The sequence below is a fragment of the Microtus oregoni genome, unplaced genomic scaffold (assembly GCF_018167655.1).
Source record: "Microtus oregoni isolate MIOR12 unplaced genomic scaffold, Mior012 000012F_ref0000307, whole genome shotgun sequence".
Classification (NCBI taxonomy): domain Eukaryota; kingdom Metazoa; phylum Chordata; class Mammalia; order Rodentia; family Cricetidae; genus Microtus; species Microtus oregoni.
The window spans coordinates 1,884,317-2,028,495 of NW_024543071.1; the positions used below are offsets into that span (position 1 = coordinate 1,884,317).

At 43.3% G+C, this 144,179-nt stretch overlaps 3 protein-coding genes across 3 annotated transcripts in view; 1 reads left to right on the top strand and 2 right to left on the bottom strand.

Annotated features, from left to right (window-relative positions):
- The first annotated feature begins 9,131 nt into the window (after positions 1–9,131).
- Positions 9,132–74,516, top strand: Pdzd8 (PDZ domain containing 8). The gene is made up of 5 exons (XM_041661543.1): positions 9,132–10,193; positions 33,536–33,658; positions 45,656–45,758; positions 63,467–63,629; positions 66,883–74,516. Exons 1-5 carry the CDS (start codon positions 9,337–9,339, stop codon positions 69,081–69,083), a joined length of 3,447 nt encoding a protein of 1,148 aa, XP_041517477.1. The 5' UTR covers positions 9,132–9,336; the 3' UTR covers positions 69,084–74,516.
- A 139-nt stretch (positions 74,517–74,655) lies between these two features.
- Positions 74,656–106,595, bottom strand: Slc18a2 (solute carrier family 18 member A2). Its single transcript, XM_041661544.1, has 16 exons — positions 106,491–106,595; positions 106,051–106,183; positions 104,048–104,417; positions 96,078–96,136; positions 95,722–95,805; positions 95,381–95,473; positions 94,384–94,473; positions 94,252–94,295; positions 94,116–94,176; positions 92,182–92,277; positions 85,012–85,090; positions 84,785–84,836; positions 83,891–83,954; positions 82,201–82,320; positions 81,931–82,064; positions 74,656–74,794 (listed from the first exon to the last, which is right to left on the bottom strand). Exons 2-16 carry the CDS (start codon positions 106,169–106,171, stop codon positions 74,690–74,692), a joined length of 1,572 nt encoding a protein of 523 aa, XP_041517478.1. The 5' UTR covers positions 106,172–106,183; positions 106,491–106,595; the 3' UTR covers positions 74,656–74,689.
- Positions 106,596–141,086: 34,491 nt separating this feature from the next.
- The window catches only part of Kcnk18 (potassium two pore domain channel subfamily K member 18), an 11,160-nt gene continuing 8,067 nt past the window's right edge, over positions 141,087–144,179 (bottom strand). Inside the window, exon 3 of the mRNA XM_041661272.1 lies at positions 141,087–141,889. Coding sequence (XP_041517206.1) covers positions 141,087–141,889 — 803 coding nt within the window. The remainder of the gene's footprint in view (positions 141,890–144,179) is intronic.

The window sequence follows — 144,179 nt, forward strand, 5'->3', positions numbered from 1 at the left end:
ACCTGCTTAGAGAGCAGTTGAAGAAATTCACAAAAGCGAGTTAAGCCCTTGTCTGTTTAAAGAGGATTTGATTAGAGGTGTCTGAGAAAGGGGACAATCAAGTTGACTCTAAAAGTCTCAAAACTCAAGGATAATTTCTGTTTCTGAGCAGTAATGAGAGAGTCCACATCCTTAAATGAAAGATAAGAAGTTTGGAACTGGGCTAGTGCCGTAATTAAAGTGCAAAGCAGAAAGAATTTAGTGTTATTGTTAGACTTGAGAAGTATTATTAGAAGCAGTTTTTCATTCCCACTAAGAAAGAGGAAACAATCAATCCTGTTTCCCCGCTGTTCCCAGGGAGAGGGGACCCACATCATCTTTATCTCCATCCATAAAAGAATCTCCAATTGAAGGTGAAAAACTTGGCCAGTTTGCCCACAACTTTTCGATTTTACTGTTGAGGATCTTACTCCCAGACATTGTCTCAGCCCAGAGCACACTGGAAAGGTGTGCACCCCCACCCAGGGCGCTCCTCGGGGAAGACTGTTTCCTGTTCCTATCTCTAGCCACAGAAACGGTCAGCAACTGCCAAGGGGCAGCTTCTCTTGTTGATAACCAAAATCGAGGAATAAGCTTGAAGCCTGGCATTACTTGGCATTCTGCAGTCTTGTCAAGGGAAGGAAAGGATTCACGAAAAGGGGAACATGATCTATATTGTCAGAGGGTCCTCAGAACTCTGATGAAAGAGCTACAAAGGTGTCGCCAAGAACGGGTTCCTGGAGGTGGGGTGTCCTATTTTCATTTCTGTTGCTGCGAAAAATCACCCTGACAAAAAATATTTCGGGGAGGAAGGGTGGAGTTGGCTTAAAATCCCAAGTCACGGCCCATCATTTTGAGGAAATCAAGGCAGGGCAGGAAATGGTCCCATTGCGTCCGCAGGCAAGAGCTAAGAGAGGGAACTTGCTTACTTGCTTGCTGCTGCTCAGCTAGCCCAAGCTATACAGCCGTACAGCCCAGGGTCCCAACCAGGGCATGAACTTCACACAATGGGCTAGGACTTCTCACCTCTTCTCCATCCCACAGCATGCCCGCGGACCAGTCTCAGGTAGATAATCATTCATGGAGACTCTCCTCGGTCTGGTGATTGTGGGGTTTGTCAGTTTAAAACTGGCAGCATATGGGGGGGGGGCGGTATTGTTCAGACAGAAGTAGACCCTCTATGGATGAAGGGACGAAGGAAAGCTGCAATCAAGAGAGGCCAAGGAGGAAGTTGGGGAGCTGAAGGTAGGAGGCTAGTGGGGGTTTTGTTGCATTCTCTAAGCATGCAGGAAGTGGTGAGTATGTGGAAGGAGAGGAGCTGGGCCTGCAGGAGCAGGTTCCACTGCATGAGCACAGTTTTGTTTTGTTTGTTTTGTCTGCTGTATTCTGGGGTGGGGGTGGGTGGGTGGAGTATGTGGGCATGTTCTTGTATGTGCAGGTACAGGTATGTGTACACACATGCAAAGGCCAGAGGTCCTCCACTTTTGTGCTGGGGAGGGGGCATAGGTACCACACTGGGACTGTACAAGTCAGAGGACGTGAAGGGGTCAGTTCTCTCCTTCCACCATATGAGTTCAGGAGGCTGAACTCAGGGCCACCTGGTGAGCCATCTCCATCACTGGCCCTCTACCTTGTTCTCTGAGATAAGATCTTTTACAATCCTTAAGTGGACCAAGTAGTCTAGGCTACCTGCCCAGTGAGCCCCAGGGAAGCACGCTATCCACTGAACTTCTCTATATTTTTTGCAGTGATTATTGTGGCCACAGAAGAGAGGCTTCTGTCAGCGAGTAGTTGTCAGGGAAGGAAGGACCATGGGTCAGGGTAGCAGACAGGCCTCCTTTTTCTTCCCTGAAATGGAGGGTTTTGTCCTCCCTTGAGCATGGTGGGGAAGAAGAGAGGGTGAGAGGTGAGAGACTGGTCAAGATCTGAGGGCGGGCACTTTGTGGGAACTGGGAAGAGTTGCTGACTACGATAATGGAGGTGAGGAAGGGGGGTGATGAGGGCTGTGTGTGTGTGTGTGTGTGCGCCCGCGTGTGCGTGTGTGTGCCCGCGTGTGCGTGTGTGCGTGCGTGTGTGTGTGTGTGTGTGCGCGCCCGCGTGTGCGTGTGTGCGTGCGTGTGTGTGCGCGTGTGTGTGTGTGTGTGTGCGCCCGTGTGTGTGTGTGTGTGTGCGTGTGTGTGTGTAAGGACCATTAGTGCACAGAAGCAGAGGGCGGAAGCCGGAATGATATTTGACATTGTGTCAGTGGGGGATGGAAGGAAATGTGTTGTTATATTCTTGCTTAAACAACAACAGCAAACCTCTCAACACTACAAAGTTAGCAAAGTAGAACTGGACCCCTCCCTGCATTTCCACCTCTCCCTAACTCAGCTCACATCCTGTCCCTTCTTTCACACTGGTCAGCCCCAACACTTACTCATTCTACCTTCTCCCGGCATCCTGTCCCAATTTCCTTGAACTACATTGGATTTTCAACGTGGGAGGTTTTATTTTTTATTCTGGTAACTCCTCCACGCAACCGCCAAAGCGAATTCTATTTGCCCCAAAGCCTCCCATATTCCCCAGAGAGAATCCGTTTCTTGTCTTGGTTCCTATTAAACTAGAATGGCCCAACATTTTCTTCCTTTTACTTTCCTTTTTGATTTTTCAAGACAGGGTTTCTCTGTGTAACAGAGCCTAGCTATTCTGGAACTGGATCTGTAGAAGAGGCTTGCCTCTAACTCACAGAGATCCACCTGCTTCTGTCCCGTGAGTGCTAGTATTAAAGGTGTCTACCTCTACACTGGACAACCCATCATTTTCTTAATCCCTCTTGGGAGAAATTGCCTCACTCTGCATTGGCAAGCCCAGGGACACAAAAGATTGATTCAGTGTGATCAATTTACGGATTCCCTCCCAACATTTAAGATTGGGCTAGAGGTGCACGCTGGCGGCACCAGGTACAGGACTCTAGATTTGGGTCCAGAGCTGATGCTTGCTCAGCTCCTTGCCTGAGTCCGGAGCGGTGACAGGAACAAAGAGCATGCATCTCGACAAGAGAACAAGATGAGGGTGAAGGATATGAGAAACAATTCTGTCCAGTGCGAGTTCTGTGCAAGACCCAAAGGAATATCACACAGCTGAGTTCCTGGAGATCTTCCAGCACTGTTACCATGAACTATGCGGCAGTGGAGTTAGCCCTAGGCAGTTTCTGTTCTCTGCCCCTGGACTAGAAGGCTCTGTTCCCACAGTTTCTCCCGTGGCCTCTGCTGGAGCAGTGGCTGTCTTATCGTTAGTTATGTGGGTGTCTGAGTCTGCCTGGGCCTGAATCCCTGAGGGCAGGGACTCTGCTCTGCTCATTCCTTACAGGTATATGTTGAATCCTCAAAAAATTACTGTTGGATTTTTTATCTTTACAGTTCACAAAATGATTCATTGTATCATTTCTTAGCAGATATTCTAAACTTCTCGCTGCTTTGCCCTCAATTTTGCTATTGTATTGCTTTTCTGAGTTTGTGACAAATACCAGATATAAGAAATTTAAAAGGAGGATTAATTTTAGCTTATGGCTTCAGAGGTATTGATCCATCATTGTCAGGGAGAGCTCGGCACATCAGAGACAAGCTCATATCCCAACAAACAGGAATCAGAAGATTTGGGGGTGTTCAAAACAAGGTTTCTCTGTACAGTTCTGGCTGTCCTGGAACTCTGTAGACCAGGTTGGCATTGAACTCAGAGATCCACCTGCTTCTGCCTCCCGGTGCTGGGATTAAAGTTGCTCCACTACCAACTAGCCAGGAGAATAATTTAGAAAGAGGCCCCTACTGGCCCTATTCCTCCAACCAGGTCTTACCTCCTGCTTTTCACTACCTTCCAATAATGTCATCATCTTATGAATCCATAAAGAGATGAAGCCAGAGTCCTCAGAACCTAAATCATTTCTGGAAATGTCCTCACAGACACTCTTAGAGGCACATTTCAGGCACTCTCTAGGTGTTTCTCAATCAATCTAGTTGACAAGATTTACATTATTTTACATAATTTTCATTAATTTGACTCTTACATGGTTCCAACCCTCCCCCACCTACCCCTGCCGCTGCCAAAATTCATAGGCTCCCTATTTGGAGTTCAACATAAAGGATTCAGAGTACCATGATATTAGAAAGCCCTGCCTCTTTCTCGGTTGGTGAGGTTGTGTCTTCTAATGGTCTTTACTTCCCAGGAAAGCTGCTGGGACAGCTTCCTTCAATTTTTGTTTTATTGGAAATAGATTTTTTCATATGCTATATCTTGATTATAGTTTCTTCTCCCTCTACACCTCCCAGCTCCTCCCCACTTCCCCTCCCCTCTGGATCCACTCCCTTTCTGTCTCCCACTAGAAAAGAACAGGCTCCTATGAGATAACAACTAAACGTGACAAAATAAAATATAGAAGATAAAGCAAAACCATCATACTGAAGTTGGACACGGTCACCCAATGTGAGGGAAAAAGCCTCTAGAGCAGGCACAAGAGTCAGAGATGCGCTCATTCTCACAGTAAGGAGTCAGAGGACCTGGTGCTGACCTATGCAGACCCTGTGCTTGCTGCTTCAGTCTCTGTGAGCTCAAACGCACTTTGCCTTGTTGATTCAGAGGGCTTTGTTCTCCTGGTGTCCTCCATCACCTCTGGCTCGTATTCCCTGAGCTCTGAGGGTATTTGATGGAATCGTCGTCCTACTTAAACTCTCTCCCCATGCAATGTCTGGCTGTGAGTTTCTGAATCTGACCTCATCTGCTGCCAGAGGAGGCTTCTATGATGATGACTAAAAAAGGCACTGATCTATGAGTATAACAGAATATCATTAGAAATCAATTGATACTTTAAAAAAAAAAGACCAGTAGGGTTTGGTTTTGCCCTAGGTCTCTAGGCTATCTAGTCTCTGGCTCTTGGGTATGGGTTCCTTTCCATGGGGTGGACATTGGTTGTTTACTCCCACAAGTTCTGTGCCAACACTGGGCACCTCAGCTTCAGTGATGTCATCTGAGGCACATCAGTGGGTCATTCGTGCATCTCCTTCACATCCACTCAGAATCTCAGATTTCCAGAGTCAAGGACAGTGATCCCCAGACTTCTGATCAATTATAAACCAGCATTGTTATTAAGATGAGGGCTGGTGGATTTATATTCTCCAAAGAATAGCATTCAAAAGCACCAAGCTTCTATTAACACAGCAATATTTCATAAGATAAAGGGTATACCACACCCAAATTATGTGAGCACTACCAACTAAATAGCATATACATTTGACTATAAAATCATGTTTATTTATAAACTTAAAGATACGTATTTTAAAACAAGAAAGCATTGAACATTGTGGCTGACACATCAATGCATTGTTGTGTTAGTTATTTCTATGGCCACCTTGGCAACTCCTGACAAGGAAAGATTTTTGTCACTGTTTTAGAGGGTCACCATCCCTCACGGTGGAGAGGGCATGGCTGAGAATGCAAAGCGGCTCAGTTCCTGATACGAGCAGCGAGTAACAGTGATGTTATGGTGACTGGCAGGAAGCACAGACACTAGACAGAAATCAGGTCCAGTGACCTATTTCCATAAGTCAAGTCAATCTCCTAAAAACTCCTTCAGAATAATAGTCCACAAACCTGGTGATCCAGTATTCAAGACATGATCATATGGCAGTCATTTCAGATTCAAACCATCACATCTGTATTGTCATTGCTAGTGTTTAGTAAATGTTAGCCTTTTTCCCCTGATTTTTCCCTTCTCTTTCCTCAAGGTTTCCTGATCTCCTGTAGAGATCCTGTAGACTGTCGTGTGCCCTTCGAGGACAAGTCACTGGAGAATTGAATGACCAATAGACTGAGAAGACACAGGGTTCCTAGAGGTATCCTAGGGATTAAGGAAGATGTGGAGATGTAGTGAGATTGAAGACATTTCCATGGGGCTCACCAACCTTGCAAGTAAGGGGAGAGTACTGGGTGCAGGATCATTCCAGAACCTTGATAGATCAAGAGAGTTGTTTGGTTCCGGTTCTATGCAAGTGTGTGTGCTATTGATCTCGGTCTATTGATACAAATTTAAGGTAGATCTTGTTATATGTATATTTCTGCTCTTGATTAAGGTATTGTGATTGCACAGTTCATTTTAAAATTTAATGAATAATTAATAAATATTGGTTAATAGTCATCTACAATAGTCAAACTTTTAGACATGTTAGTTAGGTTTTCTAGATATACAGAGATATATTTCAGTTAGATAATTTTCAGATCTTTCAAAGACTACAGAATGTGGCATTTAAAATGTTTTAATAACTTAGGACTTTTCATGGCATGAGACACACCTGCTCCTGGCAGCACCAATCTACTTCAAGAGGATGATGGGCATCGAAGAGACTCCTTATGGAGTTTGTTAGCCATTTGGGCAAGAAACTGCTTTTGCCTGAACTGCTTGACTGGACAAGCAGGACCCACAGAAAAATGACTGTTGAAGTTGCCTAAAGAAGGTGAGACAGTCCTTCAGTGTTTGTTCTTCATGAAAGAGTCTGCAAGACATTCTGCAGGACACAAAAGAAAGTGACTGACAAACTGCCAATATAGGTGGAACTGTCTTTGAAATTTCTTGCTTCATGGAAAAGTCTGCTGGATACTATGGGCCTGTAGGCCGAAGATGAATGTCCCAACATTACAGAACAACTTTGGGTGACTCTCCAGGCAGCGAGATGTCTCTGTCATTTCTAGAGTTTTGGAAGTTTACTTAGGTAATATTATATTCTTCTGAGGTCTTTGATGGAGTTGAAGAATAGTTATAGTTTTACTTAGTTATGATAAAAGATAGATATAAATATTGTAACTGTAATTCTTGCTTGATACCTGTTTTGTTATATGTAATTTTTCTGTGTTAATGTTAAAACCTTTTTATTTAAACAGAAAAGGGGAAATGGTGTGGGAAAGAAACTGCTTTCGGCAAGTGGCTTAACAGAATATAGCCAGGCTGATATATATATATATATATATATATATATATATATATAGAGAGAGAGAGAGAGAGAGAGAGAGAGAGAGAGAAGGCAGAGTGAAAGAGATGCCATGTAGCCACCAGAGGGGAAAGATGTGAGCTGTTAGGTGGAACCTTGCCGGTAGGCTATGAGCCTCATGATAAAATATAAAATAATGAAAATGGGGTAATACTAGATGTAAGAGCTAGCTAGCAATACTCTTAAGTGATTGGCCAAGCACTGATTTAAATAATATAGTTTCTGAGTGATTATTTCTAGAGTCTGGGCAGCTGCGAAATGAACAAGCAGCCTCCCCCAACATGAGTGTGTTTGATGTGTGCATGCAGAGGCCATACATTGGCATCGGGTATCTTTCTCGATCACACTCCACTCTAGTTCTTGAATTAGTCTCTTGATGAACCTGGAGTTCAGGACTCAGGGAACTTCCTGTCTCCTTCCTGGAGTGCTGGGATTAAGGGACTATGCTGCTAGACCCAGCTTTTTAAGTGGATGCTGGGGATCCAAACTCAGGCTCACATGTTTGAACGGCAAGCACTCTGCTGACAGAGCCATCTGTCTAGCCTCCCTGTGGGAAGTTTTAATATCTCACTGATGTGGAGAACTCCCCACTCCACCCCCTAGTGTAATGTTTCGTACAGTGGTGTAAAATTTCTGGTGAAAACTGAGAGAGGGCTTATAGCTCTCACTGGGGTTGAACTAATATACCTAAGAAGCCAGCCCAGAAGCAGAGAGTGACATTGAACAAGGACGTTGTCTGAAACTTCTAGAAATGTCAGCTAGGTTGTTCAGCAAACATCTGTCTTATAGACGTCTTCCCATTTCAAACACCATTCTGGTCTCAGACCTGGCCCGAATAAGAAACATGAGATCAAATTGATTCCAAAGCTCTATACCTGGCCCAGTTGGGCCAGAAGTCTGGTTTAATTCCAGAATCACCCAGTCAAGGCAATCTTTGGCCTAAAATGTTCAAGGGCTAGAAACAATACCTGCACTGATGTCTCAGAGGCAACCTGAATCCTTGAGACTTCAAGTACTGGAAAAATCTGATCTCACTAGAAAAGGCTGTGTCCACGTGGAAAGACGACGTAAGCTATGATGTAATAATTGAGTAGTCAGAAAACATTGTTGCCAGGGAACACAAAGCTTTCCAGTTCTATTGGTTTGGCCCTGGTGCTACCCTGTGCAAAATCTCCCTCTTTCCTGTCTCTACATCTCCAGTTCTCCTCTCTGGGGTACCAGGGACCTGATCAGCTGCATTCTCAATGTTGTTGTACGGATTGGAAACCAAGGACTCAGTGCTCTGCCATGTGACCCCAACAACTTCTTTAGACTGTGCCAATGTAGTCAACCGCCTCAGTGATAATGCGAGGAAGGAGGGGGGCATGCACAACAGTTTGAGGGGAGTCCCTAAGACATCTTCCAATGTGCTGGCGAATTCATTTCGGCCCACCTACTCCTCTCAGACCTCTTAAGAAACTCCTTCTCACTTAAACTCGAATAAGCCCTGAAGTGTGAAAGTTAGTACCCTTCTTCCCGCGGTTCTCCTCGGTCCCTTCTCGGGGCCCACCCTCTGCGGAGGCAGAGCCGCTGGCCAGTGCGGGCTATAACCACGGCGGTCTCTGATGCAGTCAGTCCTCTGGCCGGCTTGGGCAGCGTCCCAACCGCCCGCGCTCGGGCTGTCCGCCGCGATGCCCTGCAGGGGAGGCAGCGACACACTGCGGGACGAAGGGGCGGACTGTCGCTGCAGCGGTACCCGGGCAGGGCCCACGGCCAGCGCGGGGGATGGGTGCGGAATAACGGACGGTTGCGCCAGGCCCCGTCCGCCCGGCTCCGGACTCCTCCGGGTCACCCCTCCGTCATCTCCCGCGCCCCCGGGAGGACGGACGCGCGGCGGACTGCGGGCGTGGGGGGCGCGGCGCTCGCTGGAAGCGCGCCGAGAGGCCGGAGACTGGCCCGCGTCCGCGAGTGCCCGGAGGCCCGCCGGCGGGAGCGCGCCCGCTCTGACGTCACGCGCCGCTCGCCCAATGAGCGCCGTTCCTGCGGGGAGGGCGCCGTTCCCGCCCTCGCCCGCCGCCGCCGGTCGCCGGCGCTCTGGCCGCCCCCGGGGGGGGGGGGGGGGGGGAGCGTCTGTGGAGGCGCGGGGCCGCGGCGGGCTAGGGCGCTGCACGGGAGCGGCGCCGGGCTGCGGACGACGCTCGGGACGGGCCCAAGGAGCCGCTCCTCCCCGACCGATGTCCGCAAGATGGAGGCGGCGGGGGCGACGGCGTGAGGAGGGCGGCGCGGAGAGCGCGGGAGCAGGCCGGCGGGCGGCGGGGGCGGCGGGATGGGGCTGCTGCTCATGATCCTGGCGTCGGCCGTGCTGGGCTCGTTCCTCACGCTGCTCGCACAGTTCCTGCTGCTCTACCGCAGACGGCCCGAGCCGCGGGCGGACGAGGCGGCCCGCGCGGGCGACGGCTTCCGCTATCTCAAGCCGGTGCCGGGCCTGCCCCTTAGGGAGTACCTCTATGGCGGCGGCTCGGAGGAGCCCGCGGCCGGGTCGTCCGAGGCCACCCCGACCCCCGACAGCCCGGCCCCACCGACGCGGGAGACCTGCTACTTCCTCAACGCCACCATCCTGTTCCTGTTCCGGGAGCTGCGGGACACGGCGCTCGCCCGCCGCTGGGTCACCAAGAAGATCAAGGTGGAGTTCGAGGAGCTGCTGCAGACCAAGACGGCCGGCCGCCTGCTGGAGGGGCTGAGTCTGCGCGACGTGTTCCTGGGCGACACGGTGCCCTTCATCAAGACCATCCGCCTGGTGCGGCCCGTGGTGGCCTCGGGCACCAGCGAGCCCGACGGCCCCGACGGGGACGCGCTGCCCGCCACCTGCCCCGAGGAGCTGGCCTTCGAGGCGGAGGTGGAGTACGACGGCGGGTTCCACCTGGCCATCGACGTGGACCTAGTGTTCGGCAAGTCCGCCTACTTGTTCGTCAAGCTGTCGCGGGTGGTGGGCCGGCTGCGTTTCGTCCTCACCCGCGTGCCCTTCACCCACTGGTTCTTCTCCTTCGTGGAGGACCCGCTGATTGACTTTGAGGTGCGCTCCCAGTTCGAGGGCCGGCCCATGCCCCAGCTCACCTCCATTATCGTCAACCAGCTCAAGAAGATCATCAAGCGCAAGCACACCCTGCCCAGTTACAAGATCAGGTGAGGGACGGGCGGGCGGTCAGGGCAGCTATAGCTGCCCGGGGGCGGTGGCCGGAGAAGGGCAAGGCCCAGCGCAGCCCTGGTCTGCAGTGCGCTTCCTTCCTGGACAGGGGCCCCTAGGGAAGGACCAGCGTGTAGTGGACGTTTCCCGTGCTGCCCAAGGCAGCGGTGGGAGCGGGTAGCTCTACCCTGGCGGCTCAGTGCCTCCTTTCCTCTTGGGCCCCCCGGGGATTGTTGGGACACACTTGTCTGTGGTTGCTGCATCCTGGGAGCGGCTGCTGTGTGGCTGTCTTTTGCAGCATCTCCTGGACCACGTGGAGTTGTTGTTCCTGCACACACTGCAGGCCTGAAGGGTGTGCTCACAGCGCAGGTCTGGTCTGTGTGCACAGGCTTTAGTGTCTTCACAGCTCTCGGGGCAAAGGCAGGGGTTGTTGCAGAAGGAGGTGACTTAAGAGTTGAGTTCTGTGCCTGGCGGTTTTCTCTATAGATTTGGAGTATCTGTCATCTGCCCTTGGGAAGTAGGTTCTGCACCACAGACAGACCCAGATTCCACTTCTCAGGTGTCTATTCCCTGCCGCTGGTCCTCACCCAAGTCATCTTGAGGGTCGTACTTTGACGATAGTCATTTTGAGTTGTTTAAAGTCCCTCTGTGTGTGGTGACCTGATTTTATGTGATACATTGTTTTGAGGTTTTTTTTTACTGACATGGAAGTGGAAGGGAAATGAAAATTTGGAGGATCAGAGGCTTCATATGTGGGTCTTGGAAGGCTTGTTTGAGTAGAAAGGCTCATGTTTCTTTTTAAGAAACCAACTTTTAAACTTTTCTATCCGTTAATGTGTTCACTGAGTTGAACGTTTAGATTTTGGTCTGCCCTGTGAAGTTACCTCGTGTGTTCTTACATGACTACTGTCCTTTAGTGGAGAGTAAATGCCCCTTGACGTGAGAGCTCTACCACAGACAGTCTCGAGCCACGTAATCCCGAAATAGTGCAGATTTAGAATGAATTTTTGATTTGTGAAGCTTCGACTTTACTGGTTATGGTTTGTTAAACTAATAGAATGAACGCTGTTGGGCGGCGAGAGAGCTGCTGTATGGGGCACATGTTCTAGGGCATTTGCAGGGGTGGTGCCCTGGTCATGGACAGTGCAGGATGGCCAGTTCTTTAAAGCAGAGACAGTTTACGAAACCTACTTTTACGCGGTTACATTATGAGTTGTAGTTTTTAAGCAGTGATGTGTTTATAGTAGTGTGTTGCTAAGAAAGTCATAAACAAAAGTTACAAGTTCTGATAATTCATTGGTCGACCAGAAGCTACTACGGAGTGCATTGCTCATAAGAAAGTTTTGGACATTTACTATGTCCTTCTTACCATTCTCAGTGCTTGCGATTTAGTACTGATCAGAAATAAAGACTGCCACCACCTTCATAAAGTTTAGAGTTTAGTGAGAATTGCATTGTCCGCTCAATAACATTTACACCAGGGTGGAGTTGGTGGAGGGTTGAAATGACTAGGGAGCTGCTTTTAGATTAGAATGGAAATGCGAGGGGGAAGTGAGCACACTTCCACGTCTCCAGACGCGTGCTACACTGCTGATGTGGTGGGGCTGACCATCTAAAAGGGTGAATTACAACCCGTCTAGACATGCCATTCTTACAAAGAGGACGTAACTAGTATTCATCCTGATTTATTGAAGAGAAGAAGCGCGCAGTAGTTGGACAACTTGCTCTACTCGGGTCAGCTGTCAGGTGAAGCTCAGCTTGGATAAAGTGAGGCTATCTTGTTAATTCTTTGTAATCTAAAGGAATTTATTTCAACTTCATTTACTCTTTACATTTCTTGGACTGGGAATGAGCCCCAATAAATGCTTATCAGTTTAAATTTTTGCTCTCTGCTTACAAAAACTTGTACATCATTCTGATTAAATGAAGAGAAATACGCAAAAAGTTTCCTTTGTTTTACGAATTAAAAATGACATTTTACACAGCCCAAACCTTTAACCCTAAATCCAGAACTAAGTCCCATAAGTGCATCAGAATCACTCCATTTAATTATCTTGATTATATGTAATGCCAAAAATATATAATGGCTCTCAAAGCAGAACAAATTAGCAAATGGCGAGGTTGTCTTCTTTGGGCACGCAGAGTGTTGATCTTGATGACTGTTAATGGTTCTAGGGGTGGCAGCTGGAACCTGGAGTCTGCTGGGAAAGGGTTCAGATAATGTGCCTCAGCTTCAGTAGTTCCACATACCCCCTTTCTTGTTCTTAAATGATTTTTCCCTCAAAGTATGGTATCAGAACAGTAGGTTAGATATTTTTCTCAATTAATCCTGAACTGAGAGTAAAATGTAGCTATGAAACTTCCAACCTGACTTAAACTGGAAGTTTTGAGAGGGTCTTTTAAAGTTACATTGTAAGGCTGAGTCTTCAGGTGTTGCTCTACACAGCATTTCTGTTTTAATCCCCCAGATTGTGTTTATCCGTTTGAACATCTAATCTTCTTAGTAAGAGCTAAAAGAGTAAAGTATTTTGAGTCTGGTTCTTTGATGCTTTAATTATTATATAACAAGTGTCTTGTTGATGAACATAGCTGTTCTTTCTAAACCTTTTTTTTTTTTTTATTTTCTTTTTCCATGTTGCTGAAATGAAGTAGCCCGTCAGTTACAACTGCCAGGTCCCAGTGTTTGACCTGGAAATAATCAAGCTTCCCTAAGAACTCAGATGCTTAAATTTTACCCAACGAATGCAGTCAGTTTATAAAACATTAGGATTTTTTAAAAAATGAATTGTAATATGCTGAAATTTGTTCTCTATTGCATTAAAGTTAGGAGTTGTTTCTTAATTCATCCCCCTGATTTTAATTTTTTTTCTTAAAACACGTACTTTAAAATAGTGCATAAAGTAGAAATCTTTAAAACTTTTAACTTCTAATTTCATCTTATCATTGGTGCTTTCTGGTACATGGAGAGTCTGTCTTCCCTCTGAAGTCAGGGTTACGGTCCAGGGTGGCAGGGCAGGGATATCTGCGGCTTGGAAGTCACATATTTTAGATTCTTACTAATGCTTTAATGCAGTTCTTCATGTAGTGGGGACCCCCGCCCATTAAAACTGTTTTTATTGCTGCTTCATAACTGTAATTTTGGCACTGTTGTGAATGGTGATGTGAGTATCTGTTTGCCAATGATTTTAGGCAACCCTAGTAAAAAGGTTGTTTGATTCCTCAAAGGGGTCTTGACCCACAGGTTGAGTGTTGGCAGAGGTTTTCTGTCCTTCCCGGTCCTGCAGCATTTATAAACAAATATCTTAGCAGCTGTTGCTTCTTCCTCAGCATTCAAACAATTCAAAGAGAGCATAATAGCACACAGTATCCAGACTCTCTGTGTATTTTTCATCTTTACGTGGCTTTACTTTAACCTCTATTTATTTTTATTTTTTGGCTTTTTGAAACAGGCTTTCTCTGTTTATCTTTGGCTGTCCCGGAATTCACTTGGTAGACCAGGTTGTCCTTGAACTCACAGAGGTCCAGTGTTGGGATTAAAGGTCTGTGCCACCACACCCAAACCAACTACTTTCTCTCTTATTTTAAGGACTTTATCCTTTTCCTTTGTCTTCCAAGCCTACATATATTTTTAAACACACTTTGAACCATTTATAGGTTTTCTTTGCCTTTGAATCTATCTTTACTGTATATCTTTTTCTGACTACACAAGTCTTTAATTTGCTAAGCAATAAGGCTAGGATTAAAGCCAGGTTTTTGATGGCTGAATCCAGTCCATTCCGTAGCTTTCTGAGATTCCAGCCTCACGGTGGAGGTACCACCCGGAGCTGTGTTTATTGCCACAACTTTACTGCGTTTAAAGGTCCCTGCCACCACCAAAAAGGATGCGGTCAGCTTTCCATCAACACCATTTAAGTGTTTCGTGGCAGGACTTCTTAAAAAAGCTGCAAGGTTTTGCATCTAAAGCTGAGTCAAGAAGCCTCTCTTGAGAGTGCTTGCCTCTAGCAGGCAGAGCAAACCAGAGAAATTGCTGCTACCAAGAAGCGATGCTTAACTCTGTTCCAAGCTCTCTCAGGTTTTCTGTGGATGTACTTGTCCACACCTTGGGCACCATCCTGTTGACCAAGATTTCTGTTGACAGTTGAGAACTACTGTTTTAGCGTGTTCTTTGCTTGTAACCAAAACTAGTTGCTTAAGGGAAGGATAAATTCAGTTTGTAGGCATTGTTTATCTGGCCTGTACTAGTTTCCTAATGTTAAAGGTAGGAGGTTTTTTTGTTTTGTTTTGTTTTTGAAGTCAGTTTCTGGCTTCTGATTTTCACGATTTCCATATCTGCACTTCTCATCACAACAGAAGGAAAGGAAATGTAGTAGCTCCAGGGTGAAATTTGTGTGTAAACTGTCCTGTACTTCCTAGTCCCTGCTCACCTGTCCCCTCTGAGCTGGCATCTGCCTGGTTTGGAGTCATGTGCCTGTGAGACCCTTCCTGGAATGCTTGCTGGTGAGACTTGAAGGTGGGCGATGTTTTCACTTTTTCTAAACTTTTTAAAAGAGCTGCCATTGAGCAATTTTATTTTTATTAAAGAGTCTCTATAATGTTGAATTTTAAAAAGTCATTCTGCTGCAAATTAAAAACCTTAAAATATTTCCATTTGATGTGTTGAGTAGTAATAGTAAATAGTAGTGTCTGCCTTTTGTTAGAAACTGTTTTACTTGAGTGGATTTGGTCAATAATTAAACAATTTTCAGCTACAAAAGAAGAAATAGATACTTAATTGGTATTATATTTTAATTTATTGTATATGGAACACATGGGGAAATCATTTGTAGGTATAAAATATCTTTTGGAATCTAAATGTTGTAACTGATTATTTCATCCTATTTTTTTTATTCCTGTAAACATTCTGAAATATATTTGTAGAAAATTTTCACATATCCTCAGTGACTGGAAAGCAAAGAAGACCACTATTTTATCTCCGCTAATGTTGAGGGATAGGGCAGTAAAATCTTTGTATTAATGTAGACACCATTGATTTCCAAGAACTAAATTAGGCTTGGTCTGTAAAACCTCCTACTTTAAAATGTAGTTTGCACATAATTTATTTTTTTGTTTTTTGAGATGAAGCTTTTATTCTTAATGTCAATTGCATTTATTTTTTTCCCCTGATTATCTGAGGTAGAGATGACTTTAAGTAATCCATGCTCTCTTAAAAACTTCCAGAGTAAATTCTCAGAAAACTGACAAAAACTGTTTGGGAGGAGTACTGTACTTACTCTTTCAATAATTTTCTCTATGTGTGTAGATAACTTTAAAAGATTATGTTTTCTTTAAGGTGGCTACTAATAAGTGGTTATAATTGCTAACTTTCTTTACTAATATTACTAGGAAACTTACCTTTGCTACTTCAAGATAACTAGCAACAATGTCATTAGTGCGTTATTGTAGCTATCCTGAAGTAATGATGTATTTTAATAGCTAATTTTCATCGGCTGTACTTTTTATTCTTGTATTATGGCTCAGAGGAAATATGTTCTCATATCTTTTGTAAATGGAATTTCAAAATCATTTTTCCAGAGATGAATCATGAAGTCATTTTAAAAAGTCATTTATTTTTCAGTAATAGCTAATCATATACTGCATATTCCTAGTTCTTTGTTGGGTGTTCAGGTGATAAAAATAGTTATAAGGTATTCTTGTTCTCATGCTTGTTTTTGTAGGGCAAACAAATAATCAAGTTTTATAATAGCAACATTTGGATCTATCAGAGACCTTTAGTTTGTAACAGGAAGAGATCAATATCTCTGCTTAAGCAATCAGATGATTACTTGTTATATATAGTATAGTATGTCTAGGGAAAAGCTTTATATAGAGAGTTCAATACTATTCAGTTTCATAGATCCACTGGAGTTTTAGAGTGTTGTCACCATGGATCAGAGAGTTCTATTGTGCAAGATATTAACCTACAAAAAGTAAAGTTCTCTGGTTTAATGATAGTTTTATTTCAGGAACATTGGATTTCCTGAAGATGCTATTGTTGTGGAAATGTATTGATGAATCTGCTTGAGAAATTTGAGGGTAAAAGTATGTATGAGGAGGAAGTTAGGCTATAATCAATAATTTGTGTATTGTATCCCAGCGCCACAGTTTATTCCTGAAGTAAAGCATATCATATTAGAAGAGTGGCCTAATCAAACATTGAATACTGGATGTATAAGTATTACTAACAGTTGATTAGATGAGCTGGGCAGTAAAACACATTTCTTATATGTGTCTGCCTGTTATCCTAGGCAGTCCACAAATGAGGCAGATAGGCATCTTCTTTTGACAGGTGCAGAAACTCAGGCTTAGAAGGCATCAGTAATTTTTGCAGAATCCTAAATAAATAAATAGTAAAATTCCAGGAATCCCAAAGTCCCATGCTCTATTTCTGTAGCAGTAAAACAGTCATTACTCTAAGTTCAGAGTGCTCTGCCGGCTAGATTCTTTTAGGCCTGCCTGTAAGTTCCACCTTTTTGAGTGTGTTTTTAAATTTTAAAAGAAGATGAGGAAACTATACCTGAAATGACGTGACCTTCAGGAGAGCTGCTCTCTTTACCCTCAAAAAATAAAGGCAAAACTAACATGCTTTTCTTCAGAACTGCTTCTTTATCTTTTTAAGGGTCTTTGGGGTTTTGTTTTATGAAAAGCTAATGGAGATTGTGGATAATTTCTGCAGAAGAATACAAAAACCAATTTTCACCTATTTCATGAAGTTAGCTCATTCCCTTGAAGCGTGTGTAGGGTTCTTAGACTTTGAGTGATAAGTTAACACTGACAGGAGACAGTTTTGTTGCTGTAAGTTAAACTAAAACTGATAAGATAGCATAGAAAACACTTCATAGTCTAGCTTACCTTCTTAGGATGTGCTTAAGATTGTGTGGCTTAGATACTTCTGAACAAAGTTCTAAATTACTCAGTGTTCTTCCTCTCCCTCTTCATCTCTCTTTCTGCTCTTTCTTTCTGTCTTTTCTTTTCCCATCAGTGAAATTTTCCTATAGCTTGCTGAGGCGTCAAATTCAAGTTTCTACCCATCAACACAAATAATGATACCATTAACTTCCTTCCACCCATCTCATTGGGTAAATGCTGAATTTTTTGACAGTATTTTGCTGGTCTTTTACAGATATTCAAATAGTGTTGAGTAATTAAAAAAATACTTGTAGTTAAATAACATTTTGGAGTATAGTTAAATGATCAAACACACAGACACCCAGTTATTTTGTACAGAGCAGATGTCTCTCAACTCTTCCTCTTTCTTCCTCTATACACCTGTTCTCTCCTCCTTCCATTCTTCTTCTTCATAATGAAGTGCAGTATTCATGTGACCCTGCAACTGCATCTGTAAGGAACATGGGTTTCCTTTCCAACAGTATGTATGGATCCAACTCATTTACTCTGCTCTCTCTCTCTCTTTTTAACTTAAACAGTCTGTAATGAAAGTTGTGCGTGAGATTCTTCTCCTGCATCTTCTTGATGGTTTCTTCCTTGTATTTGACCTCCTTTCCTACTCACCAAGTCTTGTCTTCCCTTTCCTTTTCGCAGTCTTTGTTCAGCTTAGCCTGGTGATAACCACCTTGCTGGGGTGGATGCCACGTGGATAATTGTGCCACTAAATGCCTTCTCTTACTGTACTTGTTCAATGTAGATGGTATATTTCTTCTTGTCCACCTACCTGGACCACTTTGCCAATCTGCTGGCCTTTGTAGTGTCTTCAGACAACCCAAACTTCATCATCCTAACAGATTAAACGTTATACTCTGTCTCAACCTTTTGGAAAGAGGGAAGACATGATCTTCCCCTGAGTGTGAGAAAGGTGCTGTTTATTTTGGCAGCTATGGATCCAGTGATGACCACAAAAAGGAAGAGAACTTAATCTTCTCTCTTGATCATTCTCTTTCTTTGGATTTCTTTCTTTTTTTTTTTTTTTTTTTTTGAGCCTGTCCTGGAACTAGCTCTTGTAGACCAGGCTGGTCTCGAACTCACAGAGATCCGCCTGCCTCTGCCTCCCGAGTGCTGGGATTAAAGGCGTGTGCCACCACCGCCCGGCTTTCTTTGGATTTCTTAAATAGAATATTTGGAGTGTGCTTAACACCCCCCTTTTTTAGGTGTGGATATACACATGGACTTGTATTTGTATATGCATGCATGTAGATTCATATGACTGAGCACATGCAGTCCAGAGTTTGGTGTTGGGTTTTTTCTAACTCAGTCATTCTCCACATTATTTTCTGAGACAGGCTCGCCTACTGAACTTGTAGCTTACAGATTTGCTAGACTGGCTGGCCAGCTAGCCATAGGGGTCGTGCTGTCTCTGTCTCCTAGCCTAGGATCTAGCCTAGTCCCTGGTCTTTAGTGTGTGGGCTCTAGGAAATTGAGCTCTTTTCCCCATGCTTGCAGGAACACTTTACTGACTGAGTAATATCTCCAGTCCTAACTTGGTTTTTTACCTTAATGGTTAAAGATTATTGTTGATTGATGGTTTATAAACAATAAACTGATATCAATCCAGTACAAGGACTTTGAAGTCTATCCTAGCCCCATATTGGATACAGGCCCCTCCTTAACACACAAAATGAAAAACCAAGTACAAAAGTGATTTTGCAGCCTTCTCTAACTTTCAAAAAGCCTTGGCTTTTAATTTTACTTTCCTAGAAAAGTCAATATTTGATGGAGGAAGGTCATTGGTTAATTAAATAAAGAAACTGCTTGCCCTGATAGGTTAGAACATAGGTGAGTGGAGTAAACAGAACAGAATGCTGGGAGGAAGAGGAAGTGAGCTCAGAAACACCATGCTCCCCTCTCCCGGGCAGACATGATCAAGCTCCAGCCCAGGATGGACGTAGGCTAGAATCTTCCCGGTAAGCGCACCTCGGTGCTACACACTTTAGTAGAAATGGGCGCCACTCTGTTGTTGGAGCTGCGGGTTGCATTCTGCCACCCAGCTCCTGCCACTGGCTAGCTTTACCCGAAATAACAACACACAAATTGTATTCTTTTAAACACTGCTTGGCCCATTATATCTAGCCTTCTCGGCTAACACTTGCACCTGGACTAGCCCATTTCTAATAAAGTGTGTAGCACTGAGGTGCGCTTACTGGGAAGATTCTAGCCTACATCCATCCTGGGCCAGAGCTTGATCGCGGAGCTTGATCGCGTCTGCCCGGGAGAGGGGAGCATGGCGTCTCTGAGCTCACTTCCTCTTCCTCCCAGCATTCTGTTCTGTTTACTCCACCCACCTATGTTCTAACCTATCAGGGCAAGTAGTTTCCTTATTTAATTAACCAATGACCTTCCTCCATCAAATATTGATTAATTGTAGATTATTTTCCCTGAACTGATAATAGAATAACAAAATGTATTTTGGCTAATCTAGTGAGTAATTGCCAAGTTTTGTGAAATCAGCAGAATGTTTTAGAACACATTTCTCTTTATTCTGTAGTCAGCACATTGGGCATCATGAATTCTTCGTGTATTGTAGGAAGAATGAAGCTGATTTTATGGTGAGTGGGATACTGAAATAGCTGGGCTCTGATTTCCTTAACTCAAGTAAAAGAACAAGAAACTTCTCTCCAGCATAATTAGTTCCTGTTGTTGACTACTTAAAAATACTGTGGTGACTGTAATAAAAATAAACGAGGAAGTTTTATTGTTTTGCATTAAGTACTATCTACTGTTACACTAAGACGCCATGTCCAGAGGCTCACAGTTTTAGAGGGTTAGAATCCATGACCATCATGGCAGGGAACACAGCAGAAATGACATTCAAGCAGTAGCTGAGAGCTCACATCTTGTGACCTCATCACAAGAACCAGGAACACACACTCCAACAAGGTCACATCTCCTGATCTGTCCCAAACAGTTCTACCAACTGAAAACCAGGAATTCTAAATATGAACCTATGGTGGCCATTCTCATTCAAAGCACCACAAGTACTTAATGTATTTACTTGGGTCATCGCTAAGATATGTACCAGGTAAACAGGCAATTGTGACTTAGGAATGATGTTGCTCCTAGGATCAACTCTATAGACACCTCTACAACCTATAATATGTAACCACAGCTTTTACTGGAAAGCCTTTTGTAGCATTAGTAACTCCATGACACATGTTTGTAATCCTAGCACTTGGGAAATGGAGGAAGAAATCATCCTTGGCTACATAGTGAGCCTAGGCTACATGAGACTCTGCCTCACAAAACAGGCAAATCAAGGTCTTAGGTAACAGTAATGAGTTAATCATTTCTGTTTGGGAGCTGAAAATGAGAGGGGGTTGGGAGGAGAGATTGCAGTATTAAGGACTGGGAGTCTATATCTTGTTAATGAACTTGTATTCTTATTAGACAACTGTTGCATGCACATTTAAGTATCTACAAAACATGGGTCTGGTGTTTGTGTTGTATGCAATGTTTTGTCTGATTCAAAACATGTGTTTTTTAAAGTCTATCTCTTTGTATGATCTGTGTCTCTCTCCCTCTCCTCCTCCCCTGCCCCTGTGCCTGTGTGCACATGGAGGTCAGAGGACAGCATCCAGACTATTTTCACCTTCCACTTTGTTTTGAGATAGTCTTGTTTGCCAAGCTAGCTGGCCTGCAAGCTTCCAGGGATTCTCTTGTCTGCACCTCCCATGTGGGAACACTGGGGTTATAGACAGATGCTACTGCATTCAGCTTTACATGAGTGCTGGGGTTCCAAACTTTGGACTTTAGCCTTGCCCGGCAAGTGTTTATTCACAGCCATTGTAACTGCCTGATGAAATGATTACCTAATTTGTTCTAGTATAATAAAACCTTGGGCCGGGCGATGGTGGCGCACGCCTTTAATCCCAGCACTCGGGAGGCAGAGGCAGGTGGATCTCTGTGAGTTCGAGACCAGCCTGGTCTACAAGAGCTAGTTCCAGGACAGGCTCCAAAACCACAGAGAAACCCTGTCTCGAAAAACCAAAAAAAAAAAAAAAAAAAAAAAAAAAAAAAAAAAAATAAAACCTTGGGAGTCAGAAATTGAGATAAAGACATGAAAAAATCCAAGGAAAGTAGAGTGATTGAATGACCCTCTCTTGATAACCCTCTCTTCATGTTCTCTGGAAACTGCATCCCGGAAATTCCCCTGAACTACTTCGGAGTCTTTCTGTCCTCTAGCCACCCTTGCAAAGTCCTCCAAGAACTTTATGGCTAATCCCAGTACAAAGCTATATATAATGAAAACAATTACTAAGTAAGAAATACATTTACAGTGTCCAGTTCATTAGTATTTGGCAAATTTAGAGAAAATATTCCATTATCTATGCTCTTTTGATGAGTTCAAAGTTTTGTACCTAATTTGCTTTCTTTCATGACTAAGGGAAACTGTAACTGTAACTATCTAGTCTTCAACTCCATCAGAGATCAGAGAAAGATATACTAATATATGAGTAAACAGGAAGTGCAGAACAAGCAACTTCCAAAACCATGAAACAACAGAGCATCTGGCTGCCTTGACAGTCACCCAAGGTTCCTCTGTAATGTTGGGGCATCTATCTTCAGCCTACAGGTCCAGAATATCTGACAAACTTTTCTGTGAAGCAGGAATTTTTGAAGAGCTATCCTACCCTGTCTTGGCAAAGCTCAGCAGAAGCTTTCTGTTATGTACTGCTTGTCTGCTTTGGACGGCCTACTGGCAGCAGTTGAGGCAAAGACAGTTTCTTGCCCGAACCTTTTGCCACAAAGAAAGCAATCTCCATATGGAGGTTCTTCGATGCTCATCGTCCTGTGATGAAGTAGATGCCAGGAACTGTCTCACTGTCATGAAAAGCCCTATTATTAAAACATTTAAATGCTATATTTTGTTATCTCTGAAGTGTTTGAAGACCATCTGTCTATCTAAAATATATGTTTGACCTTGAAAACATACTTTACATGACTACAAGTTTGATTGTTACAGATGACTAACTATTAACCTCTATTTCTTTATTATACTAAAGATCTTTCAAGGACTAAAACTTTACATTTTAAAATGAGCTACATAGGTACAATACCTTAAACAAGAAATACAAGCAGTACAGCTTAGCAAAAATAACCTTAAATTTGTATCAATGTACAAAATTCCATAGCAATATAAAATATTTGAGACAAGTGGTTGTTCAAAAGTAAACTCAACAATCTACCCTTTTATCCCATCATTTCTATATTATATCCCCCCTTCTACTTTTTAGAAAAAGATCCTTGAATCTAATTTTCTCTGTTCCTTTTTTTTTTGACCTTGACTACTAACAACTTGTAACCAACCACCTGCCTAAAAGATGACAAACATGCATAACCCACCAAATGACCAAAAACTATCCACCCACCTCTAGAGAATATGGATGTCATGTTCACTAGACTGCTTCCTGTTGTCTGGGGGCACTGGCATCTTTAGGGGACCCTGGAAAAATTGGGATAATGGTCAAGTCCTGGGAGAGCTAGTTGTGTCTAGTCTTGGTGTGATAGGAAAATGTAAGGCTTATCTGAAGTTTTGACTGGAATAGTCTGTGAGGCTGGGCCATCTCAGCCAACAGTCTTGAAATTGTTCTGAATACAGAACTTTGGGAAACTGCAGCAAAGGCATCTGAGAGGTTGGATCACCTGGACTACTTGTTTTCATTGGTGTCTGGTTCCCTTGATCTGAAAACACACAGACTTTTAAAGGTAACATACATGTTTGCACTAACACAAGTATGGAATATGTGGTGTACACAGTCAGTTAAAGATGGTTTTTTTGTTCTGTGTTTGAGCAGGTGAAACGCATCTGCCAACTTTTTAAGTCTGTTTGGACTGCATAACTAAGCTGTAATATAAATTTCTACCCATGCCATATGAAAGGATAAGTCACGAGGACTCTGAAGCCAACAAGGTTTATCATGTCTCATCTTGTCTCCAAGCTATTCCCATGCAGGGGGATCAGCTTACACGTCACCTTTCTTGTAGTCTTTCTTGATTTCTCCCCCATGTCTGTAACCAAGATACTCGGAAGGTCTGCCCTGGTCAAATCTGATCTGTTAACCTGGAAGAAATCCACAGCCCTTTGTTTCTTATGGAAACAAAGCTATAACCTCTCCTCCAAGGCAATACATTTTCCATTTTGAACTTCCATTCATAACCCACAACATGTCTATAGTATATAGGTTGGTTTAATTCAGCAGTCCCTTCCACAAGCCCATGTCTCTCAGCAGCTGTTGTCTGTTTATTAGCATTCAAAATCTTGAAAATTAACAAAGCACCATATTAGGTCCAAATTCCCTGTGTTCTATTTCCCATCCTTAATGTGGCTTATTCTTTTTTTTTATTACTTTACTTCTCTCCTTAAAGACTTTATTATTTTTTATAATATGACTATGCTCTTTTTCTTCTTCTTTTTCCCTTCAAGCCTACCTTTTCTGTTCACATGAGCAAAATCTGTACAGCTTACCTCATGGCATGCTGGTGGCTCAAGCCTGGAGGCAGTGGCCAGGGAATGATGTCTGTGTACCATGCTTCATGAGAGACTGCGGGGCTAGGAAGCTGCATTTGGTTCCATTTTTGTGTGTTTGGAGTCTTTTTTTTTTTTTTACACTTTCTCAGGTCTTATGCGGATATATGTGGCCCCACATTGGACGCCATTTATAGCTGCCTGATGAAATGATTACCTAATTTGTTCAAGTATAATAAAACCTTGGGAGTCAGAAATTGAGATAAAGACAAGAAAAATCCAAGGAAAGCAGAGCAATTGGCTGACCCTCTCCTGTTTACCCCTTCCCTTGTTCTCTGGAACTTACACCCCCAGAAATTCCCCTGAACTCATTTTGATGCCCTCTTCTGGCCTCTGTGGGCATCAGGCATGCACATGAAGCATAGACATACATGCATACAAAATACCCAGATACATACAACTAAAAAATTTTAAAAAGATAAGGTGGAATGTGATGGAAGAAGACACTAACATTGGCCTCTGGCTTCCACAATCATATATACCTGTACACAAACTCTAACACACTCAGAGTTACAGTCTTAACTCTTTTTTCCATCTAGTTGAGGTGCTTTTTTGGCTCTTCTAGACCTTTATGAGGGGGCCCTGCCAAGTCAAAACTGTACCAATAGTGATACAGAAATGTAATTTGCCATTCCCATTTAGTACATTACAGTGGTTTTTTCCAGAAGTCAGATGATAGGACATCATTACCCTGACAGCTAATGGAATGCAAGCTTAATTTCTCATGACAATCTTAATGGATATCATCCCCATAAGCAACAGCTCTTTAGGGTCCTTGATAACTGAAAAACACGTATGAGGACCCTGAGAACAAAGTGTTTGCAAACCACTATTTTAACCTGCTGTTTGTTTACACTATACATAAAGGGGACTGCTGTTCCTGTTTGTTCCTTTGTTACCGTTGACGACGATTCAATATAGACATTATTTTCAACTACTATTTAGTACTGATAGTTCCTGTAGAGGTGCAAGACATAGGAGTGAGTGGATCTGCTGCAGTGTTAGCTGTGCCATTTATTGTGTTATGGCAAACAGAGTACTTGAGTGTCTCATCTTAGTCTTCACATACAGAAAATACTGCTTATTAAGTTCCACATATTGTTATGAGTTGTCAGAATCAAGGATACATGTGAACATACAGTGTGATTTACAGAAGTACTAGGAATGTAACAAACGGTACTTTTTGCATTCTCTTATTCTAAGATATTGCTGGAGTGATGTGGTCCAGAGGAAGAGATTTACCAACTGTTTTGCTTTGTGAAAGCCGAAAATTTTAGACTGTAAATTTTATAGGGGACACATGTATACAGAGCTCCCTGTATGGAGGTCAGAGGATTACCTGCGGGAGTTCTACTGTGTGGGTCCCAGAGATTGAACTTGATTGTCAAGCTTAGCAGCTAGTGGCTTTTCTTGGCAAGTCATCTTACTAACGCTAGATTGATTGATTTATTGCTTTTTTGTGTTAGTGCCCAGGAATGGAACCCAGAGCCTTTCCCATGCTAGATAAGCATTTACCACTGCCCTACGTTCTCAAGACTAGATACATCTTGATTTATGTTTCTGTAGAATTAAGAGTTTGAAAAATAAAACTATTCCTAGGTAGAAAATATAGAGGCAGTTAGTGAGGGAAGGACTTAGGACAATATTTGTTGTTCTTGTTCTTAGTATCATAACTATTTAGGAGTGGTTTTTTTTTCCCCTCCATAGATGTATAGAAATTAAACAATTTCTTAAAGCATAGACTGGTCATCAATAGTACACACCAGGAAAGTCCATGAATAAAGCAATTCTCTGTGGGTTTCCTTAAGACAATTTTAAAATATAAATGTAGTTATAAAATTTAATGGCTAGGAATACTAAAATGGGGAGGCATACTGTTTATTGTTGATTTGTTCTTTTGCAATTGTTAATTGATACTTACATGCAAGGTACTAATTACGGGTGCTGAAATCAGGGTTATCTAAAGTTCAGGGAAGAGAACTAGCCATGATTGTAAAATCTTGAGTACATGGTGAAGTTCTGAAATGCTTCGTTGTGGAGGAGGATGAATTTGCTCCCTGACATGCCTATAAAAGACCAGCCTTAACATGGAAAGTTTGATATCAAGTATTTCTGGAGCTTATCAGTGTGGCACATGCTTTATGAGAAACTTCTAATCTAATTCCTAAAGTACTGGTACAAGATGAGCATCTTACTGTCTCTTACAAATAAAACTCAAAGCCGGGCAGTGGTGGCGCATGCCTTTAATCCCAGCACTTGGGAGGCAGAGGCAGGCGGATCTCTGTGAGTTCGAAACCAGCCTGGTCTACAAGAGCTAGTTCCAGGACAGGCTCCAAAAAACCACAGAGAAACCCTGTCTCGAAAAACCAAAAAACAAACAAACAAACAAAACTCAAAAATTGAACTTGCCTAAAACCTAGTAAATATTAGAGCCAAAGTGAAGAACAAGTAAATAGCACTACTTTAAATTGCCTTGTTAAAAACAAACAGAAAGGTTATGGGGAAATCAGAAAATATAAAAAGGAATTCAAAGAGAAGACAAAGAGGGATTATGATTATTAAAACGGACATGGAATACAGCAGTGGGGAGTGAGGGCTAGCAATGAGTAGAGAACTGTTCTTCATTCAGATGAAACTGATATGAAATCCCAGTGAAAGGTATCTGAGTTGTATCTAAATTTTCTCCTTCTTTTTTGTTCCTTCTTGATTCTTACCACCTACTTCCCAGATCCCTGTCCTAAGAATAGATGAACAATACAGTCCATATTATTTTATTAGCACACTAGTCTTAGCTTTTGCCAATGCCATTAAGAATAAGAATAACATATCGTCCACCTAAAGTGGGGAAGATCATCAGATTGGTAGGTTCAAATGCAGCTTTAATGGCCTTGAATGTGCCTCTGTTTTCAGACTTGGTTGTATCTCTATTCTCTTTAGTTCCTAATTTTTCTCTTTTACATTATAGGATATTTTTTAATTAATTAATTTATTTATTAAAGATTTCTGTCTCCTCCCTGCCACCGCCTCCCATTTCCCTCCCCCTCCCCCAATCAACTCCCCCTCTCTCATCACCCAAAGAGCAGTCAGCGTTCCCTGCCCTGTGGGGAGTCCAAGGACCTCCCACCTCCTTCCAGGTCTAGTAAGGTGAACATCCAAACAGCCTAGGCTCCCACAAAGCCAGTACGTGCAGTAGGATCAAAACCCAGTGCCATTGTTCTTGACTTCTCAGCAGTCCTCATTGTCCGCTATGTTCAGCGAGTCCGGTTTTATTCCATGCTTTTGAAAAAGCATTATAGGATATTTTAAAATTACTTTTATGATACTCTTCTGACTGAATGTTACATATAATACATGCTACGTTTTTAACCAGTTAAAAATTAAAAGGAGGAAATGCTGTTACATTTGTGTTTAAGGGTTAAATAGGTTAATATAGACAGAGCTCCTTGAACTGCCTCCCTTGTAAATGGTGGCTGTATAAGAAGGCTTAGCTGTTGTGATACTAGTTCTGATAAACTAGGTGTGTAGGCCCGTCACTTTACTTTTCAGTGCCTTTGGTTCCCTTGAGAAAATGAGGCAGTTGCCCCAGATGTTTAAACCTTAAACTTCTCTCCTGTTTATTGATTGACAGTGTTCATATTAGTTTTGGTTATCATGTAGTTGAAAAAAGTCACTCTTGAAGAAAATGTGCTTTCTTACATCATGCGCTGAAATCTGGTATATGGGTGTAGAAGGCACCATGTGTCTGTCCTTTATAAACACAGCACAGACTTTTAAAGAGGGTTGACAGGTACTTCAGAGGTGACATAGGTGCTTGAAGAATTCTGTGTTTAGCAGATAGCATTTGTGTGCTACCTTGCAGTTTAGGAAGTGTTAGAATAAAAAAAAAAACTTCATCTTCTCACAGAGAGAGAGTACAGTCTCTCCCCCTTACACACATACACTTTGGAGAGAGAGTACAGTCTCTCCCTCTCACACACATACACTTTGGAACAAGAAATAGGAGATGAAAAACCTCCTTGAAATCATATACTTTGTTACATAATGGAGTCAAGCTGCCATCTCTGTTTGTATTGTTTAAAACTTTGTGTTCTTTTCACAATGCTTTGCTTCCTTGACAAATCTTCAGCTTGCCTTTGCCTGGGTATTTCTAGAGGGAGAATTCTTGCTCTGCATCGAGGGTCTGTGTCCTTTTTAAAACTAACTATAAAAGGGTTTGACTTTTACTGGGCTGAAAACGCCAGTAAATTTGTTCTCCAGGAAAGAATACATAGGCTGACTAAGGTCGAGTAACTCTAGACCTCAGCATATTTTTATGCTGGGTTTGTGGTAAACCCGTCTCTAAAGATCACAGTGTTTGCAAACAGTTTTACTACTGCCATGTGATGGAGATGTCACCAGCTGGCATTCAGGGTGTTTTACAGAACAATCCTGAAAAGACATTTTAGAGTAAAAACATATTTTAGATGTTACAAAAGATTCTGTCATCCATATGAGAAGAAAGGTTAGCTCTTCTGTAGGTTTAAAATATAAATTAAATATTTTAATATATATTTAATATCCTAATGTAACACACATTTAAAAATCAAACTTGTTTCTTGTCCTTAAACATTAATTGAAGATTTAACTCACTGTCTGAAAAGTCTGTAATTGTGACACTTTTGCTCAGAATTTTGACACGATAAATAGCAATAAAATCTGTGTGAGGACCTGAGTTCAGTTCCATAAACCCAGATTAAAATGCTGGGCATGTGGTATGCTTGTAATCCAGTACTGGGAAGGTGGTCCAGGAGGATCCTTGGGGTTTGCTGACCAGCCAGTGAAGCATGACGGGTACGCTTCAGGACTGTGACAGACACTCTCTCGAAGGATGACACACGAGGTTGTCCCCTGGTGTTCACACATCACACATGCGTGCCTGCACAGAACAACATACACACACACACACACACACAGAGACAGAGAGAGAAACATCAAACAAAGGAAGAAGCTTGACCTAAAGTAACTACTCTTCTGACCTCTAGTTTTTTCTAATTTTTAACACTTTTTGTCCTGGTTTTTAACTTTAAAAATTTAATTATGTTTTGTTCACTCATTTTTCCACTTTTGGTTTAGCTTCTTTGATTAAATGTTTGTGCATATAGTTATAATTTGTTTCATTTTATTTCCTGTAGATTGTATATGCCTCAGTGAAATGCTTAGTGTTATTATGAATGGTTTTACACATGTCTTTTCATGAACCTTGTGTACATTTATTTTAGATACTATTTGGGCTAGGATTGCTGGGTCATAAGCTTGTATGTATTCTCAGATTTAATACAGAACAATAATTTTCTAATTGTATAATCTAGCAGTTTCACATCCCCTAGTATTTGGTCCCGTCTCTCCTTGTTTTAGTTAATGCGTATGAGTTAAAAATCAAATAGGATTTATTTGGTGTTAAAAATTTAGCCCGCCGGGCGGGGGTGGCGCACGCCTTTAATCCCAGCACTCGGGAGGCAGAGGCAGGCGGATCTCTGTGAGTTCGAGACCAGCCTGGTCTACAGAGCTAGTTCCAGGACAGGCTCCAAAGCCACAGAGAAACCCTGTCTCGAAAAAAAAACAAAAACAAAAAAAAAAAATTTAGCCCAGGACCTACTTTAACATTGAGCCACAGCCTAAACAGAAAGATTTTTATAAAATTTTCCAAGTTACTGCTCCAAGTCTCACTGTCTAGGAGTGAGCATTTGCTACTGTTTCTCTTCTTAGTAGCTGCTAAGTGTAGGTAGGTCTAGCTCCAGTAATGTCACAGCTGTTTTTGACCCAGCTGTAGTGTTCTCGACTATTTAACCTCTGAAGATAGATGATTTAGTTTATACCTTTTCTTACCATACTTCTGCCTTTTTCCCGATAGAATGACCAGTTTTAAATGGATGACATCTATAGTCTGTTAACTCTCATAAGCAGTTGTTTTAACTATTATTTTCATTTCCATGTTGGATGGATCACATTTTCCTGTTTGTCTGAAGTTTTGTAAATTTTTTTGGTAGAAACTAGAAGTTTCAGGTAATACGTTTTAGGAATTTGTGGGCACTACTCTCTCCTACCCCAGTGCTTGTAACTGCTTTGTTTGTTTTGGGACTGAATTTTTAGTGACGTTTTCACTCATGCTCAGCTTTGGTTTACCCTCTCCCAGCTCCCCAGCTCCCTGTGCTGCACCACTTCAGTAAACTCGCCCTTCTCCTTTGTTACCACACGTGATCTTCCAAACAGGACCTTAGCATGTAGCCCAGGCTGACCCTCAGCTTAAGATTTGTGCTGGGTTTATAGGGTGTACCGCAGGCCTAGGTGTTTGCTTGTTTTCTAGTTACTGTCTGGATTATTCTAGTACCATCTGTGTCTCAGTGTTCAGCTTCTGATCTTGAGTCTGTTGTTTCTGACAGTGCTGTGAAGTATAGAGTGCTCTTCTTCAGACTAATCCCAGTAAAGTGTGACTCCTTCGGCAGCAGTTTCTGTAGTAGGTGCTTGATATTTGTCTGATCCTAGGAGAAATGCTCCCAGCTCTTTTAAATTAACATGGTTCTCCTGTGGAAGCTCAGGAGCCTGTCTTAGGGTGTATGTTCCCCGAGCCCTTGAATCTTCAATGAGTTTCCATAGTCTGTTGTGCACCAAATTGGCTTTGTTAGAGAGATTTGGAGAGAGTTTTGACCTGCTCTGTGCCTCCTCCTCATCTCAGCACAGCATCTGTGCCAAGACTCTGAGAGGAGTGTGGAAAGGAGGAAACATTGGAAGGGTTTTCTCTGGGTGAAAAAGAAACCCCAACGTTAGGAACTGAGCACTGGGTTGCCACAGGCAGGTCGATGAGCTTCAGCTGTTCTCCCTGTGGAACTCTGGGCCAGGTAATAGGCAATTAGGGCCTCGGTGGTGTTTTCTCAGGGTGCTGTACCCAAAGTAGACGCCTCTTTCCACAAATCAAAGGACAGAGTCGTCACCTCTCTACTGCCCTGTTGAGAACTTAGCCTCACAGGTAGGTAGGTAGCTAGGGGATTGGCGAGAACACTGATCAATCCTTCTCCTTCCAGAGACAAAGCCCTTTACTCAGAGCTATATCAGTCTGAAGCAGAGTCTGCCTCCCTGATTTTATCAAGAAGATAGGGAGCCAGCCATCTTGGTTCATTTGTCAGACTTGGTTTTCTTACTAAGTTTTTATAGAATTATTTTGGATAGATGTTTCTTCATTTACTATTTGCCCTTAAGGCTGTTTCAGAGATGTTGTTTTGTTTTTAATTTTCTTCCAAAAAAATTCACAGATTTTACTGGGGAGCGGGTTAGATGATCTCACACTGTCTTCCTTAATTCTAGCCTTTCTAAAATTAGTATTTAAGTTTTCTACAGTAGGAGGAAGTGCGGATAACTTGCTAATTTTCTGCGAGCCTGAGTGGGAAAACTACCATTTTTAATTGATAGGTTGGCAGGAGACGGTAGAGTGGAAAGGTAAAGACAGAGGAGCAGCAGCCGCCTTTGTTGTTGGGCTTCCTTATGGGGAGGGAAAGGCTTTGTCTTAAGCAGTTTTGAAAGCCAAATGTCCTGTCCCATCCCTCCCACCCAACATCTACCCTATACATTTTTGTTGTTGTTGTTTATTTTACATCCTTGTTGCAGATTCCTTTCCCTCTTCTCTTCCCAGTCCCTCTCTCACTCCCCATCCCCTGTTTCTGTTTAGGAAGGGCAGGTCTCCCATGAGTATCAACAAGGCTTATTCTTTGACTGGCTTGCTGAATGACAGCTATACCCTTTTCAGTATATTCGTCTTAAGTGGAATGCATATTTCTGATTCTAATGTATTTTATGTATAAGCATTCTTAGCAAAACACTGTAGGTATTAATAAATTCAGATTAGACTATATATCATATACTGTTTAATGCTCCTCTGAGAATTGTGATGTGTTTTGACAAGGAGATAGAGTCTTAGAACAGCTGTAATTTAACTAAATAACTTAGAATATTAACATTGTTTCTAGAGAATGTAATGATATTTGTAATTTTTAAAGCATTAATAGATTTTTATATGTTCTTCAGAGGCTGTAAGGCATATGTGTTCAAAGCTATCAAATACAATATTGTATTAATATGAAAAATCTCACTTCTGACCCTTTTTTTTTAATCTCAAAGAATTTAGAGTATGTCTAAGTCAAATGGCTTCAAAAGCAAATTACTGTAAAATTTTGGAGAAACTGAGGGGCCTTCTGCTTTTTATTCTAGTTTAAAACCAGAATAAAGCAATTGGCATTGACCATGTTCCTACTTCTTCCTTCAATAGATTTTTCCTTTATTCCCATTTACTGGCAAGTAGGACTTCCCTCTTCTATCAGCGCCTTTCCAGGTAAACCGTAGTACACTGTTGATAGCCTCCAAGTGTTTAATTTTTAGTGTTTGTGTTTTATAAATCAGCTCAACCGTACTGAAATGCTGAGTGCATGAGGCACTCTGGTTTGTGAGAGGCACAGGCAGTTGTGAGATGAGGCCATACTGGAGATTGCAAGGCTTAAGTGACCAGCAGTGACTTCGTAGACAGAAAAGACTTGTTACATTAAGCGGATGCATGATTAGAAAGATGAATTGTGGCTGGGCATGGTGGTGGGCATATGCCTGGGAGGTAGAGTCAGGTGTCTCTCTGTGAGTTTGAGGCCAGCCTTGTCTACAAAGTGAGTTCCAGGACAGCCAGAACTGTTACAAAGAGAAATCCTGTCTCTAAAAAACAAAAACAAACAAAAAACAAAAGAAGAAAGATGAATTGTGATGGATTTTGTATGTGAGACTGAGAATCTCAGTGACAAAATCTCTTAGAATCAATCTTGCTGTGTAATCTACGCTGGTTTTAACCTCTGGGTTCAAATGATCAAGAGGCCCTAACCTCTTTAGTAGGTAGGATTACAGATGTATGTCACCACACCCAGATGTTTTTTTTGCTTGTTCTTTTAAACCTTAAAATTTTCTGAACAGGTAAATGTCATGGCTAGTGTGGGTTGAAAATCACAGAGCTTCAAGCCAAGTTTTTATCATCTTCTTGTTCTGTACTTTAGTGGAAGAGTATGAATTGTGGTTGAAGTTAATGTTCTGCTCTTTTTAAACTCCTCCAATTTCTAACTAAGCTCAGGCACTTCCATAAGCAAAAGATTATTAATGATAATAATAATTATCATTATAATGATAATAATTATCACAGTGCTCCAGTAAGTCATAGGTAGCTAAGATGTTTCATAGTTTGGGCTTTGATAAAGTCAGTTTAGCTTGAATTCTGGTTGGGTCCTGCTGTGTGTGTAAAGTTGAATTACACCTTTAGTAACCATTCTAAATTTCTCTATCTGGAGAGTGGAGTGTATAGTAACACCCAGCATAGAGTGTGAACATTAAGATAACTCATATAAAGCAATTCCCATTGCCAGCAAATAACAGTAATTACTGTTGCTGCTGTTTGCTACTATTATTTTATTGTTGTGTACCAATCACTATCATTTTGTGTCCACTGACAATACATTCTGGATTTTGACCATGTATTGTAGGAACTTCTCATCTGATCCAAAGAATCTGTCTCCATCAAAACTTGAGGGCCTCTTGGATTACCCTTTTCTGTATTCTAAGTGTCCTGGGCTTGTCAGTAAGGGTGTCCACAAAGCCACAACTCGTGGGTGATACAGAGAAGTCACTCTTGCTTCCAGGTGTTACATTTTGGTTTTGTAGAGCTAATGCATTATTAACTGTTTTGAGTCTTTTGTTAAACAGGCAGGTATTCGTTATGCTCCAAGCTATGATTATTATTCAGAAATTTAGACTTATCTTTACTTTTGTCAGGTTTAAGCCGTTTTTTCCATACCAAGCCTTGCAAGGATTTGAAGAAGATGAAGAACTTATTCATATTCAACAGTGGGCACTTACTGAAGGCCGGCTGAAAGTTACATTGTTAGAATGTAGCAGGTATGTTCTTTGTTTTCTCTTTACTACATGTGGGCAAGAAAATATGATAGATATGTACTTAGGACTGCTTATTCTGTTTTTATGTTAGTTTATATTGTATTATTTTTTTACATTAAATGGTTAAAGCATAAATTTAATGAAAATAGTCTTTTCCAGTTTGCAAAAATATTAATCATATTTTAGAATGTGTCTTTAGAAAGACACTTGGAATATTTGTTTTTACATGTACATTCCTGTAGTGACATTTTTATCCTTTCCTTTTGAAGAGCATTCCTAGCATAGTAGTTTTGAGAATTGTGATTATTAAAAATGCTCACTGAATTGACTAAACCAGACTTTGAACCAACCCTGCGCATTTGAAAGTAGTCTTTCTGAGCTTCAGTGTTTCACCAGCAGAGTCCAAGCTGTGTTCATTTCTTGCCTAAATCAATGACTACACTAGCTTTACCATTCATTCCTAACACTTGGTTCCCACTATGACAGCCAGAATGACCTTTAAACTGCAAATCTATTGTCACTCTCCTACTGAGAGCTCAGTAGCTTCCTTCTTGCTCCTAGATGGCATCCAGATCTTTCCCTGATACACAAGCGTCTCTTTATCCAGCTTCTTTTTCCTGCCTTCTCTGCAGCCCTCACTCATAGTGTGTCAGCTACAAGGGCCTTCTTAGGAGAGGGTCTGACAAATTTCCTCCAGAAAGTCAGGGCACTGTGATCTCCCCAACTCTGCTGTGCAGTGCAGAACCAGTCACAGGCAATGTATAAATGGATGGGCCTGGCATGTACTGAGCACTGTGACTGTTTTTTAACCACTTAAAAATGTAAAATCTTTTGATAGCCCACATAAAAGAGAATGAGTCTGGGTTTGGACCACAGCCTGCCACTTTCAGCCTAGACATCTTAAATGACAGCTCCTTACTGTCTGTCATCTGCCTTCTTGACCCATACTGCCTCATGCTTTTTGAAACTAGCCTGTCTTGGTCCACTCCAAAGCTACCTCCTTATTATCTGCTCAGCATTCTAAATACAATACACTGACCTTAACTGCATTCTTGTGATGCTTGTTTATGCCACCAACTACTTACCACTTTTACATTTTTCATTTCTAACTCTTAATACAAATAAGTACTCGAGTAGTAGGGTATTGTGGGAGCTGCGGGTCGCATTCCGCCACCCAACTCCTGCCACCGGCTAGCTTTACCCAAAATAACAACACACAAACTGTATTCTTTTAAACACTGCTTGGCCCATTATATCTAGCCTCTTCTCTGCTAACTCTCGCACCTGGACTAGCCCATTTCTAATAATGTGTGTATCACCCCTAGGTGCGCTTACCGGGAAGATTCTAGCCTACGTCCATCCTGGGTCGGAGCTTCATCGATCGCGTCTGTTCAGGAGAGGGGAGCATGGCCTCTGAGCGCACTTCCTCTTCCTCCCAGCATTCTGTTCTGTTTACTCCTCCCACCTATGTTTTAACCTATGAGGGCCAAGCAGTTTCTTTATTATAATTAACCAATGACCTTCCTCCATCATTTCCCCTTTTTCTGTTTAAACAAAATAGGGTAGATAGATGTTCTCATCAGTAGGAAGTGCAGGCAGGCAGGCAAAAGCAATGTTATTTTTTTACTTGAATCTCTTTACACATGGGCTGCTAGGGAAAGGTGTTTCCTGCTCTGAGGGAGGATCTTTTCTGGGAAATCACTTTACAAACCCACACAGAAGTGTGCGTCTTAGAGGATCCATGTTTATTTAAGTTGACAGCCAAGATTAACCATCACGTATATTCTATTATTCTTTAAGATTTATTTATTTATTTTCATTTTATGTGTGTGAGGATTTTGCCTGCAGGTATGTTAGTGAACTGTGTGTGCCTGGTGCGGGCAGAAGCCACAAGAAGGTTCTGATCCCCTGGAACTGTAGTTATGGACACTCAGCTGCCACATGGTGCTGGGAACTGAACCCAGGTCCTCCGCAAGAGCAGCAGTTTCTCTTAATCACTGAACTGTTTCTTTGCCCACCTCCCATTCTTATTAAAGCTTATATTGTTCCTTAGTATAGAATTCTTTTTTACTTAATATAAACATAGAACTTCCTATTCAGATAGGTTTTATGTGATTCAAATTGAGAAATTTTCATAGTATTATTTCAACTATCTTGTTTTGAATATAAAATTCTTAGTTTATTATCATCTCCAAAACAGAAAATTATAGCAGAAGGGGCAAAATGGAAAGAAAGATAAAAGTGCATTTATTTGTAATTTTGCATTTTGGAGATGACATAAAGGCCTAATACCTTTGAGATAATTTTCACCATAATTACTTACTGATATGAAAATTTTTTAATGAATAAAACATTTAAATGTAAGACAATTAAAAATGTTTCTTAAATCATTTGAACATAGATAGGTAAAGTTCTGAATTGGCTTGCTGTGATGAGCTGAAGTTTGATGGGGTTTTAGTAATTACACACATACACACATGCACGTGCGAGCACACTCGCACACACACCCCAACTAATAAATAAATGAATAAATACTAAAAAAAAAAACTTCCAGTAATTTTTCTCCTAATCTATGAAATGGAATATGATGCTCACTATCTGTTGTCAGCCATGGCTCTTATAAAAACTTTATTTTTTTAAACTGTTCACTTTGAAATAATGAAAAATTTGTGTGTGAATAGTGTTGATTGAGTTTTCTGTCCTGCCCAGTTCCTGCAGTCGTTAAGTCTCAAATAAATTATACAGAGGTCTACATTACTTATAAACTGATTGGCCCAGTATCTCAGGCTTCTTATTAACTCTTATAACTTATATTAGCCCATTATTCTAGTACATGTTACCCGCATGGCTCAGTACCTTTTCAGCGAGGCAGTCACACCTTGCTTCTTCTGTGGTGGGGCTTCCTCCTTCCCAGCATTCTCCTGTTCTCATTGCCCCACCTCTACTTCCTGTCTTGTTGTCTCGCCTATACTTCCTGCCTGGCTACTGTTCAAACAGCATTTATTTAAAATATATTTGACAGAATATAGATTACTGCCCCACATCAGAATAGTTTTTAAACATTTTATCTATTTATTTTGAAGTAATTGTAGACTTAAAAGCATGCATGAAGGTTTTTATCAAACTAATATGTTAAAAGATTTTGAGAATATATTTTCCCAATGAAATTTTAAGATATATTTATTTTTTATGTGTATGATTGGTTTGCTTGAAGTATGTATGTCTACCATATGTGTGTCTGGTACGTGCAGAAGTCAGAAGAGGGCATCTGATCCCCTTGTGACTGGAGTTAGAGATGGTTGTAAAACTCAAGTGTAGCCGGGAGTTGGGGGTGGGGTGGTGCACGTCTTTAATCCCAGCACTTGGGAGGCAGAGGCAGAGGCAGGTTAGAGCCTAGACCCCAGCTCCCCAGGCCTGAGAGCTGTATAGGTCTGGACTCCAGATCCCAGCATGTGGGATCAGGACCACTCCCACAGAGTATTTATGTGAGCTCCCAAATTTCACCTGGTGGTCCTGTTCCCAGTCTCCCGGCTCCCACTCCCACCAGAGAGCACAGGAATCCCATTAAACCTGAATATTTCTTGATTTGGCTTGTTTTGATTTGGCTTGATTGGAAATTTGCATTGGCAGAGAGCTCGCGTTAGGGAAGATTCCTAACAGGTGGATCTCTGTGAGTTTGAGCCCTGTCTGGTCTACAAGAGCTAGTTCCAGGACAGGCTCCAAAGCCACAGAGAAACCCTGTCTCAAAAGAAAAAAAAAGACCTCAAATGTATATGTTAAGAAGTTAAATTGCCTCAATAACAGCCATACAGAGATCAGTTCCCCCACTACAAATGAAACTTAAAGAATCTTAGTTTACTTTTTTTAACTTTAACTTTTTTAGCTGACAAAATGTGTCTATCTTTTGTGACATGCTTTAAAATATGCATACATTATAGAGCTACTAAGTCAAGGTAGTTATTTTTTTAAAGTTCACATATTTTCTATTAAATTGCACATGTTGAAGAGAAAATGATTCTGGCTCTCAGTTCTAAGAGGGATTTATCATATTGTTATGTGAAAGATATAGTGTGATGTAATAGATACATTGAGAGGCTAATTTTATCAACACTTTGAAAAACAAAATCATGATCAGTAAAGTTTGTTATGAGGGTGCTGCACTCCACCGCAGTCCATTCAGGGCAGTCTGTTCTCCTTTGAGCTGGACAATGCTAGTGCAGGTCAGATCTTCACTGAGTAACATTTGCTCTGTTCTAAGTCCTGTGTTCTCTCAGCAGCTTTTAGGGTGTTGTTTCCTTGGGTTCTAAAAATACACCTTTAAAAGTTTGTTGTTTTCAATGTTAAGTATGGTAGACATAGAAGCCCACAAGCGTTTGCCCTTCTCTCTTCCTGTACCTCCCTTACCTGTTTATTTCTTGGTGCTGTGATCTGAAGACCTGTAGTTTTCAGCAGTTATAATTCCTCACTGTCTGTAGTAGTTACAGTTCTTGTTGCTGTGATCGAAGCCTAGCAGAGAAGGAAGGGATCATTTTTGTTGACAGTCCATCATGGTGAGGAAGGCATGCATGTGGCAGGAGTGTGAAGCTACTAATCAGAGAGAGAGGAATGAGATTGTGCAACTCCCTTTCTCCTCTGGCCAGGACCCTTGGCCCATTGGCTGGTGCTGCCCATATTTAGGGTGAGTGTTCTCCTATCAGTTACCCTAACCTAGGAACCCCTCATAGTCATGGCCATAGTTTATTTCCAAGGTGATTCTAAGTTCCGTCAAATCTAACGATCAAGAGTAATTATCACAAGTCTACTTCTTGTCAATTTGACATTCAATCACAACACTTTTACGCTGTAATCTTCCTCCTCTGGTCTCCATTAGCTCCTGGTCATCTCACAATGCAAAATGTGTTCAGTCCAACTTCAAAAGTCGCCCCCCCCCCCCGCCACCTAGTCTTTAACTTTAATCCAACACTGTCTAGATGTCCACAGTTAAAGTCTTTTTTGAGTGATTGTTACGCAAGCAAAAAGACCTAAGTTTTAATTCATCCCAGCACCCACTTAGAAACTGGGCATAGTTGCATGAGCCAATAACCCCTCATTGGTGTGTGGGGGCAAACAGATCCTGGGAGCTTGCTGCCTACTCAGCTCAGCTGAAAAAGAACTTCAGGTTCAATGAGAGTTTCTGTTTCAAAAGCTAAGATGACAGGCAATAGAGGATGACACCCAAAATATCCCTCCGCCTTGATGCGCATGCTTCAGAGTGTAAGACTCTCTGCCTAGACAGATTCACCACGTCCCAGATGCTAAACATATGCTGGGTATATGTTTTGATCAATCCTTACTATGTCTGGGCTTCAGAGGGCTTGGGTAGCTCAGTCCCCGAGTTTTTCTACGTATCGCCCAGATGGTTTCTCTCTAGGCCAACTCTGCTTCAGCGTTTCTCAGCAGATGACCTGTGATTCTGGTGTGTGTAGCATTCTGGAGTGTCCACCTTCAGCTTCAGGCGGTGTCCTCTTTGCAGATACTCTGCCACATACTGCCATTCCTGAGAAACCAGTGCCATGTGGATCACACTGCCAGGTTTTACATTCAGCTGGGATGAAGCCTGGTCCCCTTAGACCACAGTTCCAATTACCTTTGTATCTGACCTGGTGAAATAGTTTCTTAGGCAGAGAACCCCTTTATCTGCATATCCCCATATTTTTATAAGACAGAGTCTTTAATGAGTGAGCCCCTTTCCTCCTGTCCCAGTGCAGAGCAGTGTTTCTCTTTAAACGTGCTAGTAATAACTAGGTACATATAGCTAGTTTTGAACCTTTCTTATTTATAACTTCGAATTCACTCCCAATTTTCCTCACTAAACTGCACATTTCTTATAACTTTCTGCCCCACTTTTTGCTCTTTTTCACTGTAGACTTGGATGAGAGCAGAAAGCAATAACCGTGACGTAGCCTGAATGCTCTCCTGTCTTGACATCTCCCGATGCCAAACAAAACAGACCATTGTTTTTTAATTCAGCGTCGCTCAAGTTCTCAGGATATTGGCAGAAGGCAGCCACATTCTTTACCAGGATGCAACACACAGGGTGTCTAGCCCATCCCTGACAGAGTTCTTGTTCCCCATCTGAAACGTCATAATCTGGGCCTCTTACCTGATACGTCCATTTCTAGTCTATCCTCATGAAATTGTTCCTTTCCTAGGCTCTTCTCCCATTTTATATTTTATAACTCTCAGCAGCATCAGCACTTTGATTTATTTGTTTAGTCTTATAATAGATCGCAGGCTTGCTTTGTCATATAAGTGCAAAAACACTACAAGGAGTCCAGCGTCATTCTCCTGGCACTATCCAAGCTTGAGGGTGTATAGTAAGTGCTGTGTTTATCAGTTGTCTCTGCTGGCTTTGCAGTGTCTCCTTTTACTTAATATTCTTAAAACTTCAGATTCCTTCTGCTCACTCCTACCACTGTTTTTCTGCAGCCACGATCCTGAAATAGGACCAGGCTGATTGGTATCAGTAGACTAGAAGTCACAAACTAACAATTTTTTTTAAGATTAATTATTTACGTCAAAGCAGGCTACTGTCTGCTGGGTGTTTTCTGCTGTCTGTGAGCATGGCTGCTACATTCTTTTCCCTGTTCCTGTCCCTGCAGTATTGTGAGCTTCACCGCTCTCACATAAAGTGCTATGGCTTTGTCGTAGCTGTAGATGTGTTTGCTTCTGTTTTCTGGTTACATTGAGGGCTTTTATGGGGGAGATTTAGAGAGTCAAGTCATGCTTCCATTCCGATATCCTCCTAGAACAAGTGTTTAATTATGTGAAGAAAGTCTTAAAATTGTATTATTGTTTTTTGTTTCACATATTAGGGGAAGCAGTTTCCATATGAAAGTTTAATAGAAAGGGTATGTGCTTTTTTCCACTTATTTGCAAACCTTATAATAAATTTTATGAAATAAATAAAAGAGCACATAAATATAAGCCCATTTTATCTTAAAATAAAAAAATGATTCTTTGAATAGCTTTATGTGCATATTTGTGGTAAAATATTTAGTTCCTCATGGAAACCTGTTCATACAGAATTTCAAAATTCGTTTATAAGAGGGGATAATTTAGGTGTTAAAATTCTACTTTGCATTTATTTGTGAATCCTCCAAGACTATTTTACAGGAAAAGTAGCCCCTTTTATGGTTAAATTTTTCATTTTTAAGAATGATGCTTGCCGGGCCGTGATGGCACACACCTTTAATCCCAGCACTCGGGAGGCAGAGGCAGGTGGATCTCTGTGAGTTTGAGGCCAGCCTGGTCTACAAGAGCTAGTTCCAAGACAGGAACTAAAAGCTACGGAGAAACCCTGTCTCAAAAAATCAAAAAAAAAAAAAAAAGAATAATGCTAAACACTTACGATAATATCTTTTAACATTTTAATGATTTTCATTTGGCATTTATTTTGTTCCATACTTTTAATACAGTCTTTTACATCTATGTCAGATAATCACTTTATATTTTATTGAAATTTATCTTGTCTCAATATTATAATGGAACATAATAGTAAATCAAGCATTTGCTATATTTTCAGTACTTGACAAATTTTATTATCCTGTCTCAGAAAAATAATTATTTATTGGTATAATTATCCATTATTTTTTCTTTAAAACATCTTTTTATTTTTTTTAAAAAAAGACTTTTGTTCTTCTTTCATATATTACATCCTAACCATAGTTTCTCTCCACTCCTTCTTTCCACCCTCTCTCCCCCAGATCCACTTTTCCCTTTCCGATAAAAAAAAGCACGCCTCCCAGGGGTATCCACTGAACATGGCCTAACAAGACTGGGCCCAAACCCTCATATCAGGGCTGGACAAAGCAACCCAGTAGGAGAAAAAGAGTTCTAAGTACAGGCAAAAAGTCAGAGACGCTTCCACTGTTGAGTCTCACAAGAACACCAAACTACACAACGCTAAGGCATATGCTGAGGACCTAGCTCAGACCCATACCAGGTTCGTGATATATAATCCAGGTAGCACGCATCATTTAAAGTGTACGGTCAGTCTCTTAATGTAGCTTCCATTCATCTTCAGAAGCTCACCTTGTGCACGCTCATAACCTCATGCCTTTGTGCAGTCGAGCTTCATTCTCTTCTAGTTTTACCCTGGTCAGAAAGCAAAAGTGTGCTAAATGTAGTTAGAGACCCCTAATTCATAACCCCAATCTGTAAAGTGCATGAGCATGCACACTGGACACTAGCTCAACAGTGGGTTTTGTAAAATTGGAACAGAAAAACAATAGTGAGAAAAGCTCATCAGTTAACATCAGGTTTGATGGAGGAAGGTCATTGGTTAAATAAAAAGAAACTGCTTGGCCCTCATTGGTTAGAAGATAGGTGGGAGGAGTAAACAGAACAGAACGCTGGGAGGAAGAGGAAGTGAGCTCAGACTCCACAGCTCTCCTCTCGGAAGCAGACGCCTCAGAGAGATGCCATGTTCCGCTCTCCCGGGCAGACGCATGCGATGAAGCAAGCCGCCAGGTTTAGACATGCTGAACCTTTCCCGGTAAGACCGGTGCTCACAGATTATTAGAGATGGATTGATCGGGATGTGAGAATTAGCCTGTAAGGGCTAGAGCTAAAGGGCCAAGCAGTGTTTAAATGAATACAGTTTGTGTGTTGTTATTTCGGAGCATAAGCTAGCCATGTGGGCAGCCGGGGTGATGGGGACGCAGCCCCGCCGCCCATATTACTACACAGGTTACTTTTTATTTTAAGTTTTTTTTCTTTTTCATGTGTGTGTGAGAGTGGGTGTGGGTGTTCCATGGAGGCACAAAGAGAGTGTCAGATGTTCTGGAGTTGGAGTTACCTGATGTGTGTGCTGGAAAATGAACTTGGGCCTCTTGAAGAAAAGTAAGTGCTTGGAACCCCTGAACCACTTCTCTAGTTCGTTCGTTCCTTCCTTCCTTCCTTCCTTCCTTCCTTCCCTCCCTCTTTCCCTCCCTCCCTCCCTCCCTCTTTCCATTTATTCAAGGTTAAAGCCAAAGAGCTCAGCTGAAATCTGTTTTCAGGACAAATTGGCCTGTTCAGGGATCCATTCACTTAAAGTTTCAATTTGATCATGTGGCATTGTGTAAAGTGTGTGGGATGGGGTAGGGTGGATGTCGGGTGTCTTTATCACTCAACATTTAGTTTTTGAGACTTCTGTTATTCAACCTGGAGCTCCTCCTATATTTCACGGAGAGCCAGTGAACCCCAGGTTCTGCCTGTCTCCCCTTCCTGCCCCTGCACTGGTGATAGAGGCACATGCCACCATCCCTGACTCTTCATGTGAGTGATGAGAGTCTAAACTCAAATTCAAGCAACTACTCCTGGAGCCATTTCTCTAGCTTAGATGATTGACATTGAACAGGAGTGACTTCATTTTGGTTTAGTAGTTTGTTCTTTGGGGGCTTAATAGAGGAGCTCAGTTCAGAACCATGGCTTCCTATAATGATTCTGGGTTTTGTCTATAAGTTTTCTTATTCTAAAAATTTAGTGTGAATGAAATTATGTGTTCATTTTTGAATGGCTACTTTGACTTAGCAACCTTTCATTGTATCCATATTGCAGAGTGCTCTAGTACTTATTTTGTTGTCATATAATATTTCTTTGGAGTAGAATTTCTAAGTCATATGTTAATTTTTTTAAGCAACTGACAAACTTTTCTTCAAAGTGACTGTACCATTTTACATTCAAATAGGTATGAAGATCCAGGTTTCTCCATAACCCCACCAACGCCTCTTAAAAAACAGTTCTTTTTAAAGATTATAGCTACTCTAGTCGGCTTGAAATGGTTTGAGTTGTATTATTCTCCTGGCTTATAACAAGTGTGCCATGTGAATGCAGCGTTCGTGGAGGCCAGGGAGGGTTTGATGCTTTGAAGTTGGAGTTACAAATAGTTGTAAGATGTAGGTGCTGGGACCAGACCCAGTGGTTCTTTCAAGAGGGCAGCAAGGGGTTAATTACTGAGCCCCTCTCTTGCCTGTGCTTAAATTGTGTTATTTTAGTTTTTATTGTTATGTTGTAACTTTTTTCCTCCTAAATACTTGATCTTTATCAAATTCATTTGAAAATATTTGCTCCTGTTCTGGGAATTGTCTCATTTATGTGATGGTACCCTTTGAATTCACAATAGGTTTTGTTGTTTTATTTCTGTGTTAGGACCTATTTCAGGACCTTGTACCTGTTTTAGGCAGTACTCTGCCACTGAGCTAGATATCAGCCTTTTGTGAATCTAATTTTATGTCTTTTTCTTTTATTTTGATACTTACACTTTGTATCATAATAAAGCATAGTGTAGTCTAGGGCAAGATTTTGTTTTTCTTTTGAGTTTTGTAATTTTTTATATCTCACATTTAATAACGTGACTACTTTGAGTTAAATTTTTTGCTATCTGTTATGTTATTTTAAAAACATTTTGAATTCACTATGAAAAATGTAAAATAGCGTATGATCTGAGGAGTAATTCCTAAGAGCTCCACTCTCTGGTTCGTGACTCCTGTCTAGAGCCTGGAGCTCTGCTTGCTGGAGAAGCTAGAGACAGTTCGCACTCTGGACAGATGGTGGCAGCAGAGCTTCAGTGAAGGAAAATTGTGGTTATTCTAAAAAGTCAGCCATTTTAAAGTTAGGAATTTCTTGATGTGTTTGACCTGTCTTCTTTTTGGTAATAGTTTATTAGGTACTAAGTTTAAAGTCTTTTTTAAAGATTCTTTAATATTTATATTTAGGAACTTTGTCCCCCACTGTCAAAAATTATTTGGGATTCTCAGTTTATGAACCCAGTTCGTGAGATATGACTGTGATCTGGTGAGCTTGCCCAGTGCCTCCAAACTTAGTGCCCATGGTGTATTTACCACTTTTCTTTTGTTATTTCATTCCTGCCTGTGCTCTTTACATAGTGATAAAGTAATAGAGTAATGGCGGAAACGCTGGTAAATGCTACAGCTCTTCATAAGCTCATTCCAGAGACAAGCTGGCAGGTTACAGTCTGATTATGAGGGTGCATATTATAGAAGTTAGACTTATGGATAATACCCTTGTTTTAATCCAGTAATAAAAGTTTTATGTCATCTCAGAATTAGAGCTGTGTCTTTATAACTGAATATTAAGCATGGCTAGGTGTTTTCTTTATTCTGTGGCTGTTGTTTTCAAGATAGGGAAAGTGTCTGAAGAGATGGCTCAGTGACTAAGATCACTGGCTCATCTTCCAGAGGGCCCGGGTTTGATTCTCAGCACCCACAACTGTCTTTCACTCTACTTCTGGAGGCTCTGACTCCCTCTTGGCAGCAGGCATGCACATGGAATACAGAAAGACATGCAGGCAAAACAACATTGATAACCATTTTTTTTAAGGGGAAGAAGTAACAAATATTGAGCATTTATTGTTTGTTTAGCCCTATGTTAAGTACTTTATGTGTTAAAAAACTAAGTATGCTTTATGTATATTGTCTTTTAATTTTAAAAATAGTTCTTCCAGAAAAGTAAGTAATCCTATTTTTATTCTTAAATTTTCAGAGAGGGAAAGAGATTGGGAAAGCAAATTATTTAACTAGGGTCACATTTGGTGGTAAAATCAATATGCGTGCAAATACTCAATTGTAGTGCCCTTCTGCATATTAAATTTTACAGAAATGATATGTACCTATATGCATCACTCTCCAAATTGTTTCACTTTTAAATCCAAAAGTCTTTCTTGAAAGTCTCTGTCTTGCTTACTATAACATAGAGATATCTGGCCAATTGTTTTACCTCATGATTACATGGTTCTGTTTGTTTAAAACATGGAACACCAGCTGCCTAGGAAACCTCTAACTTGAGTCTTACTCTCTTGGCTTTTCCACTAGAGGGTGTAACAAATGTTTCTTTTTTTGTTATTGTTATTAAAATAGTAATGGAATAATACATTGCTTCTCCTTGTGATTTTGAGAAAGGAGATATTTATTGCATATGACTGGTACAGTACCCTGCCTGTTCTGTCTTTTTCTGCAGGTTGTTCATTTTTGGATCCTATGACAGAGAAGCAAATGTTCATTGCACACTTGAGTTGAGCAGTGGTGTTTGGGAAGAAAAACAAAGGAGTTCTATTAAGACGGTAAAATGGGTAGCTTTACATTCGTGTAAGATTTATTCTGTGAGCATGCCTTTCTTAGTGCTTCCTCGTTCTTAGATTTACTGTTGCTCGTAAGCAGACAGTTGTTGTCTGGAACAGTGACCAGCAGCACCGTCACGAGTGATAAATAGATCACCTGGAGCTGGATTGGACAGACTGAACAAGAAGCAATCTGTTCAGCTTTCTTTTAAAAATGTTAGTGCTGTTTCAGGTAAAGAATCAGAGGTTGTAATTTGTGTATTGTGTAGGTGTACATGTGAATTCACATGTAAGAAGCCAGAGCTCCATGGAATTCCTTAGATGCATCTACCTTTGTTTTTTTCAGACAAGATCTCACACTGGCCTGAAGTTCACCAAGTAGGTTAGGTTGGCTGACCAGTGAGCTCAGAAATCCACCTATCTTTTCCTCTCTCGTGTTACCAGGCTTGATTTAAAAAAATTAAACAAAACAAAAGCCAAACAAACATGGGTTCTTGGACATCTACCTTAGAGTCCTCATGCTGCAGAGGCAAACACTTTACTGACTGAGCTATTGCCCCAGCCCCAGAATGAATTAGATTTACCGAATGCCTCAGAAGGCTTGTGAGTTCACATTTATTAACTCAGCAGCATTTTATGAACAGTGTTGCTCTGTGCTGGGCACTGTTTCTAATGCTGGAGAAGCAGTGGAAGACGAGAAGAGGGACTGGCGTCAGCTACAGTGTGAGACGGTAGAGGAGGAGCTGTCAGTCAACCAGAAAGTGAAGCTGGCTGTCGCCAGAGCTTGACAACTGCTCCAAGAAACGGGATTTTGAAAGTGATGCTCTTTAGATCTTACTGTTGGGAGCACCCTTAAATTTAAAAGTGGGTGGGATACAATGTCCTCGGAAAGAATGGAATAATTTTGACCTGAGTGGGAAATAGAAACGGAATTAAGCTAGCAAAGGAGGTTGGGGTGCTGGATTGTGAGAAAGTTGTAAGAGTTGTTGAAGATTGTGAATGTGGTAGAATAGAAGACTACAAGTTCCGTGTGTGTGTGTGTGTGTGTGTGTGTGTGTGTGTGTGTAGGTGTAGGCATGTAGGCCAGAGCTCGCTATAAATTATCTTTCTCTGTCACCCTCTACCTTACCCTGTTTTGAGACAGGGAATCTAACTGAACCTGGCGTTCATGTTTTAGCTATACTAACAAGCCAGGCAACTAAGGGATCTGATTCTCATTGCCCCATCTTGCTCCCAACTCCTACCCCCAAGACTGGGTTAAAAATTAACTTTGACATGCCCAACATTTATTTAAGTTACTTTTGTCTTTTTAGACAGTCTCACTATGTCCCCCTGGCTGGCTTGGAACTCACTATATAGACAAGGCTGACTTGAACTCGTAGAGATCTGCTTGCCTCTGCCTTCCAAGTACTGGGATTAAAGGGTGCACTCACCACTCCCAGCCGGCACAGCGCTTATGTGGTTGCTGGGAACCTAAATTCAAGTCCTCAGGCTTGCTCATCTCTCCAGCTCAAGGCAGGCAGATACAGATTCATATTCTCTCTCTCTCTCTCTCTCTCTCTCTCTCCCTCCCTCCCTCCCTCCCCTCTCTCTCCCTCTCTCTCCTATATGTATCTGTCTCCCTCCCTCTCTTTCTGGTCATTATTCCTGCCCCAACTTTTAGTTTTCATTTTTAATAAATTTAAAGTAGCTTCTCCAAGGAATGAAATAACCAGTTTTAGAATTTGTGCTGAAATACGTAACTGTATGAGAAAGCATTATTATTTTGTCTGGTTAAATTTTAACTTTGAGTTGCTCATAACTTGCCATTGCTGCTGGCATTTTCAATTTCCTTTATTTTATTTTCAAAGATATGAGATTAGACAGCTATAATATTTTACAGCAAAGGTTAGTAAGACTTTTAATTTTGAATCATTATTTTAGGCCTTAGCATATGTCATAGGTAGTTTTCAAGAAAAAATTTTTGGTTACTAATTATACCAGGTACTGAAAATGTCAGCAATAGTATCTGCAACCAATAAACTGAAGTTCTGTGTATTTAATAATTTTAAGAAGGCAAATTACTGTTTTCCAAGGCAATATAAAACATTAGGAATAGACTTTGATACTTTGTGACATATTGGAAATTTGAATATTAAATCTCACATCATTAAAAACATATGCTAAATCATTTAATAGTCTACCTATATATAAATACAATTTTCAAGTTTAAGTACGTTTTTAATGTTGAAATTTATTCAGTTAATTTGATCATTAGTTGCAGTGAATATGCAGTATCAAAGGAAGTCACCCACCTCCCTTGCCCTAGCACTGGGGATTCAACCCAGGGTGTCACAGATGCTGAGCTTACCTTCTACCCTCTATGTTTTTATTTTGTGATAACATCTGTTTAAGGCTGGGCTTAAACTTGTCCTCCTGCTTCAGCCTTCTGGAAACTGGGATTACAAGTCTACTCTACTTGTCTCTTCCAGAGTTTAATGTGCTTTTGAGGTTTTAGAGCTTTACAATACTGTAACCAAGGATTCTGGCTGTCATCCTTAGTATGAAGTCTTGTTTCCGTGATTGTATGATGTCTAATGTACTCCTAAGTATTCATTTTGCAAGAAAAATGATGAAGTCCAAGGCAGATCATTGATAGGCATCAGCCAATGTGACATTATAGTTTTTGTTTTGTTTTGGGGTGGGTCAGGGGAGGAGAGAAGAAAGAGAGTGCACACTCAAGTGAGCATAAGTGGTAGTCCAGGCATATGTGTGCCACAGAGTACAGGACAGTTTGGGATGTCATACTACCCATCCCCCTCTCTCACCACTGCTGCATGTGCTAGAGTAACCGCCTATGAGCTTCTGGGGCTTCTTCTGTCCCTGTCTCTCATCTCATGAGATTACAGGAGTTTGGTGCTACACCTGCTTTATGCAGGTTCTGGGGTAAACTCAAGTCCTCCTGCTTTTTCAACAAGTACTTTACCTGCATCTCTTCCTTAAATGCTTTTTTAGGCACTATGTCCAGGGATTTTCATCTAACAGCACATTGGCAGAACTGAGTCATATAGTATGGGAAACCTGAGAGAGAGAGAGAGAGAGAGAGAGAGAGAGAGAGAGAGAGAGAGAGAGGAAGAAGAAGAAGAAGAAGAAGAAGAAGAGGAGGAGGAGGAGGAGGAGGAGGAGGAGGAGGAGGAGGAGGAGGAGAGGAGAGGGGAGGGGAGGGAAGAGGAGAGGAGAGGAGAGGCGAGAGAGAAGGGGGGGGGTATGTGTGCATGCAAGTGTTGGTAGAGACCAGAGGCTGACCTCTTGTTCTTCTAGGGATGTCCACCTTCATTTTTTCAAGTGGGATCTTTCACTGGCCTGGAACTCACTGAGTAGGCTAAACTGGTTGCTCATTGAGTAGTGAGCTCCAGGGAATCTACCTGTCGCTGCCTCCCCAGCACTGGGATTACAAGTGTGTGCCAACACATCCACGTCTTCTTGTTTGTAGATGGAAATTTCTGTCCTGCCTGGTCCCACAGCCATTCAGTCCCAAATAAACACAGAGGCTTATAGTAATTATAAACTGTTTGGCCTATTTCTCAGGCTTATTACTAACTAACTCTTACAACTTAAATTAACCCATAATTCTTTCATAATTTTTATCTATGTTTAGCCACGTGGCTTACTACCCTTTCTCAGTAAGGCATTCTCATCTTGCTTCCTCTACTTCTTTATGACAACTGCATCTCTGCCTTTTCTCTTCCCAGAATTCTTCTAGTCTGGTCACTGGCTACTGGCCAGTCAGCATTTTATTAAACCAATACAAGTGACAAATCTTTACAGTGCACAAGACCATTCTCCCATAGTGTTTGTTTGCTTGCTTGCTTTTAATGTGGATATTGGGGTCAGATTCAGATCCTCTGTATATCATGGTAAGCTCTTTTACCAACTGAAGAATAGAATTGTGAATGGTTTTTAGGTAGCTAGCTCACAAGAAAACAAACTTGTTTGGCTGTTTGATGCCTTTTTTAAAAAAAGTAAATAGAAATAGAGGGTGTAGGGAAGGCATTCAAGAAGTGAGTGCTGCTAATGAGCTAGAAAAAGGCATATACCCAAGAGCATCGGGTTAACAGGGCTAGGCCCTTTGTAGAAGTTCACCAACCCCGTCTTCTCTAGCATTTGTAAGTCTTAGGCTGTTTTCATGGTACTCTGTTTCTTGCATGTTTCCTATCCTCTGCCAGCTGACTTCTTTTGTATGCTAATCTTGATGTTGTTACTATTCCTGCCACAACTAACCCCATGAAATAACTATGTAAAGATAAATATATGGGGAGAAACTAGTGTTATCAATGGAAAGGATAGTGAGGTGAAGTAGTAAATCCAGGCACTACTGAGTAGGGAACTCAGTTTGTGAAACTATGAAGAGAAATCTCATGCCACTGATAATTAATGCTAATAGAGTTAAGAAGTCTTTGTCACTGCAAGCTACACACATGCTGATATACAAATATTAATATGTTTCTTATACTGTTTTACAATTCAGTGAGTGAAAGTTCTGGAAGGAAAGAGAAGGCTGATTAATGATCTTTAAATCTAATTGACAGAAATTATTGTGTCCCATTGTCTGATCAAAGCCCTTGTATGATTCCTTAAAGATAAGGACTAACTCCTTGATATTGCCAAGAAGGGGACCTGTCTAGCCGAGTCTTACCCTCTCTTCTTCCTTCCATTCTCATCTTCAGTCATGCTAGCTTTCAGTCCTTCTTACTGGCGTCATCCTGTGCAGTACATCTCTAATAATTGTGCACCCTTCCTACATTGTGTGACACATGCTAACCCAGCTTTTCCCATACACATTTATAGTCTTCATAATTCTGCTTGGGCCAGCCAGGCCTTAGCTTCCTTGTTCAGATGGATTCCTGGAAAGGGCTGACCCCAGACAGCTGTTATGTCAAGTTTTCAGTGTCAATAGCTTTGAACTGTAGATGATGGATGTGAGATACTCCTGGGGAATGAGAGTGGACCAGAGAAACGAGGGTGTTCTTCCTCTAACCTTGAGCCTGTCTGGCAGCTGGGTTATCTTCTTTGGCCCATGCTTCTCACAGTACCACCATTCCAGGTTCTACTTGTTGCTCAATCCCTAATATTACTTCTTACTTCTATTCTTCAGTCTAAGGTTGATAGTGACCTCTTTTGCTGGTATCTGAGTTTTATTCTGTTATCTTGTTTGGAGCTCAGTTCTTTTCTCACCAACTAATCATTCCCCTTTATAGATTGCCCTCGCTTTCCAGTATTTCAGAACTTTCCCTCTTACCAGTGTCATCATATCCTACTAGCACAAACCCGTTTGCTAAATACTTGTCACCGCTGGAGTGTTATATTTGTATGATAATTTTCATTAAGTGCCTTGATTGGTTTTGTTCTGCATATTCAGTAACTATTCTGGGAAGACTAAATGTAGCTCTCTGGACAGGAACCTCTGAGTACCCTTAGCAGTTTTTCTTCCAGACCTTTATGGTTTCAGGATGACTTTTAGTCATACTTTGATCTTTCTTCTTCTCTGAATATTTCCCATCTCTGTTAAGTAAATAAAAATCTTTAGGATGAGGAATTCTACCAAATGAGATTTACTGCTCAATATTGCTTTTGTGAAGAGCTGTTTTTAACATGTGCAAATCTTACAAATGTAGTACCTAGTGATGTAGTGTTTTCTTTCTGGCAGTACTAAAAGCATCAAAAGAACGCCTCATGAGTGTATTCAGCATTGCTGAAATAAATAACTTGGTGTGATTTAACATTGAACTGTCTTCACTTCCTTTTTAGTTTTGGAGACTTTCAGAAGCCTTGTTGGATAATAATGAATAAAAATCTACATTTCCAGATCTGTCTACACACTATTGACAATGCCTACAGAGGATTTAAAAGGACTCTGAAAAACTGTAATTTTAAGTGAGAACATTTGAGCTGAGACAGACAGACTTCTGAATACATTAGGCCAGATGCCTAGGACTTGGCATTTTGGTGTATTTACTTAAGACCACATGCCTGGCAGGTCGAATTTTGGTGTGCCTATTTAACCATTTGCCATTTGCAGTCTTAATCTTATCAAAAGGAAAAGAAAGATTAAAGCAAATAAAGCTTTTTTGAAAATGTCAGTCTTTTATGAAAACTTTGGTTTAGTTCAGCTCGATAACATTTGAGAATACAGTGGGGAGTGGCTGAAATTTTAACCATATGTAACATTTTATAATTGGCTTCTTACATAAGTTAAATGTCTTTCGGCTCTAGTAAATAGTAAACCCTCCATAATATTTTCACTCTTAAAAGTTCATCTTAGTTAAAAATAAGGGACAAAATCCTCTGTCTCAGCTTTCTACACTCTGATATGATTATGAAATTCGGTCAAGGAGTAAGAATTTATGTTAAAATATTGTTTACTTAAATCAAGCTAATCTAAGACACTAAAAATGAGGAGGAAGTAACACTATTAGGTATAATTCATTTTATGATCCCTCTTGTCAAGAGAAATAGACCAGCATCCCTGTGCATTGTATGTCACTATAGCAGCTCAGAGTCTGTCAGAGTTTCAGCGCAAAAGAACTGCGCCGCTACTGAGGGAAAGTCGCTTCTTTGGGGAAAACTAGGAAATAATGTGTTAAAGAGGTGACAAATGAAAAACTTTCAAGAATAAAAGCTTTGGAGAGCGCCTGGGAAACGTAGAGACTATGGAGGTTTTTTTCAGCAAAGGCGGTCATCAGAGTCTCTCTTTAAGGGAGACTAAGAGTGGGAGTTGAGTCTTAACCAGGCCTCCCTTTGGCAGCATAGCCATGTCAGGGTCTAAATTCATCTCGGCTCATCTACAAGTACTTTATTATTTTGTAAGTAAGACTGATAATGCTTCTCACAATCTCGTGAGAGGCAGGTACTTCTTTATCTGTGCCTGACATAGTTCCTGGCATGAAGCAGGTCATCAGCAGTATATTGGAGCTGAATAGATTCAAGGATGTGATCAGGCAAGGGAAAGACTTGAAATAGGAGAGGAGAATGGACAGCTAAACTAGTTAGTGATTATGGAGATAAAAAAAAATGGAATCAAATGGCTTTGGATATCTCTGAGAATGGAAGAGTTTTAGAGAGGTAGCCATAAAGATGAGGAGGTAAACAGAAGAGAAAACAGCGGATATTCTGGACAACCTAGGTTTGAAGTGATAGTGACCAAACAAAGGGCAGTCCAGAGATGAAGTTTTCTTTTGATTTGTTGTTTATTTTGTTTTTATATTTTCAGTGCTATTGTTTCAGCTTCCAGTGAACTTTCAAATTAAACATTTTGTTTGGACTTCATGCCCTCTTTTTAAGTCTCTTCTTTCATATAGGATAGGGGAAATGTAGTTTCATAATTTAGTAGTTTAAAACTAAAATTTATTTTGCATTTCAGCAGTGCTAGGGATCAAAACCCAGGGCCTTAAACATGCTAAGCAAGTATTCCATCAGTGATCTACATCCCCACCTATAATTTATTTATTCGTTTGTTTGTTTTTTGAGACAGGGTTTCTCTGTGTAATTTTGGAGCCTGTCCTGGAACTCACTCTGTAGACCAGGCTGCCTCGAATTCATAGAGATCCGCCTGCCTCTGCCTCCTGAGTGCTGACATAAAGGTGTGTGCCACCACCACATGGCCTTTACTTTTATTTTTAAGGGCTGTTGAAAGGGCTTGGGAAATGGCTCAGTGAGTAAAGTGTTTGCCATGTAAGCATGAAAAAACGGAGTTTGCTCTACAGCACTGTGTAAAAGCCAAGAATGGTGGTAGGCATCTGTAATGTCAGCAACAAGGACTTGGGGTGGCGTGTTGACAGACAGATTCCTAGAGCTCATTGGCCATCCTGTCTCTGGACAGGTGACTGAGATCCAGGTATCTTGGGAAGTAAGGTGAAGATGAAGAACAGCAGAAGACACCTGGTGCTGACCTCTGGCCTACGCATACACAGACATGTACACAAACACATGACCTCTGGTCTGCACATATGCACACATGTACACAATAACACATGCAAAAAATTGCTGTTGAGAAAACTAAAGAGGTAAAAGCATTACTTTTAGGTTCTATTTCTTAAGATGTTTTACTTCACAGTGAGCCAAGAACAACTCCGGAACTAACATGCTTTTCAAAGCACAGTAGCACCTTCCCACAATTTATTTTTTTGCCAGATGACTCTTTCTGAGTCATACACAGATGCTGGATGCAGAGCTGGGTCATAGGTGGTTCAGGAATGTATTAAAGGTACTGCCAGGGTTCATGCAATTAAGTGGTATCCACCTTACTACCCACATGTACTAGGTCAGAGAGAAAATACTGCCCAGTTAGCAAACATCAGAGGCATTCTGCAAACCCCAGACAGTGGCCCACAGCTGGCTTTCTGTTCTACTGTTGATGTAAGTATGAGACTAGGTTGCTCTGGATCAACTATGAATGACCTGGAACATGGATTTCCATTACTCCGAATGATATATTCCATCATGGAAGCGGTTACAGAAAACTTTTACAGTCACAGAACAAAAAAGGAAAGTCGTAAATTAGTGTACATACTATTTACATTAATAAGACACATCAGGCAAGTGAATCACAGCACGTTGGGGACAAATTTCTTGTGTAGATTTCAGATGTTATAGTATACTTGGCATTTGGATTGATGGGGTGCTACTAAACCTAAGACACATCCTGAGAAGCTTAAAACTGTTAAACTAGGAGGATGTTAGGTCAGATATAGAAATTAAGACAGTTGGCGAAAAGGGGCTTGTAACATCCATAGATTTTGATTATGGACCTGCAGCATTCCATCTCCCAATAATTATGTTCTAGTTAAGTCCAGGTCAAGCAAGCAGTCTATAGGATATATACTGTAGATACAGCTTCTTCAGAGGACATTTCACACTGCTATATCATCTCCACAAATCCACATTCTTCCATTATAATTCTATGATGGTAAACACTTTACTTCATCACTTCTAGAGAAGAGGAGTCACTTCTGCCCAAGGCCTTTGCCCCATACCTTCAAAATCTTCCTGTAACAAGGTGAGGAAAAGACTTTCTTGAGCCTTGAGAGAAAGTGGTCTTTTTTCTTTGTTTTTTAAGATAAGAAAGCCAAGATGATGAAGAGATGACTCAGTGATTAAAAGTGTTAACTGTTCTTGGAGAGAATCTGGGTTCAGTTTGCAGCAGCTGGGACTATATAGTGGCTTAGAACTGTTCACAACTCTGCTTCCAGATTTCCAGTTACGAACTTGAGCCCTGTTCTGTTCTACAAGGGCAACAGACATGAACATAGTACACATACATACACACAGTAAACTATTCATAAAATAAAATCTAGAGTCAAATGGTGACTCTAACATAAGCAGGTTTACTAAAAGAAGGAGGGTGGCTTATTTGAGAGAATGTCCTTGTTAGGGACTATTTAAGTAGCCTGTGCGTTACTGTCAAATGATTTAGGAAATAAAATATGCAAGAGAAAGGTAAATGTCATGAAACACTGGTCAGGAAATATGGCTCAGAATAAATAGGAAAAAGTTGTAACTTTTCTGTTATTCCTGAAATGATTTCAAGATAAAAAGTTATTTTTTTTTTTAGAAAACCATATTTAAAAATATCTTTCCCTAAGTCTCCCCACAGACGTAGTATACGAATCACTTCCCACAAGTATACTGTTAATATGTAAAGGTGAAGGTTGATTTGGTGACTCAGATTTAGAGCTGTCTCTCGGACGGAAATTTCAAAGGACATGAGTATTCCATGCTGTTGTTTCCATAACAACCCCAGCCTTCACCTACTTTTCTTAGCATTTTATTTCACTAGAATGGTTGCATAAAGTTTAAATTTGTTTCAAGTCAAAGCATTAATAAGGCTTTAATCAAATTTAAAAAGAGGAAACCTTAAGTGTATTGATTATTTAGATGGAATTATTTTAGCAGCCTTTTGAACCTAAGCAGAAGACCGTTTTTATTCCTTAGATCTCTTAGGTCATTTGTATTTATATGAGGATGTTTCTGTTCTCAGTGCATTTCTGTCTTTGTTGTATCTTTGTGACTGAAGGATACTGTCCTAATTGACCATCTAATTACTTTAGAAGCTAAGTTACATGATGGCCAAACTGCCATTCTGTTTGGAGAAGCCTGTCCGCCCCCCCCCCCCCCAAGAAAGTCTTTCTGAGGAAAGATTATGTAGGTATCTGGCTTGTGTTTGACATTTATGCCCAGTTTCATTGAATCACAACAACAGCCCAATGTACCAAGATAGTGGCCCCTTCACTGTGACTTGGATATGATTTGTTTCTCCTAAAGGTTAATGTGTTAGAAGCTTGACCCCAGTTTGGCAATATAGAAGATGCTAGCATCTTTAAGGAAGTGAACCCTTAGGGCACATCCTTGGGTCACAGAGTTTTCTCAATAAAATTAAAGTAGCTCTCATAGGATACTTGATGCTCTCTAAAGAACAGTTACACGGGAGCCCAGCTGAATTACTCTGGCTTCCTGTAAATGGAAACTGCTTTTGTTTCCTGGCTGCCCAGACCCGAATAATCACACAGAAACTATGTTAATTACAACACTGTTTGGCCAGTGGCTTAGGCGTATTCTTAGTTAAATCTTACATCTTAAATTAACCCATTCCTATTAATCTGTGTATCACAATGAGGCTGTAGCTTACAGGTAATGTTCTGGCATCTTTCTCCCTTAGTGGCTACATAGTGTCTCTTTGACTCTGCCTACTCTCTTTGTTCGGATTTCCTGCCTGGCTTTACTCTGCTAAGCTATTGGCCGAAACAGCTTTATTCATTAACCAATAAAAGCAACACATATACAGAAGGACTCCCCACATCAGCTTTCTGCTCTATTGTGTGCTCATTCTTTTACACTGTTCCCATTGTAGTGAGTGAGACCCCTTATTATGCAGTCCTCACAAGAGCTGACTGGTGCCATACCAGTGAACCTCCAGAACAGCTAAGTAAACCTTTTTTCTTCACAAATATTTTGCATCAGGAATTTTGTGTTGTGAAAAGTATGAACTAATATAGTCTCTTTATAAATAAATCCCATAAGCCAGACGTGACAGTGCATACATTTTAGTCCCAGCACTGGAGGCAGAAGCAGGTGGATCCCTATGAGTTTGATGCCATCTTGGTCTACACAGTGGATTCTAGGACAGCCAGGGCTATACAGTGAGAGCCTGTCTCAAAATGGAAGTGGGGAAGGCGCAACAACAAAACAACACATCACTTTCCAAATTTCATGAAACTAATACTTAGAGCCAGAATTCAACCCAGCTGAATACAAAACTATCCCAAGTAACATTTTAGTTGTCCTTCAGAATTTTTTTTTTCAATTTGCCATAACTATTGGGGCTTAGGGGAGTAAGCTAATTTTTGTGGGTTTTTAGCTATTCATTGAACATTAACCACTAAAAAGGTAAATACCATTCTGGTAAGGAAAATGTTTACCTCTATAGTTCATGTGAGAAAATATAATTTGGAATTCATTCTTACCCCATACAGATCTACCCATTTAAGCACCGTGGCATGTGAGGGTGTGTAGACAGAGATGGGGAGAGATTATTGCATCGTTGAGACAAGGACATAAAAATTTACTTCTGCAATTTCACCTCACAAAAATTTATGAATAGGTTAAACTGTAATGATAGATCTTTAAAACTATGGGCAATTTAATTCTGGGTATCAGGGGCTTAGACAGTTATCATTATTATATTAAATATTTATTTCCAAGATATGAATTATAATTGACAGGTCGAGATTTCTAAAATTAGCACTGACAAGATGGCTCTGTAACTAAAACCTGACAACCGAAGTTTTATCCCAGAACCTCCATGGTGCAGAGAGCCACCTCCTTCCACATGTGTATCTCCTCCACACACATACAGTCAATAAACGCAATAAGAACACGTTTTTAAGATTTCTAAAGCTAGAACAACTTCTATATTGCATAAATTTAACGATTTGCAAGGTAAACATTTATATAGTTGGCAGACAAATGTGTTAGAAATGTAACTGTTGTCAGTTCAGTTTGCTCAGATTACAGAGCACAGATTGCAACCAGGCTGGGAACACTTCTGTCTATCCAAATAGGAAGCAACAGGCCTGCTGAAAGAGCTAGATGGGTAGATTTTGTTTTGTTTTGTTTTATCATCCACTGCCCTTAAAAGTCACAACCATAATTTGTGAATCTACTATCTCCATTAGTACAAGTCACAAAGAGAAACATATTCTTGTCCATGTTTGAAGCACAGTTAATAAAAGCTCAGGGTCAGGAATTGGGATTCAACCTGAAGATCCAAAAGTAAAAACAGCCATCCACTGGCTCTTAACCTCGACCTCAGTCTGAAATGGTGATCCTGTCTCCAGTAATCTCAGAATGAGACCGTGTGTGAGAGAGCTGTCTGCCCCATCTTATATTCCTAGGGCTGTGATTAGAGGCATGTCCCACTGGGATTAAAAGTGTGTGTCACTGTGGCTACTGGGATTAAAGGTGTGTGTTATTGTGGCTACTGGAATTAAAAGTGTGTATTACCATAACCTGGTCTATAAGGCTGACCAGTGGGACTGTTTTCCCATCTTCAAGCAGTCTTTATTTATTAAAATACAATTGAAATGCCACTACATGTGTTCATTTCCTACACCACCAGTATACAGGTGTAAGATAAACAAGAAACGTGATTCAGTTAGAAGTGACTGAGTTAAATGTATTAGTACTATTACTTAATTTTTAGTGAGTTATAATTCTGAGGAATTAATGAAAAGCAACACTTAGTTTCTATCTTAAAAAAAAATTCCAAAATAACGAATCTCCAAGGATCATTCTGGTGTTGGTCTGATCTACTTCTAAGCAAATACAGGTGGGAGTGCTGGTCCAGCTTGGACAAGCTAGTATCCCTAAACCATCTATCAAGGCAAGCCAGTAGAACTGTGCTGTATGGCATGCATCGCTGTGCCTATTACAGCCATGTGCAGTATTGGAGGATGGCAGGGAGGACGGAAAATAATACAATGGCATATAATGAACATTTAATGCTATTAATTTCATTCCTTCTTTTTAAAAAAAAGCCTCTAAGTAAATTTCAAAAACATACTTAGAGTAAATAGTCAGACTTTGTATATTCCTTATATTTATTGAATGATAATGTACTATAGGGTCTCTTATTAGATCAACAGAACTGTAGAATTCTTCGATGGGTCCATGCATTGCTGTAGCTTTTCTCTAGTGAAGCCAGCTCTGTTATAATCGAGATTGCAGTCTCAGTTAAGTCAATTGATACCTTCTAGACAATTTTAATTTCCCATTTGTTGTAAGGAGGGGCTGCTTGTTCATCCCGGCCACCTGGCTAGCTTAGCCCCGAAATAACCACACAGAAACTGTATTCATTAAATCACTGCTTGGCCCATTAGCTCTACCTTCTTATTTGCTAATTCTTATATTAACTTAACTCATTTCTATTAATCTGTGTATTGCCACATGGCAGTGGCTTACCGGGTAAAATTTCTAGCATCTATCTCTGGCAGATCCATGGTGTGTCTCCAATTCTGCCCTTCTTTTTCCCAGCATTCAGTTTTGTCTTCCCTGCCTACCTGAGTTTTACCCTATCAACAGGCCCAAAGCAGTTTCTTTATTCATTAATCAATACAAGCAACACAGAGAGGGGACTCCCACATCACCCATTGTGCCTCTGTCATCATCTTGTCCCCCCAGTAGTGCCAAAACTGTAACCCTAAACGATAGCCTCATCCATTCCAAATGCCATAACCTCATGTGAGGCCTTCCCCAGACTTCACCCAAAGGCAGTCATTTTCTCCCCTGAATTCCCATCCCACATTACCTGTGTGTCAGGTGTCACATTTTACTTCATTCTTGGAGTACAGCTTGGTCAGTCTCTAAAATAATGAACCACTTTTTAGTTATTGGCTTTAATGCTGCCAACTCTCTGACAAAGATAGGGAGGGTTCTTGTAGTCCTCGTTATCTCAGGTCCTGGAGTTTATATTCATCACAGAATTGATCTTGAAGGGGCTGGAGAGACAGCTCATCGGTTAAGAGCACTGGCTGCTCTTCCAGAGGTCCTGAGTTTAATTCCCAGCAACCACATGATGGCTCACAACTGTCTGTAACTCCAGTTTCAGGGGATCTGAAACCCTCATACCAATGTCCATGAAATAAAATTTAAAAAAAAAAATGATCTTGAAGGGTTTGACCTGAAATTTTCCAGACAAATTTCATGAATGTAACATACTAGTCAAAAGGCAGAGGTGTAGTAGCCTCGTTTATTACTGCCCCCTCCCCCCCCCCCCCGCATCTGTCCTGATGCTTGGTTGGGACAGTGAGGAAACTAGGTTTTCATAGTTTTCTAAGAAAAGCAAAGGCAAATTTCCACAATCCAAAGGGATTTTGAGCGAGATGTTCTAGCGGTGCTGACTGCCTTGCTGCCTTATTTGTATTTATCTTTTCCCTCCCTTTTCTGTGCTGGAATTCACCAATTAGGCTAGACAGCCAGCAAAACCCAGTAATCCTCTTGTCTCTACCTCACACCACCATGCTGCAGGGGTTTTTTTTGGCGGGGGGGGGGGAGTTCTGGGGATTGAACTCAGGTCATCTTTACAAAGTGAACAGTATGACTGAACTCTCTTCCAGCCTCTTTAAGTAATATATGTATGTATGTGTGTGTGTGTGTGTGTGTGTGTATATACACACACAATATGTAACTAAACATGTATGTTAACCACATTTAGATGTCTTTAAGGCATACACACACATATAAATAAGAATCAGTCCTTAGAAATTTGGAATTTTATTCTAATTATTTTCATAGCAATAAAATAAAAACTTAGAATGTGTTTTTGCAGACTTTTTACTTTTTCTAACTTTATCTGGTTTAATCCAGTATAAATGGAGTAAATTAAGAACCTAGGGTTTATCTGAAATAGCTCTATGAGTTAGGTATCTTAAGACAAAATTGACATATTGGAAGGATTGTCCATCTATAAGGTCTTGCTACCAGCTTATTGTAAGTCCCCGTCTCAGGCCTCCATCTTTGGAGGCCCCGCCCCTGTGCCCTTCGAATCTTGATCCCTCCCTGAGGAGGGCCAAGGTGGTCTGCCAAAACCAGGCGCACTTCCCCCCCAAGAGCGCAGGAATCCCATTAAAACCTGGATATTCTTTAGTTCGGCTTCTTGTGATTTGGCTTGATTGGGATTTTTGGCGTTGGCAGAGAGCTCATGTTAAGAAATATTCCTAACACATATGACAGGCTTTTCCCTTCCTTTGCAAGCCTCATATTCCCCCCTTTCCTTTGTTATGTGAAGTCCTCTAGTATAGTGTTGATTCAGTAATAGAAATGTTTTGTTAATCAGGCAGGAAACATTAAAAATTCTCTCATCTTTGGGCTTTGTGTTGTTTGTGGATTTTTTGTAGTTTCTCATAATCAAGCTTAGGAAGTTCCCTTGTATTTCTAGGTGTCTGAGGGTTCTTATGAATGAGTGTTGAACTAAATGGGTTTTCTTTTATATTTGTTAAAATATTTATGGATGTAGTAAACTAATTGATTCCTGAGTGGTTATTAACCTCTAATTACTACAGTGAAGCTCATTTAAATTTATTATACTTTGTTATATTACTGAAATGGATTTATTTTTTCATCCATATTTGAATATTACAGACACTGTTGTTTAGCTTTGTTTTCTTGATTTTTCCTTATCTGTGTTTGGGATCGGTGTAACATTAACATTTGATTAGGTAAGCATGTTCATGAAGAACTGCCAGTAGCTAAGTTTGAACATTGGTAGCCAGGAGTTCATGGCTTGCTGCCTCTACATGCTTTGAACCCCAGCTTGTGTTGCAAGAGACCCTGTCTCAAAAAATAAATCTCTAATAGTTTGTAAAACCTATCAACACAAAAACTAAAGAACAGTTTGTAATAAGGTCCATCTTACCAACTACCAGTCACCAATTAGGAAAAGTGAATTTCTAACTAAGCATAGTTTATGTACTAAAGCCCTAAAAACAGAGATAGATATCCTTGGATATTAGCAGGAATTTTAGAAACAAATCCTTAAAAAGCATGACTGAGAGATGTTGTCTAAAGAATACTGCATCTCATTCATCAGATTAGTAAAACATATCTGTACTCTCTTCCTTTACATCCTTATAGAAAATCCAGCAGTGTGTTGTTTAAGGAATAATGATGAGGAAGAAAGTCTGTGTACACTGTACACTGTCAGTACATATGAAATGTTTTTCTTAATATCTCCTTTCTCCCTCCCTTTTTTTTTCTTTTTCTTTTTTCTCTTTTCTTTCTATGGTTTATCTGTGTAGCCCTGGCTGTCTTGGAACTCATTATATAGGCCAGGCTGGCCTCAAACACAGAGATCTGCCTGCCTCTGCCTTCCAAGAGCTGTGATTATGTGTATGCCATCACACCCAGCTTTAAATTTTCTTAAAGATTTTATGTTATGATGTGTATGGGTGTTTTGCCTACACCTATGTCTGTGTAACGCATCTGTGCATTGTCTGTGGAAGACAGAAGGAGGCATCATGTCTCCTGGAACTGGAGTTACATACTGTTGTGGGCCACCATAAGGTTCTAGGAGTTAAACCCTGGTTCTCTGGGATAACACCCAGGGCTCTTAAGTGCCGAGCCTACTCTCCAGACCCTTAATATTTTTGATGCATTGTTGCTTGAAAATAGAAGTCCAGTTCTACACCATAAAAAGTAGAGTTCCAAAGCCCATCTAATGACATAGATGATTCCCACTGAATTTGAGAAAATAAATATTCAGGATTATATTCACAGTATATGATTGTATTCACCATGTCTCAGTTTTGACACAGTTCTCAATTTTGTATTAAAGTATAGGCAAATGCAAATTCTAACAGTAATTCTAGAGAGTATGATTAGGAGCATTTTGTTGTTGTCGTTTATTCCAAATGTTTTACTATAAGTGTAGTTACTTTAAAAAGATATACTGATTTCATTGTGTTATTTATTGTTTGGCAATTTCATGAAAGTATATATTTTGATATTTGATGTATATGTTTTGATCATATTCAATCAAAATTCTCTCTGCCACCTCCCCCAGGACCAGTGTCTCCCATACTTCCTTTCCTCTCCCACCTTCATATCTTCTTTTTTTGATATACTTTTATTCTTTGAGAATTTCATACATGTATACCAGGTATTTTGATCATGTTCTCTTCTCACTCCTTTCTCCAATTTTCTCAGACCCTCCTCGACACATTCTCTCTACCAACTTCACGTCCTCTTAATTTTTAATAACTCACTGAGTCCAATTACTGCTTATCATAAGTGCATGGGCAAACTACTAGTGATGGCCACACACCCAAAGAAAAATAACTCTCTCCCTCCACAGCCAATAGCTCCTCACCCAGACCACCGCATAACATGTTCCTCTCATGTTCATTATCATCTTCTGTTCCACCTCCTCCCTTTAAAGATAATCTACTTGGTCCAGCTGGTGTTGTTTGCATGCACATGGGTATGAGGCCATACACCGGAGCATAGGCAACTTTCAAGTTATCATAATCTGGAAATGTGCTAATTTATACTGTTACAGTAATGGTGTCAGCCCTCATTTATCTGTAAATATAGTCACCATGTTTCAAAAACTGTGACTGACTGCTATGTTCTCTTACTGTTACCTTAATGTTTTCTTTCTTTTTCTTAACCCTTTATCAAAGGTTGAATTAATAAAAGGGAATTTACAGAGTGTGGGACTTACACTTCGTCTTGTTCAGTCAACTGATGGGTATGCTGGGCATGTCATAATTGAAACCGTGGCCCCAAACTCACCTGCTGCAATTGCAGATCTTCAGCGAGGAGACCGGCTCATTGCAATTGGAGGTAATTACACACTGTGAAGTATGATGTGGTGTGCACAGAGAAACTACAAAAGAGGTTGGGGGCTTTTCTCTCTTCCTTCTCCCTATATCTGAAACAAGCATTTGCTAGTTTTATAACAGAAAAGCATCATTATAAACAGAATTATAAAATATACCTTAATGCACTTGTAAAATGTTTGCCAGGTTAGTCCTAATCTCTAAGTCTTTAACATAATTTATCTGGAAAGCGCTTTACTAGAACTTGTCTAGTTTGCTCTCCCTTCCCTCCTCCTCCTCTGTGCTTACTATTGAATGTGAAATGAAGAGCAAGTTATCCCTTCCTGTACATCTGTCACCACCGTGACTCTAAAATGCTGATATTAGCAGCACTCACTTCTTGTTGTAGGACTAGAAAATTAGTAGGAGAGAGATTATATTCCTTGCTGAAGAGGAAGGGTACATCCAATACTGTTCTGAGGCTCGAATGCCAGTGGTTTGTTAGTGTGCTGGTATTCAGAATCCATTCCAAATCTGTGGTAAATATGTAACCTGCATACTGCATACCTTCCTGTAGTCTGGATTGTTGTAAATAATAAAAATAAAAATCGAGGCAAATTATTTGCCTGAGTATATATACCTAACAATAGAACTCATCTGTGCACAGCAGCACAGAATAATCCAGGTCTTTTCAGACTTCATAGTACTGGCCCACATATTGTAGGCTTTGAACACATAAACTGGATATAATTATTCTTTTAGGAATATTGTGTTCTTTCAGGCTAAGACAATAAAGTAGTGCAGGTCCCAGTAAAAAAGTAGTTATCCTTGGTTATAGTAGAGAAAGCTGCTTTGATTCAAGTCCATCTTGACATTGAGATAATGAAAACAACTTAGTTACATACCTGGAGGTCAGTGAAGTAAGCATTTTCATGTGGAAATCCCTCTGATCATGGCATGCACAATGCCCTTCATACCACAGTCACCAAGCACTAGTATTTAGAAGTCATTCTGATTCAGAAAACTTGGTGTAGGGTCTAAGAATCTGCATTTCTCTCTACTTTTTGATTATTTGGTTTGTGTTTTGCTTTTTTGTTTTGTTTGATTTTCAAGATGGGGTTTCTCTGTGTAGCCCTGGCTGCCCTGAGTGGCTGTCCTGGAATTTGCTCTGTACACCAGGCTGACTTTGAACTCAAGAGATACACCTTCTGCCTCCCAAATACTGGTGTAAAGGCATGCACCACCACCACCTGCAGGTTGTTTTAGTGTTCCTGGCTCATGGACACTTAGGACATAGACTCATCCATTACATAGCTATCTGTATAAATACGAAAAGTTTGTCTCCTTCAGCAAAACCATGGTTCAATATAAATGCTTTTGCATTAATACATATTCTGTTTTGGGCTTACCTACATGTTTTATTTAATTATTTCTTTAACTTTTAAATGTGCCTTTTAAGTTCTGTTTTTAATTGCTCAAGCAGCAAACACCTATTATCCAAAATAAAAAGTCCAAGCCATATAAATATTTAGAAAGAAAAAGCAAAAATTACCTTTTTTAAGATATCCAACATTCATAAAAGTACAACTTTTATTGATTGAAAAGTCAAGTATTATACACATTTGCTGCTAAAGTTTCAAACATAACAAAAAAAACTTTATTTTTTATTTAATGTGTATGCGTGTTTTATGTGCATGTATATCCATGCACCAGATACATGTAGCATCTGCAGAAGCCAATAGGAGGAGTCACCTTTCCTAGAATGAGAGATACAGAGGTTATGAACCACAATGTGGCTATTAGGTATCAAACTGTCCTCTGAAAGAGAAGCTCTCTTAACTGCTGAAGCCATCTCTCTAGTGCCGTAGAAACCGTTTTTAGTGCCCCTCCTCATGTAAATAAATAAATTCCTTGTCCCAACCATTGCACACAAATTCAAGTCCTACAGTATATTTTAGTAACTCTTATTTCTTTTAAAAGTCATAAACTTGTCATAAACTTTGCCCAATGTTAATTGGTATTTCTTAAATAATTATAATTCATTTGAATTTACAATAGTTTTAATAATAGGAGAATAGTAGTAGTAGGAATAAGATTGGCAAAATGCTATGTTTAGGTTCAAAATAGAGTTAATTTTGCTGCTTTCTAAATTTATGAGCATGTTTGAAATATCCTGGAAGGTATTTGAAATATCCTGAAAGAAAAATTCAGATTCCAGATGAGCAAACCCTGGTATAGTGACCACCTTCACAAAGCACCCAAAATGATATGAGGGCAAGTTTTCCCACAGCACAAATAAAGAAGTGAAGATTGGGGTGAAACTTTTGTGTACTTACTAGAGAGCACATTAGGTGACGCTTCATTTGTGCATGTGACAAGCTGCCGTACTTCTGGGACACAGTATTCCTGGATGAAAGTAGTCAAGTTACTAAGCTGAGTCAGGAAGATCCCCGTGAGGAATCTCATGGAAATTCAGAATTCCACTGGAAAACCTGGCAGCACTGGCATCAGAGCAGAAAGGTCAGACGAGACGTTGCAGTTCAAGGCTGTTTCTGACTATAGCTGAGGCCAGTGGTCAGGAGTGGAAGATAGAACTCCAAAGGCCAAGGGTCCAGAGCTCTGAGTTGGGATTGACAGCTCAGAGAACATGGAAGTCAGCTGTCTCCAGGAACGGGGTTAAGAGGGCAGTAGCAAGTTGATTTGAGTCAGGACAGGACAATGTGCATTGGAATCAACTTGTTTACCTTGAAAGCATCTTACCTCTTCTCTTCCCTTCTTAGAGAGGTTGATCGTCATGTATATGGCTAATCAACAGGATCTGTGAAAGGGTCTGTTATTTATAGTATAATATTCTGTTTCTTATATTTACTTCAGACATTGGCTTTCTAAATTTGAACCATTTGCTTACAATTCCTGGAGTTATTTGAGAATTTTCTTCAGTAAAATGACTGCTTTCCATCATTCAAAGTGTGGTTTACCCCTTATTAAACCTGTTTAAATAGGCCTCTGCTCACTTCAGCAATTCAACTGGGACACATTCTTGTTGAAGCCAAGAGGAAATGGGAAGCTGCTAGGAATTAGCAGCTGCTCAGGATTTTTGTATCATCCAGGAAATAGTAGTTCCAGGCACTCTGTGCTGATTAATTCAAAATTTAAGTGAAATATTTTTTGAGATTTCCTTATTCCTCTTCCATTTATTAAGTAATCATGAGGTAAAGGCAGTGTAGGTAAGTCTTATTTCAGTAATTTGCATGTTTTCCCCTTTGAATCTTAACCAGGTGTGAAAATCACATCGACACTGCAGGTGTTGAAGCTTATCAAGCAGGCTGGTGACCGAGTCCTGGTGTACTATCAAAGACCTGTCGGCCAGAGTAACCAAGGGGCCGTGCTGCAAGACAGTTTGGGCCAGTTGGAAGAAAACTTTTTGTCAAGTGCCTGCCAGCCAGGTTATGAAGAAGAAGCTGCTGGGTTGCCAGTGGATACTGAAAACAGAGACCTTGATTCGGAATTTGAAGACTTGGCAAGTGATGTCAGAGTACAAACAGAGTTCAAAGAGGAGGCACAGCCCTTGAGTCCCAGTCCCAAGCGCACTCCAACCACGCTTTCTATTAAACCCCTTGGCGCTATATCCCCAGTTTTAAATCGTAAATTAGTTTCAGGAATCCATCCACCACCACAAAAGCTTCCATCTAAAGAAGGAAATAAACCATCAGCTGTAAAAACTTCAGAGGCCACAGAAGCAGCACCAGTGTCCAAACCCCAGGGATCCACTTTCAAACCACCTGTGCCACCACGACCACAAGTGAAGATTGCTTTGCCTTCCACTGACACTCCAACTCAGGCAGACCCGGATGCTGTTGAGAAGCCAGAGAAGGTGCTGCTCCCTCCTCCTCCTGCAGAGAAACCTGCTGAAAAGCAAGTGAAGAGTGTGGATCATGGAGAAGATGGGGCAACAGGTAAGCTGTCTTCAGCAAAGCAAGAAGTAGTAAAAGATGTTACTTCAGAAAGTTCTGGTCCTACTAAGGACACTTCGGACGACCATCAGATGTGGGAATCATCAGAGGTTCTTTATCGTAATAAGGTGGGAAAGTGGTCAAGAACCAGAGCATCCTGTTTGTTCGACATAGAAGCCTGCCACAGGTACCTGAACATTGCACTGTGGTGCAGGGATCCTTTCAAGTTAGGAGGCCTCATCTGTTTGGGGCATGTTAGTTTAAAACTTGAAGAGGTGGCTTTAGGTTGCCTGGCTACATCAAACATGGAATACCTTTCAAAGTTCAGACTGGAAGCCCCTGCTCCTAAGGCCATGGTCACTAGAACTGCACTGCGCAATCTGAGTATGCAAAAGGGCTTCAACGACAAATTTTGTTTTGGTGACATTACTATTCATTTCAAATATTTGAAGGAAGGAGAACCAGACCACCACATCGTTCCTAACATAGAGAAAGAAAAAGAACTCCATTTGATTGAGGAAGTTTCATCACTCCCTAAAGAGGAACATTTTGTGGGACAGATGAGTTTGTCAGAAAATAAACATAGTTTCCAGGATACTCAGTTCCAAAACCCAACTTGGTGCGATTACTGTAAGAAAAAAGTCTGGACAAAAGCTGCTTCCCAGTGTATGTTCTGTGCTTATGTTTGTCATAAAAAATGTCAAGAAAAGTGTCTAGCTGAGACACCTCTTTGTGGAGCAACTGAGAGGCGAGTAGACCGGACCCTGAAAAACCTCAGGTTGGAGGGACAGGAACCACTCATGGGCCTTCCCCCTCGTGTGGAGATGGAAGCTAACAAGTCAGTCCATAAAACAACAGGCTTGACAAGGCACATTATTAATACTAGCTCTCGTTTACTAAATTTGCGTCAAGTCTCTAAAACTCGTGTTTCTGAACCAGGAACAGATCTTGTGGAACCATCACCAAAGCACACACCCAACACATCAGACAATGAAGGGAGTGACACAGAGGTGTGTGGTCCAAACAGTCCTTCCAAACGAGGGCACGGCGCGGGAATAAAGTTGGTGAGAAAGGAAGGTGGGCTGGATGACAGTGTTTTCATTGCAGTGAAAGAAATCGGCCGTGATCTGTATAGAGGCTTGCCAACAGAAGAAAGGATCCAAAAGCTAGAGTTCATGCTGGATAAACTGCAGAATGAAATTGATCAGGAGTTGGAACACAATAATTCCCTTGTTAGAGAAGAAAAAGAAACAACTGATACAAGGAAAAAATCACTTCTTTCTGCTGCCTTGGTTAAATCAGGTGAAAGACTACAAGCTCTGACCCTCCTGATGATCCACTACAGGGCAGGCATTGAAGACATTGAGACCCTAGAGAGCCTGTCTTTAGACCAGCACTCGAAAAAGGTAAACAAGTACACAGACGATACGGAAGAAGACCTTGATAGTGAAATAAGCCAACTGATCGACTCTCAGCCGTTCAGCAGCATCTCGGATGACTTGTTTGGCCCATCAGAGTCTGTGTAGCAGACAAATTAAACTTTGAAGTGGTTGGGGACAAAGTGGATCTGGCGTGCCACGGATACAGCCATGTTTCAGTTCTCTTGTGGTGCGCTTTGGCCTACTTCTACAGTTGCTTGCTTGTATAAGAATGAAAGGTGGTTTTCCAGCAGAAACATGACGAGCTCACCAAACTGGTTGTTTTGGATTGTGCTTATTCTTAATGGTTTTGGGGTTTATACTGGGAATTGGGTTTTATTAATTTATTTTTAACCTTTTCTAATTATGTAAGCTAACTTTGTGTTTATGTATTGTGATGTCTCACTGTCCTTTTTTTTTTCTTTCCTCCTGGTTATTGAATTAATGTTAAGTAAGATCCTGTCCAGATTCCTGAAATATTTTCATTCTCATTCATCACGGTTATAACAGCAAATTTGTTGCATGCCTAAATTGACAGCAGTAATCACTGAGGGAACAGAATTGAATCTTCTTTCTTCTATGTTTTGAGGTTTGTCAACCGTACTTGCGTGAGGTTTTTGTAATATGGGGTTTGGGAGGATTTGTTTTGTTTTATTTTGTTTTGTTGTTGTTGCCAAATACAAATGAAAGCAAACAGTGCAGCTTTAAAATGTTATGCTGATTTAGTTTTTTTTACGTATATTGCTTGCTTCTTATGCTTCTGTGATATTTTTTAAAGCTTTTATGCAGTTGAAGTATAGTAAAATTATAGTAATTAGCTAAGAAGTTGCATTGAATAGAGGATAAATGCAATATCTAGTTGGTGAAGAATTTTGTAGAGAGGATAACAAGATTTTATTACTGAAGAACAGTTGCCAGTAGGATTTTGAAATATCTTTCAAATGTTGATGCTTTCCTTTTAAATGGAAGTTATGAACATTCATGATGATTTTTCATCTTTGGTTCTCCCATAGGAAATAAAGCATGTATAAGGATATTTAAAATTTCACAGGACTTGTTCAGAAAATGGCTGCATTGATAACTTGCTTCGTTTGAAAAAAATTTTTAATGTAGGACTATGCTGTGGAGGGCAATTATACAGAATATGTTTACTACATAAATCCTTTGGTGTCTGTGGCCTTAAAGGAATGTCAGTCATTCTGAATTCTTTAATAATTCAGACCATCATCATTCATTGTAAAGAAAAATAAAAATAGACAGTGTGCATAGGATTTGGGACTAGTTCTCTAAAAATGAAGGCCTACTGTGGTACTGGGTTCATCTAATGGATGCTAATAACACACAACTGAGAGAAATATGGGAGCTTGACCCCTATTGATGTATCTTTAAAAGTCTGGGCCTGTTATACCTATAGAATAGAAAAGCATTTTTCCCTTTTACAATAACACTATGATAACACATAAACCAACTTAATTTAAAACTATGGAACAGCTCTTTTGATGCAGGAAAAGTTGTAGTATGATATAGTAAAGAGAATGGTCCAGTCTTGAGTGAGCACTGCAGCATAGGCAGGGCACAGAGGGTCACACAGCTTCTCTGTCTCCGAAGGTACTTGCTCTACCTGCGGGCTTGTGAGGCAAACAGGAGCATAACTGCAAAAGTGCTTTGAACAGAAGAAAGCGGCGGACATAAAAGGTATTACATGAGAAAAGCGTTGTTGAGTGTGGAAGGTTATTCTAGCTTTAAATTCAATAGCTAACTCTTGTTATTAAGTGAACACTAGGACACAAACTTTGCTATCTGTGTAATCCCCACCCCACCCCTGCTTTCCACAACAAATCCCAGAAGCTAAAATGTTGCTCCACATCTTATGCTTGAAGCAATCTGCCTGATGTATAGCCATGTTTCATCTTGTAAACAGTAACTTGCCATTGCTGCCTGAAGGTGATGCGTCTGTAAGTGGCTGGTATGTATACAGATAAATCATGGACGTTTTAGCGATGCCCAAGCATGCTCCTGCAATGACTTTGAAAGAACTATAGAAGTAATGCAAAGCTTTAGTTCTAAGAATCTACTCATGCTTCAAAGTATTTATCTCTGTAGAACCACAATCATGGAAAGCTCGACAGTGCTGCTAATGGTGTTTGTAAAATAGACCTTTAATGTCGTGCAATATTTTTCTATTAGGAGAGACAGTAGAGGCATCACAGTTGTACTTTAGAGCAGGGAAGGAGGGGAAACTCCAAATACCCTAGAGAATAGTAAGGGATAAGGCTTCAGTTTAAAAGGTTGTATTATATTACATTACTCATGTAATCTTGCTGCCATGCTATGTTATCAATAGCTAAAATAATAATAAAGACTACCACAGAAAATAAGAATATCTTCATTTGATGACATCTGAAAACGAGGTGATTGGTTCATCCCTGTGGCATTATACCTGATGTAATTGGCCATGCAGACAAGCTAACAATCCATTTTTACTAAACAAATTTGCAAAAGCATTCAAACTTACTGTTGCTACCTTACCTTTTGAAACAGATGTATGGATTTTTTTTCTAATGCTATAGTATGTAATAAGCATAGTGAGACATGTCTCAGGAAAGAAAAATTGGACTATTTAAAGTGTGTTCTCTTCATTGGTATTTAGATGAATGACTGGATTAGACAAAATGAACAACATCTTAGTATTTTGCAATCATAATATGTATGTTTCTTTTTTATTTATTGTGTTGGCTTTTTGAGACAGTCTTTCTCTATAGGTCTGACTGTCCTGGAACTCATTGTATAGATCAGGCTGGCCTCGAACTCAACAGATATTTTCCTGCCTCTGCCTCTGGAGTGCTGAGATTAAAGGCATGTATCATCACATCCAGCTGTGCTATATTTCTTAGTATCAGAGTTTATTCAACAATACTAGAACTTATTGGGTAGATACTTTCTCATTCTAAGAAAAAGAACAGTCTAAAATTTTGAGAGTAAAATCTATCTAAAAAAATTTTTTAAAACATTTTGAATATATTTGATTGTAATAGTAAGAAAATAGAGTTTAAAATTTTAAGTTCTCTAAAGTAAGTTTGAAATCACTTCAATTTTTAAAAGATGCATTAATTTCTAAATTGAGGTGATGGTTTTCCTTATCCCCTCCCTCCAAAAAAAAAAAAAGCAAAGAACGGTGGAAAGGGGGATTACCTTCATCCTTTTTGATTCCTTTATGTTCCTCAAGGTCTGAGTAAAACAGCATGCCACCCTAATCCTGGAAACTACCATGTCTACCCCATTCAAAGTGATCCTAATTTCTAGATCTTCCAGAGCCTGTTCTGTTGAATGGTTTGATGTCACAGCTCTCCTCACCAGATAATTTATCTGTTCATAGCAATTAGAACAATTTTTGGACAGCTCACTGTTCTTCCACACTGATAGGCTATAACAAGTCCTATGTTTCATTTAAAACAGACTGTGGAAAGGCAAAGAGAACGGTTCACCCTAGCCTGGAGTGAGTTGTGCCTGGTGCCCGCAGATACAGAGAATGCTTTCTAATTAAACATCTACAGCCGAAACAGTGTGTATGTATTTTATTCCAGCAGCAGTGTTGATGAAAGAACACAGGCAGGCACAGCACAGTGTTGGAGAAGATTTATTAAGTAACCTAGCTGAAGTGCAGCTAGGACAGAGAGATACACTTAGCAGTCAGAAGTTTCGTATCCATTGCTACCTCACTAAGGTTTGTGAGTCTGAATTACCAAGTACAAACAAAAGCAACCTCTACTTTGTGAAAATGTTCAGAGTTATAAGTTCTTTTTCTGGAACATGCACAGTATTTTTAAACACCCTATTTTCAATCTTGTGTACCCAGGATATTAGTCATATAAATGTATTTACCTTCCCCTTGGAAACAAGTTATCTTTTGCTCTCTAAAACGTTCTGAATGTTTTATTTTGTCTTTTCCCTGTGGAGTGGAGTAACTGGCATGCCTTTGCTAGTCATCCTTGATGACCCCTCAGAACAGAAACGACACCAGCATCAATTATTGCATGTGGTACTGTGGGCAAGGAGAACTACAGGCCTCTCTAAGCACACTAAAGCTGTCCTGACGAAGCGCAAGTCCCACCTTTTGATTTCAGTCACGTGAGAGTTTCTCTCCAGCCATCTTTCAGAGCTGCAGACCTTGTGACTATCCAGCAGTTTCATGAATAGGAACCTGTTTCCCTCAAACACATGACTTCAAATCACCAAGGTCCCCAGAAAGATTCATAAAGCAAAAGAAGTATTAGCCACTTTCCTAACGAATGTGTAATAGCCAATAAGGTTGAGGGGTTGTTGTCCTAAAGTTCTCTTAATGTCCAGGGTCACACAAACACAATTCAGATTAACAAAACTGACAGGTATTTTTTTTAACAACTGCAGAGTTGACATGTACTATTTGAGACATATTCCACACTGTGTTTATATTCTGGGAGGCTGTAATCTCATACAAAGCGCTACAGATAAGTTTCACTGATGCTGGCACACTGAAAAGGTACATCAGTGTTGGCATGCTTAGAAAAACTATTCTACTCCACACACAGGATGACACAACAACATGCACATTTGTAGATGGTTTTCTGCTCCAGAAAGGGAAAGTGCCCTGATCACCCTAGTATCTTTCTTAACATACTAATGTTAGACATGAACAATTTCATCCCTTCATCCTTGTTTGGAATTCATTTCTACATTGATAGGAACAACTTTTAGGAGTCTAAAAAATAAAAGCAACTCAAAATTAAGAAACCTCTAGAAAAACACTTGGATGACCTACAGGTAGATAAAGATGTGATAGTCTGATTGTTCACATAGCAGCTCAATAGCCTTTGTTTCCTTTCCCAAAACAGGAACTAGGTTTGGTAAATCATACCATGCTTAACCTTGCCAGTGTACAAATACATACTTTATTTTCACCCAGTAAGACTATTAAATCTATATCTTTCAAAGAAGGCAACATTTGAGTTCTTTTCTCTACTTTCAGAACATTTACTTTTACCCCTTGTTGGCTTTAATGATTGTTGCCAATGACATGACACAGGAAACAGAATTTACAACCATCCATTTCCAGGTAGGTGGTGATAACAGAAAACCAATGCCAGCAAAGGTTTATGAATACGTCTGAAAGATGGCTGACACAATTTCTTGTCCTCTGTGCTTGAAATGACTAGCCTTTAACTCAAAAACATCGATACTAATTACACGTTAAGTAGCAACGCATTCAGTGCTGCCACATAACGACACTGTCTTGCATGATTGTTTCTCAGACCTCTAGTTTCTTGTTGGAGAGTCTCAGATAATGTGTGCTTTAAACACTCATTACCAGTATTCAGAAAAAATACAAGATTTTTTTGTCCAAGTGTTCGTGAATGTAAGTTAAAAAATTATATTTGATTTGGATTCAAATATTTATACATTTACAATATACCTATTTCGTCAAAATATATTGTATAATATTTAATAAAACCAAATACATAAAATAAAGTTTTCAACACTATTTATACAAACCCCTAGAAAAGCTGCTTTTTCTTTATAAGGCTGTTGGCAGTCGGTCATAACCATGGAAAAGAAAGTATCACCTTTGGTTGTTTTACTCTTTGCCAGGAATGGATGATGTGATGAAGACAGGTCTGCACGAGTCGTTTCACTGGAGACACTGATACACAGTTAGGCACCTGCCAACGTAGAGGGTCTCAGTCACTTTCCGATTCTTCATCCTCGCCGATGGGATACGACTGGACATTATTCTGAGTGTACATTTTTGTTTTAATGGGGCAGTTGTGGTCCATGAGGATAGCCTGAAAGCAAAATGCAAGTACATGAACTTCTCGCTTTGTAAAGATATGATGGTTTTAACCCACTGCTGTTAATTGTTACTATTTTGAAAGCAATTGCCATTTCTTGACCTTCAAATCTCAAATTCTCCACTTAGTGAAAAGTTTTAGGTAATAGGCAAGAAGTAGTCTCTGGGATGTGTTCATTGGACCTGTTGTAGGTGGAAGTTGAGTTTTGTGAAACAAAGGATGGGTGGATTGGGTTCAATAAAAGTTAAACTGAGTCTTGTAAGAGTTGGGAGCTGGAGACTGCATTGCAACTCCCATTTTATAGACTGCCACTACAGGGAACTTCATGAAGATGTTTGAAGGGAACTCTTGTAAGAAATAGAGGGAATTGGAACTGAAATCCACTCTTACTCAACTATGGCTCTTGTTCTGATGGTAACCACTTACACAGATTGTCTTACAATTTGTTAAGACTACATTTTGCCATGGCCCTTTAGTTTCCCAGGTCAAACATCCCAGGGCTTTGTTCACAAATGTGATGTTCAGACCATCTCTCTCCACATCCTAGCTGCCTTCTTTTTAGCACAAATGTGTATGTAAAAGTCCTTTGCCCATAACTGCAAAAGGAAAAAATATCCACAAAAAATGATACTTTCTTTCCAAAGCACCCTCAGCAAGAAGTCCTGGCATCATTATTCCTGCCAGCCGTGGGCCAAGCCTGACATCCTTTCAGGAACATGACTACAAGTAGACGAAAGCCTTAGCTTCACAATAAGCATAGGTGAGAAGTTGAGAAAGTAGGCACACAGGTTTAAAGAACTTCACCAGTGGATATTCACCTCCCAGCCACAACAGCTGGTCAAGTCCTTTATGTAGAACTGTGTTTGCATAGACTCTATCTCCATGTACATTTCAATTCAACTTTATGGTATCCAACACAATGCAAATGTGTAGTATAACTAGGGGGTGGTTTTTAAAATGTACAATTAGTGCAGATAGTTGGTTTTAGACACTTTCTTTGGCTTCACATTTGCCAAGTCTACAGATGAGAACTTTTGGGTGCAGACAGCAACAGTGTGGCATAATGGTGCAGAGCAAGAGACCAGGCAGCTCCAAGACCAATTCCAGTACAAACCAAATGAATCAGGTATGTCTTAGCAGTCTCCCACCTTTATGGGAACCATTCCCCCAAGGGGTGTGTGCAGTCTGCAAATCTGAGTGGATTCAAATGTTCTGAGCCTGCCTGTGGCAGTCTATCTTGGTGTGTGTTCGTTATCCCCGGCTCTTGTCCTGCAGATGTGATAAGACGCCACTCAGTGCTTAACCCTTTTATCATTTTCCTAGAGATTCTCAAGTGATCAGATGTGTGACACAAAGATAAGGACTTATGTGACCCTAGTCGGGCTGTCATCTCAAGCCGCCAGCTTCAAACTCGGCTCCCCTTCCAATTATGCTGCTTGCTGAGTGAATTGGTAGTTGTGCTTAAATGATTTGATTATTAAAATAGTTGAGGTAACAGACATTGCATGTTTGAACCATTCTCCCTGTGTTACACAAAGGTTTAGCCTTTGGTAGCTAAAGGTAATCTCCCCCAGATTGTGTGCCCAGAGGTCACTGTGGAGATGGTCTGGGGGCAAAGTGGAGAGGCTAAGTGAAATCCCAGGTTCCTACCTTCACTATCAACAACCTCCAGAGCACTGCCTTGGTTTCAATACATGGTCTAAGACTATAGCAGTCATCAGCTGACATGGATTTCTAGGGCACCTACTGTATCTCTAACCTTACCCTGAAGGTCCTATACCAGTGACAACTTCAGAGGTATGGACAGGTTCCCCAGGGTCACAGATGGAGGACTCACTGGAGCCTAATGCTTAGCAAAAGTTCTTCAGAGGAGATGGGAGCTTAAGTGAATCCTGAAACACGGGAAGGTTTGCAGAAGACAGGCTTGAATGAGCAAATCATAGGTTATGGAGGGTAGTAGGTAAAGCACTAAATCACCATGGCCAAGGAGGTCTTAGGAGGCAATGGAGTCAGCAGTTGGAAAGCACCACCAAAGCCAGGAGCACCAGGCACGAGCCTTGATCTTAATCTGGTCCACAGGCAGCAAAGCTACATCAGAGAGAGTGACCAGCACTGCCCTATTCACGACCACCGTCATCTCTGCACTCACCATTCACTTCTCCAGGTAATCTTGAGAACTCCAGGACTGGAACACAGAATATATACTCAACAAAAACTGTTCTGGGAGTTGCTGGGCGTGGTAGCACATACCTTTGATCTCAGCGCTCAAGAAACAAGGCAGATGGATCTCTTGAGTTTGAGGCCAGCCTGATCTACACAGAGTTCTAGACCAGCCAGGATCCTGTCTTTAAAAGCTGCCCTGGGATTAGGGAGATGTCTTAATGGTAAAGAAGTGTTTGTCTCGCAAGCATGAGGACCTGAGTTCAATCTCTAAAACCCACATTTTAAAAACTCCAGTGTGATGGTATACACTTGTTATCCCTGCACTAGAGAAATAAAACAGCCAACAAGATTTGGTGAGTTCTAGGTCAGCAGAAAACTCAAAAGCCAAGGTAGACACAGATCCTGAGGAACAACACCCAAAGTTGTCCTTGGGCCTCTATATGCATGGATTGCTTTGAACATGCACACTTCATGCGCACCCACATATATATACCAATGTACTGCAGAGTTCATTCCAACTGATTATTTCTATCATGAAGATACGGTGATCAGAACTTTTCAATACAGCTGATAGCTTGTGTGTTTCGGGCAGCTTTTTTTCATGAATATTGTTTCATGGCATCTACAACTTAGCTTCATGTCTTCTCCCAAAATCTTAAGTGGGCAGTAGTTTTACTTTTTAAAAAAATTATACATGGTTAAATATGCCAAATAGTGTGCCATGAAAAAGGAAGCACACAGCACTGAGCAGGTAACACAGGTACATGAGGGACAAGTGCCCAGTGGCCCATGAAGCTGGCAGGGGATTTAGGCTAGCACTCCACATACCACAGGGGGCAGAAGTGGAGAGAGGAGGGGTTGGCACCAAAGGCATGGCAAAGCCTAGATATATCCAAGCTTCTGCCATATACCTAACTCCCACCACTGTACACAGAGCAAAGCTGGGAGGAAAAACAGCAAATGAAGTAGAAAAGTAACAAAAATTCAGTGCTGGGCTGGTGAATCAGTAAATGCACTTAGAAGGTAGGCACTCCAATCTCAGACTTGAGAGCATTCCAGTAGATTCATTCTATTTTTCTTAACTAGAAAAAAAAAGCAATTCGCTATGTACACCGTGTAAGTGCCCAGAAAAGGGACAGGTGTCTACAAGTAGATGATAATGTACACCCCACGTATATCCTCAGCTAGCCCATGGACAAGAATCCTTTTTAAGTGTATTTTATGTGTAATGGAGTGCTGTGCATGCATATGTGTGCAGACTTTCACATGTGTGGGGTACGTGTGTGTGTGCATGCGCTTGTAAAGACCAGAAGTTGACATCAGGTATCTTCATGCTTCACTTCATGTAATGAGGAAGGGTCTCTCATTTGAACCCAGAGCTTGCCAGTTTGGCTAGTGTAGCCAGCCAGGTTGCTCCAGGGATCCTCTGCTCTGACTTCCTCACTGAGGTTACAGGTGGGCCACCACATCTGCCTGACATTTACATAGGTGCTGGCAATACGAACTGGGATCCTCTTGTGGCAAGCAGTTTTATCTATTGAACTATCTCCTCAGCACTGAACTGGGGTGTGAGCTAGAAGGACCTTACACACCTTATACACTTACACACCTTATACACTTACACACCTTATACACTTAAAGGTGTCTGCTATTCATGGACCACTTCCCTTCCTGCCTTAGCAGCAGAAACTTAATAAGACTAAAAGGCATGCATCCTACCCTTTAAAAATAATTCTTTAAACTTGAAAACCAAAACCCATCTCAGAACTCAGCTAACCTCCCTGGGTATTTTGAGAAGTCAGGGTCCTGTGTCATTGTCTTATTAAGGGTGTGCTCCTCAAATGGCAGCGTTGATACGCCTTACATTTTACAGAGACTGAGCAACAGGAGGATTTTTCCCTTTGCCTTTATCAGAACATTTTTTTTTAAAAATGAATGGAAGAAAAGCTGTGGTGCTCCCAACCAATTCACAGCCTGCTGTGACTAATAACCCTACAAAACACAATTGCACAGGTGGATCTCACACAACCGCAGGGTCAGTGCCTGCAGAAAGTACTTAAGGAAAGAATATTTTGCTTGGGGTGGAATGCCTCATGGCCCCCGTGTCTCTGACACTTGGTAGCTCATGATCTTGTACCTCAGCACTTGTGTGTGCTAAGGTTTCTCGAGTGAGTGTGATCTATTCCCCTTCATGGCACACGCTCTGCCACACTCCCCCTTATCATTAGAGGCTGCTGGCTTCCACCCACTCTTCAGCTCTGCTTGCACAATCAACAACACATCACCTGCTGGGCACCACCCCAGATGTTACCACCGTCAGTCAAACGGCATTGCTCCAATTACGGGCATGAGTTATAGAGAAGTGCACACCGTAAGACTTGATTTATTTCAATGGGCACTGGTTAAGAATTTTGACATTTTATAGTGAAGTGCCCCTGAAACCTGTTATTCTTACCGCTTTGCCTTTCAAAATTGTCTCCTCCACTTCCTTCAGTATTTTTTAAAATGAACTAAAGCACTGGTTTAAGTGAAGAAAAAACTGACTTTCTACCACCATTTTTCAAAACACTATGGTGACTGGCTAGACAAATGCTTCCCACCTCCTACCATGCTTCATTTCCTCTCCTAGCGCATGCAGGAAGCCACAGATAGATAACACAAACAGCCACTAACGTCTGCTGTCTTGGTGCTGGTCGCCCACCCAGCAGAATCTGGGTAGCGAAAGGAAGCTCTTGCCTTGAAGAGCGAAGATGTTTGGGTGCTACCGGGAGAGCAGAGTAGAACACTGCTTTCAGTGCAGCAGGAATGGCGCATGGTGACCCTGAGGACAGTCACTGCTGAGACTCTCGTCTAACAACACTTCTGTGAGGTGTTATCCTTTCCCAGTGCAATGGCGAAGACTGTGGGGAGCCAGTGCAGCTGCCCCCAGGCCCTTGCCAGCCCTTCACCATCCCTAAGAGTCTTCACTGTCTCCCGGGTGACAGAAACACTTACTGATAATTCAATTTCTTCAGTCAAAAAGGTTGGGGAGTAACCGTCATTCAGCCTTAATCAAATTATTGATAATGTGGCCACAGAAAGACAGGTTTCCAGTGCTGTGTGGGGAGTCTTCTATCCACTCTGAGGGATATGGGCTCAGGTCAGCAAACAGAGGTGCCACAGTGAAGCACACAACCAGGGTAGAAGCAAGAAGTCAGTGAAGGAGCCACGCTTCCACCCAAGGATCTCCACATCATCCCTCCTTCCCTACGAGTGTGGAGCATCTTGTGTTTTAACAAATAAAGCTTGCCTGAAGATCAGAGTACAGAACCAAGCCACTAGAGGCCAGGCAGCAATGGCACACACCTTTAATCCCAGGACTCAGGAGACAGAGGCAGATGGATCTCTGTGAGTTCAAAGCCACACTGCGCTACACAAGATTGATCCAGTTTAAAAGAGAAACAGGCAGTGGTGGCTCACACCTTTAATCCCAGCACCAGAAAGGCTGAGATGGGAAGTGATATGGCTGGGAGGAGAAAGGAGATCAGATGTAGTCTGAGCATGCAGTCTGAGGATGAGAAGAGATAGGATCGCCCCTTCAGTCTGAGGATTCGGGAGAGGTTAAAAGGTTTCTCTAGCGGCTGGCTGCACTGCTTCTCTGATTCTTCCTCTTTCACCCCCTAATATCTGACTCTGGATTTTTATTAAGAACAATTAGAATTCATGCTACATAGGAGCCATCCATGAGAAACTAGTCTCTAGTCAAAGCCTGTATAGTTCCGGGCACAAAGCCAGCGGCTAGAGATCGATGTATTTTTAAGCTACAGTAAATGGATAAGTAAATGTGATATGCTTCAGACAAACATAGGTTACACAATCTAATTTGGTTCTGTCTTTAAATTTGCTTTTGGAGGAAACCATCAAGAGTCAGTCAAGAAATGATAAAATACTAAGACCTGTTCTTGTCAGAAAGCTCTTCTGTGCTGGGCTTAGTGGCACAGGCCTGTCATGCCAGCTGCTCCTGGACTGAGGCAGGTAGGATCCTAACTTCCCGGCCTGTCTTGTCTCCTACAGAGTAAACTCAAGGCCAGCCTGGGCAACTTATTGAGCCCCTATCTCAAGATGAAACATTTTTTAAACGTAGAAAGAGGGCTAGAAACGAAACACAAAAGCAGAGTGCTTCAATCGACAATATTGGAGAAAGGAAACCTACAGAAATCTCGTCTGATCCACTCCAAAAGAACATGACAAAGAAGCCTTAGGTCTGTCCCTGAGCACAACACTAGCACTTCCTGTGGGCTTCTCCTTCATCCCTAGTCCACACAGTCTCCTTTCAGCTAAACAACACCAGCATCTGATACTGTAGTCTGCCCCCCCCACCCCCCGCCAGGACAAACGATAGAGGTAAACACCTTAGAAAGGGCACAAGCCTTACACACCCCCCACTTCAGATTTAGAGTCAATAATTTGAACTTGTTCAAAAAAGAAGCCTTGATTCTAGCCACAAAGATAAAACTAAATAGTTCTTTGCGCACACATGTGTGCCCCAGGGTGTAAATATGACCATCTTTCACAAAGACTAAAGACATTTTCAGACTCTTATGCTGGACCAAGATTCCAACTATCGCTAAATGCTATAAGGATAGAAGAAAAGCAACTGGAACCACATCCTAGTAAGCAGGAGGATTCTCAAGAACCATAACCAATGAGATTGAATTATATTTAATTGGCGAGAATTAAACAATATTAATCTCAATATAAAAATTAATCTTACTCTTCCAATTCATGAACATGAAGCTTAAAAGCAACAACTGGGAAGATAATATGAATGAAAGAAGTTACTGTGACAGTGACTGCAAAGGAATTCTCTCTGCTTCCGCTTGGGGCCTTCTATGGGAAAGGAGCAGAAATGTAGCTTAGAATTGAACTATGCAGAAACTATCCAGATAGCCATACCAAAATTATCACCAAACAAACAGCTTTCTTACCATCTTTTCTTCCTTAGCAGGTGGACTTCGGAGAAAAACGCAGAGGGGAGCAAAGACAATGTCAATTACCCCGATAATCGTCATGAGCCAAGGGAAGCCGATTGCCTTCGCAATGGCACCGCCCGCAGAAGGACCTTCGGGGAAACAGAAAATCAGCACTTCCTCCAAATGTCTTACTGCCAGAAAAATGTAAAGATTTCTTCATGTCTAGGAGGTTTCATCTGTCCTGCATTGAGGTAAAAGGTATCTTGAAAGCCAGCATACTCTTACCGATAGCATAGCCCATACAAAAGGCCACATCCGCAATGGCATACACGCTTCCATAGACAGACACGTGCCGCAGGTCCACCAGGTAGCCCATGATCGGCATCATGGAGGAATCCACCATCCCTGTGGATAGGCAAGAACGGCATATGGAAAAATGGTATAAACCAGATACAAGCTGAATGCTAGGGACCATTGCCAGCTCTTTCCTTCTGTCATTGCTACTTCTTCATCTGTGCCAGACTCCTGACAGCAAACTTTCATTGTGGATAGCAAGCAGAAGGGTTCAGAGAGAGGAGTGGAATTCCAGACACTGAATCTTTATTAGGCCACCGTTTGTAGGCTGTCTGACCTCACCTTATAATCTCTTGTAAGGGATCATCTTTTGGGTAAAGGGAAGGTACGCAATCCTCTGGCAACTCACCTATCACTATTCTCCAGGTATAGTATATATTTTTACAGGCCACTGAAACTTGGCCTACTAGGGGAACTTGGCCTACTAGGTTATGACTTCCTGACCCACTATTTTCTCAGTCACTTTTCCCTTGCCAGTTAGAACACATACATCTATCAGCCAACCTCTTTCCAGCTTGCCTCCAACATCAGGCCTTAGACCACGCAAGTTCCCAAACTGTAAAGTGCCTGTGTACTAGAACTCAGTGGAGGCTGAGAAGGCGTCTCTTCCTGCTCAGAAAACTAAAACCTGAAAAGTTGGCTACAACCAACAATGAAGACCAGTGTGGCACGCTGGGCCTCTTGACTAGCAAAGGGACAAGTATCAGAAAGAGCACATGAGTTCAAGTTCTGGGGCAAATCCTAGCTGAATGAGCATGTCATACCTAGCCTCTGAGCATCTATTCCCCTGTCTGCATGGGGTGCTTTGGAAGTGGTTATGGTGACTGACTGTGGTGAACCAGTGCCTGTGAGCACTGCCTAGGGGCTGGCCCACAGCGGTAGGTGGATGGGAGCAATGGCCTTGCTTTGTTTACTGTTTGCTGATCATCTGGTGTGTGCAGCCTGCCACAGAGAAAGGGCGGAGCAAAACCTTAGAGGTGGATATTAAGCAAAGAGTTGAAGGAATTACAACAGGACTGCTGTGTAGGTCCATGGGGAGACAGAAGATGCCAGGGCCACCCAACCTCCTCTAGAGGGTTGGGAGATATCCCAGTCATTCTTTCTGCCTTACCTGACTCAAGGACTAAATTCCTGACGCTAAGGTGTAACAGATTTGGTCTTTACCTTTATCGTGGTAATCAGTATTTATAAATGGGCAACAAAAGCATACCATTAGTCCAGACGCACCCTAACGCACACTAATGTTTTCTTCTCCTTTGCCTCTGAAAATCCCTGCAGTGCACAGCATGCCTCCTCCCTAGCCTGCATTTTCTTTAGCCTCGGAAGCAAAGCACTTGGGAAGGTCTGCTCTCAGATTCTAACTAGATCAGGAGGTACGTGTTTGCCAGCCCACAGCAGTGAAGCATTAGTTTGCTTCTGCCAACGCCACCTGATTCTCAACAGGAATCTCCATGCATCTGGACTAGGGGTTGTTCCTGAGCTGACGCCATGGCAGCCTCCACATCAGCTTCTGGAAATCTGAGCTTCTGAACCTAACGACAGTTTGTTCACTCTTCAAGAAGAGAATCTCGGCTAGAGAGAAGACAGTTCCGAGTTGAGGCACAAGGCCCATGTGACTTACCAATTGCAAAACCAACTCCAAAGTTGGGAGCGATGAGTCCATAGATATTTTTCGCAAAAGGAATCTGTAAGAGGAAGTTAATGTGCTAAAATAAAAGATATTGACGCTAATAAATCATCTTCTACAAAAAGTACCTTTTACATAGGAATGAGAACAGAGAGAGGGAGGGGTTGTCATCCCTATCTTTAAACCCAAAGCCTACAGTGAGGGTGTGGCCCAGTGGTAAAGCACTTGCCTACCATGCATGACACACTGGGATCAATCTCCAGTGCGGTCAATCAATAACTAAATGTCAAAGCCTGAAATGTAAATTCTGACTGCTGTGAAACCTTAAGTACATGGCTCCTCAGAAGGGCGGTTCCGTCCACCCTCAGCTTTATCAGGGAAGACAGCCATATTTGCGGAGATACTGGCCACTAAGATACGTCTATTCAGGAGTTATCTTGCTATTGTTCAGAGTAGCTGCCATAAAGTATTTAAGACATGGTGGTTCATGCCTGTAAACCCAGCATTTGAAAGAATGAGGCAAAGAAGACTGTCGTCAGTTCTAGGCCAGCCTGGGCTACATATGAGGCCTTAAGGAAAAAAAACTACAAAAGAATAAAAACAATAATAGAAAAATAAGTTGGTAAACTGCATAATAAAACAGTTTAAATAACATCTGACCTAAAATTACATAATATACCCACTGGAATCTTTCCAGAAATGTTTAAAGTGACTTTTAAAAGTTCAAGTTATAAAATGAAAAGTGTAAAGATGAAGAGCATAATAAAACCAAATATTAGCAAACAAACTGTCATAAAATATTGCCTAGCGAGTCTCACCCAAGACAAGAGTTTCAGTCCCATGTGCTCCCAGCCCCCGACTGCCTGACAAATGCAGTCTTTCACTCACACATAAAATGCTGATTCCAACAATTATCATCCCCAGAAGAGCACAAAGCCACCTATCAAAAGAAAAAGCACATCAATAAATGAACACTTAATGGTGTTTTCCCCAAGACACATCTTCAATGAAAATCACAGCAGTTACTTGTAATAGCGAAGACAGAAACACTGAATTTCTTCAAAGAACCACATTATTGTCAAAACAATAGAACGAATGCTTTCATTTAATCTTACCTTCCCATTTTGTGTGCAAGTATTCCAAAAATATTGGTTCCAAGGAGATAAGAGATACTTGCTGGTAGGAAAGCAATGCCTGCAGGTTTATGAAAAGGATACCTTATCAGTGCTGCTACAAGTCACACGTCAGAAAAACTAATAATCACAGACAGTGCAGCGATGATTCGAGAAGATGAAATGAAGTCTGGGGCCTGCACCCACGCAGCTAATATCCGGTTTCAGTCTGGACCCCACATGGCTTATCCGTCCCAGGAAGCTGCCAAGACGCTCCAGAAATGGAAACCATTTCTCTATCAGTGGCTCCATCTCACCTCCATCTGAGTCTGGTGGCAGCATCACATGCGGACCAACAGAGACAATCCCCAGCTGTGGGAGCTCAGCAATGGCCACCCGTGTGGTCTGGGCATTTACATGTGTGTTCTCACTTTTGTAATTCTTGGCAGAAGGCACAGCCATTGAAAGAATTAGGGAAACTAGGACCAAGAGAAAAGAAAGCAGTGGAAACTAGCCAGAGCCCAGCGTTACGTTCCCTTGTAAGTTTACACACATGTATGTGTGCACACAAGGCTTTGTCACACAAAGAGGACCATATAACACCTACTGCTCCATGCCCTGTTTTTCTCAATTAACTGTGAGCATCTTCCTTTCTTAAGAAAAAAAAAAACTACTTGGTCATTTTTTCAAGGTAAAACTGTGGCTGACAGACTTAATGGCTCTCCAAGGGGAGACAATGAACCAGGAGCAGCTTCCAGCAGGCAAGGGCAGAAGTTGCCTTGAACATGGCCAGCACTGAACAAAAGGCCCGTCAAGTTAAGCCGTGAGGATCTGTCCACTTCAGCTCTACAGTTCATACTAGGGCAATCTCTTGATAAGGGACCGCTGTGCAGTTTCTTAATTTCAGTATTTTCTCCTTAAAATCAGATACACTAGACTTGATTCCAAGTCTTGCCCTCCAACAGTCAGAGTTGCTTTTCTCCACCATCTCTGTGTATACTAGGTACACATGGTGAGTGGTCAACAGTGCTGTCTACCCAAGCACAATTCTGTCCCTCTAAGGATAAGACCCTAAGCCATTAAACCCTGGGAGAAGCTGGCAGAAGCCTGAGCCTCTAACACAACAGGAATTTCAGGTTAAATGGTCCTATGATCAAAACGCAAAGCAGAATCGTGCCAGGACTAGGATTCTGGGAAATGATGGCGGAGAGCAATCGCATGTTCCTGGAAATCATTTCCATCACACCTAGCAATATGCAGAGGCCAAACAGTCTCTTAGTATAATCTGATTGGGCAAACATTTACTGACAGCCTTGTGCACAGCACACCACCAGCTTACAGCGAAGGCAATGAAAACATGAGTCCTGTCACCATGGAAGTGTCTTTGACAGAGGGCGTTTGATCTGTGATCGTAAGATAGAGTTCTGAGAACCCCAGACCTGCAGCTGGTCACATTCTCCGAAGCAGATGGTCTTGAAGCCTGACCCTAGAAAGACTGTGACAAACCTCCCACACTTTGCAGACCGGGTTGGGCTGGGTAATAGAAATCATGTTGACTTTGCCTCAGGGTTAGTTGGAGCCAAGGGCCGTGGGTTTTATATACCCATGCCAACTGTGAGAAAAATAACAGCAGGGCAAACAGCCACTAGCATAGAGCCTCAGGGTCAGAGGAACAAAATGAAACTGAAGGGACTCTTCGGTGGGAACTCTGAGGACCAGATCCCATTTGACAAGGTAGCAGCCACTCTCTGACCCATCACTGCCTGGAGGACTGCAGTCCAGTGTTAGAGGAGGTGTCCTGTAGGCAAGAAGGGAGTAGACTTTTGCATAAGATTAAGATTAATGTTAATTTAAAGAACAAAACCAAAGGACCCTCGTGTACAACATCGCTGATGGTACCAGTCAACCAAATACTCTTGACCTTGGCCCATAGACAGCCTTTGTTTCTAGTTCTGAGGGCCCAGCTAGGTTCAAGGACTCTTGATGTATTGGACTTGAGTTAGAACCTCAAGCAGGGACACAGACAGACTCCTCAATCCAGTGAGCAGCCCTACCTTCTCAACATGATAGGGGGTACCGGTCTCACACAGGACTAAGAAACACAACGACCTTATTTTCCTTGGGCAGCAAGGCCATTGGCAAGCTCCATCATGCACTGGATTAGGAAGTACAAAGCAAGGTGTTGGCTTGAATTTACAACTTGCATGCTGAACTTTGCAAGGCTCAAACCCCTTAAGCCCTGCGAGAAGCCATTGTTCCCACCCTGTACACTCAGAAGGGATGTGAGGCTCAAGGGATGCATTGCATCATACGGTTGTGAACAGACATTTTTCCAGACTGACTTCAGACTGGCATGGCTCCCTGCAAATCCCATTTCCCCATTCTCCACCCTGGCCTGCTGGCCTTCCCCGGCAAGCAGGAACCACCTCAGTTTCCCCATAACCTTGCTCCATTGTGACAGGCAGGCAGTCCCCAGACCGGGGCTGGCCATCCAAACAAAAGGTCCTAGCGGGGTCTGGGAGTGCACGCCTTTAATCCCAGCACTCAGGAGGCAGAGGCAGGAGAATCTCTGTGAGTTAAAGGCCAGCCTGGTCTACAAAGGGAGTTCTAGCACAGCTAGGACTACATGGAAAGACCCTGTCTCAAAGGAAAAACAAACAAACAATGGGGTGTGGGGGTGGGGAGAAGTTTGAAGATACCTACTTCACAGAATTGGAGAGATCTCTGTCCCTCAGAAATAGGGTTTCCACAGAGAAATCACAGGCAGAAGCTGTCTCTACACCTCACAAAGTTCCATCAACAAATATGAAAATAACTCATTCTAGGGCTCTCCCCACCTGAGTAAGAAATGTCAGCTGCACTTGGTCTATACACGACATCCAATGCAGTATGCATATTGCGCTGACAGGAGTTCCCACAGGCTCCTTACCCATCTCTGGTCACACCAGAAGATCCACCACAGGGACCAGCCCACCTCAGCCCTGAGCAGCAAAACAGGGAAAGGCTTGTACTATATCATGAAGCATTGAGGAGTGGATGCTGGACATGGGACCTGAGAGGTGACAGTAGTGAGTCCTTGAGACTCTTCTGAGCTCAGATTGTTTTTAATGGCTGATCCTGGAACCAGAACCCGCCAGTAGGCCTTGTTAGCCTGACCTAAGAGAGGCCTGCAGGCTCAAATCCTGGCATCCCCAAAGCGCACACGGTCAGCAAACCAGGCTAGCACAGGATGTCCTATGATGTCACAACTGGTTAGGACAGAATGGGATCCCTGCCTGGCAAACCCATATCCCCTCACCCCTCCATGACTGTATCACCATCACATTCAAAACAAACATGGCAGAATGACCGGCAAGAAGTGTGGCTCCAACCTTGCCTCGCACTATTATGCAGGGCCTAAGTTTCCCTTTGGAGAGTTACAGTCCTCCCCGCTTAAACTCAGCCCTAAGCATCAAGCTGTCGAGAAGTCATTTGGCTTTGAACTTGAGGTGAAAAGGAAACAGAGAGTCCATCCTCAACAGCTCCAACTCAGGACCTGCTCAACATGGGACAGAGGAAGTACTGGGAACAGGCTCACACTGAAGCCTTCTGGAATAGGCATCTGCCGTCTTTTCCATCCCTGAAAGTACAGCCAAAGCCCTTTCACGAGAGCAATCACATGTCACATAACTAATAGGTACGCTTGTCCCTGACTTCCAGTGTCCCCAAAGATGACTGGGAAATAGAGTGAGTCTGAGGCCAGACTTCTGGGCCAGCTCTAGGGCAAGGGCCACTGGCTCCAGGCTCACTGTCCTCCACATGTATCCTACTCATCCCACAGTACCCTTGGTTCAGGGGCTGGTGGTTGTAGGAGCCACTAGTCCCAATCTCAAGAGACCACTAAGAGAACCTTTCCCCTCACACTGAAGATGAGGCAAAGTTAGATTCTCTCCAAGTGACAACCCTACCTCTGAGGCGAATGGCAGGCAGAGCCTCAGGGTGGGTCAGCTAAACACCAGGCAATGGCAAGCCTGCCTCAAATGATCTTTCATTGACATCTGGGAGCCTGAGTTCTAGCTCATGGTGGCCCTGGGGCTCCTTGCTGACCTTAAAGACTTTAAAGAGAAAGCCGCGGGCTCTGTCTGGTGACAGAGCGGCCTAAGTGCCCAGCACACGGCCAGGACACATTCAATTAAGGTCATAAGGCAGTTAAGTGGAGACACTGGCAGCCCCGACAAGCTTCCCGGTGGAGATGTAAGTAAATATGTAGTGTTTGACCAAGCCGTGCCATCCCCGAGTGCCTCCTGAGAAGACTCGAGCTGCAGGGTGCCACAGACCTGAGGGAAGGAGAAGTCGGGGCCTCCCAAAAGGATCAGCTGTGGTCTCCACACACGACAGCCCGCTCACGCTGAGTGGGGGTGGGGACTGCACCTAGCAGTGACTTTCGCCAGGAGCCTGAAGGCTTGGGCATCCGCTTTGGCCCTGATGGGGAAGGTCCGAACTGTAGTTTCTGAGCTCTGAGAACCCATCTGCCAGTGACTAGCATACGTGGCCTGTGTTTGGTTTTGTCACAGAATTCACATCCTATAAAATCTACCCTCTCGGTGTTTCCAGATGGGTGGTTTTCAGTTATCTTCACAAGGCTGTGGCAACCATTGTCATGAGCAGGATCCAAAAGGCTGCCACTTCCTCGAAAGAAACCTCCCACCTGCGAGAAGCCCCTCACCCATAACTACCCTGGGTTGTTTGAGGCCTTTCAGGGTCTGTCTGACAGACATACACAGCAATCATTGCAGAATCTAAAGGGGCTGGTTCTTCGTTGAGAACATGTCCAAGGCAAGCAGAGCAGGGTAGGTCCAAGCTACCCTTGTGGGTAGATGGGATTGGGAGATGGATGGGTTTGACCTGAGTTTGATCCCATGGGCCTACACGGTAGAAGGAGGCAAGCTGTCCTCTGACTTTCTCAAGTGCACTATGATGCACACACACACACACGAGACAGAGAGAGAGAGAGAGAGAGAGAGAGAGAGAGAGAGAGAGGTAAATGAAGTCAGAACAAAGCATCTCCATATGAAGATATCCATGTGAATTGAAGGAACTAAGAAAATAAAATAAATCTCTAACACAGATAATACATATTTAAATATGATTATATGTGTATGGGGACTAGCTTTTCAGAACACTTTAAAGTTGCAGAGATTCAAGAGGAGGTCATGACATGGGGGACAGTGGTAGATCTGTGAAAGAGAAGAGAGAATCCAGAATGAGCCACTCACGGAGGAATGGAGTTGGGGGATCACATGTTCCCCTAGAGACATGGCCCAGGGATAACTGGCCACATGGAAAAAAAACTCATTCCTATCCCCAAATTAAAGCAAAACTAATTCCATACAAAATGCATTAAAGGAAAACAAAGGCTACTTAATTTTTAAATGATCTTGGTAAAGGAACGGGCCCTTTGAGCTAGACCATGACATGGAAAAAGAAGCCCGTCAAGTCTGACACGGAGCCTCTTAGATGTTCTGAGACATGAAACATGCCCTGTGCAAAGCGGGGACAATATTTGCAACGTTTCCTACAAAATGTTAATGCCTGATACACAAGGAATATGTTATAAGTAAGAAAAGAACAAACAGCTCAGTACAACAGTTGACAGAGATTATCAGCAGGAATCCCACACTAACCAAGTGTGGTACACCCCTCTGATCCTGGTATCCAGCAGGCTGAGGCAGGAAGATCAAGGTTTTGAGGCCAATTTGGTTACATAGTGAAAACTCTCTCTCTCTCTCTCTCTCTCTCTCTCTCTCTCTTTCTCTCTGTCTCTCTCTGTCTCTCTCTCTCTCTCTCTCTCTCTCTGTGTGTGTGTGTGTGTCTGTCTGTATGTATGTCTGTCTTTCTCTCACACATGTGCCCCTAAACACACACACACCACATATACACACACACTTAAAATTAAGTCTATGAAAAGAGCCTCCAATTCTTGCCTATTGGATTCAAGTACCTGTGTTGGTGCAAAAACTACATCAGTTTGACTTGGGGAAGATGCCCTACAGATAACTGTCTAACCATGAGGGAAAGAGGGAAAGGCATGAATATTCTGCTATATGAATCGGTGGCAAAAAATGAACTGTGACACCCTTCAATAAAGATTGCTTGAAAATACATAGCACTGGGATGGGTTCATGAATCAAGCCATAGGATGCACACGCAAGAGGACCTGAATTCAGCCACCAGGATCCACAGTAAAACTGGGCATGGTGGGCTATAGTTGTAATCTCAGCACCGGGGAGGAGGAAACAGAAGCTCCCTGGAGCTCGCTGTTCAGTCAGTTTAGCTGGGTTTATGAGCTCCAGGTTCAGTGAGCTATATCTCAAGTGGCATTGACCTCTTGCCTTCACATACATACACATGGGTACAAGCATCTGTCTAGGGAAGAAGGACAAGAAAGGGCGTCAGAGAGGATGCCCAGATGGTGGGAAGGAAAGTCCCCATGTGGCTCAGACTGGACCATGTTTAGAGTGGATAGCTAGGACAGATATCCAGAATGAGCAAAACCACAGCAAACTCTCCTTGGGTCATAGACCTAACCACACTGAAAGGCTCATTCCTCTCTGCCAGAGAGTTCAAGGAACACATTCATAAATGCTACACAGAAAACCAAGAAAAGAGAAAGACAGGGCAACGACTAACTAAAGGAAAAATGAATTGAAGAAAAGATAATTGATCATAGTACAATATAGAGTTCAGCTTGGGACAATATTCACAGATAATGTCAATAATAAATCCCAATCTAACGAAGACATGCAATGCAACTGTAAGAGTCTACTAGGATCTGTGGACAGTACATCCCAAGACCTCAGTAGATACCTGAAGCTGGAGAGAACACCAAACTCACTGCATATGTACCCATGATACAATGTAGTTTATAAAACAGACACTAAGAGATTAATAATGACAATGAAATACAATTCTAGCAATGTCCTGTAATAAGATTAGTGTGGATGTTTCCTCTCCCTCCTCAATATCTCCTTTCCCCTTTTCACTTGAAACATCTGTCAAGGATGATTTTAAAAAAACTGGAGCTGAAAGTGACCCCAAAGCCCATTTGAGGCAAGCTGTAGCGATCACTCATCTTGCTGTGGGTGGTTCTGCAGGGCAGATATACAGACAGACAGGACACACCCTAGTCCTTACCCAGCTGCCACTTTCGGGAACACATGGTCTCCATCATCCAGATGGGTAGGGCGGGCTCCAGCATGGCTATCCCCATGTTTGCAAAGCAGATGGAGCCTGCAGAGAGGGAGGAGTGTTAGTGTCCTTCTGCCTTCATAGTAAGTGTCTGTGATCACTTCAAACACAGACCCCACGGGCCCCAGTTCAGAGACCGTACTTCCATGGGATAGAGGCCAAACGAGCCAAGAGGATAACATGACTATTAGTTTCAATTTTAAGCAAGCCCAACCCCAGAGTTACAAAGTCTGTAACTGGAGAGAGCCATCAAACTCTTTTGACTTAGCCCATCCACCTTACAAATGAAGATAAAATGTTGCAGTTCACTAAGGAGGAGAGCTGCCTGTAGCAGCCAGCAGACCACCCACAACATGGGCCATCCTGGGGCTCTTCTGACTAGTTCTCATCTGCAATGGGCTTGGATAGTTTTCGAGATCCCTGAGGTGTCAGAAGAGCTAAGGGTCGTGGTGCACTGGGGACACGCGTGATGGGGACAGGTGTTTGTGGAGCCATAGACACATAGAGCATCCATGCAGATCTTCATCATTTGTTTACCAAGCTCTGTAAACACAGAACCGCCTGGGAAAAGACACACAGAATGGCCCTCCATCATTCTAGAAGCGTCCTGTGCTGTGCTCCGTGGAACCTGTAATTTGCTAGCACAAATTCAAAGAAAGCTGTGCCAGCATGATGACGGTGAGCGCAATTCATTCCTGGTGACATTTAACGGTGGAACATCTGAACATCTGACTTCTCTTCCCACTCACCTCGCTCCTCGCTCCCTCCACTACCGCCACCACGTGAAACACAGGAACTGTGCCTAGTTTAGCAGTGTTGGCCACATCTTTGATTGTCCTTCCATCACTGAGGTTCCAAGAAGCAGTCACTGCCTGGCCCATAAGTGCTCAACTCAGGGAGTTTACATCTCTAGGGCCCCACCCTTCCCAAGCCCCTATTTTCCACCTAACCTTGACTCTGGAATGTTTCCTGCACCCTGTAGAGCCCGGGGCATGAAGAGATTGGTGCATCGACTTCCTAGCCCTTACCCTAGATGCCACCCTGGCTAATCACACAGAAAAAGGGTTCAACAAAAAACAGCCCAGAGCTTGGTTGACTTTTTCTTTTTTCTTTCTTTTCTTTTCTTTTCTTTTCATTTTTCCTTCTTTCTTTCTTTCTTTCTTTCTTTTTTTTCTGACAAAGTTTCATGCAGCCTAGGCAGGTCTTTCCCAGTACACCAAGGATGTCCTTGTACTAGAATTACAGGTGGGCGTTACCGTGCCAAGTTTAAACAGTGTTGGGAAATGAACCCAGGTTCTGTGCATGAAAGACAAGCTCTATTCACTGAGCTACATTAGCAGCCCCCAACTTGGAGCACTGAAAAGGGCAGAATATAAAAATTCTACAGAAGTAAGACCCAGTTCTCTCAAACATTCTCAGTTGTCTTATACATCATGCCTTGCATAGACAAATCATCCCCTCTCAGGCTGAGCCATACTGCAAGGCTGCCCAGAGGGCTACTTGCTGGTAGCAGCCTTGTATCTGGGAAGGGAAGTCCAGACCCTGCAGGGAAATAAACTGTCTCCCCTGGGACAGACCCACCAGAACCCCAGAGTGTTCTTTTAATCCATCTAGGCCCCATGTCCAAAGGCATAACTTCTCATGCTACAGGCAGAGAGGTGCCCTCTAGGGCTCAGTTCTCAGGCCAAACATCCACCTGAGACCAGCAAGCCCTTCCAAGGAAGTTCAAGGCCAAGCAATGAGCCTTTAACAAGAAGACAAGAAACCAGCAAGTATAATGCAGGATTATCCCACGTCCCTGACCTCACATTTCCAGCAGGCAAGTGAAAATCACCCCCACTGCCCACCCACACTGTCCCCCCAGGACCCAGGAGTCCCACCTGCAGCGATGAGGATGTACGGGTCCTTCAGCAGGGTAGTTAGGGGTGTCCCCTTCTGACTCTGTCAGGCAAAAAGAGGGGTTAGAAAGAGGAGTTCCCTGGGCCACCCTTTGGTCTTCACCACCCAGTTGCTTACCTCTGGCTGCACCCGGGATGGCTGGAGCACGAAGAGCTGGACAGCTACAAAGGAAAAGCACAGATGACCTTCTTGGAAAGCGGTTATGGCCCAAGCACATGCCATTACACAGGCCAGAGCCACAGCACTCACCTCCGTCCAAGAGCACCAGGGCAGCCAGAACCAGGAAGGGAGCCGTCTTCCCCACAAACTCATAGAGTATACTCCCAAACGGGGGTCCCACTACAGAAAGAGAGATCCACAAGACAGCCATAGTAGGTGGTTCCTCACCCATAGGAGAAACACCATTTGGTTCTTACATTTTGCTCCTTAAAAGATCTGGGATACACACCCTACATTCAGCTTAGCATCATGTTGAACTCCCTAGGTACGTTTTCACCTAGGAAATGGGAAGAGCACACAAAAGCGTCCCGAAGACCAAGGGTCTGAAGCTGTGTGGGCTCTGGAGCACAGGTCGCTCTACAGACTCACTCATTTGCTACCACCAGACATGGGAGGCACTGGCTCCAGAGAGAAAGAAAACATCAAAGGCAGGGGGAAAGATCCAACTCTCGTTCAGGAAAAATGTCTGTCCCCTGGCTTAGGATGTCAACCAGGGCAGGTGTAGTGGCGGATACAGAAGGCTGGAAGTTTCTCTCGGATTATAACTATTATTGTTGTTGTTGTTGTTGTTGTTGTTGTTGTTGTTGTTTTTCAAGACAGTGTTTCTCTGTAGCTTTGGGTCCTGTCCTGGAACTAGTTCTTGTAGTCCAGGCTGGCCTCGAACTCAGAGAGATCCACCTGCCTCTGCCTCTCAAGTGCTGGGATTAAAGGTGTGTATGACCACTATCTAACAATAACTCAGAATTCTTTTAAAAGAAGGGATCTGACAGACCATCCTACTCAATTCTGTGTTTTATATTGGAGCCTGGTACAAGGTTTGGGGACAGAGGCCAAGGAAGCCCAGATCCTTTCCGCAAGGGACTTTTCTCCCATTTCCCAAAGACTGTAGGGAAAAAACTAGAAATAGGAGGGCTGAATGCCTGTTCACAGGAGTGTGGACGTGGGCTCAGTGTGGCCAGGACCAATGAGCAAGGGAAACTGTAACCCAATGCCAAAACGTTTCCACCTGCAAGTGACTATTACATACCTAAGACCCCCATGGCCAGGCCCCCCAAAGCGATCCCCATGGCGTTACCCCTCTCTTCATCATCTGTGTACACGCTGGCCAGCATGCCCATTCCTAAGCAGAATAAGATCCAGTTAGCGCCCATGCTCTAGGGAGTACCAAAACATCACCCATGGCATCCTCCCTCCCAACAGGCTGACCATCTTCCTGAGTCAATGAGACTGACGGAAATATAAGACTAGGCAGAATCCAGTAGGAAGGTGGGCACCTTCTCAAAAATCTCCTCTACCCTTCACCTCCAGTCCCAACATCAGTCTGCAAAGTGGCAGACAGGCTCCCCGCCCAGGTGTTTTCACGCCTACCAGCCACGGATGAGCAAGAGGAGCCAATTCCCTGCAGAGACCTGGCGATCAGCAGGAAAGCATAGCTGCTGGAGAAGGCAAACACTGCCAAGAGAAGAGGCCCAAGCCCTCACGTCAAGGTCAGGAGGCCCCTGCCCACAAGACAAGGATGTCGCAACATTGCGTGACCTGGAACACACCCTTAAACTAATGGGTCTATCCATGCTTGAGGCTGTGGGCTGCTCCATGAAGCTCCCGCTTCCTGTACTATTGCCAGGACAGCATCCCTCCTCCCCCAGTCTAGTCTACTTCCCGGCTCACAAGAGACAGGACTTCTTCCAAGACCCACATGCAGAAGGCAAACAGCAGATACTTACTAACTGTTGAGATAAACATAATACAGAATCCAGCAAACATGGGAATCGGATAGCCAATTCTGAAAGACACAGACATGAAGAGTCCAATGACCGCTGGCTGTTTTTGTAAGGCTTTATATTGATTTTTCCAGGCGTTATCTGTTGGGGATCAGCTGGATAAGTGGTCTGTAGACTTGTCTGAAAATTCATATACTCGGTGTTTCCTACGTGACCTTTTCGTGTTTGACCGTCTTAGAATATGAATACACTTATGGGCTGCCACTGTGAATGAAAATTCCTCTGGAATAAATGTTAACACAACATTGTCAAGTAACCCCAAACGTATCTAAAAGATGAAGGGCCTGTTTCTGTCATCATTGTTATTATTATCATTAGTGTAGTCTTTGCAAGAACTTCCCCAAAGGGACATCTGTGGTCAGTCAGAGCAGCTTCCCAGCCACCTCTGCCTGGAGGAAATGTCGCCCTGCTTTGATAAAAGTCCATCAGATGAGTCACCTGGCAAGAGAAACAGCAACACCATGTCTAAGAGGCATTAGAAATCAAGATGCTAAGATCTGCCTTTATGCTGACCACCCTGAGAGGCCATGTGTCTCATGCAAAAAGTCTAAGTCCAAGTTGTTTGTTAGGACCGACATCCAGGGAGAATTCAGGACCTATGTCCACTGAAGACCCTGGTACCAGTTCACATTGTATCAGAATGGCATATGTCTGGTTAGATACCTACCCCCTCCCCCACAACACATCCCAAGGCTAGTCTCCTTTGGTCTCCACAGACAAAAAAGGTTATCACCTTAAACCCAAATACAGAGAGGCTTTTATAGGCAACTGTCTGCCAGGGAACCTGAAACAGAAAAGATTCTTCAGAAACTGTATCTGCTCCTTACTTGTATGTGTGTGTGTGCTGTGTGTGTGTGCTGTGTGTGTGTGATGTTGGTCAGAAGTGACAACCTCTAGTGTCATTCACAAGAAGGCCATCTCACTCCTTTGAAATATCTCCTACTGCCCAAGAACTCCCCAAACAAGCTAGATTTTCTGACCAGCATGCCCCACGAGTCCTCCTGGACCTGCTTCTCCAGGCCTGGGATTACAGCTGCATGTCACCAGGTCAAGCATAGGTTCTAGGGACCAAACTCAGGTCTTCATGCTATTAAGGAAAGTGCTTTACTGACTGAGCCGTCTCTATACCCTTTCTCCACTCCATTCCTGCTAAGCCATCTCCCCATCCTCTTCCCTCCATTCTGACTGAGCCATTTCTCCACCCTCTCCCCTCCATTTCCACTGAGCCATTTCTCCACCCTCTCCCCTCCATTTCCACTGAGCAATCTCTCCATCCTCTCCCCTCCATTCTGCTCCATTTTCTCCTTTCCTCTGCTGTGTGGCCAAGAACACGACAGCAGCCACCAAGAACCTCTGCCCAGGAGGTAATGCCAGCTCTGCCTAAGCTACTGCCCTGTGTTTGGTTCTTCCAACCTAGGAAACTCATAGCTTCCCAGACCTCTTCGCCCTCCAGCCTGGCATCCCAGGGACCTGGAGAGGGAGCAAATGAAGCTCAGAAAGAAGACAGTTAAGCATGCCCTGTCCAGGCCTGCATAGAAGGATTCTTCTAGTCCAGACCATCATGCAAAGTGTCCCATCAGCACCTTCCTTTGAAGGTTTTATACCCAGTCCCACAAGCAGCCACACAGCTAACCCAATGGCTTCCTAAAAGTACCACCTCCTCATTTCACAGCTGGGGAAACCAAGACATGAAGAAGTGGCATGTCAAATGTTATCTGGGCTAACTGCTCTTGGACTATGCCCTCCTGGCCAGAGCTTTTCCTTGTGAATTTGGCAACCCCACTGGGTAAGCAGAGGTCATAGATGTGGTTTTGAATGGGATCTTTAAACAGTTCTGTTGTCACAGATTGTGTGCATGTGTGCAGGTGTGTGCCCACAGAGAGCCCAGAGGAAGATGCCAGGTGTCCTGTTACATCATTTTCTGCTGTATTCCCCTGAGAGAGAGGCTCTCACAAAACTCGGTGCCCACCATCTCTGCTAAGGTAGCAGAGTGGCCAAGCGGTCACCTTGGCAACACTGGTGCTCAGCCCCAAGTTAAAGAAGATTAAATGGGTACCTTGTAAGACTCCACCCTCAGACTCTCTTAGTTCTTTGTATGCCCCCCTTAGAGCACTGAGCGGTGAAGGGGACACAACAACCTTCCTCCTTCCCCACAATGTCTCTGAAATGGGCAGCAACTCAAGCGACATTAGTCACCACCAACTGAGTTTTCTCTCTTGCCTCAACTCAATACCATCTCAATTAAAGTATTGTTAGCAAAGCTAGATCTGATTCAGCAAGCCTGTATCCAAATGGCCTGTTATCAACCGCTTGTGAGTCATGCTGGACCACGGTCATTCTCTACACAGTACCAGGGGACAATTGATCCAATTTGAATGTGACCAAAAATCACATATTGACTCCCTCAGAAAACATCTAGAACAGTAGATGCTATCCTGGCTGCACAAACTAAGGAGTAGAGAAACCTCATGCCCTAGTTTGCTTTCTAGTGCTATGGTGACCACCATGGTCAAAAGCAGCTGGGGAGGAAAGGGTTTGCTTGGCTTACAGGTCTCAATCACTGAGGGAAGTCAGGGTAAGAACCCAAGCAGGAGCAGAGGCAGGAACTACACAGGAATGATGCTGACTGACTTGCTGTCTGTGGCTTGCTCAGCCTGCTTTCTTATACAACCCAGGACCAGCAGTGGCATGACCCTGGGTCCTCCCACATCAACCATTTGTCAGGAAAATGCCCGCAAAGGCTTGCTACAGGCCAGTCTGTTGAAGACAATCTAACCGAGGTTCCCTTTTCCAAGGTAACTCTAGTTGGTGTCAAACTGACACACTCTTACCAGCATGCCTTCTGACAACTCATGCTTCTGTAATGCTAATTGTTCCTTTCTACAAACTCTTCTCAGCTCCCTGAGACCACACTATAGTCCCTTCAATCACTGTAAATGACAGAGAAGGATATAAATGAGAACCCGGTAGAGTGTGACCTGTCACCAGCAGAGGCCCCATCTCCCTTTCAATAATCTCTGCAACAGGAAATGAATGTCAAGAGACAGGAATATGTTAAAGTTGGTTCAGCATTTAGGAAGTGAAAGCCTTGAGTCCAGCCTTGGGTCTGCTAGAGGTTGGGCTGGATTGTGAACCACACACCTGCCTGAGCAGGTCCTTGTGCTCGCAGGAGAATGCGTTAATTCTATTCCTGGTTCCTCCTGGCTTCAGTGTGAGAAGCCCTTTGTGAGCCCACTGTCCCCTCCCTACCCATCCCAGTGAAGTCGAAGATGGGAGATCCCTCCCTCAAACAGCTAGTTTCCCTGTCTGCCGCTTGTCTGAAAAGGTCACCGCTTCTTTCTACAAAGCGTACTTTAGAACAAGCAGCTGAAGCTGGAGGGGGGAAAAAAACCCATAAGATTCCAAAAAGCTTTCATGCCCTGTGGCTTCAAGCTTGTCATTCAGATGTTAGCTAAAGTCTGCAAGGAAAAACAACTGCTTTCAAATATACTAGGTAACTATGGAAATAAATTAAGCCACCGACACCAGCTTGATAAAAAGCAGACCACCCGGATAATGCCAGGCTACAAAGGAAGTGAAGGGAGTCAGCTCCCATTGGTGGAGTGGCCTCTCCTAGGCCATCTGCTAGCTCGAAACGGCACTTGGTTCTAAAGACGCAGCTACTATTTAAAGTGGATGCTGAACAACTTAGGACAGGGCATCTACGTCCTGGGCCAGGGACCAAAGGTCGCTCATGCTTAGCGTCTGAACGTTAACCTTTTCACTATAAGGAGAGGGGAGGAGAGTGAGTGAGAGGGGAGGAGAGAGGCAAATAGAGCATACCTTTACCTGATTTATGAGAAAGAAAGGTAGCCATGTTTTTATATTGTCTGTCTACACACATACATGCATTTTATGTACAATGACAGGGTCACTAGCAGAATCCTGCTGTCTCTTTTGATATACAGTTACCATTACGGAATAAACAGTTCAACTAGAATTATAAAACAGATTGCTTCAACCTCCATGAGGGGAATGAAACAAAACTCTGAGACCTTAGAAAATGCTACTTGGATTCATGAAAGTAAGTACATGTTCCAAAGGTGAGGCATCCTTCCTTTTCTTTCCTGTCACACAGTGGCCAGGAATATACTGTAGCCCAAGTATAAATGAAACAGGAAAAATGAAAGGTAGCCAAGGCTTGCCCAAAAATTCAGTATGAGACAGTACCCCAATATTTCAAACAACAGACAAGGCACCCATTATCACTGTCACCACATAAAAGGCACTGTGCTGATGCCGCCTTGGTCACGAATAGCAAAGTGGGAGTGGAGAAGGCGATGTGAGGTGTCTGGGCTCACAGTGGAGTCCTCTGAAGCTAACACAAGACAGGCATTACAGAGGGGATTCCTCTAGACAGATTTCTCCATTTAGACTTTGGTGTGTCTAAGTCTGGGCCAGCTCACGTCTGGAGCTGGGCAAGGCCCAGGTGGGAAAGACTCAGACTGTCTTAGTATCTAAATTCCCCACACAAGGAGTAAAAAGTATGCTTTTGCCCATTTTGTTTGGCCCAGAAGGGGCCCAAGGAGATGTTAAAAAGTAACAATTTTAGACCTGCGCTAAAACTACAAACTGTATCCTATGGAGCAGGAAAGGATGGAGGGGAAAATAGAAACAAAGTGTGTCTGCTCTGTCACAAGACACAAATGTGAGAGCTTCTTCCTCCTGTGCCATACACCCCTTTCCCTCTAACACTCTAGGACTGGCTTCTAATAAAGACGACAAGGTGTTCTTACTGCTTTGTCACCAGGAATCTCAGCGCCGCCATTCGCTGCCATTTAGGCAGGCGTGATTACAGCACAAAATGTGAGTTACACTCAACACGTTCAGCTCCTCATGTCTGTCAGCATTAAAACGCTGTTTACAGCATGGAAGACGTGAGTCATACCTCTTGTTGGTGACTGAAAGTGGGATCGGAACAATTACATCAAGACTGTTTGTAGTGCCTCCCGTGAAGACTGGAAAGGCTACCCGGACGGACGAACTTGTCCTTCTTTGTTAGTCACCATCAGAACAATGGCGAGGAGCAGGGCCTGTGAGCCGCCAGAGGAGCGGCAAGTCTCTAATCCGCATCTCCTAGGCTCAGAAAGTGATTTTAAAAATTTACAAACTACAATAATTTTGAAGGGATAACAGAGTTCACCTGATCGCTCCACATCAGTCAATATGAAAATGTTTGCATTTCTGTGTTCCCAGGCAGCACAAGAAACCAAAAAGATAAAAATCATGTTTTAAACTTAATGCAATGCCCGGGCAAGCAATTAGGATTTGCTCTGTCTCATTTGCAGAGCAGATCGCTCACTGTAAGATTAGATGGCAGTTCACAAGCTCAAAGTAAAATTGGGATTTTCTTGGAAGGCAGTCTGAGACACAGACACAAGTAGCTTCAATCCTAAGCTTTAGGGCAGTGGTTCTCAACCTTTCTAATGCCACGATGCTGAGACCCTTTCATGCCTTTCTTTATGTTGTAGTGCCCCCCAAACCATAAAATTATTCTGTTACTGCTTCATAACTATAATTTTGCTGCTGTTGTGAGGTGCAATGTAAATACCTGGGTTTCTGGATGTTCTTAGTTGACCCTGTGAAAGAGTTTTTTGATCCCAGGGTCACGACCCACACGATGAGAACCTCATCTTTAGGGGATGGTTAAGAGGAGGAAAGTCTCACTGGCTTTAAACAAGCTGCTTCTCAAAGACATGAGTAAAATTTAATGTTTTAATTTAATAGGTTTTAATACCTATATTGGGATTTTGAAAGCGGTTTGTTTGTGACTCGCATTTGGAGGACCGGAATTTTCACTGCATTGCAGCAAGCTGGCTAAGTATTTCCCAGTGCCTAGTCATGTTCCCTCCTAAGTGATTGGCAGGGCGTTCTTACTATAATGTCCTCAATTTTCCCATATAGTATTGGAGCTGCTTGCTCTGTCAGAACACCGAACCCTGAGCCATTTTTTTTTTTTTTTTTTTTTTTTTTTTTTTTTTTAGTTTTTCGAGACAGGGTTTCTCTGTGGTTTTGGAGCCTGTCCTGGAACTAGCTCTTGTAGACCAGGCTGGTCTCGAACTCACAAAGATCCGCCTGCCTCTGCCTCCCAAGTGCTGGGATTAAAGGCAAGTGCTGGGATTAAAGGCATGCGCCACCACCGCCCGGCCTCTGAGCCATTCATTTTTCTGTAATTATACCAGATGCATTTAAAGAACTGCTCTTAGCCTTGAGAAAGAAAAGAAACAAACCCGTGACTCTGGAGCTCTGTTTGGTTTTGTCCTGGAGGACAGAGGAGGGGCAGAATGTCACGTCCATAATGGGGCCTCTCAGTGGGTGCACACTCAGCCGTGCCCAGGTTTATCTGCTTGGCACGCTTTGTATGGAAGCCGCACAGTATTCCTCGGAAGACAGGAGGGCTGGCTGGAGCCTGGGTGGTTAACACAGGCTCGGTAGCAGGACCCAGTCCACAATATCACACTGCATCAGAAGTGAGCTCTCTGTGTCTCTCTGTGAGTGCAACAGCGGCAGCCTACATGCCTAAGCACAGCTGGTGCTGGGGGAAGCAAACCTCTGAGATCCCTCTGAGGTCACCCCAGGCCTTCTCAGCTCACAGACCTTGAAACCCAGAGAAGCACAGGGTTCTACTCTTACTGGGCCTTTGCTTAGCTCTCTACTGTAGTTGGTATCATCAATGCTTTATAGCATTTGAGTATGGGACCCACACTTTGACTGCACTGTACCCCACAAACTGTCTGGCCAGTCTTGCTCCCTACTGCTTGGTTCACAGATTTTTCATTGTGTGACTCCAGGACCTGAAATAACTCACTTCTCCTATAGTAAAACCCGTGTCTCTGGTCTAGCACCTGGGGCCTTGTAGCTTCACCTTTGGACCCCTTCTTGATCTCTCCCCAGCCCTTCCCTGTTAGCATCATCTCATCCTCTAAGCTCTTGTCCTGGCCTTTTCTTGTCTGTGTTACAGCTATGGGCTTGAAATGATGGTCACTCCCCTCTCTGCCACTATAAGAAGAAGAGACAGAATCTTGCTTCTGTAGCTCAGGCAAGACTACTGTTTACTATGTAACCTAGACAGGCCTTTATCTCAAGGTGGTCCTCCTGGACCCGTCTCCTCTACGACGGAATTATAACCTAACTCCACTAACTCTCACTCCTCACAGCTGACATCTTCAGGATGTCAGTGTCCTGGGTTTTGAGTTTCCAAGTACAAGACAGAACCAGAACCTTGGCTGTAGCAGGATATTTGCTGATGGCTGCCAACAATGGAGACAAAGATGCCAAAGAACTCATAACCTCTAGGTTAACTCAAAACCAACTTCAGCAGCTTGAGTTCTCAGACAATAGTCTCCATTCTCTTCCCGGGGAGTGTGGGGGGAAATGGAGTGTCCTGCCTCCCCCTCCCCCAATGCTAGGATTACAGTCACAGATTAGGCTTGCCCATTTACACAGCACTGGAGTCTGAACCCAGGGCTTCCTGTATACTAGGTGAGCACTCCACCTGCTGGGCTACAGCCCCAGCCCTAACCTTAGCTTTCTCTAACCAACCACAGAGGCAGGAATCCACCTGACCACAAGAGCAATGACCCTGCGACCCAAGAGCAGACTTGACAAAATCAAACTGAGCATTTAGAAGACCAATGTTTTCTTCCCTCTTCTGTCATGTTTCTTATATTAGTACTTTTGAGGCAACAGGTGGAAAGACAGGTGGAGCCAATATGGAATTCTGGTTTCTGAGGATGAAGTCACCATGCTCAGGTGTTGGGTTTCCCTGGTCCACCATCCCCCAGTTCTCCACATTCTGACAAATGAGCAAGCAGCAGAATGCAAGCAACTGGAAAGAGTAAAATCTCACTCTTCGTCAGAGGCACACAGCTTACCTGTTGGTCAGCAGTCCTATGAATGGGTTGGTTAGGAGCTGGACGGTGGCCTTGGAGGCAAACAGCAACCCAACTTGCACATTTTCGTTCAGGAGGTCTTTGTCTTCGCTCGGACAGTCAGAAGGGACAGTGGATGTGTTGGTCACCATGTGCTGTGTGGCAATGGTCTTGTATGGCTGCTCCCCTGGGAAGCCCCCGGTGGCATTCCCAGTGGAATTCCCAGTGAATGAAATGGTAGAGTTGTCATAGTAGGAGAATATGCCCTGGATGCTTCCCAAGGTGGAGGCTGTGAGTGCTGGCTTAGTGGTCTGGATTTCTGTAGTGTTTTTCTCGTGCTTAATGCTGTACAGGTAACTGGGGATGATGGGAACTGGGTGGGGACAAGGGTGGGGAGAGAAATAATTATCACATCAGAACCTTTTCTGAGACAAAAGCCATCAAAATTCAGGTTGTGTGAAAAGCCAAATGAAACCCAGAAAAGTGGGCCATGTACCCCAGAAGAGGAAACCATGTTCAGAGGACATGCTGGAACAGTTTCATGTTGCTTAGTCTGAGAGAGAAGGAGAGAGAGACAGACAGAGAGAGAGACAGAGAGATTCTGAGGGTCCCACCATGCCCACAGGGTAGCGACTGTGCCCACATGACTGGACACAGAGATGTCTGTCTTTTATAGGGTTTCTCATTACAGCATTCCTTCAGAGGACTATGCTGGAAAGACAGAACACTCTCTGAAGTAAGTCAGTGCTGACCTGGGGTCAGAGAGGTTGGACAGACTTTGAAATGGATAAAGAAAGGAAATGGACATTTAAATTCCATTATGTTCTTGGGTGTAGGGGAGAAAACCAACCCTTGCAGACAGTGATAAACTGGACAGTCTCAACAGACCAACTCTATCGTGTGATTGGGGATCTATCTGCAGGTTTTCATGGCCCTCACTGAGAATCCCTTAGACTTCTATCATGGAAAAGCAAAGCTGCCTAACATTCAAGAAGCTCTGAGCACACCAAGAACGTGGGGGCATTGGAGGCAAAGGCCAGCTGAAACCCTGATGCCCTGAGCTGAAAATGCCATGGAGATCCTCTCAGAGCCTGCAAGTGGGGGCGGGGGGGGGGGGGGGGGGGACTCACCACTTGAGAGTCTGAATGAAAACCAAATATTTCTGTTTCACTGAAAGTTGGTTTTCGAAAAGCGCATTAGGTCTTTCGCCATGCTAACCCTCAAGCAAGCACCTTGGCTTTCAGCTTTTTTTTTTTCTCTCATTTGTTGTGTGTTCGTCTTGGCTTTTTTGTTTTAAGATAGGCCACATGTGGCCCAGATTGGCCTTAGTCTGAGGGGCGAAGAGGCCTGGTTTTGAACCATTCGGTCTGAACCTGTCATTTTAGGAGGAGGTATTGCACGTTGGCAGTTGTTCCCTCACACACCTAAATATGGCTTGCTTTACTTCAGAGCTAGATGGCGACTTGCTCACTCGGTCCTCCACCAAGGGTTCACCCACCTTTCAGTAGCCTAGTAACTAGAGCGCGGCAGCAGCTCAGCACATTGCTTCACTTAGACAGAAATCTTTTTCATCACAGTCAAAGTGGACAAAGGGAAGTGGGCAGTTATCAGGAGGAAACACAACTTCTGCTGCTTATCGGGTGTCATGGGTTTTGACCTACCCTCCAGGAAAGCGAAGCCACAAGTGCAGCTCCCGGGAGCAGAGGGCAAGGCGGGCTGGTATTCAAGGATGGGTTTTTGTTTTGTTTTATACAGCTCCTTCAACTTTTGGGGCCGGCAGAGCTGCTCAGATAAACTGGGGTATGTGGGGTGTGGAGGACAGGTTGCCGGGGACGAGCTGCCTGGACCGGGACTAGGGGTGCCGGGGAGTAGGGGCTAGATGATGAGGATGAGGTATTGGGGATGCAGTGCCAGGGCCAGGGTTGCTGAGGACCGGCGCCAGGGACTCAGTGTCACGGACAGGGATGTCGGGGATCGGATGGCTGGGACGCGAGGGCCGTACGTACCCACGACGGTGAGCAGCATGTTGTCCAGCAGCAGCGCGAGGAACACGATGAACAGGATCAGCTTGCGCGAGTGGCGGCTGTCCCGCAGCCATCGCAGCGGAGCCAGCTCGCTCAGGGCCATGGCTCTGCTGTGCTGCAGGTGCGGGTGCGGTCAGTGACTGGGACAGCCAAGGTCCCCGCGCCACACGAAGCACAAGGAGTCGCGTCTGCCAACGGTGGCGCGGGACGACCGGGAGCACCTGGCTCCGCTCACGCGTCCGTATAAACGTCCCTAGGAGAGCCTCCAGAGCCGTCGGGGACCAGACCTGGGACCCGCGGACGCTGCCCCTCACAGCCGCGCCCAAGACCCCCCGCTCAGCTTGGGTCCCGGGATCCCTGGACCCCGCCCACTGCCTTAGAGGATCCCAGAGGGGGTCTCTGTCCTCCCGGGTCTCGCGTACCTCCCAGTCGCCTGCGAATGCCTGCTGGGTTCTTGCGCCACACTGCCCGGCCTCTGTCCGTGCGTCCCTGCGGCTCCAGGTCGCCTTCTCCACCCCAGCGCCCCAGAGCCCTGCTCAGTTTACCCAGTCCGGCTCTGACGTCACGGACAGCGCGGAGCGGGGGCGGGGGGCTGGGGCGCTGGCCTCCGCCCACCCAGAGCCGCCTCTTGTCCCCAGCCTGGACTCTGTCACGCGCCCACCCTGGCGGACCTCGGAGACTTGTGTAGGGAAGGAGTGGGGAGGGGAGTCGAGAAGGGAGCTGCAGGGGCTTCAGAGGACAGCGTCAGGGGTTCAGAACAAGGAGTCAAGGGTCCCTGGCGAAAGAGTCATGGCCAAGGGTGTGCAGGTACTCGGACTTTCTTCTATCTCCAGGAGAGGCCAGAAAAAAATTGTGTGGGTCCATAAAATGGCCGGAGATGGCATGAATGAAGGCTGTGGGATGTGCCCAGGGTCAGAGTGCAGCTGGGAGGCTAGAGCTCTGGGCACCTTCGAGTGAGATGGAAACAAAGGGAAGGAGGACAAGGAGGGAATGAAGGCAAGTGAAGACCCCCCAGGGTGGAGCCCATGTTTAAGAAAGCGGGGCAGCCGGTTTGGGACTCAGGGGCCACCAAGAGCATACTTGAGTGGGCAGGAGAGCCTGGAACTAGAAGAGCGTGTGGCTAAGGGTGTTTGCCACCTTGATAAAGGAGCCTTCTGTGCTATGCCTGGGGTATGATTTGGATGGTTAAGCGTGGCAGAGTCCCTGAGCCACCGACTTGCTCCGCATACAAGCATGCAATCTTTGGTTAGAAATGTGCCTATGATAGACAGTAGAGAAACATCTACACACACACACACACACACACACACACACACACACACACACACGGCGGGTTGGTTTCTGATGCTCCTCTGTGAGGCCAGAGGGTGAGAGCATCCCTGTTACTGTCACAAGCTCTCTCTCAGCAGAGGAGTCTGGCCGTGTTTTGTTCATGTTCATCGGTTGTCAGCAGGAGCCTGCGTGGAGCAACCTTGTGATGTCTGGTCCTCCCTACTCTCTCCACTTCTCCTTCTTTTGGAGAAAGACCTTCTGCGCTCCCCACTGTTACCCTCCCCCCATGATGAAAGATGTATGGATGGGAAAAGTAGGTCAGTGACACGGGCCTCTGGAAAATCTCAGAATGTGTGAAACTTAAATATTAAACAGGGAGGGAGGTGGAGACGTACTCAGGAGGAGAAAGCAGATGGCAGGAAACTAAACTGTGGAGGGATGGAATTTATGGAGTGCCTAGTGTGTTGCCTCTGGAGCTGCTGGGCTCTGACCTGGTCCACAAGGCTAGCATGTAAGCACTCTCACCAGGTGCTGGGACCCCAACCTGATAGTTCCTGGATTATTGAACCATGGCAGATTATGTAGGCTTGCCCCACCTTGTTTCTCCCAGCTCTGGAATGAGGATATCCACGGAACCCCCTGCTTGATGGTAGTGAGAATTAGTGTCACAGGATGACACACACACAGAGCCCAGCCATCTGTTCAGCCAGATGAGTGCAGCCAACAGCGGCACCATGGTGGATTCTGGAGAGACAGTAATGACCAGAGGAGACCAAGTCGTCCCATTCAGACATTAATGAAGTAGCCATTTTGCAATGGGGGGGAGGATGGACATGCAAGAAGCAACACAAAACTCCATCTCAGCTTCCTAGAGGAATGTGGTTCTGGGGAGCATTCCAGATCCACAGGACTCGACATAGATGTGGGTCTCAAACTTTTTAATACCTCTTTGTTAAGATTTAGAAATGTTCTCTTCTGTGTATGAGTGTTTTGCCTACATGTAAGTATGTACTCCACTCACGCCCCTGGTACCATAGGTGACCAGAAGAGGGCATCATATCTCCTGGAATCCTAGTTAGTGAACCTTCAGGTGGGTCCTGGGAGCCTAACCATGTGCTGAGTTTAACTGCTCTTAACTTCTGAACTCTATCCAAAGTGCTCCAGGAAAATCCTTAAAAAAAAGAAAATCCCTTAAAAAAATAAAAGTTAGGTTGGTGGTGTCTGAAATGGTCTCTTTAATCACAGATTAAAATATTTTTGGGATATATTATAAATATTAGCATTATATATAAAACTATCATAGTGTTTTTTTAAAAATGTATCCAGCAGAGAATAAATATGAAAATGTAAAACCACCCTATTGACTTAAATAGGCAGACATGTTTCTCTTTAACAGTTAAAAAATTTGCATTGTGTTCTGTCCTGGTTACTTTTATAAGCTTGAGACAATGTAAAATCATTCCAGAAGGGAATCTCAGTAAAAATTACCTAAGTTAGATTGGCCTTGTGGGCATGTATATGAGGATTATTTTGTTATGTTGTTACCTGAGGTGAGAAGACCCCCCCCCACCCAGTGTGGGTTTCACCTTCTCTATGCAGCGGATCATAGTTCTTTACCCTTCATGGAGGATGTCCCGTGACAGCTGATTCAAGTTCAGTGAGCTTCCCCACAGTGTGGACTATCACCTGCAGTGGAGAACAAAACAGACCCTTGTACAATACTATTTTAAGATGTGTTACATTTGTTTACACTGTGGAAAATTAGTTTAATGATGCAAAGATGTGTTGCATTCCTTTCTGTTGCAGTTGTTTGACTCTGTGAAGCTGTGTTACTGTGCCTGTTTAAAACACCTGATTGGCCTAACAAGGAGCTGAACGGACAACAGCAAGGCAGGGGAAAGGATTGGCAGGACTGGCAGGAAGAGAGAATGAATAGGAAGAGCGATCTTGGAGGAGCAAGGAAAGAAGGGGCCAGCCACACACCTATACACCCAGAAATGGAATAAGAAGGAAAAAAAAGATATTCAGAAACAGAGAAAGGAAAACATCCAGAGGCAAAAGGTAGTTGGGATAAGATAAGAAAAGCTGGCTAGAAACAAGCCAAACTAAGAGAGGACATTTATACAAAAATAAACGAATAAATAAAAATAAATAAAAAGTAATAAGCCTCCATGTGTATTTATTTGGGAGCTGGGTGGTGGGCCCCAAGAGAGTAAGAAAAAACCTGCAGACCCTTACATTGCCTTTGCCAGGGTAACTTATTAAGATGACAACAAATGCTTTATAACTTCAAAGTGTTCTTGCTTTCTTCCAACAAAATTGTGTCCTCCTTTGATGTTTCTGAAGTTTAATTCCTTTGTTCATCACCCCATCTCTTATGTGAACTGAAATATATAAATAATGCATTAACTTTTAATTTTCTTTTCTTATGGCCATAAGGCTCTAAACATCTCTGTTCCATCCAGGATGGTGTGATTGTAATTACTAATGATTACTGATTATCAACGATAGATATCCCATATATACTATGAATTTAATGAATAATTACCAAACATAGCAAAAAAACTGAACTAGACATGCATTGTTCTGGACATGTGTTATGGTACAACTCAAACTCCCAGCGTTTGGGAAATTGGAGCAGGAGGATGGAGAGTTCAGTCACGGCCCTTGCTAATTTGTGAGATTTGTGAGATTGTTGTGTATGTGATGTTTCCAGAGAGGTTTCTAACTAAGAAGGGATGATCCACCCTGAATACGGGTGATACTAACCCATGGGTTGGAACCGTAGTGTTTGCCACATTTTCAGCTCATGGCTGAGAGGAATACAGTTCACCATGGTGGAAAAGGCGTGGTGGTTGGAGCATCAGGCAACTTGTCTCACTTTGGACTAATCTTTCCTTTCCATTCCCCTCTCATCTCTTCTGGGATAGCAATGCTTATTCTATGCCATTGTACATCGGATGTATGCAATTTGTTTTACAGGGTGTTTTTGAGGCAGGATCCCACTATTGAGTTCTGTCTGGTCTGGAACTTGCTATGTTGACCACACTGGTCTTGAAATCTGTCTGTCTCTGCCTCCCAGGTGCTGGTATTCAAGGCACATACTACCATGCCCACATTTTTGTTTGTTTGTGTTTTACATTGTATCTAGTTAACTATTGTGTGTAGAAGTACAGCATATATGAGGATTGAATGCAGACGCTTAAATGAAATTCCACACTAGCTCACAATTGAGTAAAATAGTGGGTTATTTATTTAGGAGTAGACTCACAGATTACAGTCCTCTGCTGAAACAGGGAACAGCAACTGAATCCTGTAGCCAGAAGAGAGGCCAGACACGCGCTTTATATGGGCATATATAGGTATAAGAGGCTGCATCCAAGTGGGCTGGTAACTTAAAGTCTACTGAATATAGGAATTCCTACAGCACCTCCCTTTTTTGTTTAAATAAGAAAGTCCTAAGCCTAATACAAAATTATATACAATTAGAACAAATATCAGGTATAAAAATTAGAATTACAACCAGCATAAACAATATTGAGCAAGAAACATGTGATAAATGTTTCAGTAATTTTCCTATCCTAATGAGTTTAAGTATTCTATAATAAATAACTTGGCAAGTCAAGAAGGGAAAGTAACTACAACTATCTAGTCTTCAACCCCATTGAAGACCCAAGAAGGGAAATAATATTACTTGAGTAAACAGGAAGTGCAATCAAGCAACTTCCAAAATGTGCAACAAATGACAGACAGCTGGATACCTGGGCAATCACTCAAAGTCTGGTTTACAAAGTTGGAGCAACCAACTTTGGCTAAGGCCTAGAGTAACTGACAGAGCATTTTCAGAGGGAGGAAAATTTTCAAAACTCTTACCCTGTCTTGGCAAGATTTGACAGTCTTTTTGTCTTGTATTCTGCTTGGTCTGGCCAGACATCATGCATTTTGTCAGTGGTTGAAGCATGGGCAGTTCCTTGCCCGAAGGTCTTTGGTGCTCAACAGTCTCTCGGGAATAGATCAGTGCTGCCAGTAGCAATTGTGTCTCACGTCAACAGAACCCTAAGTTATTTAAGTGCCATATTCTCTTAAATGCCAAATGCTCTTTAAAGTGTTTGAAGATTACTTATCTATGCATAATACAATCTCTATGCATCTAAAGAACCTGACTAGTCTAACTATAAGTATGACAAACATGGATGACTATTGACCTATAAATCTTAATACCTATATAACTTAAAGACTAAGACATAATATTAGAATATTAAAAAAATCTTTAAACAACTCTGCAACAAATGAGGACAATGACTTCAAAATGTAAACAATGTATAAGTATCTTGATCAGAGGTAGAAATGTATATTGCAATATGATAAATATATCCTAAAATTGTATCAATATACAAAATGCCTTAAGAAAAGGTAGAAGCATGCATGCATATATGTCAAAATAAGTTTGCCTATGTATACAAATATTGTAGACGAAATAGGAACATATTCAATATAATTTAAGTTTGTATCAATATACAAGAATCTATACCAATATAAATTGCCTATAAATAATAGCTCACAAGTATTCACTCCATTATTCATTATTATTATTAGTGTGAGTAAGCTCACACTAATCTATTATCCCTATTTAAAAGAAACAATCTTTTAAATTAATAACTATAAGAGGCCATCCTTTTGGTAATAGAGAAGGCAGAAGAATTCCAGATTGTAGAGGGCCCATAGGTTGAATTACCTTGTTGACAGCTCTTAGATCTGTCACCACTTTCATTTACCAGATTTCTTTTTAACAAAAAATACAGGAGAAGTCCAAAGGTTGAGTGATTCTTCAATATGGTGAGCATCTAATTGCTCCTATACCAGCTGTTCTAAAGCCTGCAATTTTTCCTCAGCTAGAGGCCATTGCTTAACCCATATTGGTTTCTCAGTTAACCATTTTAAAGGTAGAGCCATTGGTACCTCTAAAGGTTTCCTAGTTGCTTTATGTTCTTAGCCTGAATGACTGGTGACCTTTGTGTATAATACCTTATTATATCCTTCCCAGACTTATGAGTTTCTGGGACTTCAGAAATGTTAATCTGGGTATTCCATTGCTGCAGCAGGCCACAACCACATAAGTTCATGCACTATTAGCCACATATGGACTCAGCCTTCCTCTCTGACCTTCTGGCCCTATGCATTCAACCCTCTGGTCCTCATTCTGCACATGTGATTCCAGGGTCTGAAGTTTTTCCTTTAAAGATAACGCCTCATGCTTGGACATTATTTGGATAGTGTGCAGATTGCCATCCTGGAGAGATACTCTCTGTCTGCTTTCCTACCATAACTTTTTAACAACCCTTGATTGTCAAATTCAATATGAATTCTTTCAGCTAAGTTCTCAGTATCCTTTGACATGGATTCAATTTTGTCTGTCAAATTAATGTTACCCTTTTCAATAATATTAATTTTTTTCAGATAACCTTTGATGTTTGATGGTATTAATCCTGTCAGCTAACTGTTCATTATGAGTCTGTAAAGACTGTATCATTTCTAAAAGTGCCTCATTCTCGGCTCTGTTATCAAACCATTTTCTTAAGAATATAATTTGACCACCTACACTTCCTGGTCATCCTACAGGGGCTATACTGCCCGATACCTCCTCTCTCTTCCTATCCCATCCAGCTTACATCCAGATCCCCCCACCCCCTGCCTCCCTCCCTCCCTCCCTTCTTTGGTGGCATAGCACCTCCCTGCTCAGCCTGCTCTGGCGCTGGGACCGAACCCAAATCGGGAGGGCAAAGGGGAGGGTGGTAGCTCCTTTGTCTCCATAGCCTGCCTGCAGCAAGCAGGGTGGGCCCTTTGTTTGCGAGCTAACCAAGCAGCACGGAGTTTCGATCTGGGCACCGAGTGAAACATCATTGTGGTGAGTGAGTGCTGAGGCAGCCGGGAACAGGGAACTCAGATGTACCTCAGCCCGCCTACACTTCCTGGTCATCCTACAGGGGCTATACTGCCCGATACCTCCTCTCTCTTCCTATCCCATCCAGCTTAAATCCAGATCCCCCCACCCCCTGCCTCCCTCCCTCCCTCCCTTCTTTGGCGGCATAGCACCTCCCAGCTCAGCCTGCTTGGGCGCTGGGACCGAACCCAAAGCAGAGGGCAAAGGGGAGGGTGGTAGCTCCTTTGTCTCCATAGCCTGCCTGCAGCAAGCGGGGTGGGCCCTTTGTTTGCGAGCTAACCAAGCAGCACGGAGATCCGATCTGGACACCAGGAGAAACATCACTGGGGAGTGACATCACTGGGAAGGTACATCAGTGGGCAAGAAGACCTGATCCTGTAAAAGAAGATCCATAGGGGAGTATTGGGAGGAAGAGATGGGCAGACGCCAATGCAAGAATTCACCCAACAATCTGAAAAACAACACGAAACCACCAGAAACCAGCGACCTCACAACAGAAGGACATGAACACCTTAATCAAGAAGAAGTAGAAAAAACTGACTTCATGAAAGTGATTGACACCCTTAAACAGCATATAAAAAAACGCCCTTATAGAAATGGATGAGAAGTATAACAGAAAGTTCAAGGAATTGAGTAAATCAGTGAATGATACCCTAGGAAACCAAGGAAAAACAATCAAGCAGATAATGGAAACAGTTCATGACTTGAAAACTGAAATGGAGGCAAAGAAGAAAACACAAACAGAGGGCCGGCTGGACATGGAAAATCTAGGTAAACGAATAGAGACTACAGAAACAAGCATAACCAGCAGAATACAAGAGATAGAAGAAAGAATCTCGGATTCTGAGGATAACATAGAGAAAATAAATGCACTGATCAAAGAAAACAGCAAGTCCAACAAACTTTCATCACAAAACATTCAGGAAATATGGGACACAATAAAAAGACCAAACCTAAGAATAATTGGAGTAAAAGAAGGAGAAGAAGTGCAGCTCAACGGTCCAGAAAATATACTTAATAAAATTATAGAAGAAAACTTTCCCAACCTGAAGAAAGATGTACCTATGAAGGTTCAAGAAGCATACAGAACACCAAATAGGATGGATCAAAAAAAAAACTCCCCTCGCCATATAATAATCAAAACACAGAATATACAGAATAAAGAAAGAATATTAAGAGCCGCAAAGGAAAAAGGCCAAGTTACTTATAAAGGTAAACCTATCAGACTTACACCTGACTTCTCTATGGAAACCATGAAAGCCAGAAGGTCCTGGATAGATGTACTGCAACAACTAAGAGACCATGGATGCAAGCCCAGACTACTATATCCAGCCAAGCTTTCGTTCACTATAAATGGAGAAAACAAAATTTTCCAGGATAAAAACAAATTTAAACAATACGTAGCCACAAATCCAGCCTTACAGAAAATAATAGAAGGAAAATCACTAACCAAGGAGTCCAACAATGACCACAATAACTCAGACATCTAGAGACCCTTCACCAGCGCAACTCAAAGAAGGGATACACACAAACCCTACTACTAAAAATGTGACCGGAGTTAACAACCACTGGTCATTAATATCACTTAATGTCAATGGGCTCAACTCACCTATAAAAAGGCACAGGCAAAGAGATTGGATATGAAAACAGGATCCAACATTCTGCTGTCTACAAGAAACATACCTCAACCACAAAGACAGGCACCTACTCAGAGTAAAGGTCTGGGAAAAGGCTTATCAAGCAAATGGACCCAAGAAACAAGCAGGTGTGGCCATACTAATTTCTAACAAAGTTGACTTCAAACTTAAATCAATCAGAAGAGATGGAGAGGGACATTTTATACTCATAACAGGAACAATTCATCAGGAAGAAGTCTCAATCCTGAACATCTATGCTCCTAATATAAAAGCACCCACGTACATAAAAGAAACATTACTAAAACTCAAGGCAGCCATCAAACCGCACACACTAATAGTAGGAGACTTCAACACTCCTCTCTCACCAATGGACAGGTCAATCAGACAGAAACCTAACAGAGAAATTAGAGAATTAATGGAGGTAACGAAGCAAATGGACTTAACAGACATCTATAGATTATTCCACCCAAAGAGGAAAGAATATACCTTCTTCTCTGCAGCTCATGGAACCTTCTCGAAAATTGACCACATACTCGGTAACAAAGCTAACTTACACAGTTACAAAAAAATATTAGTAACCACCTGTGTCTTATCAGATCACCATGGATTAAAGTTAGAATTCAACAACAATGCTACCCCCAGTAAGCCTACAAACTCATGGAAACTGAACAGTCAACTACTGAACCATACCTGGATTAAGGAAGAAATAAAGAAAGAAATTAAAGTCTTCCTTGAATTCAATGAAAATAAAGAAACAACATACTCGAACTTATGTTGTGTTACGAGCGGCAGGGCTGCGTCCCTGGCACGCGGCCGCCCGCATGGCTAGCTTTACCCGAAATAATTACACGGAAACTGTATTCTTTTAAACACTGCCTGACCCATTAGTTTCAGTTTCTTATTGGCTAGCTCTTACATATTGATCTAACCCATTTCTATTAATCTGTGTAGCCCACGAGCTGGCTTACCAGGAAAGATCTTAACCTGCGTCTGTCTGGAGTGGGAGAATCATGGCGACTCCCTGACTCAGCTTCTTTCTCCCAGCATTCCGTTCTGTTTACTCCGCCTACCTAAGGGTTGGCCTATCAAATGGGTCTAGGCAGTTTCTTTATTAATAAGAAATCACTCCCACATCATTTCCCCTTTTTCTGTTTAGACAAAAAAGAAAGGCTTTAACTTTAACATAGTAAAATTACATATAGCAAAACAGTTATCAAGCAAGAATTACAGTTACAATATTTATATCTATTTTATCTTTTATCATAACTAAGGAAAACTATAACTATCTATTCATTCTTCAACTCCATCAAAGACTCCAGAAGGATATAATACTACCTAAGTAAACAAGAAATAAGAAAACTCTAGAAATGACAGAGACATCTTGCTGCCTGGACAGTCACCCAAAGTTCTTTTGTATGGTTGGGGCATCCATCTTCAGCCTTCAGGCCCATAGTATCCAGCAGACATTTCCATGAAGCAGGAAATTTCAAAGACAGTTCAGTCACTATCTGCTGTGTCCTGCAGAATGTCTCGCAGACTCTTTCATGAGTCATGAACCCCAAAAGACCGTCTCACCTTTAGGCAAGTTCAGCAGTCCTCTCTCTGCGGGTTCTCTGTGTCCATTTTATGCAACAGTCCAGGCAAGAGCAGTTTCTTGCCCAAATGGCTATCCAACTCCATAAGGAACTTCTTCGATGCCCATCTTCCTCTCGAAGTAGATTGGTGCCACCAGGAGCAGATATGTCTCATTGTCATGAAAAGTCCTAAGTTATTAAAACATTAAATGCCATATTCTGCAGTCTTTTAAAGATATGAAGAATGTCTATCTAACTGAAATGTATCTCTATATATCTAGAAAATCTAACTAACATGACTACAAGATTGACTATTATTGATGATTAACCATTAACCTATATTTCTTAATTATACATTACATTTTTAAATGAACTACACAATCACAATACCTTAATCAAGATCAGAAATACATATACATATAACAAAATTGACTGTAAAATCCACACCAATGCAAATTACTCATACCTATATCATTTCCCCCTTTAAATGTAAAAGAACATTTACAAACAATATTTTGGGAACATGGGCGCAGTTTTTTCTCTCCAAACTGCTTCCTGCTGAATGGGGGCGCTGTTAATCAGATCGTTTAGGGTGTAACCTGTGTGTCAGGTTCATCTCAGTTGGCAGTTGAGTGAAGTAATTTTGTGAAGATGTTCACAGCAACTTTTCGGGAGGTCGTGGTCTATCATACCAAATTGGGATAGAAGAAATCCACAGGGTCTGGTCCTCTGTGAAAACAAAAGAAGACCCTTTCCAAAGTATCATATCCTTAGACCCCAATTTTGAAATCGTAATACCTTTATATCCATTCTGGTTTAGCTTGGCAGCCCATGTAATGAAATGTCTGTCTGTACTTAGCTCCTTTACAGTCAAAAATTTTAAAGAAAACACAATGTACATAATCCAGACTCTCTGTGAATTTTCCATTTTTACGTGGCTTATTTTTCTTTATTTATTTTAATCTCTTTACTATCTGTACTCTGTCTCTTTAAAGACTTTACCCTTTTTTTTAAGACATTTACTTTATTCTCTATATTCTTATTCTTCTCTCTCTCAAGCCTATGTACATTCATCCAACACTGTGATCCACTGAGGTCTGTTATGTCTGAATCTGTTTTATTGTGAATCTGTAATATTTTTACTATCCAGGAGCATTTCTTAAAATGTTAAGCACTTCTTAAAAACTTAAGTTGCACCATGTACAGGTAATACGGTACCACCTGTGTCCTGCCCAGTCTAAACCTTAACTGTGCTGTTATTATGGTAATTACGGTAGTTCCTGCCAACCAGCACAGTTCAGCAAGGAGCAGCCGCTCCTGCCTCAGATCCATTTGGTGCCCCTGAGCTGTGCACAGTTCCAGGCACACAGCAAGTCCTCATTGGAGCCGCACTCAGTAGTTTAATTTTGAGACTGAGCATGCAGCACAGAAACTCTTTTTATCCAAGTTACAACCAAATCTGACATGCAGAGCACTGCGCAGTCTGAAAACACGTCTCTTTCACCATGCTCTTCCGCCTGCCTAAGCCTGATTCTGCCATCTGCCCAGGTGCAGGCGGGGAGCACTGAGAGCACTCTCCTTCCGATCCCAAGCGGGAACACAAACATCCAGTCCCATAAAATCCATTGAAATGCTTTAAAGCCAGAGTTTGCATTGGCGGCACAGTCCCAAGAAGCCGCACTTTAAAATGACGCAGCTTTTTTTTCTGTTGCTGTTGCCGAATCAGGAAATCTCTCTACAGCACGCCACCAACAAACAGCAAAAATCTGTGTTAAAGTCTCTCTCCCTTATTTTTAAGCCTTCTCAGGTTTTTAAGTGGATTTAGTCCATCACGTCGGGCGCCATTCTGTTGTGTTACAAGCGGCAGGGCTGCGTCCCTGGCACGCGGCCGCCCGCATGGCTAGCTTTACCCGAAATAATTACACGGAAACTGTATTCTTTTAAACACTGCCTGACCCATTAGTTTCAGTTTCTTATTGGCTAGCTCTTACATATTGATCTAACCCATTTCTATTAATCTGTGTAGCCCACGAGCTGGCTTACCAGGAATGATCTTAACCTGCGTCTGTCTGGAGTGGGAGAATCATGGCGACTCCCTGACTCAGCTTCTTTCTCCCAGCATTCCGTTCTGTTTACTCCGCCTACCTAAGGGTTGGCCTATCAAATGGGTCTAGGCAGTTTCTTTATTAATAAGAAATCACTCCCACATCAAACTTATGGAACACTATGAAAGCAGTCCTAAGAGGAAAGTTCATAGCACTAAGTGTCCACCTAAAGAAAACAGAGAAAGCACATATTGGAGACTTAACAGCCCACCTGAAAGCTCTAGAAAAAAAAGAAGCAGACTCACCTAGGAGGAATAGAAGACTGGAAATAATCAAACTGAGGGCTGAAATCAACAAAATAGAAACACAGAAAACAATCCAAAGAATCAATGAAACAAAAAGCTGGTTCCTGGAGAAAATCAACAAGATTGATAAACCCCAATCCAAACTAATCAAACGACAGAGAGAGAATATGCAAATTAATAAGATCAGAAATGAAAAGGGGGACATAACCACAGACACAGAGGAAATTCAGAGAGTCATTAGATCTTACTACAAAAGCCTGTATGCCACAAAACTGGAAAATGTAAAAGAAATGGACACTTTTTTAGATAAATACCATTTACCAAAATTAAACCAGGACCAGGTGAACAATCTAAACAGACCTGTCAGTCGCGAAGAATTAGAAGCTGTTATCAAAAACCTCCCTACCAAAAAAAGCCCAGGACCAGATGGTTTCAATGTGGAATTCTACCAGAACTTCCAAGAAGACCTAATACCTATACTCCTTAATGTATTCCACAATATAGAAACAGAAGGGTCATTACCAAATTCCTTTTATGAAGCTACAGTTACTCTGATACCAAAACCACACAAAGACTCAACCAGGAAAGAGAATTACAGGCCAATCTCACTCATGAATATCGACGCAAAAATCCTCAACAAAATACTGGCAAACCGAATCCAAGAACACATTAGAAAAATTATCCATTATGACCAAGCAGGCTTCATTTCTGAGATGCAGGGCTGGTTCAACATATGAAAATCTATCAATGTAATCCAGCATATAAATAAACTGAAAGAAAAAAACCATATGATCATTTCATTAGATGCTGAAAAAGCTTTTGACAAAATTCAACATCCATTTATGTTAAAAGTCTTGGAGAGATTAGGGATACAAGGGTCATACCTAAATATAATAAAAGCTATATACAGCAAGCCGACAGCTAACATCAAATTAAATGGAGAGAAACTCAAAGCCATCCCGCTTAACTCAGGAACACGACAAGGCTGTCCACTCTCGCCATACCTCTTCAATATAGTGCTTGAAGTTCTAGCAATAGCAATAAGACAACATAATGGGATCAAGGGGATTCGAATTGGAAAGGAAGAAGTTAAACTTTCGTTATTTGCAGATGATATGATAGTGTACATAAGCGACCTTCAAAACTCCACCAAAGAACTTTTACAGCTGATAAACACCTTTAGTAATGTGGCAGGATAAAGATCAACTCCAAAAAATCAGTCGCCCTCTTATACACAAAGGATAGGGAAGCAGAGAGGGAAATCAGAGAAGTTTCACCTTTCACGATAGCCACAAACAGCATAAAATATCTTGGGGTAAATCTAACCAAGGAAGTGAAAGATCTATTTGACAAGAACTTTAAGGCATTGAAGAAAGAAATTGAAGAGGATACCAGAAAGTGGAAAGATCTCCCTTGCTCTTGGATTGGGAGGATCAACATAGTAAAAATGGCAATTCTACCAAAGGCAATTTATAGATTCAATGCAATCCCCATCAAGATCCCATAAAAATTCTTCACAGATCTGGAGAGGACAATAATCAACTTTATATGGAAAAACAAAAAACCCAGGATAGCCAAAACAATCCTATACAATAAAGGATCTTCTGGAGGCATTACCATCCCTGACTTCAAACTCTATTACAGAGCTACAGTGATGAAAACAGTGTGGTACTGGCATAAAAACAGAGAAGTCGACCAATGGAATCGTATAGAAGACCCGGATTTTATCCTACAAACCTATGAACACCTCATTTTCGATAAAGGAGCTAAAAGTATACAATGGAAGAAAGAAAGCATCTTCAACAAATGGTGCTGGCACAACTGGATGTCAACCTGTAGAAGAATGAAAATAGACCCATATCTATCACCGTGCACAAAACTCAAGTCCAAATGGATTAAAGACCTCAATATCAGCCCAAACACACTGAACCTGAAAGAAGAGAAAGTGGGAAATACCCTACAACAGATGGGCACAGGAGATCGCTTCCTATGTAAAACCCCAGAAGCACAGACATTAAGGGCAACATTGAATAAATGGGACCTACTTAAACTGAGAAGCTTCTGTAAAGCAAAGGACACTGTCACTAAGACACAAAGGCAACCTACTGACTGGGAGAACATCTTCACCAACCCCGCAGCAGACAAAGGTCTGATCTCCAAAATATATAGAGAACTCAAGAAACTGGACTTTAAAATGCTAATTAACCCAATTAAAAAATGGGGCACTGAACTGAACAGAGAATTCTCAACAGAAGTTCAAATGGCCCAAAGACACTTAAGGTCGTGCTCAACTTCCTTAGTAATCAGGGAAATGCAAATCAAAACAACTTTGAGATATCATCTTACACCTGTCAGAATGGCTAAAGTAAAAAACACCAAGGATAACCTTTGCTGGAGAGGCTGTGGAGGAAGGGGTACCCTCATCCATTGCTGGTGGGAATGCAATCTTGTGCAACCACTGTGGAAGTCAGTGTTTCGGTTTCTCAGGAAATTCGGGATCAACCTATCCCTGGACCCAGCAATACCACTCTTGGGAATATACCCAAGAGATGCCCGATCATATGACAAAAGCATTTGTTCAACTATGTTCATAGCAGTATTATTTGTAATAGCCAGAACCTGGAAACAACCTAGATGCCCTTCAATGGAAGAATGAATGAAGAAAGTATGGAATATATACACACTAGAGTACTATGCTGCGGTAAAAAACAATGACTTCTCGAATTTTGCATGCAAATGGATGGAAATAGAAAACACTATCCTGAGTGAGGTATCCCAGACCCAGAAAGATGAACATGGGATGTACTCACTCATAATTGGTTTCTAGCCATAAATAAGGGTCATGGAGTCTACAATAGGTGAACCTAAAGAAGCTAAGTAAGAAGGTGAACCCAAGGAAAAACATATAGTTATCCTCTTGGCTAAGGGAAGTAGACAAAATTGCCGGGGAGAAAATTGGGATCTTGGGGGTGGGGTGGGATGGGGGTAAGGGGAGATGGGGAGAGAAAAGGTAGAATGGAAGGAGGGGGGGACTGGGGGAAACAGGAGGATTGGGATAAAGGAAGGTTGGATAGGGGAGCATGGAACCACAATTCTTAGTTCAGGGAGCCACTTTAGGGTGGGCAAGAGACTTGACCCTAGAGGGGCTCCCAGGTGCCCAAACTGAGGTCCCCAGTTAGTTCCTTGGGCAGATGTGGATAGGGAACCTGAAATGACCCTATCCTAGAGCAATACTGACGAATATCTTGCATATCATCATAGAACCTTCATCTGGTGATGGATGGAGATAGAGACAGAGACCCACACTGGAGCACTGGACTGGGCTCCCAAGGTCCCAATGAGGAGCAGAAGGAGGGAGAACATGAGCAAAGAAGGACCACGAGGGGTGCACCCACCCACTCAGACAGTGGAGCTGATCTACTGGGAGCTCACCAAGGCCAGCTGGACTGTGACTGAAAAAGCATGGGATAAAACCGGACTCTCTGAACATGGCGAACAATGAGGGCTGATGAGAACCCAAGGACAATGGCATGGGGTTTTGATCCTACTTAATGTGCTGGCTTTGTGGGAGCCTAGCCAGTTTGGATGTTCACCTTCCTAGATATGGACAGAGGGGGGAGGACCTAGGACTTACCACAGGGCAGGGATCCCTGACTGCTCTTTGGACTGGAGAGGGAGGGGGAAAGGAGTGGGGGGACGGGGAGAAGGGTGGGAGGAGGGGAAGAAGGGTGGGAGGAGGGGGAGGGAAATGGGAGGCTGGGAGGAGGTGGAAACTTGTTTGTTTTTTTTTCTTTTCTCCTTTTCTCAATAAATAAATAAATAAATAAAAGAATATAATTTGAAGAAAAAAACTGAGTCCTGATATCCAATAAATGGATGTATCACAATAAACATATAATCCTTGCAGAATATAATATATAGTATTAATAAAAAAGTTACTAAAATTCTCTATGGTAATATTGTCTGCAATTATATAACTTTCAAGTTTTTTTTCAAGTTTTTTTGTTTTATTAAATAATAAATTATTTTTTTTTTACCTGGTATGAGGTATATTGTTTTAGGTGTAACAATCTTTATTGTCCAGCAGGTGTCATGGTTGCAGCATCATGACTAGTGGTGCAACCTGGTGCCACAAACAGCCCTGAGCTGCTTTGGTTTTCCTGCCTTGGTGCTGGTTAAATACCGAGAAAGATGCTTTGTTTGACAAATTAAAAACAATTAAATCAATTTCGTGTGTGGAACAAGAGGTCCAGAACTTTGGTCCTGGGAATACAAATCAGGAACTGTGCAAGTCACCAGGGCAGGGAATTTGGCATTGGTTTTGTGTGTGTGTGTGTGTGTGTGTGTATGTGTGTGTGCGCGCGCCCATGAGCATGAGCTTGGGAAATTTCCAAGTTGCCGCAAGCAGTTAACTTCACTGTGGTGGAGGTTTTACAAAAAACAAAAGGAAGAAGAAGAGGAAGATGTTGAAATACGGAGCGGCGGGCTGTGTCCCGCCACCCGGCTAGCTTTACCCGAAATAATTACACGGAAACTGTATTCTTTTAAACACTGCCTGACCCATTAGTTTCAGTTTCTTATTGGCTAGCTTTTACATATTGATCTAACCCATTTCTATTAATCTGTGTAGCCCACGAGCTGGCTTACCAGGAATGATCTTAACCTGCGTCTGTCTGGAGTAGGAGAACCATGGCGACTCCCTGACTCAGCTTCTTTCTCCCAGCATTCCGTTCTGTTTACTCCGCCTACCTAAGGGTTGGCCTATCAAATGGGTCTAGGCAGTTTCTTTATTAATAAGAAATCACTCCCACATCATTTCCCCTTTTTCTGTTTAAACAAAAAAGAAAGGCTTTAACTTTAACATAGTAAAATTACATATAGCAAAACAGTTATCAAGCAAGAATTACAGTTACAATATTTATATCTATTTTATCTTTTATCATAACTAAGGAAAACTATAACTATCTATTCATTCTTAACTCCATCAAAGACTCCAGAAGGATATAATACTACCTAAGTAAACAAGAAATAAGAAAACTCTAAAAATGACAGAGACATCTCGCTGCCTGGACAGTCACCCAAAGTTCTTTTGTACCTTTGGGGCGTCCATCTTCAGCCTTCAGGCCCATGGTATCCAGCAGACATTTCCATGAAGCAGGAAAATTCAAAGTCAGTTCAGTCACTATCTGCTGTGTCCTGCAGAATGTCTCGCAGACTCTTTCATGAGTCAGGAACCCCGAAAGACCATCTCACCTTTAGGCAAATTCAGCAGTCCTCTCTCTGAGGGTTCTCTGTGTCCATTTTATGCAACAGTCCAGGCAAGAGCAGTTTCTTGCCCAAATGGCTATCAAAACTCCATAACGAGCCTCTTCGATGCCCATCTTCCTCTCGAAGTAGATTGGTGCCCCAGGAACAGATATGTCTCATTGTCATGAAAAGTCCTAAGTTATTAAAACATTAAATGCCATATTCTGCAGTCTTTGAAAGATATGAAGAATGTCTATCTAACTGAAATGTATCTCTATATATCTAGAAAATCTAACTAACATGACTACAAGATTGACTATTATTGATGATTAACCATTAACCTATATTTCTTAATTATACATTACATTTTTAAATGAACTACACAATCACAATACCTTAATCAAGATCAGAAATACATATACATATAACAAAATCGACTGTAAAATCCACACCAATGCAAATTACTCATACCTATATCATTTCCCCCTTTAAATGTAAAAGAACATATACAAACAATATTTTGGGAACATGGGCGCAGTTTTTTTCTCCAAACTGCTTCCTGCTGAATGGGGGCGCTGTTAATCAGATCATTTAGGGTGTAACCTGTGTGCCAGGTTTATCTCAGTTGCCAGTTGAGTGAAGTAATTTTTTGAGGGTGTTCACAGGAACTTTTCGGGAGGTCGTGGTCTATCATACCATATCGGGATAGATGCAATCCACAGGGTCTGGTCCTCTGTGAAAACAAAAGAAGACCCTTTCCAAAGCATCATATCCTTAGACCCAAATTCTGAAGTCATACCCTCATGATATCCATTTTGGTTCCACTTGGCAGCCCATATAATGAAATGTCTCTCTGTACTTAGCTCCTTCACAGTCAAAAATTTTAAAGAAAACACAATGTACATAATCCAGACTCTCTGTGATTTTTCCATTTTTACGTGGCTTATTTTTCTTTATTTCTTTTAATCTCTTAACTATCTGTTCTCTGTCTCTTTAAAGACTTTACCTTTTTTTTTTAAACCATTAACTTTATTTTCTATATTCTTTTTCTTCTCTCTCTCAAGTCTATGTGCATTCATCCAACAGTGTGGTCTTTTATGTCTGAATCTGTTTTATTGTGAATCTATAACATTTTTTTCCTATCCAGGAACATTTCTTAAAATGTTAAGCAGTTCTTAAAAACTTAAGTTGCCTCATGTACAGGTAATATGGTACCGCCTGTGTCCTGCTCAGTTGAAACCTTAACTGCGCTGTTTTTATGGTAATTACGGTAGTTCCTGCCTGAGACCAGCACAGTTCAGCATGGCAGAGCTGAGCCAAGCCGCTCCTGCCCTCAGAGCCATTTGGTGCCCCTGAGCCACACACAGTTCCAGGCACACAGCAGTCCACATTGCCATCAAGCAAGCCGTAGAGCTTTACTCCAAATGCTCCATTCAAAAGCTCTGTCTCCCACAGGAGCCAGACAGAGATCGCAATGGCGGCACAGCCCAGAAAGCCAGCATTTTAAAACAGCCAGTTTTTTCCTGCTGCTGAGTCAGGACAATTTCTTTGCGGCACGCAACCCACAAACAGCAAAAAGCTGTCTTAAATTCTCTCTCTCTCCTTTTTAAGCCCTCTCAGGTTTTACGTGGAGTTCATTAGCACATTGGGTGCCACTCTGTTGAAATACGGAGCAGCGGGCTGTGTCCCGCCACCCGGCTAGCTTTACCCGAAATAATTACACGGAAACTGTATTCTTTTAAACACTGCCTGACCCATTAGTTTCAGTTTCTTATTGGCTAGCTTTTACATATTGATCTAACCCATTTCTATTAATCTGTGTAGCCCACGAGCTGGCTTACCAGGAATGATCTTAACCTGCGTCTGTCTGGAGTAGGAGAACCATGGCGACTCTCTGACTCAGCTTCTTTCTCTCAGCATTCCGTTCTGTTTACTCCGCCTACCTAAGGGTAGGCCTATCAAATGGGTCTAGGCAGTTTCTTTATTAATAAGAAATCACTCCCACATCAGGAAGAGGAAGAGGAAGAGGAAGAGGAAGAAGAAGAAGAAGAAGAAGAAGAAGAAGAAGAAGAAGAAGAAGAAGAAGAAGAAGAGGCCAATTCACCCAGTAGGCTTGGAGTTCGGATCCACATGAAAATGGATGCTTAAAAGAAATCCCAAGTTAGCTCAGAATTGAGTATAATAGAGGGTTATTTATTTAGGGGTAGACTCACAGATCACAGTCTTCTGCTTGAACGGGGAACAACAACTGAATCTCACAACCGGAAGAAAGGCTGAAAACACACAATTTATATGGGCATATATAAGTATAAGAGGCCATGCCCAAGTGGGTGGGTAACTTAAAGGCTACTAGCTGTAGGAATTCCTACAGTAGAGGATTGAGAACAATCTGTGGGACTCCTTCTCTCCTTTGCCGTGTGGGCTAAGGAGGTAGAACTCAGGTCATCAGGTTTGGCAATAATTTTGTAGGAGCCCCAAATTAAGAATTTTCCTTGAGTTTTGGAAGAGATTTGTGGTTTGGGCTTTTGAACAATGTCAGAACTATTAAGCTTTTAGAGATTCTTGCAGAAGAACAGATGCATTTTGTATTAGAAGATGCCTATGAGCCTTGGAAAGCAAGGGGTGGGATGTTATGGTTAGTACCAAGAAGACTTAGTATCCAGTACCAAGTAGACAAAAAGCAGAGCTATGATGGCCTATCTTTGTTGTGAAGCTGGCTGGATTCGGAGTCGCCTGGGGAAGCACAGCTCTGGGTGAGCCTTTGATGGCATGTCTAGAGATGTTTCGCTAACAGAAGACCTCCCCTGAATATGGATGGCACTGTCAAATGGAATGGCATCCTAGCCTGAATACGTAGAAGGTAAGTGAAGTCAACATTCATCTCTCTGTTCGTCCTGTCTAGGGATGCAGTGTGAACAGACACTTGCCTTACCTATCACGACAGACTTCAATCTTCTGGACAGAGATCCAAAAGCCTTTTATCCTTGAGTTCCTTTTGTCAAACAATGGGAACATACCCTCCCACCCACACTGGTTCTCCTTCGTGTTTCTCTCTGCCTCAGGACCTTTGCCCATTCTTTCCCTTTCTCTGTGAAGTTCCTGTGGTTGCCTCCTCAGGTGTCATGCCAGGGGACCCTGTCTTTTTCACCACTGATGAGCACATTGCCAACTGGGGCAGAGTGGGTTTTGAATCAGACCTTATTTGAGATCGACTGACGTGAGTTAAAGCTGCAGAGAGAGGCCTAGAAAGGGAACCTTTTTCGATATATGTGAATGAAATTGCATGTGCTACCTAATCTTCTGCCCCTCGGTTTCTCATCTGTTTCTGCTCAGAACTGACCTGAGCATGAATGATCTCCCACCTATGTCCCAGGAAGAACCCCACAAGCCCCATGGAGTGTATTAGTCACTTTTCTCACACTGTGACTGGTACATGAACAGAAGCCACTTAGAGGATGAGATGGTTGTTTCAGCTCACAGTTTGAAGGGATACAGTCTACCATGGCAGCTTCAGCTCTGTGGCCGTGAGAGCTTGTGCTAGCTGCTTGCTTGCATGTGTGCAAATCAGAAAGGAGAGTTCAGACAGGAAATGGGGCCAAGCTATAAATCCTCAGCCCACCCCAAGAAACTCAGCATATACTAGAAGAACTCTATCTCCTAACAGTCCCATAGCCTCCAAAAACAAAGCCACCCACCTGGAGACCAAAGGCTCACACACACGAGACTAGGGGCAAGGGGCATTGCATGTTCAAGGCACCATGGGGAAATTTTCTGTGGAGACAGAGCTAAGCTAATTTTAGTTTTCATGACAATACATACAGAGTCCCTCCAAATGCAAGGCTTCCCTTGTGGGGTTTTGGCTATCAGTGGCCAACTGTGATCTGAAAAAGTTCAATGGAAAATTTCAGAAATAAGCACCTCGTACGTTCTCAGTGGTCCACCGTTTTGAGCAGTTTGATAAAATCTTAGGCTAAGTTGCCCCGTTTTGCCAGGGGCATGAGTCATTCCTTTATTACCATGTTTGTGTGCGCACACTATCCACCTCATGGTCAGTCACCTAATGATCATCTCTGTCGTCAAGTGGGCAGAGGCAGCCTCATAACGTGTGTGCTCAATGGCCCCAGGGTCCGAGAGCAGAGGCGCCATGGATTTAAATGGGCTCCAGAGAAGCGCCTGGGGCCCCGTCCCTGGAGCAGAACCCCCCTTCACCACAGGAAGGGCAAGGACCTGCAATGAGATATTTTGAGATGATGTATGGTGACTATTTGTCTTGATGTTTCTATTTTGTCGTGAGTTAATGTTGATAATATCTTACTGTGATTAATTTATAAAATTGAACGTGATCGGAGGCACACATGGACAGGAAAAGACAGTAGAGAGAGCGTATTGTTTCTCTGTTAGTTTCTTTTCTTATCGCTGTAGCCAAATGCTGACAGCCTGAGGAAGGGTTGTTTTTGTTCACAGTCTGAGAGGAAGACACGGGTTGGGGGATGTAACCTCTATGGGAAGGGGAAGCCGTGGGGATGAGATGGGGTACTCGCTGAGAAGCACCATGCAACCAGGAGCAGTGGTGTGTTTAGACACCTGTAAAGCAGACACGACACCCCTGGACAGCTGGGTCAAGTACCTGTTTGGGTGGAGGAAGGGCAGCGGGATGAGGGCATGGAGTGAGGTTTGGGAGTGGAAAGGACTGGACACAAGAAGCAGGCCTTGGTCACGGTGGGCCTGGAGCTGAGGCAGGTGCTCCCCTCAGCTGTCTGTCTGTCTGTCTGTGGAGACAGCCCCACAATGCTTCCACCTAAAGAGCTGTTGACGCTGATATAGAAGAATATTATGTGTTGTAATAGGAGCGGTGGGCTGCGTCCCCGGCACCCGGCCGCCTGCACGGCTAGCTTTACCTGAAATAATTACACGGAAACTGTATTCTTATAAACACTGCCTGACCCATTAGTTCCAGCCTCTTATTGGCTAGCTCTTACCTATCGATCTAACCCATTTCTAATATCCCTGTAACACCACGAGGTGTCTTACAAGGGAAGACCTTAACCTGAGTCTGTGTCCCATAGGAGAATCATGGTGACTCCTTGTCTCAGCTTCTTTCTCCCAGCATTCTGTTCTGTTTACTCCGCCTACCTAATTTTATGTTCTTTTAAAGGGCCAAGGCAGTTTCTTTATCTAACCAATGAAACAACAGATAGAAAGATGACCCTCCTCCATCAGTTATGTGCAGAGTGGGCAGTGCTGAGGCCATGCAGGGGGACAGTCTCCAAGGGGCAGGCAGGCTGGGTCCACCAGACTAATGGGAAAGACAGTGACCAAAACAGACCCAGCATCCGGCCAAAGGCAAAAGACTCTCGGGGAGAGTTTTTCTATGTTTATTTTATAAACCTTCACCTATTTAAATTGAGATTCTGTCATTATCTGGTAAGTTCTATGCCATTAGCTGTTTAAATAGATAAACTGCAACTTGAAGAGGAATGCTGCCGGGTGGCAGGTGGTCACCTTTCTCTTGCACGTGTGGGTATGGGTTCACGTGTGAGTGCACATGCATATCTGTGTGGGTACACGTGTGGGTGTGGGTACACGTGTGGGTGTGCATACGTGTGGGTGTGCATACGTGTGGGTGTGTAGAGTACACGTGTGAGTGTGCATACGTGTGGGTGTGGGTACACGTGTGAGTGCACATGCATATCTGTGTGGGTACACGTGTGGGTGTGAGTCCACGTGTGGTATGGATACCCATGTGGGTGTGGGTACACGTGTGGGCATGAATACACATGCATGTATGGGTATATGTGTGGTGCATTTGAGGAGACAAGAAAATGGCCTAAGATGTCAGCCAGTCTTCAGGGACCGTCTGCCTTTCACTTGGGACAGAGTCTCTCATGATCCTAACTGGTCCACAGGCTCTGGGACACAACTGTGTCTTCTCTCCCATCACACGCGGAGATTACAGGTGTGGTCCATTGTGCCCAGCTCGGTACGTGGGCTCTGAAGATCCAAATTTGGGCTCACACTTTCCTGAACACACATTAGACTCCCTTGGTGCACAAGCTGGTCACGCTGGTTGCTCTAGGAGTGTATTGTGTGTCCTCAGCTTTTCTCCAGGCCTGCATAGTCAACAAGACCGTCATCTTACACAGAGTGCAGAAACCCCTGGGTCTCGGAGAATAAAGGACATTGAAGACAGGGGAATGCACGGGAAAGAAGAGGATGGTGCCTTATGGGGGCATATGCTCAAAAACACATTATATCCTCGTACAAAAGTACCTTATGTAACAACTCATTAGGATAACGAGACAAACACACAGCAATAAAAACTATTTTTAAAGGATTTCAGCATTATGCTATCTCTAGGAGACGTTCTTTTTTATAACTGCTTAATAATTTACTTATTTCGGGGAGGTGCTAGTGTTCCACAAAGCATGTGTGGAACAGCTCCAGGACTTGGTTCTCAGCAACCACAGACTATCTGAGCAAAAGATTCATGGGTATCAACAGAAACAATAGCATCAACCTCCTTGGCTTGGAGGAGTTTCTTTATTCCAAACAGTAGCCAGCTTCACTTTCCTTCCAAGGTACCAGAAGGTCTCAGCCATTCTTGGTTCCACTTACTTAGAGGGCATTTTGTTTTGTTTGTTTTATGATACCAACTCTAACAGTTGTTTAGTATAAACACAGAGACCCCAAGTTTAAAGATTATATTTCTTATCCTTCTGCTTTCTTGAGGCTTTACACCCGGAAAGAAACTCTTGTGCATAAAATGTAACCAAATCAATTGTTCTGACTTTAAGAGGGACCAGCACAGCAAATGTCAATTTGCTTGAAGGATGCCTCGCTGATGGCCAATGAAATTAAGTCGCAGATGCTGTAACGTAATAATCCAATCAGCGAGTCCACCGGCTTTGGGCCGCAGCACTATCGACCAGCTCGGGTCTCCAGGTTGGGTGACTTTAATGGCATCACTAACCTGTCTGAGGATATTTGCTGGAATTGAGATCTGCAAGGAGCCACGCAGCAACCCTTGGGCTGTTGGTTCCCTCCTCCACTCTCCAGCTGTCACGGTCACCCCAGGGTCTGTGGGGGACCCTCAACAGCCACCCAGGCTCCCCATGGTGCATCTCCTTTACCCAGCCGAAAGAGCATTGTGACCTCTGGTGGCTCTGCCACTGTCGAAACTCTTTCAGTGGCTTCACTTGGGACAATGTCAGAATTCCAGGCCTGGCCACTGTCTGTCTTAATCTACCACCTGTCACTCAGCTCTCTGGAGTGTCACATGACTTCAGGGGGTCTCTACAAACCCCGACATCCCAGCATGAGTAGCCCTGGCTTGTCAGCCTCCCTGTCATCTCTTGCACCTCCCACCTGTGCCTTCAGCTTGCAGGCTCTTGTTCTCTTCTGCTTACTGTATTCTGACGCCTAGGCTTCTATCTATTCCTGCATCCCGCTCTTCTGGCCACCCCAGGACCCTTTTCCTGCACCATTGTGGCTTCCTGTGGTGTCTGTCCTGTTTCCTCCTGGCCAAAATAATCCACCTTATCATTTCTGTCTTAGATTAAAACACGGATAGGTTGAAATAAAATGATGAGCACGTATTAAGTCTTCCCTGACCTTTATGCATGTGACCAGGGCTGTGCTGGCAGGCCCCTAGACAACTAACGTAATGGCTAATGTTTGTTTTCTGCACCCCTTTCCCCAGCTCGGTAAGGGCATGGCCTCCCTCCTGTGTTCTGGAACAGAGTAAGAGTTCTAAATGTCACTAATGACTCAAATTCCCTGGTCACTTAGGCAAGGCATTTGCCGTTTCAGGGTGACTCACTGGATCACTGGCCCCACGGCTCTCCTCTCTCATAGGCTGCCGAATCCACCCCAGCTCCCTCTCCTTGTGTCTGGGACTCCCATGTCCTTTCTTCTGCTCAACTCTCACCCTGCCTGCTTTGTTTGGTCTTAGACAACGTCTCCTACCCCGCTGTTGCCGACCAGAAGTCCCCTCAGTGACTGAGGCCCCAGGAGTTGCCAACTGTGTTTGCTGCAGCATTGCATAGTGAACTAGCCGGCCTGCCTCCTTTCTACAAGGCCCGGCAGCATTGCCCTGCTTACCTCATCCCTCCTGACTCTGGACCACTTTCCAAGAATGTCTTCCTGCCCTCTGTCAGAGGAGTACTGCCTGAGGCAAAGTCCTGGGTGCCACCTCCCGCTCATAGTGTCCTTGTCAAAGCAAAGGGTCACAGCTGCCACCCTGGAATCTGCCATGTTGAATGGCTCCTCCTTTTCCTCTGCCAGGGTCACCTCCTCCCATGCCGCTGGTCTCCTGGCACAGCTGCCGTCTGTAAGCCAATGAGATACAGTCTCTCTGCAGGAACCCTGCAATGAACTGGCCTCCTGGTGCCCAGAAACCACCCTCATTCCTGTCATTTTCCTCTCCCTTCCCCCTTTACAAATCCTATTCCTAACTCTAGAGCCCAACTCAGCTGCAAAAGTCAAACCAAATGACTCGGCCGTGCCTGGGCGTACTGCACTAAAGCATCTGGCAGCCGGCACTACTTACCAGGGCCATCTGGACAACGCTTTTGCCTATCTTCCCCAACCCCCACCAGACCAGCCTTGTTCCTTGAAGGCAAAGGAGGTGGTGCCTTCCTGCTGAGCCTCTCCCAGGACTTCAGGCTGTGCTGCCCACAGAGCAGACACATCTGTCCATAGATAGACTCGGCATGGGACAGGCTGGTGAAACCCCGGGACAATGAAGGCCTGTCTACACTGTCTACAGGTGTGGTGCACCTGCACAGGCCAGAACAGAGCAACTTGGCCCTGTGGCTGAGAAGCCCTTGAAATAGCAAGAGGGCAGCCTGGGGTGCCCTGGGAATAAAAACGACATGTTGGACTTGAGTGACTTGGTAAACAAAACAACTCTAAGATAATTTATCATTTTTATATTACTCATTCTTAAATGATAGCATTGAGTTAAGCAAGATGTTTTTAAAACTAATGTCACCAGCTTCCTTTTGCTGTTCCTCCCCACAACGCTCAGACTTGAACCCTGCCCATGTAGGCAACTGCTCTACAACTGAACTACGTACTCTGCTCTTTCTTAGCGTTTAAAATGTGGCTTCTAGAAAGTTCCACCTGGCTTGTGTTTGTAATTCACATTATGCTTCCAGTAGACAAAGGTATAAAATCTCGTGACTATTTGTGGCCCCCAAACTGTAGACCCAGAAAGGAAGCGTGCTGTATCCTGGCTAACGTGCTGTGAGAGACAGTGCTGTGCCTGTGGACCGTGGTGGCTTGACAGCGGTGAAGTCTGACACCGTTGGTACCCACAGGAAGCCCAGCATGCGGGTGCCAGCTGGTGGTCCTCACCTGCAGAAGACTCTGGGGAAGGGGATCTCAGCTTCACGTCCCCCGCAGGCAGAGCTGTCTCCACCCACTTGCTATTGCCAACCACACACCCAGACATCAGCAAGGCAGGAGATGGTCACAGGCGATCGATAGTCCGGCAGGGCAGGCTGCATGACCCAAACCCAATTATGTTGTTCAGAAACTTGTCCGTAACTAAAAGGCGTCTGAGAAATCACTGTCACCATCTCTGAGGGGGAGAGAAAGCTGGTCATTATGCCCAATTGGATTTGTATTGACTGTTGTCTATTGTTTGAGGACAGCAGGGCCATGCAGGCACACGCGCACACACTCATGAGCACGACTCTCATTTGCTGGGACATTTGGGGGGTAATTCCAGGTCACCCTCCTCACATATGTGGCCCGAGACTCTGTTATAAACAGGCTGGCTTCCTGTTCTTCTTCTACTTTTTTTTGTCTCAAGATAGGATCTTGCTACGTGACGCTAACTGACCAATACTCTGCACATAGCCTAGGCTGACCTGGCTCTTGATTTGTAGCTCACACGGGCCTTGAACCCCTGACGATCCACTTGCTTCTGCCTCTTAACACTAGAATTATGAATATGTGCTATCCCTGGCTTCATCTCGATTCCACAGCTCTAGATCCTCACAGAAGCACAGAACTAAAGGAAGGCAGGAAAACCAAGATCTCCTCTGACCCCAGGCTCTCAGCAAAAGCCCCCCAGCTGAGAGAAGGCATGTCAGTATGAGGGATCACTTGGTAATCCCTGAAGACACCTGCACATCAGACAAGAGACTTCCAAACTGCAGTGGGGCAGCCTGGGAGCTTCCCAGCCATCTCTATGGGCAGACTCTTCCAGCCCATGATGGTCACCCACAGGGGACACTAGAGACAGGAAACCAGAGTGAACCCAAATTTCACGAAACAGCACACCACAAAGGACCCAGTACCGTGTATCTAACCACTTCATTCAAAAGACTCACAGGCCACTACGAAACACAGGCTGGTGAGGTCAGGATGAACGCCACCAGCTCATAGGGTGCCCATAGCTAGCTACTCATTAGGAGGAACTGAGCAGTGAATTCATGAGAGAGCTGGGAAGATAAAGATTACCACTTCCCAACTGTCATTTCAAAGGTTTGTCTGTAACAGATTCATACATAGTCTCATATTTCCCCCATTGAGATAGATTACAAGATAAAGATTACCACTTCCCAACTGCCATTTTAAAGGTTTGTCTGCAACAGATTCATACATATTTTCATATTTCCCCATTGAGATAGATTACATACATACAGAAGACAGACAACACATCTTCACCCATCAGAGTAGTTGGGCTGAGTGCCAGGGTGACCTCTCCCCAGTTCAGGTACAACTTCCAGCAGAAGCCTCCTAGGACCCTGAGGGCATCCCCCACATCAGAGACAATTCTGTCTTGTACTCATGGAGTTGAATTTTGGTAATGTCATCCTTTTGTGGCAAATCATAACAATAATTAAACATTTATTTTCTGTTTGCTTTTTCCACTACAAAGACAATGTTGACTGTAAATGTTTTGCTTTCGTGGGACTGGCCGGGGGCATGCCTCAGTGGCAGAACATTTGCTTTAGCTTTATGAGGACCTGGCTTCTGTCCTAAGAACCACAAAATTAACCAATTACAATTGTTTGGGTTAGCAAAATGACGCAGTGGGCAAAACCACTGCTATACAAGGCTGAAAACCCAACTTCGGTTCCCCAGAAAACACAGTTGAAGAAGAAAACTGTCTCCTGAACTTGTTCCCTGGCCTCCACCTGCATGCTGTGGTCCCTACAGTCACACACACGTATGCACACACATACGTGATGTGGGACGTCCTTCTGTATATGTGTTGTTTTTATTGGATAATGAATACACTGTTTCAGGTATATATATAGAGAGAATAGGAGTCCGGGATATGCCAGGTAGCTGCCACAAGAGACAGATGCCTTGAAACCTTACTGGTAGGCCAAAGCCTCATGGTGATACATAGATGAATAAAAATGTGTTAATTTATGATGTGAGAGCTACTTAATAAGAAGCCTGAGCTAATAAGCCAAGCAGTATTGTAATTAATATAGTTTCTGTGTGATTCTTTGGGTTTTGGTAGCTAGGAACGAAAGAGCAATCTCCGCTTATACATACATATCATGCAATATTAAGATTTTGATTTCACGTTAGGTGATTTGAAGCAATGTATTAGTCTTATTAATTCTTTTTGTTCTCTTGACAGGCATTTCCATTATCTGGCTCTTGTAGATAATGCTACAGGAGCTAGCCCTGCGACCATGCCCTGTGGCCCTATGACCTCGCCTATGCTGTCCAAGAATCAAGCATTAGTGAGCCGCTAGGAGTGGTATTGCTGACACCCACACACTGTTGATTGAGGATTCTGTCCCACCAGGTCCCCGCAGTTGTTAAGTCCCAAAGAAACACACAAAGGTCTACATTAATTATAAACTGATTGGCCTAGTAGCTCAGGCATCTTATTAGTCTTATAACTTATATTAGTCCATAATTCTTGTCTGTGTTAGCCATGGTACCTTTATCAGTGAGGCAGTCACATCTTGCTTCCTCTGCATCTGGGTGACGACTGCAGGCTGAGTCTTTTCCCAGAATTCTCCTGTTCTCATTGCCCTGCCTCTACTTCCTACCTGGTCCCTCTGCCTATACTTCCCACCTGGCTACTGGCCAATCAGCATTTTATAAAAATACAATTGACAGGGTACAAACCATTGTCCCACAGCAACACACCAAGGTGAGGAGGCGGGCATTGGCTCACTGGAGCCGCCACCACCCAGAACGCCAGGAGAAAAAAATCTTACAGCCATGTTCAGAACCTTGGATACAAGCTGTTTCCAGTCAGACTATGAGCTGGGCCTTCAGGAAGAGAAGAATGCTTGCCTCAAATAAACAAGCATGGAAAGATTAGATCAAGCCCCAAGGGAAAGTGACAGCTTGAACCCAGAGGGTCCTGCTGGCTGCACAGAGGCTGTGGGGAGGGATGCCTCCCTGCTTTCATCTCTCTCTCTCTCTCTCTCTCTCTCTCTCTCTCTCTCTCTCTCTCTGTCTCATGCACATGCATGAACACACATACACATGAATGTACACACATAGTTGTACACACACATAGGCATGCATGCACAGGCACACACATACACAGTGGCACTTGCGTGTGCATGTGTGTATGCATGTGTGTGCATGAGTACATGCATGTGTGTGTGCATGAGTGCTTGCATGTGTGTGTGCATGAGTGCTTGCATGTGTGTGTGCATGAGTGCTTGCATGATGCATGTGTGTTGGATGAGTGCATGCATGTGTGTGTGCATGAGTGCTTGCATGATGCATGTGTGTTGGATGAGTGCATGCATGTGTGCATGAGTGCTTGCATGATGCATGTGTGTTGGATGAGTGCATGCATGTGTGCGCATGAGTGCTTACATGTGTGTGCATGAGCGCATGCATGTGTGTGCATGAGTGCATGCATGTGTGTGCATGTGTGTGTATGGGCTCCTTTTGACAAACTAAAAGCTGAACATATAAAACAGAGCAAAACAAAACAGGGATGGGAAAGGAAGCTCTTCACACACAAAAACCCCGTGGTCCACTGCAACAGCCTTATTCACTGGGTGTCCTAGTCAGGGTTAGTACTGCTGAGAGGAAACACCATGACCAAAAGAAAGTTGTGGGGAAAAAAGGTTTATTAGGATAATACTTCTAGGTGACAGACCATCTCTGAGGGAAGTCAGGCAGGAACTCAAACAAGGCAGGAACTGATGTTGAGGCCATGGAGGAGCGCTACTTATTGGTGTGTTCCTCATAGCTTGCTCATCCTGCTTTCTTATAGAACTCAGGACCACCAGTCCAAGGATAGCCCTGCCCACAGTGGGCTATGCCCCCACATGCTGATCACTAATTAAGAAAATGCCCTACAGGCTTGCCTGCAGCCAGATACTTATGCGGGTGTTCTCTCAATTGAGGTTCTCTAGTTTCAGATGACTATAGCTTGTGCCAGCCCCCTGAGGAACGGAGACATAGAGATACAGTCCTGGTGGTAAGTCCTCAGCGGTCCTAGCATGTAATAACTGTTTAATAAATCTGTGTTGGCTCAGTGACATACCAAGGGTTCTATTTCCTTCACTCTTTCCTCTGTGTTTTTCTACAAATACTTCTTGAAGAAACCAACCTTGGTTTAAACCTCAGAGAGACTCCTTAGTGGCCAATGTCTTGAATTTATAGCCCTTAAAAGGGTTTTATTTTGTGATCTAAATTTCAAGACTCAAAGCGGGGCAGTGAGAGGACGGTGAGAAGGAGCCATAATTTGCACCCAACACAGCTGTTCTTTGTTGTCCTGAGCTCAAATTAGCTTCCAAGTTCTCATTGACTACAGGTGAGCATCCATTACCATAGTAACAACTGAGCTACTCAGGCCGCCCGCCCTCAGTGTGCCTGCTGCCTGCCTGGTTGAATGCCAGGTCCCAGACACAGGGTCACACTGTATCTAGCATCTCTCCAAAATCATGGCACAAATCTCCAGGGTTCTGCTTCCTCAGGGAAAGAGGAGTTTCTGCCACTGCCATGAAAGGCTGTGTCATTCACCCGGACAAGCATAAGAACATCCCAAGCTCCCTTCTTTAGGTCTGTATTTCAGGGCTTGGCACCCTGCACTCAGAAGAGCTCTGAGCCCGGGTCCATCGACTAACCCCGAGCTTTTGAAATGAACAGATGCCTGCTGTACTTAGAACCAGAAACCGAAGCCAGGGCCCCACACTGGGGAAACACATGGCCTTCTGGAAGCAGAGAGCCAAGGGGCACAGCATAGGCTGCTGGCAGGCTGGAGCTGCATTCGGGTGGGAGATGAGAAGAATGCTGGGTCCAGAGGCATTGTTGGGGCAGTGAGGGTGGAGCCCAGAATGCCAGTGGAAATCCCATGCTATGAGGGTGGACTGAGGAGCAGAGGTTCCAGGGGCCAGGCTTGAATGGCCCAGTGTAACGCAGAGAGGGAACTGTGGCAGGCAAAGTCAATGTTAGACTCAAGTAAGTGGGGGCTCAAGGGTGTTGGGGCTCTCACCCTGCTTATCTGAGCTGCCCAGGTTGTGGAGATTGAGGCCTGGGAGAACTCTGGCAGCCATGGAGCCATTACTAAATTCAGACTCATACCTGGCAATCTCTTCTTCCCCAGCAAGACCGTGAAGGAGTGCTACCAGGACCAGCCACTCCCAATGCCCCCCCCCAGCCCTATGCCCCCAGGAGCCAAGAGGGGAGTTCTTTTTGAACAGTTACTGCATGCTAGGACAACCAAGGACTGCAAGAGCTGAAGATGAGTTCATGCACTAGGGACGCATACTGGTTCCCCTGCTAGTGGCCCCACAAACTGCCCAAGCCACACAGCGGTCACTCACTGGTATTTTGGACCTTATTCCCTATGGAGGGATACCTTGCTCAGCCTAGATACAGTGGGGACGGCCTTGGTCCTGAGTGATTGACTTTCTTGACTCCCTGTGGGAGGCCTCACCCTCTCTGAGGAGTGGATGGGGAGGTGGGGTGGGGGAAAGGCGTGGTGGGGGGAGGCAGGACAGAAGAAGGGAAGGGAGAAGGAACTAGGATTGGTATGTATGTAAAATACGATTGTTTTAAAAGAAATCAAATTAAATAAAAATTTCAAAAAGAGTTGAAAAGGAAGCCACAGCGGAAGCCAAGACTCAGAGGCTGCTCTTCCTCAAGGGGACACTCCCACCAGAAGCCTTTTCTTTGAGGGCGCCTGGAGTTGCCAAAAGACAGCAAAAGGCGAACACGCCACCTGCTGGCTCTGGAGCGCAAGGTCGGAGCGGTCTGGTTCGCCACCTGGTGGCCATTTGAGGACTCGCATTCTGCTCCTAGTCTGGCAAGAAGATTCCCCAGTAACTCCCACCTTAGCAACCGGGAAAGCAGCCTTGGTCAAGCCAGCTCTGCAGCCTCCGGGGACTCCAGGGACTGAAAGGGAGGGAGGGTGAGGGAGGGAGGAAGGAAGGAAGGGAGGAAGGGAGGAAGGGAGGAAGGGAGGAAGGGAGGAAGGAAGGGGTAATTGAGAAGTTTGTACCACCTCTCATGAAGTTACTTCTGTTCCGAGTTTCCCTTTGGTTCATCTTTTCATGTCCTGATCCAGGTAAGTAGCCAGTGTCCCATGGATATCTATAGAACTTCTAGGCACCCTCCATCCCCATCATGTGCCCTTGGCCGGGGGCAGTCTTCAGTGAATTTGGATGTGAGGTGCTTTGCCACATCTCACTACACTAATGAAGCTTGGGACACATCAGACCACAACCCCCCAAGTGCTGGTCTGGGATTTCACCCCGGTGTTTCCCGTGTTTCCCCTGGTTCTGCTCATGCATGGTCAATTCCATGGCCTGAGGTAGATCTTCACGGACTAGAGGAGTTAAGGATTTAATCTTTGTGGAGAGAAGGGGAAAGACCAGAGAGACCCTAACCCTCCTGAGATGCAGCTAGAATCTAAGACAGAACAGTGAGCCCTTCAAGCCCAGTGCCTTGGTTCCCTGTAGCACCAGGCACCATTGCAGGACTTGGAGATGCAGTCTTAGTGCCTTTCCATCAACCTTCACATAAGAAAACTAGGACTTGTGCCTCTCCCAATCTCCCAGCCAGTCCTGTGCCACCTGCATTGTCCTCTTCTTGGTCCTCAGAAACTGCTTAGAGACAGAAGTGAGTTGGGATACGGAGGGGACCCCCAGAGAGGCTGATGGAGGGATGGGTGACAAGAAAGGGATACTGTGGAGGCATTTCAGGACGTGCTAGTGATCACTAGCCTACGGGGAAGAGGGGGGAAGGCATACAGCAGAGTCCAGGGCTCTGGTGCCAGCTGTCCACCCCACTGTCCATGGATGAAGGACACTCCCTCTGACATTTCTAGACATGCACACACCATACTGGCCAAAGACAGACTGTAAAGGAAGTAACTCGCCAGGACGTGTGGGTGGGGCACCTACTCCAGGTCAGCCCCTCCAGGGCAGCTCTGGAGTGTCTCCACCAGTGGGTGACAATCCATCCACTCCTGCAGGGGGCGACACTGTCACCAGGCAGTTCTCTCAGGTGGCGTCACCCACAAGTTAAGGGGTGAGACAAGTGTTCTGCTAGATCTGGCCATGAAGACTTCTCTCAGGTGACCGCTCCACAGTCAGGTGATGTCAGCAAACCAGGCTGGGCAGGCTCTAGTGCATCCGTGCACTCATTTGGGGAAGCAGGGTACTCGGATACACTTTGGCTGTTCAGAGGAGGCTGGCGCCAATTGGGAAGATTTTAACTTCCTGTGAAGTACAAATGCCAAGAACAGAGGTCTATTTACTTTTTTCTTCCTGTCACAAGAAAGAGGTGACATCATCAGGTTGTTTGGCACCTTTCTAAGGTGCAGACAGGGAAAATGGAGAGGACCTCCACTCCTGTGTACCAGTGTCCTATGTACCGGCTTCTGAAGGATCTCAACATTGAACTCAGCCCTCATACAGGCTTTGTTTCCTAAGCCCCGGGACGTCAGATGGCAGGTTATGGTGTTTTAACTGTAGCGTACCACAAACAAGGTGGGGGAACCTGCAGGGCCTGTGTCTGTCGCTTCAGAGCTACCCGCATCCTCACTTTTGCAAAAAGTGAAAATTCCCTTTTGCAAAAAACAGCATGAGCGTTTTGTAGGCACGTAGGAGCCTGTTCTGCATTAATTTGAAGGCGATGAACACGATCTCCATGCCGACGATGATATAAATGGAGAAGAAGAGGAAGAAGTGGGGGTGACTGAGCTTGATGTCCCCGAACCCAATGGTGGTCAGTGTGACGAAGCAGAAGTAGAAAGCGTCCTCGAATCCCAGCTCTGTCTCCCAGAAGGGGAGGACGGCAGCTGCACAGGAGATGTAGGCGAAGATGACCAGGGCGATAACGGGGAGAGGGATGTCCAGCCTCTCCACCTGCTGGCCTACTTCATCCAGGTTGCTAAGGATAGAACAGGACAGTCGCCCCAGTGCCAGCTCAGGGCATGAACTGCTCCTCTCTACGGGCTGCTTGGGTAGTTGTAGCTTGTCCTGATTGTCTCGGACGACCAGTCTCTCAAACAGCTCCACATTGCAGCTTGGAGATGCAGGCTCCCCGTATGGCTGGGGGTCTAGGAACTCGCCCGCACCAGCACTGACGACAATCTGAGGGATGGTTTCCTCCGTGGGTTTGCTGTCCTGCTGCCTCCTGCAGAACAGGCTGGAGCACCATTGAGAGGGAGCATGGGGGAGGCAAAGGAGAGCCTGGAACCGACTGTAAGCCCTGGATAAGACGGTGGCTAGGATGTCTCCGATGTCTGTGAGGACCAGGAACATCAAAGGGATTCCGAAGAGAGCATAGAGCATGCACAGGAACTTGCCGAGCCTGGTGATGGGGTACATGTCTCCATAACCTGAGAAACAAGACAGAGCCTGGTGTTGATACCAGTCTCCCAGCATCCCCCAGGGGCTCAAAAGAGACCTGCTGTTTCTCCTCCTGGACGTGAAACTTTACACGGTAAGAATATTCATCCTGGACTGGGTGCAGAACTCGGGGAAAGCTTTGCTTAGTGGGCATAAGGCTTCAACCGCCAGTGCCAAAAACAAACATAAATGAATAAATAAATATTCATCTCAAAGCATCTGCGTGTGTGTCTGGCATGTATCTTGATCAAGGGACAGGGCAAGAAGAGAGACAACTCTTATCCTGACTGAAAATATCTGTGGCAGGGGACGTACTGGGGATGGCACAATCGCCCTTCATTTTGTTAGTGATGGTTATTTCGTTGTGCCCCATGTGCACCCTCGAGGCAGGGCTCACTCGCCTGGAGGGGCACTGGTGGGAGGCGGTCATTTCCACTTCATCTTGCCTAAGGTGCTGGCTTCCACGAAGCCACCTTTGTCCTTTCCAAGGGTCCTGGACCTCTTGGTGCATTTGTTTTTATATAAGACATTTATTTTATGCCTCTGGTGTGGACGGTAGTGGGCATTGTATCAGGGACCATAGAAAGGAGATAAAGTTACCACCGAGTCGCCAAGCTGCGAAGTTTCAGGGGAGAGAGCTACGTGTGTTTGTAAGTGGCGGTGAGGATGCTCTCCGCAGGCAGCACTCACAGTGACCTCAGTGCGCAGCCCGGCTCTGAACTTAGCAGGCCCCTACTTGGCCACTACTCACATCTTTGCACTTCAGGTTAGAGGGGGCTGGTTGGTCATGCTCCTAAGTGACTAGCTGGGCAGATCCTGCCAGGCTGGGACCCGGGACCCCATAGGCTAGTAAACATGATGCCCGAGAGCTAACATCCTCTTGCTGAACGCCTTCCTGGAGAGGTGTTCTCGTAATTTACAAATGGGGAAACTGAGGCAAGGGGCGATGAAGGAGCTTGGCCCAGCCCGTACATGTAATAAGTAGTGGAAGCTGGGAATCTAGCTCACAAGGTTCCTCAGACCTCAGCACTGCTTGTCGACTTGGGACAGGACTCTCAACTAGTAAGAATGGGTTGACCAGTGCCCATCAGGGCCTGCTTTTCTGTGGCTTCCATGCTGCCCTCCCTTCCCAGGAGCTGGGCCAGCGGCCCCTCAGCGTGGACCACTGCAGCTTTCAGAGCTGTTGACAAGCTGAGGGAAAAGCTTTGCTGGGTATGTTTGTATTTAATCTTTGACTAATATAGAAAAATGCATCAATTATGTAAATTAAATTGAAAGCGAGTCTTAGCAAGCTGAGAGCACCGGTCTCCTCTCGGCTTAAGGCCCCCTGCTGGAAACTTGGCCTCCCAAGGCAGACAGACTGTGGGATGGCCATCTCACCAGGATCCTAGGGACCCCCCTGAGTTCTCATCAGACCCCTTTCATCTGTTGAGTGCTGCACACCCCACCGGCTGGGGCCAACCACGTGGCAGCAGGGTTAGTTAGCTCCGTGGATGCGTTCCTTCAGGGAGTAGTTACTGCGTGCTTAGGGAACCCACGAAGGACACACGTGCAACACAAGCTCTCTGAGTTTCTAGAGCAGGGGAAGCAGATGTCAATCAAATACCCACCAAAAGGACTATTAATATTTGAGATGAGGTGCCATCACAGGAAGGGAGAGAACAAATTATTATAAACAATTATTATAAACAATAGAAACGAAAATTATTACAAATGTGGTTAAAACAAAGGCTTCCTTCCATTCAGGATTTAGGCTCAGGAAAGATTTCTTGGTTAGGTGACTTGAATGCAGGCTGTCACAGGGGCTGTTCTCATTTACTCTTGCTGCTGTGATACAAGACGGACCAAAACCTACTCGGGGAGGAAAGGGTTTGTGTGGCTTATAGGTTACAGTTCATCGTTGAGGGAAGCCAGAGCAGGAACTCGAGGCAGGGACCTAGAGGCAGAAACTGGAGCAGACATCATAGTGGATCCCTGCTTATAGCTTGTTCCCCTGCTCTTGTTCAACTGTTTCTCACACGGGCCAGGCCCGGCTACCCAAGGACGGTACTGCCCATAGTGGGCCTCCTACATCAATATAGTTTACAATTAATCATCAAGAAGATGTCCCCTAAACATGCCCTGAGTCAAGTTAAGGGAATCCCTTAACTGAGGCACCTTTTCCCAGGTGTGCAAGTTGACAGTCAAGATGAGCTAACTCAGGGGCCAGAGCGTGGCCAGGCGAAGCAGCAGCATTGGTGTGGGCAATGCTCCTGTAGCCGATTCATACAGCCAAGTAGT

What these genes read in the sequence shown, in the direction of transcription:
- Slc18a2 (XM_041661544.1), bottom strand. Translation starts at nt 106,171, where the DNA reads ATGGCCCTGAGCGAGCTGGCTCCGCTGCGATGGCTGCGGGACAGCCGC. An exon ending in ATAGGACTGCTGACCAACAG is followed by an intron (nt 96,137 to 104,047) that starts GTAAGCTGTGTG and finishes TGTGTCTTTCAG; the next exon opens with AATTGGCTATCCGATTCCCA. An exon ending in TTGGAATCAGCATTTTATGT is followed by an intron (nt 83,955 to 84,784) that starts GTGAGTGAAAGA and finishes TTCCTCTTACAG; the next exon opens with ATTCCTTTTGCGAAAAATAT.
- Pdzd8 (XM_041661543.1), top strand. Translation starts at nt 9,337, where the DNA reads ATGGGGCTGCTGCTCATGATCCTGGCGTCGGCCGTGCTGGGCTCGTTC. An exon ending in CTGCCCAGTTACAAGATCAG is followed by an intron (nt 10,194 to 33,535) that starts GTGAGGGACGGG and finishes TACTTTTGTCAG; the next exon opens with GTTTAAGCCGTTTTTTCCAT. An exon ending in ACATTGTTAGAATGTAGCAG is followed by an intron (nt 33,659 to 45,655) that starts GTATGTTCTTTG and finishes CTTTTTCTGCAG; the next exon opens with GTTGTTCATTTTTGGATCCT.